This window comes from Mus caroli, unplaced genomic scaffold (assembly GCF_978045245.1).
Source record: "Mus caroli unplaced genomic scaffold, Mus_caroli_1 scaffold_15, whole genome shotgun sequence".
NCBI lineage: Eukaryota > Metazoa > Chordata > Mammalia > Rodentia > Muridae > Mus > Mus caroli.
The window spans coordinates 72,224,705-72,367,866 of NW_028227270.1; the positions used below are offsets into that span (position 1 = coordinate 72,224,705).

The following is a 143,162-nucleotide window of genomic DNA, read 5'->3' on the forward strand; positions in this document are numbered from 1 at the left end:
AGTATAAGCAGTGTTCTTATAAAAAGGGAACTTGAACACAGAAGCACAGAGCCGAGGCCATAGCAAGACTGGGGTGACATAGCCCAGGAAGCTGTGAGAAGGTAGACAGGGGCCAGACACAGATCCTTTACCTCTGAAGGACTACAGTCCTGCAGACCCTTCATCTTTGGGCTTCCAGGATCAGAGATGGTACATTTCTGTTATCCGAGGCTTCCCGATCTCTGGATTTTCATATGTCTGGTAAATGGAAGCTTCTGAGACCACAGTAGGGCCACCTTCCTCTCTGTTCCCAGCAGGGCCTGGCTGGCCCACATTTACTTTTTTTCCCCCTAGCTTCTGGAGTTGGAAGTGCCATAGGATAGAATGTGAACAGTTGTGGTTCTATAGAGAATGAACCTGTCTAAGGAGTCAGAACTACAGTGGTTCTTGCCACTTTTGTACAACGGGAGATGGAATTTCAGACTGAGGGTCTAAACCAAGTTATCACGGTGAGCCTGGCACGAGTGCTCCAAAACCCATATATCTGGACCAAGCAACAGATACGATTCTCCCTGGGTAGAGGGATGTTTATCCAATCTTTGATGCCCTGACTGATCACTCCAGGGGCTGGCACTGAGTCTGCTGCAGAAAGCAGAATTCTCTGGGGCTGTGAAACATCACCTGAGTGGAGAGAGCAGGATCACAAACTAAGTCCACAAGTAAAAAGGAATCAGTGTAAAAAATGAGATAGAAGGAGTGGAAAGTTCCAGGAAGAAGAGCAAAGCAGGTGAAAAGGTCCATGGAGTAGGTACCAGGGAAGCCACACTATGGGATGATTTGGAGGATAGGTGGAAGCCATTAGGCAGGGCCAGGCCTAAACACTCTACAGCTGCATGAGTGTGCACTCAGGCACACCCTTTGTTAACAGACATGATTCAGTAAAGAGCAATACACAAGATCAACACTGACAATCAGTTTTGTTTCCATATACTAACAATAAACAGCATACCACCAAAAAAACAAAAACAAAACAAAACCAACCAAACAAAAAATACCAAAAAAAAGAATTCTGGTAGAGATGTACCTTGGTTGGAAAGTGTTTTCCTAGCACGCAGGAAGTCCTATGTTTCAACTCCAGAACCCCATAGACCAGGCGTGATACATGATGCTAAGCCACACACTCGAGATAGCAGTGGGAGTATTCAGGCTTCAAGGTAGTTTTCAGTTATGGTTACAAGAGACTGTTTTAAAGAAGGTGCTGGGGAGATGCTGAAGTGATGGCTCAGGGTTTAAAAGTATTTGGCTGCTGTGTTCAAGTCCTGCACTCACATGGCAGCTCACATGAGTCTGCATCTCCAGCCTAAGAAGATCTGACACTCTCTTCTGGCCTCCACGTGCACCAGGAACACAGCTGATGTACAGACCTACATGTAGACAAAACACCCATACAATTAAAAAAGATAAAAAGGAAAAATGCATACATATCTATATCTATAGGCAAGTATCTATAAAGTCAATGGACCACTGCAATGGCTCAGTAGGCAAAGGTGTCTGCTGCCTCCAACCTTGATGGGATCCACATGCAGGAGAGAATAGGCACTTCCACATTGTACTCTGAACCCCCATTTGCACACACACATGCACATACAGATGTACGCACACACACAAAGTCAATGAATGTAAAAAAAAACCAACCAAACAAAAAACCCCTACTCTAGAGCAGGGAAGCAAGGCAAATGACCTGACCAGACTTACCTCCAAGTAATTACATGGAAAGACAGACTGCTCACCAATGTGGAAACTTCATACATAATCGCTTAAGAACAATGTAGAGGGCTGCAGCAGGTAATGGTGCTAACGGCCAAGTCTGACCAGCTGACCTGGATCCCCAGGCACGCATTCTATAGTAGAAAGAGAGAAACTGGCTCCCCAAAGTTGTTCTTTCCTCCCCAAAATAGATAGATAGATAGAAAATCTAGAGATATTTTTACATTTTAAAATATCATTTTTTTCAAAAATAAATCTTTAAAAGGTGTGTGTGTGTGTGCAAATGGGTGTGCACACATGTGTATATGACATGGCACTGTGTGGTGATCAGAAGATAATTTTGTGGAGTTCTCTCATTCACCTTAATATAGGTTCTAAAGACTATCCAACTCAAGTTGCCAGGCTTGTGTGATAAACACTTTACCAGGCTCCACAGGAAACAAAGTAACTTACCTTTCTTTCTTTCTTTCTTTCTTTCTTTCTTTCTTTCTTTCTTTCTTTCTTTCTTTCTTTCTTTCTTTGGGGGGGGGTTTGAGACAGGGTTTCTCTGTATAGCCCTGGCTATCCTGAAACTTACTCTGTAGACTAGGCTGGACTCCAACTCAGAGATTCATCTGCCTCTGCCTCCTAAGTGCCTGGATTAAAGGCCCTGTGCTACCACCACCACCCAGCTAGGAAACAAACTTAAAAAAAAAAATATGTTGGGGACAGAGAGATGGCTCAGCAGTTAAGAGCACTGACTGTGCCGGGCGTGGTGGCACACGCCTTTAATCCCAGCACTTGGGAGGCAGAGGCAGGCGGATTTCTGAGTTCGAGGCCAGCCTGGTCTACAAAGTGAGTTCCAGGACAGCCAGGACTATACAGAGAAACCCTGTCTCGAAAAACCAAAAAAAAAAAAAAAAAAAAAAAAAAAAAAAAAAAAAAAAAGAGCACTGACTGCTCTTCTGATAGGTCCTGAGTTCAAATCCCAGCAACCACATGGTGGCTCACAACTATTTGTAATAAGATCTGATGCCTTCTTCTGGGGTATCTGAAGACACCTACGGTGTACTTACATATAATAAATACATAAATCATTAAAAAATTGTTATTATTTTTACATGCACTGTGTGTGTGTGTGTGTGTGTGTGTGTGTGTGTGTGTTCCAGTATGCATGTGCCTAAGGTTAGGGGAATTCCCTGGAGCTGGAGTTACAAGCTGTAAGCTGCCAATGTGAGTGCTGGGAGTTGAACTCTGGTCTCCTGTAAGAACTGTACATGTTCTTACCCACTGAACTATCTCAGCAGCCCCAGAAGCAAACTTTTAAGGAAGAAAAATCTATGCTAAAATTAGTATGGAATGTTAAGGAACCACAAATAGCCACAGTAATCTTATAAAAGTTAGAAGACTCACACTTCCTTACAAAGCTTACAAAAAGCAAAGTGATCAAAACCACGCAACATCAGCGCGCCCAGACATAACAAAGAGCCCAGGACAGCTAGCTCACTCAGGGCAAAATTCTCAAGAAAGGGGTCAAATGGCTTTGCTAAGGAGGGGGCCAGATGAGAGGGCTCAACCAGTAAAGTGCTTGCCATTAAGCCTGACAACCTGAGTTCAGTCCCTGGGACCCACATGGCAGAGGGAACTGACTACTGCTGGTCTGTGACATGAGCACGGTCACACACACATACCCTAAATACACGGAAAGACAAACTAAACAAACAAGGAAGCCAGCACTTTAGGAATGATTCTGGGAAACTTTGATATTTACAAGCAAGACAACAGAGTTGCCTCTGTATACCTCCGTGGAGGCAGACTTGTCTGTGCCAAGAAGCTGGGGCTGCTGTGCAGTACCAAAGTCATGGTGTCACTAGAGTGCCTGGATACAGTGCTGATGTGGGAACCACTACCTGTGAGACATTGCCCCTTATGGGCCACAGGCTAGCCAATGGGCATGTGAGTGGTGGTGTGGGAACAGGTGTGGCTGCTGAGCTGGAGCTGAGCCCTAAGGAGCAGAGGGGGGGGGGGACAGGAAGCTCCAGTAGAGGGGGCTACCAGACCACACTGCCCCCTGCTCCGGAGCATCTCTACCTCTTGTTGCTAGCAGGAGCACCTTGTTCCCTCTCCTGGGTCATGTTCTCAGAGGATGACTCATCTGTTCATTCAGCCTTCCCATTCTTTCTCCTACCGTTGACTCAGATCTAAGTCCATCCCTGGTTCTTTCTAACTCCAGGATGAACAGGAAAGCCGAGACTCTTCTGAGTGCTGGTGTACAGCTGTCAGCATAGAGTAGGTGCTCAATAAACATCTAAGGCTAGGAGGTGGGAGAAGGGATGGAGAAAACAAACAGAAGTTAGGGCCTGAGGCCTGGGGTAGGGTCTGTGCTGCTGTACAGCTCAGCAGCCTCGGGGAGGGCTCTGAGAATCAGGGTACCTGATCCCCAAGCACAGGGGCAGCTGTAGTGGGCACAGCTGGCTGCCAGAGAGAATGTCAGAAGATAAGGAGAGTTAATGGAGGCACCCAGTGGTCAGTACCCCACCAGAAGGAGAACAGGCTTTCTGGGGGAAAGGTGAGGTGAGAGGAACAGGTTCAGGACTTGGGCAGGGGTGTCTTCTTCCCTTGCTCCCTCTGCCCCCACCTTTGGTAGGCTACTTCCCTTCTGCATTTAACTGCTCTGAGCTTCAGTTTTCACTTCTGCTGAATGGCAACTGCACCACCTCTTGGGGAGAGTGCCTTAGGTAACAGGGCAGTGCCTACCCCACCAGGACTCATGCCTGGTGACAGGGACAGGGGATTAACAGCTGTTTCTTGCCTTGTAAGGGCATCCAGTACAGAGGAGACCCAAGGGGACAGCTGGAGTTCAGGCAGGTAGCTTGAAATGAGTTCATTGTGTACAGGTTGACAAGGTAACCTGTCTGCCCCCCCCCCCAATTTCCTATCTCCCCTGCCACATGTGTGCCCTTAGATTACACACTGCTTGCCCTGGTTCGGATCCTAATTTGTGGTCCTGGGTTTACCTATTTGGGAAGGGTGGGGGTTGGTTGAGGGCAAATTCCATAACAGGCTATCCCCTGAGTTGCCAGCAATAGAGCTGATTGGCAGCCGCACTCTGGGCAGGGATAACTGGGACTCTGCTTTGTCAAGGTAAGCAGAGGTCTGAAACTCTGGAATGTATCTGCAGAGACTAGCATCTTCACGTATTGTGTGGGGACAGGCAAAGGGGAAGCAGATTTAGCAGACAGCTTTCTTCCTAAATATGTGGCCCTGCTCATCAATGTCGACCTGGGTAAGGGACAGAGAAGGACCCTCATTCATATCCCACCAACCAACCAACCAACCAACCAACCAACCAACCAACCAACAAAAAAGCTCTAAGCAGGACAGGTGAGACCAGGGAGCCAGTTCAGGGCAAAACTTCAGGGGCGAGAGCAACAACATAACCCCTTGTCTTCCCCAGCAGTCCTGTGGCTCAGTTGCGACTCACTGGACTGTCCTCCGCTCCTAAGGTTTGGGGGTCTATGGGTTGTAATAAGGGGTCCTGGGCGGCACCAATGCCAGGTAAGTTGTGTCCTACAACAAACAGTTTACTCTCGGGTCCCCTGACTTTTGCCGGAGCATCGGGGAAATTCACCGGATCGTAAGAGGAAGCAAGGCAGCCCCCAGCTAGAAAGAAGGGGAAGGGGAGGTTGTTCAAAAGCCAGCAACTCAGTCGCAGTTCGGGATGGGGGGGGAGGCTGCCGGGCCCAGGAAGAGGAGGAAGATCCCCCTGTCCATCCCACTTTGGGGTCAGAAGAAAGTTAAGGCCAAGGAGTTGCTTCTGGCTAAGGCAGGGCTGTGCGAACTGTGTTCACGTAGTCGGGGGCAGGGGGCTCCGCGGCTCGTCTCCCTGGGCGTCCCGGGGCAACCCTCTCCCGCGGGGTGCCCCCGAGCCCGGCTGCTGGCTCCCCCAGGCCCGCGGCCCACCTTCTACCGCGGCCCGCCTTCCCGGCGGCGGGAGCGGGGCCCAGGCCGGCGGGCGGAGGCGGCGCCACCCGGGGCGCTGACGTAGCGGCCGCTCGGCGGCCGGGGGTCCCTTCGGTGGGGCCGCGGCTCCCCGCCCGCCGCCCCCGCGCGTCCATTCGCTTTGTGTCCCGCGCGCGGCCGGGCCCCCCGCGCACTCTCAGCCCTGCGCCCCGCGGCCCGGCGGGCGGCTCCCGGCGCGGCCCCAGCAGCCCGCGCCGGCATTGTGTGGACGCGCCCGGCCGCGAGCGCGCGCGCGGGCCCTGCCGAGCGCCCCCGGCCCCGTCCGCTCCGGCCGCGGCGCCCGCGCCCGCCGCCCCCGCCGCCCTCGCCGCGCGGCCCCCGGCCCGGCCCGGCCCGACCCGGGCAGCGCAGCGGCGGGGCGAGCGGCGGCGCGGCAACATGGCGACGGTGCCCGTGTACTGCGTCTGCCGGCTGCCCTACGACGTTACCCGCTTCATGATCGAGTGCGATGCCTGCAAGGACTGGTTCCACGGCAGGTGAGCGCGCCGCGGCCCGCCCGGCCCACCGAGCCCCGCGCCCTGGTCGCGCGCCCCGGGCCCCGCCGGGCACCGCAGCCGCGTTCGGCCGCCGGGCCGCGCGCCCTTTTGTGCCCAGGGCGGGGGCGTACGGCCGCCGCGCACAAAGCGAGGCCCGCGGCCGGGGCGGGCGAGGGGCGCGGGGAAGTTGGGGCTCCGGCCGCGATGGGGCTGGGACCCGGTCGTCTGACAGCGGGGCCGCAGTGGCCGCGGAGGCCGGGAGCCGGACGAGGCCCAGGCCCGGGGCCCCCGCCGCCAGCCCCCTGCGAAGTTGCAGGAACTTTCCCCGCGCGGGCTCGGGGCGGCCGGGCCGGGAGAGGCGGGCGCGCGGCCCGGCGCCGGTCCCCCGAGAGGCGCGACTGGCGGGCTCCGGAGCTGGCAGGGCTCGGGTGGACCGGGGGAACGGTAGCGAGGTAGCGGCCAGTGCCCCCAGTCTGTGCTGGATCCCGGGAACCTCCTCGGGACTGTGTCCTGGCGGGCAGGACCCCTCCGGGGACCCCGCGTGCCTACTAGCTCGGGCCGGCCTGCGGGCCTAGGCGGGAGTGCAGTGACAGACCGATGTGAGTGTCTGTGTGTTGGGGTGGGGGTGTTGTGGCTTGGCCGCTTATTTCCTGGCCTGCTCGGCTCCCCATTTCCCTCCTCTCTGCTTCAGGCAGAGACACCCCAGTTTTGACATGACCTTATGCTCTTTAAGGAAGATGGGGAGGAGGGAAAGAGGTAAGCTTGGCAAACCCGCCCTCTGGGCCCTTGCTGGTGGCCATGACCTGGCCTTGTGTCTACTTTTTAAGAGCCTAAGTCCCTTCCTACTTAGAAGTAAGAGGAGGAGAAAGAGGTGATCATCCTGCTTAAACTGCTCCAACAGGTTCTCTTGTGTTTGACTTTGCCTGTGGGATGTGCTTGGGCCTCAAGAGGGCTGGCCTGAAGCTGGACAGGTCTGTCTGTCCCCTGGGTGTGAGTTTTTAGCAGCTAGTAGCAGGCTGGAGGGAGAGAAGGGTGTGTGGTTCTGGACGGTCCCTGTCCTTCCTTCTAGAGAGAAGACCCTTCTGATATCTCACATCCAGAATCTTTAGGGAGTCTTGAAAACGAGCTGTGGTCTCTGGTCTAGTCATCTTTAAGTGTTGGGAGCTAGGTGGCCAGGATTTGATGGGCCTTCTCACATCTGTAGGCCCTGGGACAGAGGCCCACTCTTGTAGGGCAACCTGGCTGGCCTTACAAGGGGTGGCCCTATATGGCTCACTGGAATCCCTCGAGTATCTTGTGTTGCCTCCCCCCAAATATCTAGGGTTGTGGAGAGCACTCAGAGTTGTGTGACCCCTGGGCTCTGCTCCAAAACAGGGCCACTATAAACAGCGACCAACTGGCATCCATCTCCGAGGGGTTTGTGGCCAGATCACAGTGGGTGAGAGCCTGGAGGCCTCTCCAAATCCAGAAACGCTGGGAATCTGGACTTGAGTAGCCCTGAGAGTGGTGGCACCCCTTCTTCCTGTCTCAATCCAAGACCTATAGCACCTCTGGTTACCTGTCAGCTGGGCTGCTGCTGAGGCGGCAGAGGGAGGGGCGGGGGAGTGAGATAATGAGTCTTGATGCTGGAAGAGGTTTGTTGTTTATTGTTTGCTTTGGGTTTTGGAGGTCTAGTTACCTTACTCTTTCTTTGAGGATTTTGATTTGATCTGAGACAGGCAGTTGATTAGCACAGCTACATTTGCATGTATTTGGGTCTCTGGGCAGTTAAAAGGGACCCTTCACAGCAGGTGGTTTCTTAAGCTCCAGTGCACCGTGAGTTGCCCCTCTTTGTGGGGCTAGAGCTCTCCCTAGCTTTGTGCAGGGTCAAGGGTTGGGGCCTGAGTCAGGCAGGGAGGGAAAGGCTGGGGCCTCTTCCTGCTTCTGTAGCCTGGACTAGATCCCTGGGCCCCTCTCAAGTCTCTCTTGTTCAAGAATGGAAGGTGTGTGGTCAGCTCCCTGTGTGTCACTCCCTCCAGTTATTCTTGGAAGACCCCTGATGGTTCTCTTCAGAGCTATGTAGCACCTGGATTGTTAATTCCCTCCGAGTTTACATTTTACCTCACGTTTGAACAGCTTGTCTGATTTTACACTTTTGATCTTGAGGAAACAAGACTTACTGAAGAGATTTCTAAAATGGCATCCCCGGGAGTGGTAGAGCATGTGTATAATCTAAGCACCAGGGAGGTTGAAGGCAGGAATATCAAGAGTTCAAGGCCACCCTTGGTTATACATTGAGTTGGAGGTCAGTCAGCCTTGGGTATCTAAGACCCTGTCTCAAAAGAAGCACCAACGGCTAGTGAGATGGCTCAGCAGGTGAATGAAGGCTTAATGCCAAGCCCAGTTCTAATCCTAGGACCCACATGCTAGATGCAAGATGTCCTCTAACCTACCCATGTACACCATGGCATGAGCTCCCTCCAAAATAAAATTTTAAAGTAATAAAAAATATATATACCAGAACACCAGTAACAACAGAAGGGTAGAGTTTGGCTGCACATACCTTCCACTCCATTTCTAAGTTACTTAGTTGGCTATGCCAGCTTTGAAACCAAGGCGAGAACTTTGGCTCAGTACTCTGGACTGAGTGCCACCCTTGACGCCAGCTTCTTCAGCCAGGTTTCCCTCCTCGATGTACTTTTCCTGTTTCCAGGTCCCACACAGCATTGGATTCCTTACCCTGGCAAACAGTTTCTTTTAAAAGGAAACTTTGTATCATTCTCCGAAATGGAGCATCATTGTAACTTGCAATACACAGTAACTATAAAAATAAACACAGTAGCCAGGCAGTGGTGGCACACCCTTTAATTCCAGTCCTTGGAAGATGGAAGCAGGTGGGTCTCTGAGTTCCAGGCCAGCCTGATTTACAAAGTAAGTTCTAGGACAGCCAGAACTACATAGAAAAACCGTGTCTTGAAATAAAAACAAAACAAAACAAAACAACCCCCACAATAACTAGAAAGCCTCAGTTTGTCCTACCTGGGGGTCACATTACACATTTCCAGCAAGCCTTGTTTTGGGGAGGATTAGAATGAGGATCTCTTAAGTCGCCCATGCTTGTAGTGGTGGAGTGTTGGTGCTTTCCTGCTTCTGTGGCCTAGACTTGCTTAGGACAGCTGCTTTTTTAAGCCTAAGCTTGAATCCATGGTGAGTGTGCCTCTGAGATGACACCAAGCTCCTCAGCACCCTTGCAAGCAATGTCTTTGGGGACAGTCCTCTGGGATGAGGTATGTGCCACACTGAAGAGAGCTTATCCTGCATTTCTTGGAGAGGACAGTAGGGAGTGGGGATCATGGGGAAGGATCCTCTCTATTCTGTCCCTGAAATGTATAGCCTCTTTCTAAGCCACTGCAAGATTCCTCATTCAATCCTGTCTTGGCCATGTCTGATATTCCTTCTGCTTTTCTGGGGTTCCTGTAGTGCTCCCTGGAAGTTGGATCTTGGATTCAGAAGGGATAGAATTGAAGGCAGGACCTTTCAGGAAGCAGCTGGAGGCCCGTTGCCCCCCCCCCCTCAGGTATCATGTCTGGTCCATTTGGTAGGGACCTGGAGCTCTACAGGGGCTGAGAACCTGTTCTCTTTAGAAGTCTTACTCTTGTGCAGAGCCCCTTGGTTAAAAACCATAGTCCTTCCTTGTGTCTGTATCATGTATTGGGTCGATGGGAGCAGATCCCATGCCAGCACTCCTGCCTACTGCTTGTGTTGGAAGACCTGGCCTCTCTCAATTGTCGGTGACCTCTGGGAGGCAGGAATGGCTGCATAAATTCATCCAACATCCTTAAACCTGACCCTCTGACCCTCTTATGGGTGATCATTCTATCAGAAGGTTCCTTGGAGGCATTGCCAATAAAATTGACTTTGGAAAGCTTAAAAGATGAGCAGGTGACTTTAGTGACAAAAGTTTCACTTGTCTCTCCATAAATATTTGTTCTGTGTTCTAGTAAGGGTCTCAGAAATGACAGTGAGACCTCAGTGGGTGGGGGGTGCGTGGCAAGGTGGACTGCTTGCCTGCCCTGCCTGTTACTAGGTTCTTGCTTGTAAATGGACTTCTAGCTCAGTCCTTGGGGGAGGGGAGTGAATGTCATGTCTCAGAGTGGCAAATGAGATTTGTGGAAGCAAGTAATAGGAATGAAGGCAAGGAGGTCAAGGAAGAAGGGACTGAGGTATAGGCAGGAAGTGCACTGTGGGGTGCAAGGGAGGGGGTGGAGGCTGAGGATCTGGGCCAAGTTTGTGTTATTTTCCCTTCCTTCCTCCCTCCCTCCCTCCCTCCCTCCCTCCCTCCCTCCCTCCCTCCCTTCCTTCCTCCCTTCCTCCCTTCCTCCCTTCCTCCCTTCCTCCCTTCCTCCCTTCCTCCCTTCCTCCCTTCCTCCCTTCCTCCCTTCCTCCCTTCCTCCCTTCCTCCCTTCCTCCCTTCCTCCTCCTCCTCCTCCTCCTCCTTCTTTTTTGAGACAGGGTCTCACTGAGTAGCCTAGCTGGCGTTGAAGCCTTTATCCTCCTGCCTCAGCCTCCTGGGTGCTGCAGCTGAAGGCTTGTATTACCCTACTTGAGCCAAGTTTTGTCAGAATCCCTATGGCTGCTGTTGGGGCAGATGTGAGGCAGGGGTAGGGAGCCACCATTTAAGTGAGAGGGTAGGGCTTCTGGGGACATCGTGTCTGTTTGTCCCTCTTCCTGGGGGCTCTGTTTCTATGTCCAATTCCCTCCGACTGAGATGGCCTGTGTGGGTTTTCATTGTGTCCACTTAGCCTTAAGGTCCCTGGAGCAGCCTTACATCTGGGGTACCTGGAGACATGGAATAGGGCCTGTGGCCGTGCTCAGCATGCCTTCTCTGTTGTTGGCTAGCCTGGCTTGTGTCCCACAGGAAGGAGACATGGCCAAGAGGGGTCTGGGCTAGCAGAGTCTCTGATACTGAATATGGGGAAGAAGCCCTTCCAACTGAGACTACATGCAGAGGTACATGCAGATGTTCACCATTTTTGTTAGATTGATTTATTTATGCATATGAAAGTTTTGCTTACATGTCTATATGTGTACCATGTGCTTGCCTGATACCTATGCCAGTCAGAATAGGGTGTCGTATTCCCTGGAACTGGAGTTTTGGATGGTTGTGAGCTGCCGTGTGGGTGCCGTGAATTAAACCTAGTCCTCTGCAAGAGCAGCATGTGTTCTTAACTTCTGAGACATCATCCACCCCCCCCCCCCCAACTCATTGTTTTAAGACAGGGAATTCTCCCTCTGTGAGTTTGCAAAGTTCTGGAAAAAGTGGGAAGAATGTCCACTCAGCATCCAGGAAACCAGGACTCCAAACAGTGTTTCTAAGAGGGGCAGATGTCTGGAAGGAAGCGGCTTCATGTGAGCCTCATCCTAATCTCTGTGATGTTTTTGTTTTTAAACTGGAACTTTTTGGCTGGCAACAGGCATGGTACAAGCACAGGATTGCAGCCCACATTTGTTTGGGGCCAGTTGGGCATCAGGCATAACTCCAGATGGCCCAAGATCTGGGACACCAAGTGCCAATCCCTCTGTCCCATGCCACTTCCTTTCCTTCTCCTTTGACCTTTTCCTGATAGTATCTCACATTTGCCAGACTCTTAATAAGAAAGAAGGAAGGGGTTGCTGTTGAACCAGGCTACTGTCTAACGCTGCATTGTGGAGTGCCCTGCAAGAGCCCTCTAACGTCTCAGGCTCCAGTGTGGGTAAAACAAGTCTACCAGCTGGGTCGTGAGACAGTCAGTGACAACAGGGCTGCAGGTGCTGAATGCCTGTGGGACTATGGAGTGCCATCCTGCCTGATCCCCATACAAACTGAGAGTGGAAGGTAGTCTGCTAAGTCACAATGTCAGCTCCATTCTCAGTGCTGATCCAGAGGCAGCCAAGTCTCTGTCACAGTCGGCTTTCCTGACCCTAGCAGTTGTACTGTGAGCCAGGGCAGGTAGATGCGCTCACCTCTAAGAGGTTGTGGTGAGGAGGAAGTACCTTGCATGTACAATTGGTTTAAGGTTTGAGCAGACATGGATGCTGACAATCACATAAGGCTATGGATAAGATAGTGTGGTGAGCCCAACAAGAGGTCCACAGGCAGTGCATCCCCCCGTCTCAGGCCGGTTTCTCTCTTACCTTTCCTTCCTTCCTTGCTGGTCATCTTTAGTCCCCATATTTCTGGTGACTTCTACTCTCAGCCTTGTGGTTTGGTGGCACTAGACTAGTTATACCTTGTCCACACCAAGGCACTGAGTTTCAAAAACAGAAAAACCTATCTGGAACTAGAGCCTGCTTGGCTGTCATCTCAAACCCTGAGACCTGGAGGTCTCAGACAAGTGCAGCAGCCAGCCGCTTGTGTTTTTGAAAAGACAGAGGTAAGTTTCAGTTCATGTGATGTTACCATTTGAAGGTAGACAGTTTCCCTCTGCACCGCACAAGGTGACACTCGATGCATGTGTGTCATGTGTTCCTCTCTTCTGTCTAGTTCTCCAGCATCTTCATCCTTCAGAAGTGAACCTTCTCTTCATCGAGGAGCTGTGTGTCTTTTCCTGCCTGTCCCTATCCCCTTCTGGCCCCATGGATTTATCTGTTCTCAGGATATTTTGTGTAGACAGACTCATACAACATCAAGCATTTTGAATCTGGCTTCAATTTTTAAGGCTCATTCACACAGTGCCATGTGTTGGTGTTTATTGATTTTTTTTTTTAATGGCTGAATAATATTCTCCTGTCTGGGTGACCAGGCCATAGTTGTCCATTGTTGGTTAGGTTGGGTTTGGGCAGCCTCCACCAGGGACTGTTAGAAACAGTGTTGCTGTGCACATTTGTGCACAGACGTTTGGTTGAACACCTGTTTTCAGTTTTTCTGTGTGTACTAACCACATGTGTTACCACCGAGCTGCAACCCCCAGCCCTATATTTAACTTTTTGAGTAACCAACAGGGTGTTTTGCTACAGGGCCCGCCCCAATCGTCACCATCGCTTACTGTTTTCCAGTCTTTTTATTATAACCATCCTCACGGGGTGTGGGTGTGAAGTTGTGTTTAGTGGTGGTTTTGACTTGTTCCTTTGCTGGCTGGTGTTTTAGCCTTTGGCTCTGAGAAATGTCTACTCAAGGCCCCCGTCCCCCAGGGTTGGAGATGGAATCCAGAGCTGAGGCCTACTCACTCCCCAGCTTCATTGTCTACTTTATTTTTACTATTTATCATGTGTGTCGGGCTGTGTGCACATGCTCACATGCCACAGCACGTGTGTGCTCAGAGGACAACTTGCAGGAGTTAGGTTTTTCTTCCATTGTGTGGGTCCAGGGCATCAAACTGAGGTCACCAAGCTAGGCAGCAAGCACTTTGCCCACCAAGCCATCCTGTTTGCCTGTTCCTTTGTCTTTTTAAAATGGAATTGTTTCTCTTCATTGTGAGCTTTAGAGCTGCCGTGTATGTTCTAGCAACCCCGCCTCTATCTGATGCTTGATTTGCAAGTGTGCTGTCGTCTTCTGTTTTCCTGTTTCTCTGGGTTAACTTGGCATGTTCTTGGTATCATCCACTGGTGCATAAGTGTTTCGCTTTAATGAGATCCAGCTTACTCAACCTATTTATATTTCTTGTTCATGCTTTTAGTGTCTTAAGAGTCTCTTGTGAAATCATTTGTCACAAGGTTTACTCTAGTGACTTCTTTGAAGAATTTCATACTTTCAACTCTTTATTTAAAAAAAGAACATTTATCTATTTACTTACTTTGTGTGTATGCTCATGAGCACATATACACTGTCACATACATGTCAATGTGTCTGTCACATGTGTGTGTTGCATGTGTGTGTGCATGTGTATGTGTGTGTGTGTGTGTGTGTGTATGAGTGCATGCACACTATCACGTGCATGTGAAAATCAGAGGAAAACTTGTGAGACTTGGTGCTGTTCTTTCTGCCATGTGGGGCCCCGGAATCTAACTCATATTTTCAGGCTTGACAGCAAGCACCGCTTAACCACTAAGACATCTGCCTGGCCCTCAACTCTTAGATTTAGACTTTTAAAAATTCCTCTATTTTATTTGCTGTTGTTGGTTTTTGTTTGTTTTTGAGACAGAGTCTCATCATGTGGTCCTGACTGGCCTAGAACTTGTTTTTCAGTCAAGGCTAGCTTTGAACTCATAGAAATCCATCTGGCTCTGCCTCCTGAGTGCTGGAATCAAAGGCATGCACCTCCGTGTTTGGCTTTTACATTTCTTTAAATTTAGTTCATTTATTTGTGTGGTAGGGAGCACATGCCACAGTGTGTGTGTGTGTGTGTGTGTGTGTGTGTGTGTGTGTGTGTAGATCAGAGGACAGCTTGCAGAAGTCAGTTCTCTTCTACCATATGAGCCTTGGGGATTCAACTCAGACCAGCTCTGGTGGAAAGCACCTTTAGGTGTTCATTTCATTGTTCTAGGTAGGATCTTGGGCTGTTTATTTATCTTGTGCTGTGCTCACTGCTGTGATGAAATCCTAAGGTAGATGCCTAAAGGAAGAAACGTTTTTGGTTCCTGGTTTTTGAGTTTTATGATGTGGTGACTTGGCCACATTCTTTAGGCTTGTGTGAGTCATGCTTCTATGTATGTTTATGTGTGTGCACACATGTGCAGGGGTGAATGTGGTGGCCAGAGGCCATGTTAAGTACTTCTTTTCACTCTCTTTCTTATTCTTTGTTCCCTTTCTCTCTCTTTCTCTCCTTCTTTCATTCATTCATTCATTTTTCAGACAGGCTCTCTCATTGGCCTGGAACTCCCTCACTTGGCAAGACTGGCGAGCTGGTTGGCAAGCCCCATAGACCCTCCTGCCCTCTCTCTTCTCACCAAGCACTAGGATTACAGAAATAATCCCACACTGTGGGTTTTGTTGATTAAAACAATCAACATGGGCACCGGGGATCAGAACTCAGGTCCTGGTGGCAAGAAGGGGCCATCTCCCCAGCCCCAGCTGTCCTGGTGTTTTGAGACAGTCTTGCTGTGTAGCTTAGTCTCTCCTCAAACTCACAGTCCTTCTGACTCAGCTTCCCACAGTGTTTCTGAAGATCACTTTTGCTTGATCGAATATCCTCCCTTGTTGGAAATCATTTGTACACATGGGTTTGTTTCTGACCCGTCAGTTCTGTTCCCTAGGTATTTACATGTATCTTTAGACCGTGCCACATGGGTTTGAGTACTGCGGGTTTGTAGTGTGTTTTGAAACCAGAAGTGTGAGTCTTTATGTTTCATCCCCCTGATCCTCTTTCTTTTCAGAATTATTTTGGCTATTTGGGACCAAGTATTTAGCCCCTTGCAATTTAATGTTTAAATTGGAGGATTGACTGGTACATTTCTGCAAAATTAAAAAACAAGGAAAAAGAAAAGGAGGCAGCTGGATTTTGACAGGGATTGCAATGTCTCTGGGTTGCACATTGCTCTCTTTCTTGACAGACTTAAGATTTCTGACCATGAACACTGCATCTCTCTCCACTCATGTGTGTCTTCTTCAGTCATTTACCATGTTCTGTGGTGTCTAAGCCTTTGGCTTCCTCAGTGTGTTTCTAGATATTTTGAGGGCAGTGCTTCTGGAAGTCATTCATTGACAGTGCCTGTTTGTTTTCTTTTCCCCTTCTGTGTTAGACATCGTGTATACTAGAAAAATACTCTACTACTGAGCAATACCCAGCACCATTTCTGGCCTTTTTAGTTATTTTCATAATCCCTTATAACATGTAGTAACTGGATTTTCAGAGTCCCACATGTGCAGGGGGCCACCTGACCCAGCCCCCTTTGGGTTCTATGCACACGTGGTGTGGCACGCCCAGATGCTGGGTTCACAATCGATACCTTCATACCTTTGGGTTGCCATCTTCTTTTCCGAGTCCCTGTGCCAGATGCAGGGTTTGGGAATTTCTGTATGTGTGGGACTCCTCTTGTATCATGTGTACTGCCCTCTTGTGCAGCTCTCCACCCCCTTCCTCATTTCCTTTCCCCCCATCACCATCCTCCTGGTGCTTGATTTTGGGACTGAAGCCATGTTGGGGACCCCTGCCCTCAAGTCTTAGGCTGGTGGTGTTTTAGAGCCAGGTGCTCCATGCAGGTGCTCCATGCAGGCAGTGTGTGGCTTCACCAGTATACCGGCTGCCCTGAGAGCTTGGTAGGTTACTCCCTTTAGGTGGACAAACAAGCTAAAGCTAAGTGGGTTCAGATGGCCTGGTCAGCACAACAGAGTACATGCAGCAGGTGTGTCTGTCAGGTCCCTGCCATAGTGTGCCTCTAGCCACCAATAACAGTAACGGGAGACCCTAGGGCTGAGAGCAGGATCCCATCAGGCAAGGAAGAGGACACTAGAAACATTATGGAGGGGTGGTGCCAGGAGTCAGAACTAGGCAAAGTCTAGTTGTGTTGGCCCAAGAGGCTGTAGAAGTACTACAGGGGCAGGCCTAGACATGACTAGAGATGCTTTTTTTGAGGGGGAGATGTTCAGGGATCCAAGGACCTTCCAGGGAGTCCAAGCCCTGAGCTGAACTCGTCTTGGTTCCTTTCTCATCTCTTCTGTGCTTCTTTAAGGTTAAAGACTCAGGTGAGGATAGGGAAGGAGCTACCTGACCAGACCACCTTTGGCCAGCTACTCTAGGATGGAGAGACAGTGAGAGTATAGATGCTATAGGGGCAGGACACAGAGGACGGCTACCCAAACTGTCTGTCTGTGTGAGGTACAGGTTTCCCTGCCATACAGGAGCTAACAGGACAGTAGCCCAGATTTGGTATGTGTGCTGGATAGGGCTGTGTCCTCAGGAGTTCTCTCTGGGGTGTGCTCCCAGAGCTGGTCCCATACGTGGTCCATTTGGAGTGTGGAGTGCAGGATGGGTAGCCCTGGTGGAGAATATAAGGCCCTACTTACTCTTATACACAATACCGGGCCAGGCAGAGGCTAACGTTCAGGCAAGTGTGAGCATTTGAATGAGGGCTGCTCTGCCCCACCTGGACTGCCAGGCTGTAGCAGAGACCCTGGCCCAATACTCTTAACAGCGTGGTGGTGGTAGTGACCTCTGCAGCAGATGAACATTCAGACTGAAGACCTGTGTGGCTCAGTGATGTTGGCTCTCCATTTTCCTTCCCCTTAGGAAATCCCGTTAGGCCGTTTTTTGCATCCCTGTGAGACCTGGACAAGCATGAAGGGCAGGTGGGAGATACCCATGGGAATGCAGGTTGGCTACAAGGCCCTGTTGTAGGACAGCGGGACCTTTTGGCGAGCCCTACCCAATGACTGACTGGCATAGCTGGGAAAAGAACAAACACTGACTCAGAATCTAGGCCTGTCTCTTTATGGAAAGAACTGGGAACTGGAGTTCTGAGACCCTTGCTGTCCCGGGACAGTCCAGAATCTGTACTTTGAGCCAGTCTGTCTTAGAGAACACATTGAGGAAGGGATGCACATTTCCCTTTCCTCCAGTGTGAAGACCTGTCACCGTGAGTGCCTCTGGTGTCTCTGCCTCAGAGTGGACAGAATTCTGCGACCCTCCACCCAGCCACCTGTGACAGGTGCTGTAGGACCTCCCCCCGGGAGCAGCCTTTCCTGCTCATGCTTTGCATGTGGCTCTGGCCACCTCTAATGCCGCCCTGACCTTGCAGCAACTCCCTAGTGGCCCTTGGGTAGGAGACTGCTCAGAAGAAACCAGCCAATCAGGTCCCCTGAATCATGGCCCCACTGCTGGTGCTGACAAAATCAAATGCTGGAGGGCAGTCTGTGAGAAGTCCCTGCCACCTTGGCAGGCCTGGAGGGCAGTCTGAGAGAAGTCCCTGCCACCTTGGCAGGCCTGGAGGGCAGTCTGAGAGAAGTCCCTGCCACCTTGGCAGGCCTGGAGACTACACATTGTGCACAGTGGTTCCTGACCCCCAGCTGCACACAGGCCATGCTTAGAGTCATGAGGCAGAGTGGTAACTTGGCACCTTATCTGTCTGTCTGTCAGGTAGCCGAATTTCCTGGGGTGAGGGATGAAGGACTCCCAGGGTGAGGGATGACAGCCTGGGTTGAATAGTAGAGAGGCTCAGGGAGAGCAATAATGCCCCAGGAGTAGAGAGATCACCCAGGAAGATGTCTTCTCCTGCCATCCTTTGTGCCCTTTTGGAAGGTCTGAGCCTGCCAGGCCCTGTTCCTGCCTTGAACCCACCAGTGTTCTTTGGAGAGTGGAGACTGTAGCTGCCTTTGGCATTGAGGCTCTCGTGGTACAGTGTCACCATGTGACCCACTTGCCCCAGCCTGTGTGTGACTGACCCTTGGTCTCCCAGCAGTCTTCTGTCACTGATGCCTGCCTGGCCTCCTGGGTCTGTCCCCTGCCTGTTGGGGGTTGTGATTGGGCCTTGGCATTGTGCTGTCCGGATTGGAGCTAACCCAGCAGTTTGGCAATTTCTGTGGTGATTCCCTATGCCCTGGTAGCAGTCTTCTTTTTGAGCTTTATCTATCCCACTCTGAGCCACAGTTGGAGTGGGTCCCAGCAGCCCTGCAGGATAGAGGGGGATAGCTCTGGGTGTGCACGTGTCAGACCTGGAGAACTCAGCTCTAGTCTGGAGCTGTGAGAAATGACTGCCTGGAGACCAGAGAGATCACTCAGTGGTTGAGAACTTGTGCTGTTCTTGCAGAGGACTCTCTGGTATCAGTACCCAGCACCCATGTTGGTGATTCGTGGTCACTTATAACTCCTGCTCCAGGACATCCAACACCATCTTCTGGAATCCATGGGCATCTGTGCTCACGTACATGCCCACACAGAGAGACAGACACATATAAGTTTAATTTTAAAAGACAGATACAAATCTAATAAGAACCAAAGCAAGAAAGACAGAAGGAAGGGTATATGGACTGCCTGGGCCAGATGCGGCCCTTCTCAAAGTTCGACACAAAGCCAGGCAAGTTTGAGAATAACTGAGTGTCACAGGAGCAGAGCAGAGCCAGCTAGACTGAAGGCTTTCCCCTTTCACCTCTTGAATGCTAATGCTTAATGAGGCCCTGAAGGCAGTCCTGGGAGTGGCCTAATGGGATTTATGGTCAGGGATATCCTTGGCAACTTGTGGATCTGTTAGGGTACTGAGAGCATGAAAGTGCTTTCAGGGGCTCTGGGCCCCAGGTCTGGAGCTTCTGCCTTGCACCTCCTGCCCCTCGAATCTTCTTTCAGTTCCTCTCACAAGCACCATATCATCTGCAGAGCTGGGGAAGGATCTGAGAGCAGGTTCAAGTGTGGAGGCAGCAGCTTTAAACAAGAGCATTTGTGTTCAAGTTGAGAAACTTTCTAATAATTGAAACTGGTCCCCAGGGGATCCCATGTAGAGAAATGAGGTCTGTGGTAAACAAGGGCTGCTCGGTTTTGTGCTGCTGATGTTCTGGCCTGGAGAATGTTCGGGGGTGGGGCCTGGCCTGTGCACTGTAGTCTGTGTAGTCCTGGTCTCCATCCTGCAGATGCCGGGGGACACCTCGAGCTGCAATAAACAAAATACCTTCAGCCATTACCGAGTGTTCTGAGGCACGCACAGCAGCACCCAGTGACAGGCCAAACCCCAGCCCAACGCATTCTCTGTCACCTTGAGCCTCTGCAGTGCTGCCTGCCCAGTAGAGACTGAGCCTGCCCACTTCAGTGCATGCTGGCAGGTGTGTGGAAGGATACAGCACCTCAGGTCGTCAAATGAGCACCGGCCATGCTGATTTTCCTATATCCCGGGCAGTTGAACGTTTGATCTCTCTGTTGCTATAGTTTTACTCTGCGGTTGCTGAGTACTACCATTCATTCAACGTTCAAATCCTTCTTCCCCAGAGCTGTGGCATCCTACCCACAGTCGAATCTTTCCTCATGACACAGAATCAGCAGGTACCACCTGAATGTCGTTTGGAACGAGCACCCTTGTCTGGGCTACCTGTTTGTACCTGTTCATTGTGTCTTTTCTTTGTTCGAACCCTGACTGCTGCAAGGTCAAAACACGATTGTTCTTTTAAAAATCCTATCCAATTTCCACCTTTCTCGCTAAGACTGGGTCTCTTGTAGTCCAGGCTGGACTTGAACTCGCCCTATAGTGAGTTGAATTTTTTTTTCTCCTGGCCCTTCTGCCTTTGCCTCCCAAGAGCTGAGATTAAAGGTAAGTGCCATCAGGCCCCAAGCATGCTAAACCAGCTCTCAGCCAACTGAGCCACAGGCAGGCCCTTGTACACTTTTAAGGTTAGAGTTGCTTTAGATTTGCAGAAAAGCTGTGTGCACAGCACTCAGTTTCACTGAATATTTATACCCTCCATCCCTAGGATAGGAGCCACACTGATCACTGTCGCCCATGCTGGGCTTGCTCATTCCATAGCCCTCTTCATAGGCGCTCCTTCTGCTAACACCACCCTGGAAGCTAAATTGTTCTGGTATTCTCTGCCCTTCTGGCTGTCATGGTGACCTCCTTGTCTCTTTCAAATGTCCTATGACTCCAGAAGGTGAGACAGCTGTGTAGGCTGGATCGAAGAATCCCTTTGACTTTGAGGGGCTGCTTCCCCCCAGGTAACCTAACACACCTTGACAGCTCATGGGGCCACCTTAGACCATCCAGGTGGTAAGCTGCTGTGGCCAGAGGAGGGATCCAGTGGCACTTGGAGGGTATCATGGTGCTACCATGGTGTGTATGACAGGTACACACACCCCTGATCTGCTGAGATGCAAGTCATGACTCCACTCTCTCCCCTGTAAGCACCTGGGCCTGCCAGTGGCCATGATGACAGTTTATGGGCCTAGGTAATTTTCCCACTCAGTTTCTTCTGCATCTCACTTTCTAGACAGGAGAGGAATTAATTAACTCTGTGGATCTGCGGTGTCTCATGTGGTCAAAGTTGGGCGCTAGGACACTTTGGTTTGGCTGGCTGCAGCTCTCCTTTGGGTGTAAATTTACTGTGCCACAGGGCCTAAAGCCTGCACCCTCTGAACCAGATGCTTGGGCAGGGGATGGGCAGTAGCTGTCTTTGGAGCATTTGGTCCAAGCTTCACTTGTAGCAACTGGGAAACTGTCACGCTACAGGAGGTTAGGCTGTGAGGACTAGAGTCCTTGCCCCCTCTTGTGGCTTAGTGGTCCTTCCAGAGTTGTGCTTCACTGAAGGAAATCAGTGTAACAGAATTGAGCTTTCATCAGAGAAGACCTCAGACCTCAGACAGGCAGGTTTGGTGGCTGCCCTGGTCTGCCTGGCTGCAGCCATCAGACTGTGTTGTACCCCCTGCCTTCTGCCTTGCTGGGAACCTTGCAAGTAGTCTGGTTTTGGGTTTGTTCCTTGTCTGCAGTGAGGCTGGGGCTCTGGATTTGGGGACACAGGGACTACTGATACTCTTTACTCTGTTCTGAGTTTACCTCATTTCCTGTGACCCTGGCATCTCCATGTTAGGATGTTTGCATTGGTGTTGGAGCTCTGGGCTTGGGGACACAGGGACCACTGGAAGCCCCCAGTCTGTTCTGGATTCCCCTCACCTCCCATGGCCTTGGCATCTCTACTTTTGAATGTTTGGGTCTTTATCCAGTGGTCTATGCATTAAAACCTTGGCTTCAGCCCTAGCTCAGAGTGTCCTCATTTTAGGAGATTCTCAGTCCTGTCACCTTGTGATGGGTGACAGGAGGGGTCTCTGTGAGTACCACTCTGGTATGCATTCCCATGGGAGCAGCTCCTCTGATTAGAAATTACACACACACACACACATTTATGTGTACAATTTCATGTGTGTGAATGTTTTGTCTGCCTGTATATTTATGCACTACACACGTGTGCCTAGTGTCCTCAGAGGTCAGAAGAAGGTTTCAGATCCTCTGTAATTGGAGTTTCAGACTGTTGTGAGCCTCTGTGAGCTCTGGGAATTGATGGCCTCTGAGAGAATATGTGCTCTTAACCCCTGAGTCCTCTCTCCAGCCTGGCTCCTCTGAACTTGACCTACTGGGTTTCAGGGATTTCCTTTTCTCTTTCCTGGGGAGGGGGTGAGGGGGAGGTTTGTGATAGTGGCTCTGTCTGAGAGATCACCACAGGATGGATGATGGCAGTGCCTCACCTTGGTGGTTGCCCAGCTTGAATGGACTGCTCTCACGGGATTCAGTGTTTACACCAACCTATTTGGAAACATTGTATCCACTACTTGAGTCTTTGGAAACATTGTAGCCACGGTTTGAGTCTTCGTGTAGTAGGTTCCCGGTGAAACTTGAGGAGTGCCCTATAGCCTGTGGGCCTTATTGAGAGAATCAGTAAAGGCAGTCCCTGAATGTCCCACTGATGGCCAGGGGATCAGACCTTGTCTTTCTGTCTGCCGTGTTTGTCTGTATCTGCTCATCATTTGTCCCTAGGCACTAATTACCTGAGGTGTGGCTAGGTGTCTCACTTGCTGTCAGCCACCTGCTCCTGGCCCTACATGTGAGGCCATGCCCCCATCATACCACAATCATGGGTGTCACAGGTTGCAGAGTCCTGGCCCCCAAGTCCATGCACCACAGCTCTCTGTTCACTTGCTGCTTCTGTTCCATCCTAGAGAAGTCCACCCCTCTTCCTGCCTGTCCCAGGCTCCAGCCAATCACCTTCTTGTGAATTGAGCCAGCAGGAGGCTCTGTCCTCCCCCTTATTATCTGCTCTAGTCCCCTAAAACTTCCAGTAGTCAGGATCAGGACCCATCTGGAGGCCTGTTCTGGAGACCATGGTTCACCATCCAGGTCTCTACTAATCTTTGCATTTCTTATCTTTTATAGTTTTACAAAAAAAGAAAAGGTCAAAGAATAAGCGTTAGAATTTTCCAGCAAGATGAGTCATAGAGCTCACCCTCTTTCAGTGGGGGGTCTCCTGGAGTTGTAAGAAGTCTTCTGATTTCAAGGGCCACAGGGCACAGTTGTCTCCAGGTCTCTCTCTTGCCCTGGGCTGAGGAGAGTAAGCTCACCTCCTGTGTTTAGAGTCCTTATCTTTGTCGAGAGGACCTTGGACTGCATTTGCTCTCCAGTCAGGTTTGTTTGCTGTCTCTGAGGGTTTCATCCAGAGAGAAGGCTTTAATTCCCAAAGCTTCTGGGAAGAGATATTTGCTCTACATCTGCATACAATTGGTTTCCTTAGAAACCACTGGAATAGATGCTCTGGAGCCTGCTTCAGATTTTTAAAGAGACCCTGCCCTTTATCTAGAAGATCTAAAAAACCCACACAGCGGTTTTAGAGTACATACAGAGGCAGTTGTGAATATTCATTTAATAAATCAAGACTCCTCGGCTGCTGAATGATAGAGCTGAGGGGTGATTAAATAAATGGCTGTGTACGCACACAATGGGAAATTATCCAGTTGCCAACAATGTGTTTACAGCAGGTTTAATGACTGGGGGAAATGTTTACAATGTAACATTAAATGACTTGCTGTATTTATTAGTAGGGTGACAGCTGCTATTAATTAGTTAAAACGGGTTCAAATTTTAAAATATTTAAATTTAATATTTCAGTACTAAGGTTTTATTTTTGAAAGTGAAGGGTTTGAAAGGTCATCATATTGTCCCCCCTCAAGCACATTTATACTTTCCAGTGAGTTTTCCACATCAGTCATGAAAAATTGAATGAGGGCCTGGCGCCCCTAGTGTTGATAAGAAAGTTTATTGTAGATATAAGGGAGAGCACAGCTAGAGTCATCTGGAAGGGTCCAGATTGAACCCAGAGACCAAGAGGCCAAGAGACTAGTACAGCCAAAATAGCTGGGATATATAGGTCTCAGAGAAACTCGGGCAAGGGAAGCCCAGCCCTAGGCTGGAGAGTTTAGGGGAAGGCTTGGGGTGTGCTAGCCAGGATGTGTCTGTAAGAGGTCCTGGCTAAGGTGCTGAGAGTCTGGCCAGTGTCAGTTAGACATTCGTCCTGAGTTTGAGATCTAGCACTTCTATAGTTAGAAATTAAGTAAACTGAGTGTGTTGGTGCACCCCAGCTTGAGGCAGAGATGGGGATTGCCATAGATTTGTGGCCAGCCTTGACTATTTCTTAGCGAGACTGTTTCTAAAAGCTAAAAACAAAACAAACAAAAAACAGAGACAGAGACAGAAAGAGAAAAGGCAGCTCAGGGTGTGTTGTCCCACTCCTTCTAGAGAAGTTTCTGGACATGGGTGTTGAAGTCACTCTTCTAGTCTCACTGCTGCTGGCCCCAGGCTTCTTGATATTGAAAGCAGAGGGTGGAAGGTCAGCTCCGTCTGTTAGCACACCGTGCCCCTTTTCCACCATGGCCTCACCCCCTAGAGTACTTTAGCCTGCTGACTGCCTTGTCACCAGCTCCCTGCCCCCACCAGGGCCTGGGAGCTTAGGGCTCTGCCCAGCCTTTGGTGGGGGTCTCCTTTCCCAGGCTCCTAGATCCTATAGATCCTCCTCTGCCCTAAGGACAGAGACCACGGTGCAGAGCGGTGGGCTATCCTGTCACCAGCTCTGTACTTGTGTATCTGGGGACCCTATTGCTCTTTGGCCTTGCCACAGCTAAGGGTAACGAACAAGTCAGTCAGGTGTGGATATGCTAAGCACCACCTGTACCCAGAGACGGCTCCGCTGTGGCTCCCAGAATGAACTTGAGCTTCTTTAGGACTTGAGATGCTAGGAGGACTTTGAGAGGGGAACCTACACTTGCCAAGGTGACGTGATTCCTCACAGAGGCTTGCTACTTACAGATACTAAATGATTGCTGGCAGGCAGGTTCCTGGGTACTCATACATGCCAGCAACTGCTCAGAGACATGGGCTCTTCTAAGTGCCACCCAGGCCCTCCCTGGTACTTGGTGCTTGTAGACACTGAACAGTTACTTCTAGGTGTTCAGGTCTCTGTGGCTCTAAGCAATTATGAACAGGTATTTGAATACTTAAGGGGGCTAAGTCATTGCATGCAGATGCCAAAACGTCCTGGGTAGCTACTCCACCTGGAAGCAAGGTGACCGGAGGCTGAAATATAAGAAGCCATGTCAATAGGCTCACTTTCCTCCAGGAATGACCGCAGAGAACTTCTGAGTTTTCCGTCCATCTGTCGGAATGTCTGTTTTTTTGAGACAGTTTCTCTGTTTAGCCCTGACTGTCCTAGAACTCTCTCTGTAGACCAGACTAGCCTTGAATTCAAAGATCTGCCTCCTCTGCTCCCCAAGTGCTGGTAGTAAAGATGTGGGTCACCACCTGGAGAGAATGTTTACGTGAGCTTTGTGAAACTGAGGATTGTGACACACAGGAACGGTTTCCTGCCCATATGGATTATGTAACATAGCACCCGGCTCTGGAATAGCTTTATCATGCTTCAGTGCCCTGCCTGATGTGCCAGGCACCCAGCGCCGTGTAAGAGGCACACATGTGTGAATGTGGAGGGAGTGTCTGCTGCAGGGTCTATCGCTCTTCACCTTAGTCTTTGAGACAGTGTCTCTCTTGGAACTGGAACACACCATTCTGCTCTACTGACTGGCCAGTGAACCCCCAGGGCCTGCCTCTCTCTGCTTCCCAGAACTGAAGTCACAGATGTGCCCCTTCCATGCCTGGTTTTTAGGTTTGTACTGCGTATCCAAGCTCAGGTTCACGTTTGCCTGACAGGCACTTTTCCTATGGAGCCATCTTACCAGCCCAGAGGCACAGTCTTTGTGAACAGATTGAGTGTGGCTGGCTGCCTGCCACTCTGCGTGTGTTCTTTACAGGTGTGTGTGTGTGTGTGTGTGTGTGTTCCTGGCCTTCGGCTGCAGGCTCATGCAGACACAAGGCTTACTGCTTAGACAGTGCTCTTGAGAACACTTGATTTGAGTCTTTTGAGGTAAAGCTCATGAAACAAAAAGCCACCATATGAGTGTTAATCCAGTCTCTGCACTTTACCAGAGCAGGCTCAGTTATAGGGTTGTGCCAGTGTTGGCTTGAGTCTGTCCACAATGCAGGAGATGCTATGATAGTTTAGAATTATAGCTAGTCTCACTTTGAATTCTCATGTGCACAGCAACCATTGCTTGCCTGCTGTCATCTTGGCTGCCCTGTCCTCAGCCTTTGCCATGCCTGGCCTTTCACTGTCAGGGCCTTTCTCTCCTATGGGTCAGGTTTGGAGGCATCAGGCAGGCCAGTTGGTGTGAGCAGCATATTAGAGACTGAGTTTAGTTCAGGTGCTGACTGTCACGGGTCACCCGATTCCCATGCTCTTCTGCATATCTGATACAGAAATGAAACCGCAAACTCTGGTCATCAGATGCAAGCCACATAACTCTTAATCATGATTGGGGAAGACCTTGAGGCCAGGGACTCAGACCCCTGTGCTGCTCCATGTGACGTCTTGGCCTGGTCAGGGCAGAGCCCTGGCGTGTAATGTATGCATGTACATGACATCTGTGTATATAGTGTGTATATGTATGTGTTGTATCTATCATGTGTGTTGTATTCTGCTTGTAGTATGTGATTTGTTTGTGAGTGCACCATATGCATTCTGTAGGGTGTATTTGCTTTGCGTGTGGATTATGTGATATGTATGTGCATAATTTGTGTCGTATGTTTCTATATGTAAGTGTGATATGTATATGTGTATCTGTAATTTTTATGTGTGATATGTGTGGTGTATATATTTGCTTATTGTAGTATATATATGGTGTGTGTCTGTCTGTCTGTCTGTGTCTGGCAGTGGCCAGGTGATGTGGTAGGACCCTATCAGTCTTGTTTAGGTCTCTGAGACCCTGAGGAAGCTGAGTGTTACCTGCAGGCTTTGGTACCAGACACTTTCTCTGGGAAGAAAAGAGCAGAACCTGAGGGGTAGACAGAGCTTTCTAGAACAGCACATCTTTGATTCTTAGCTGTGAGAACCCGACTTGGCCACCTGAAGCTGCTTCTGTAAAGTCCTACATACCTCTTTCCTACAGTGTGGGCTGCCTTGCTCAGCCACCTCAGTTGGGGTCTGAGACACCCCTCTCCCCTTTCTGGAAGAAGAATGTGACACCCTGCATGTTGTCTTGTGGACCAAATCTCTGTCATGTTTTCAGAAGCAGGCAGGCAGCAAATACTCTGGATTCACATCCTAGCACCCTGTCGAGCCCAGGAACAGGACTCAGTTCTATCTGGTGGTCCAGGCTAGCTAGGCCCAAGGAGTGAATGTTCTCAGGATCCTTCAGGCCTCCATGGGAAGCTGAGCCTCTGTGGCTGGCAGGTGTCCAGGGCTTTTGAGGAGCAGTTAACTCGAAGCTATGTGCTCTGCTGTGCCTCTGGAGAGCCAATGACCTCAGAGCAATGACAGGACTCCTTCTGTGGAAGCTGGAGGGCCAGTGAGGCTCTGTTGGTGATGGGAGACCTTTGATCTCTTAGTTTCTATAAATTAGAGTACTTACCTGGATTAGGAGAAAAGAAATGTTGGATTATTTTCTCCAGACACATGCATATACCCTAAATAAATATGTGCAACAAACAAATACGACAGGAGCTGGAGCTTCGGCTCTGCGCGTAGCCAGACTGCCTGCCTGCCCGCCCGCCGGCCTTCCTGCCTGCCCGTGAGCCCACTCCTCCCCCGTCCTTGCTTCCACTTCGGGACTTTCCACACTCAGTGAGAACTGGGTGTTTTGTGGATTGTTTGCCAACCTGCTCATGTCTCTCCACACACTGTGGTTGGAGCCTGTCTGGGCCGGAGGGGGACATCCAGTGCTACTGTCTCCTACTTTTCTACGAGCTCTGTACAGCCTGCTGCAGGCTCTCGGGGTGCCCAGGTGTTAAGCCCTGGCCCCCTCCGAGCTCTGATGGCACCCAGGACTCTGGGCCAGCCTCCTACCCTAGACCCTCTGCCTCCTGCTCCAGCATGGCCTGCTTCTCCTTGAGGGAAGTTTCCCTTGTGAGTAGCTTTTTCTGCATCTTCCACATTTCCCACTGACAGCTCTGCAGGTGGGCACACAGAATTCTTTTTCTTCCCTTCCTTCTCTTCTTTCACTATGTCCTCAGTGCTGGATACTGGGCCTTGGGCCTTCCACACACTAGGTCAGCGCTTTCACTTTGAGCTACGTCCCCAGCTCTTTTAGTTGCTCAGGCTGATCTTAAATTTGCCATCCTGCTGCATCCTCCTGTGTAGCTGAGGGTAGAGGTCTGTGCTGCCAAGCCCAGCATTTAGTAGACAAGTTATAGACCGATTTTGAATTTATAGAATGACTAAGCAAGAAGAACCAAGTTCCTGTCTGCCTCCCCTACCCTACACATCACCCTGTCTCCTTAGAGAATCATTTACACCTGTGTGGTGTATGTGAGCCGTTTGATGAACCAGTGTTGATGTTTTAACGTTAACGTCTGTGGTTTGTTTTAGAAGCAAGCCATTCTTAGTTTAAATTTATTTTTAAAAATTTTATGTGTATTGGTGTTTTGCTTTCATGTATGTCTGTTTACTATGTGTCTGGTGCCCATGGAGGTCAGAAAAGGGTATTGAATCCCCTGGGACTAGAGTCACAGATAATTGTGAGCTGCCATGTGGGTGTTGGGGATCACACCAAGGTCCTCTGGAAAAGCAGCCAGTGTTCTTAGCCATTGAGCCATCTCTCCAGCCCCTAGAAGACATTCTTTGTTATTACATATCCTATTTCTTAAAAAAATCTGTGTGTGTGTGTGTGTGTATGTTTGTGTATATATGTGTTTGTGGTATGTATGTGTGTATGTTTGTGTGTATGTATGTGGTATGTATGTTTGTGTCTGTGTGTGTGTGTGGTATATATGTGTGTATGTTTGCATATATATATGTGTGTGTGTTTGTGTATGTGTGTGATATGTATGTATGTGTGTATGTTTGCATATATATATATATATATGAGTGTGTTTTTGTGTATGTGTGTGGTATGTATGTATGTGTGTATGTATATATGTGTATGTGGGTATGTGTGTATGTTCACATATATGAGTGCTGGTGGGTCAGAGGATAGCCTCAGCTGTTGGTCTTCACTGTGTACTTTGCAGGTAACGCCTCTTGTTTACCACTAAGTATGTCAGGCTAGCAGTCTTCTGGAGATTCTCCTGTCTTTACCTCACATCTTGATGTAGGAATACTGGGTTACAGACACACTACTGCATTTGACATCACATGTGTCCTGTGGCTCCAGACATGTCCTCATTCTTACAGGGCAAGTGTTTCACCCAATGAGCCATTTCCCCAACCCCTGCATCCTGGGAATTTTGACCATAATGCCATGAGTCCACCATTGTGTGCTCATACAGAACAGTTTCTCTCAAGTCTCTGTGGTTCATCAATTCCCCCTTTCACTTGACCCCAAACCCTGGGAACTGCTATCTTTTTCCTGCCACCATAGTTTTGCATGCTGTTGTGAACCACACTCTGAAGACATTGTAGACTGGCAGCTTTCACTTTGCGGTGTATGTTCAAGTGTTCTGTGTCTCTTCATGCCAGTGAATGCTTCCTTTCCCGGATGTGCCATGGTTTAGTGACCCATCCATTCAGTTCCTGGAAGCATCGTTGTTGATCCTACGTTCTAGCGTTTATGACACTAGACTAGTGTCAGTGTCTAGCACAGGTTTTAATGCTGTGTGAATTTTCAGCTCTCCCTGGGCAGACTGGAATCACACAGTCAGGGTATGTTCATTTTTCCTGAGAAACCGCAAAGCGGCAACACACACAGTGGCTGTGATGCCATTGATAAGTGGGTGTCCTGGTCACCCCCTTTCTCACCAATGTTCGGTGTTGTCGGGGTTCTTCGTCTTAGCCATCCTTGCGGTCATGCTGTGGGACCTTGCTTTAACTCTTATCTTCTGGCGATGTGATGTTGATAGTTTGTCACATGCTTGGCCATCAAGAGATCTTCTTCATGAGGGGCTTGTCGAGGCCTAGGGCCCACTTTAAAATTGGGCTGTTTCTTGTTGAGTTTTAAGAATTCTTACAAATGTTGGAACTAGTCTTTAACAGGTATGTTTTTGCAAGTATTGTCTCTCAGTTTGTGGCTCATCATTTTAATTCTCAAAGCAGCAGCCTTTCAGAGCAGGAGTTTTAGATTTTAACAAAATACAACTTGCCAATTCTTTCGTAAATCATGGCTTTGGGGTTACATCTAAGAAGTTATCAGCAGGGCAGGAGAGGCGGTTCAGCAGGTAAAGATGCTCACTGTAGAGTCTGGCTTTCTGTTTCAGTGTGTCTGAGTCTTCACATGCAAAGTGGGTTTCTGCTGGACAACAGTTAGTTGGGTCTTCTCCTCCTCCTCCTCCTCCTTCTTCTTCTTCCTCTTCTTCTCCTCTATTTTACAGTCTCTGCCTTTTAATTGGTACATTTAAGACACTACTATTTAGAGTGATGCCTGCACTTGCATGGGCATGCACATATAGATGTGCACATATAGATGTGCATGCACCTTTGCACCTCCAGCCAGAAGTTGATATTATGTGCCTTTCTTAGTTGCTTCTTAACCTTATTTTTTGAGACAGTGTTCCTCACTGAATGGAGATCTCACCAGCTGGCTAGGCTAGCTGGTCGGCAAGCCCAGAGATCTTCCTGTCTCTACCACCCCGTGTTGGGATTATGGGAGCACACCACTGTGCCAGCTTTTTCTGTGGGTGCTGGGGTTAGACTGAGATCATCACATCGTGTGACACATGACCGACTAAGCTCCACTCTCTCTCCCTTTTTCCTTCCATTCTTTGGTTATACCTGCTTTGGTTTTAATTAAGCATATTATAGGATTTTAGTTTCCTTTCTCCTGTCAGTGATATTTTCACAATAAGCATTTTTAATGGTTGCCGTGGTGGTTTGAATGAGAATGTCCCCCAAGTGCTTGGCCCCCAGTTGGTGGCACTGTTTGTGGATTTTATGAAATGTTCAGGGTGTGAAGCCTTGCTAGAGGAAGAATGTCACTGAGGGCGGGCTTTGAGTTTGTAACCTCACCCCACTTCTGGTTTGCTCTCTCTTCTTTGTTTTTGTGGTTGAAGATGTTATCTCTTAGCTTCTCTCTGGCATTATGGACTGTCCCTCTGGAGCCACCGTACACCAAGTAAACTCTCCCATAAGTCAGGTTCAGTCACGGCATCTTATCACAGCAGCACAGTTACTGATTCAGCTAGCTGCTTCCGTGTGTACAATGTACATTTAGTACTACTGCAAGTCCCCTCTCACAGGACTCTGGTTGCTCTTGGTAGAGGAGGAAGAAACAGTATCTAAGGATTCCTTCCTTTATAAGTTGCTGTTTTTAACTTGACTTATCCATAATCATCAGGTGCAGTATACACTGTTGCTATTATTTTGAACAGATACTTGTTAGGTCAATGAAGGATATAAGAAATAGGGCCCTGTGAGATGGCTCCGTGGGTGAAGGCTCTACTGCCAAGTCTCACAGCCTGAGTTCACTGCCTGGGCCCAATGTGGTGGGAGAGAACCAACTCTTGCAAGGGTTTCTCCAGTTTCCACAGAGAAGCCTCCCCCCCCCGCCCCCCCCCCACCCCCTACACTAAATAAGGGTTTGAAAGTTTTAAAGACTATGCGAATAAAAACTTTTAACCTGTTACTTTTTTTTTTTTTTCCAAGACAGGGTTTCTCTGTGTAGCCCTGGCTGTCCTGGAACTCACTCTGTAGACTAGGCTGGCCTCGAACTCAGAAATCCTTTAATCCGTGTTGGGATTAAAGGCGTGCACCACTATGCCCGGCATTACTTTACTTTTTAATAGTATCCTTTCTTTATATAATTTGAGTTTCTAGCCTTTGTAATTCCTTTTCTCTCTGAAGAACTCTATTTAACATTTCCTTGAAATAGCATACACTGGTGGCTAGTTCTCACAAATTTTGTCTAAAATAGAGTTTATCCCTCATCTTTGAAGGATAGTTTTGATGGACATGGTCGAGTGTGTCTATAACCCCAACACTTGGAAATTGGAGGCAGGAGGATCAAACGTTCAAGGTCACACTTGCATATATACTGAGTTTGAGGCCAGAATGGGCTATGTAAGACCCTATATCAAAACCAAAATTTAGCTGGGCAGTGGCAGAGCTAAACAAAATTTAGCACTCAGCACTTGGGAGTCAGAGATAGGCAGATTTCTGAGTTCGAGGCCAGCCTGGTCTACAGAGTGAGTTTCAGGACAGCCAGGGCTACACAGAGAAACCCTGTCTCAAAAAAACAAAATTTAATTAATGAATGAGTTAAAATGTAAAAGGAGGCTACTAAGCAGCGAGTAGGAGACATTGCACTCGAGCCTGGGGCTCTTCGATCCGTCTCAGAGCCCGCAGGGGAAAGTGAGAACCTATGCAAGCCCCTCTGACCACCACATGCACATGCAAAGCTTAAAAATGCTGGGCGCAGGATTCTGTATGTTCCCTGATCTTCAAACGGTTTAAATAGTTTGCCACGTACTCTCGATGCTTGCAAGGTTTTTGAGAAATCGGACGTAAGTCCATCGTGCTTCTGTGTAGTAAGGAGCTTTTCTCCTGACCACCAGCCTTTCTCAAGATCTCTTTGTGTTTGAGTGTGTATGTGTGAATGTGCACATGTATGCCGGGCATGCATATGCATGCTCACACATGGAGGTCAGAGGACAGTGTTTGGAAGAAGGCTCTCTCCTTTTACCTTCTGTGTCTTGGGTATTGAACTCTGGTCATCAGGCTTGGCAGCAGGTATCCTAGTCACTGAGCAACCTTGCCTACTACTGTCTGGGTATTTTGTTTTTGCTTTTAGTGTGTCTTATATTTTCTGTTGCAAATATACAGAGAGCAAACATTCTGTTTATTCCCTGCCACATTGAAGGGCATACATGCACACCTGCATGCTTGCCTATTCTCTGATTTTTCTGGAAGCTGAGGTCATGTGGTGTGGTGAGTCCTAGCTGGAATGCTATGGTGTCTCTTACTGAGGCTGTATTGCTTTAGAGTTGGACCCTAGGAAGCGTCCCTCTTCACACTTGGTCCCTCACTTGGTGCTGCTATTGATTGGCTGAAGGAGTCAAAGTTTCCTAGGCAAACTAAGACTCACGTGGGTTTCCTGTGGCAGCCAGAGAGTTGGGCTTGATGAGTGACATTCAGTTGTGTCTTTCTGCTGATCAAGGGCATTCCATTCTTCTCAAGGCACTTTCTCTGAAAGGTCTGCCTGTAGTAGCACTTGCTTTGATTAGCTTTCTATAAAGATTTATCTGTGACTGTCAGAGAGTATCAATTTGAGACAGGATCTCACTATGTAACCCTTGCTGGCCTCCAACTCTGAGATCCACCTGCCTCTGCCTCTCAAGTGCCAGGATCAAAGGTGTGTGCCACCACACTCAAACAAAAAAATATGTTAAAAGGAGATTGGATATACTTATAAATTCAGATAGCTTTGATTGAAAGAAAATTAATTTTTCATGATTAAAAATCTTTAAGGGCAAAGGGTGTAACTCAGTAGTAAGGTATTTACCTAGCTCACATGAGATCCTTAAATAGCTAACATCACAAACTCAAGAGTCTTACACTTATTCTGTTGTGTGGATACTAACAAATTCTAACTTTGGAGGAATATGGCTCAGTTGGTAAAGTGTGTGAGCTGAGGGTCTGTGTGAGCCTGAGGGTCTGAAGTTCCCAGCTTCCATTTAAAAGCTAGGCGAATGCCTGAAACCCTACCTTGAGGGCAGGGCAATGATAGGAGGTCTGCCACCCTACCAGCCTCAGTGAGCTCTAGGTTCAGTGAGGGACCCTGTCTCAGAAAGGAAGATGGAGAGAGAGCAGCCAAGGAAGATGTCCAATGTTGATCTCTGGCCTCTACATGTATGCTTACATATGTATTAACAGCCACGTATGCACACACACACATGAACATGTGCACACATATCACACACACACAACCAGCTGTCCCCACCCGTGAACTCATGCAGACAAGGGCTCCTGCTAGGACTGATGCCTGTGGTTGTCTGCAGCATCAGGGTTAGCATGTGAATATTAGTGTGCCCTAAAGCCCTGTGTGCTGGATGCTTGGTCCAGCCCATAGTGTAGATGGGAGGTGGCAGAACCTTGAGGAAGTGAAAGCTAGCAGGAGGAAGTAAGGCCTTTGGGGGAGTATCCTGGAAGGGCATGCCCACCCCTCCCCCATGTCTCTCAGTCTGCTTCCCTGCTGTGCTGAAGAAGACAGGCTTTCTCTGCTTCATGCCCCCACCATAATGCACTGCACCACAGGATCAAAGAAACAGGCCAAGTGACTCTACCAAGACCTCTCAAACTATGAGCCAAAATAAGTCTTTCCGCTTTTAAAGCTGATTTTCTCAGGTGTTGCCACCGTGACAGCTAGGGAGCAGGATCTGCAACACCCTGTTAGCTGCCAGTTCAGTGGGCATTTCCTACCGTGGTGCACTTTTCTATGACTGTAAATTACAGCTTAGTCACCAGTCAGGCAGATACCATTTCTTCAAGTGATCTTTGTACAGAGAATGGTCTTTTCACAGCTACACCTTTGACACACATTTCAGGGCTAAACCCAAGTCCCTCTTAGGTGCCTGTGACTCATTTGCAAGTGATCTTTTATTTTGGTTCCTGATGTTTCTCAGTGCAATAAGAAGCTGTTCCATTGTCCTGAATTGTCTTTATTACTGAGCCCAGGAAGGGAGGCAGTGACCCTAGAAGGCTCTGGGAGGGAGTGTCCTCTCAGTGTCTATATGGGTGAGACAGAGCAGTGCTCTTTAGGGACACACAGCCACCCCTGACCTGGCCTTTTCATTTTTGTTTTGAGGTTGGGTCTTACCAGTTAACTCTGGCTTTCCCAGAACTCACTATATAGACCAGGCTGGCCTTGAATTTATAGTGGTTCTCTTGCCTTCCTTCCAGAGTGCTGGACTTACGTGTATACACACCACACACAGGTCTTGACCTACTGTAATTAGACTAGCAAGTGTGTGGGCCTTGCTAACTTCTTCCCAATGAATGCTGTTTTAAATAAACCTGTAAGTGTGATTTTTCTACTTTTAAGTGAGTTAGAAGTCGGGTTTCCAGGATGCAGCCCTAACATGCCTGTACGTTCAGTCCTCACGAGTGTCTTGGGTTCATGTCCACTCATGCTCCATGCTCCTGCTTGCTTCAAGGCCTGGGACACCTCTGCTGTGTCCTGTAAGGGGAATGATCAAGATAATGAAACTTGGAGGGACCAGAGGCTTCTCCCTTCCCCTGGGAGTGGCACCGCTGCTTCTGGATGGGAGGGGAACAGCTGACCCTGAGTCTCTTAGAGAGGACTCGGAGCACTGTCATCAGGGACACCGAGATGTGCTCAGTGAAACAGCTGTGGAGCTGAGTAACACTAGGGGACTCGCTTTGTGCTTAGGGACATGTGTGCTTTCTACCTGTCCTGCTTGGCTTTTCTATAAGCAAGTCCGTTCTATAAATAGGCTCACAGAAGGGAATTCCCTGACAGGCAAGTCAGAGTCAGACCCATTGCACAGACTCCATGGTGGTGTGAAGACTTCCTGGCCCGTTCGAATGCTCCGTGGCTCGTGTGAGTGTGGTGTGGCCAGTGTGAATGCTCTGTGGTTGGTGAGTACTCTCTAGCTTATATAAAGGCTGCGGCATGGCTGCTGTGCTCATTCTATGGCTGCTGTAACTCCTCCATACCTGGTATGGATGCTCCATGGCTGGTGTGGATTCTCCATGGCAGTGTAAAGTGCTCCAAAGCTGGTATGAGTGATCCATAGCACCTGTGAATCCTCTATGGCTGCTGTGACTTCTTCATGGCCAGTGTAAAATACTGGCCATAGCTGGTGCAAATTTTTCCATGGCTGGTGTGAATTCTCAATGGCTGGTGTGAATACTCTGTGGTTGGTGTGAACACTCTGTGGCTGGTGTGAACACTCTGTGGCCAGTGTAGTTGCTCCACAGTGGGTTGAATATTCTATAGCAGCATGCCAGTGTTCCATAGAATCACTTCAAATCAACCTGCAAACCCACATCCCCCCTTCTCCCACCACTGACACCCCACTTGTCACCCGTCTCTCTTAGACTTACTTGTTATAGACTTTTTATCTGTGAGTTGTTCTGCAATATTGGCACTGTATGTTAGACTTTTCTCACTAATGTGTTTTCCCATTCATCTGTGTTGCTGAATGTGTAAACTTTAAGACAGATACTGTTTTCTGTGTGTGAGCACATGTTGCTGATCTATCCACCTGTCTTGGATGGTGGGTGTTGGACGCTGTGCCCACTTTAATCTCACTACTTTCTCTGACTGGGCATCGACAGAATGCCAATCTGTAACTCTTAGATAGATAGCTAAGTGAGACTGCTGGCTTGTATTTCATTTTATGTTGATTTTCTGAGGAAATCAATTTTTTTTCCTGTGTCTGCACCATTTTACATCTCTCAACTGAAGAAACCAGGGAAGGGTCACCATCTCTCCACATCTTCATAAAAGCTGTAGCCACCCTGCTGAGTGAGTGAGGGGTCTGACTCGCACTCCTCTGATGGCCTGGATGCTCAGCATTGTTTCCCTGCTTGATGGCCACTTACTCATCTTCCCTGGGGAAATGTCTGTTTGAGTCATTCGCTCATTTAAAATCTAGATTGTTTTATTATTGAGCTATAAGAGTTCTTTATGTATTTGGATGCTAGACCCTTACCAAATGTGTAATCTAAAAACATTTTCTTGTTCTATAAGCGGACTTTTCTTTCTCAACAGTGTTCTCTGATGTACAAACCTGTTTTTTAATTAAATTGAAAAATTCCGCCCCCCCCCCCCCTCTCACACACAGACACACACCCTGTTGCATGTTCTCTTCTCATTCCCAACAAGCTCTGTGGTTTCAAGCCCCCTCCTCTTTCTCCTTATTTTTTGAACACTAAGTTTAATTGGGATTTCTGGACAAGCATGAGTGAGGGGGTTACTGGGGAATGAGCAACTTATCAAAGGTACAGTACTGAAGAGACTGGCACTGCCTTCCCTAAGCAGTAACCATCAGTAAGTTCCTCAGGAAGGGGTGGGGCTTTATGAGCCCCGCCCCTATCCAGGGCGACCTGTTGTTGCCTGACCTAGTCTTAGATGCACAAAGGTTTTTAATTTTGATAAAGCCCAGCTTATCATTTGTAGATGCTATTGCTGCGTCTTTCGTTGGTGTGATATCTGGTCACCACTGCCAAATCCAAAGGCATGAGGAGTTCATTCATGTTTTCTTCTAGTACCTTTATCATTTTAGATCTTAGAATGGGTTTATCAGTTTGTTTTCAGTTAGTTTTTCCATAGGGTGTCCGGTGGGCATTAGGAATAGAGAGAGGCAGACTAGAGAACCTGCTGGCTAGCTAGTATATACATGGTAAGGTTCAGGTCCTAAGAAAGATCCTACTTGAGACAGTAAAGCAGAGAGCACAGAAGAAGACACCCAATGTCCTGGCATCTACATGCATGTATACACATGCGTGCATTTGCAAACTCATGTGCATACAGTGTATCACACAACCCCCCCCCCCCACCACCACAGGATAGTCTTTCCCGATTGAATGATCTTTTATTTCTGGGTTTAATTCTATTCCGCTGGCCTGTTTCTAGCTAGCTAGGTGCCAGTGGCACCCTGTTTGGATTACTATGGCTTTGTTGTATATTTTGAAGTTCTGAAGTGTATGTCCTCTTAACTTCATTTTTGTTTTTGAAGATTTGGTTATTTGGGGGTTCTTCATGATTCTACATGAGTGTAAAGTCAGCTTTTACCCTTGCTTCAGCAGTGGATAAATCTTGCCTGAATTTGAGGTACATTTCCCTCAGACAGCTAATCCTTCCTGATGTGTGTGTCATCCCTTTCTTGATTTACACAGCCGTGCTGCTGTGGTAATCTTGCGTCCCACCACTTCCCCTCTTGTTTATTAGGGCTAGCATGTTTTATATACGTGGTTTCCATGTGACTTTCTGTACATTTAAGCTTGTCATTTGCAAATAAAGATCGCATCACCTCTTTCTACTTGAAGACTTGTAATTTAGTCTTGCTGTCTAATTGCTCTGACTAGTCACCCTAACCCTGTTGAGTAGAAGACAGCAGTGGCCATCCTGGCTATTTCAGGTCTTCTGGGAAAGGTTTTGGCTTTTCATCATCCTGTGTAATATTAGCTGTGAGTTTTTCCTGTCAGGCTTCTATCTTGTTGAGGAAGGTATCGTCTATTTTTACTCAGTAGAGTTAGAGACTTTATTTTTTTTTTTTCCTGAAGAGTCAGGAGTTTTGACACACACCTTTAATTACACCACTCTGGAGGCAGACTCAAGTAGATCTCCAGGCCAGCCTGGTCTATGGAGTGAGTTCTAGGACAGCCAAAGCTACAGAGAAACTCTGTCTCCCTCTCCCACAAATAAAAATAAACAAAATTATAACTAGGTATTGGAATTTTGCCCAGTGCTTTTTCTGTATGGGTTGAGGTGATCACGTGGCTCTTCCTTGCGTTTATAAGGTAAGAACGTCTGAGGAAGGATGGCGGCTGGGGCAGGGCTGGGAACGAGGGAGCAGAAATGTGAGGGAGAGAGGATCTCCTTGCTCTGCTCCTTGTCTTTTGTCCTCAGAAGCGGGTGACAATCACATGATCCCTGCTCCCCTGTAACCTCCAGGGGGCCCAGGGCACACCCCTTCCTTGTAGTGAGATGGGACTCTGCAGGAACGGAAGCACTGGTTTATTTCATGTGCTGAGCTATCTGCTCACTCCTGTGACAAATCCCACTTGATCGTGGAATACAGCCCCCTTGGTATGCTGCTGGACTTTGTGATATAGTTTACTGAGGATTTTTTATATGCTATTAATAAGAGTTGTGGCTCTTTTGTTTTCTTGTATGCTTTTGTCTGGCTTTGAAATCAAGATATTATTGATCTCATAAAAGGAACCAGGAGGTCTGGGGATAAGAAGTAGAATCCTTGTCTAGCTTGGTTAAGGCCCTAAATTCATTCCTAGCACCAAAAGCCGGTGGCGTATGGGTCAAGATTGCTACTTTCCTATCTGTTTGTTTCGGAGGAGGGTTGCTGTTGGTTTTGATAGAATTCACTAGTGCTGTTCCTAGACTTTTCTTTTTTGTTATTTTATTCAGTGTGTGTTGTGTGTGTGTATGTATGTATGTATGTATGTGCGAGTGTGTGCACGCTGATGCCCAGGCATGCATCATGTGGAGGGCAGAGGATAACTACCAGGTGTCTCTTCTCTTTGGTGTCTACCCTTTGGGTTCAGGGAATTGATCTCACACTATCAAGCCTGGTGGTGAGCGCCTTTACCCACTGAGCCATCTTGCAGGTCTCTGCAGTTTTTTGAGGGAAGAATGACAGACACAATGTCTTACAGATCTGTTCATTTTCTGTTTTGTCACGTGTGTACATATGTGTTGCTGGGTGGTGGGAATCAGTCCCTGGGCTTTAGATGTGGCTAACAGTCACTCTCCTGCTGAATCATAGCTTACTCAGCTGTTTTGGAACTATTTTTCGTAGCTTATGTGTTCCTAGGAAATTTGTCCATTTTACCTACACTACCTAATTTGTTGGTCTGTAAATATTCACAGTGTTCCCTCAAAGTTTTTGTCCTTTCCTTGGGGCCAGTGGCAGTGTCTTTACTTCCATGTGTGGTTTCAGTAATCTTCGGGTCCTCTCTCTTTATCTTGGTGAGTCTAGGTAAGAGCTGGTAAACTTTTGGCTTGGTTGATTCTCTCTGGTGTTACTGGTTTAGCTTAGTGCCGGCCCATCAGGTGATGTTTGGGGGGATACAGGAAGTCAAGAAATGGTCCTCCCTTTTCTTGCCTGAGGTTTGCAGAGGTCAGCCTTGTGCATCATTTCCTAGGAGCTGTAATTGTTTTTTGAGACAGGGCCTCTGCTTGGGATCTGAAGTTCACTGACTAGGCTAGGCTGTGCAGCCAGTGAGCCCCCTGGAAGTACCTGCCTTGACCTCTCCAGAGCTGCTACAGTAGGTATGTGCCACGGTCTTGTATCCGTTCTGGGAATCTGAACTCAGGCCTTGGTGCTTACACAGCAAGACCTTTACTGACTAAGCCATCTCGTCAGGTCCCCTTACTAATTTTTCAATAGGTATGAAGTTTATCATACAGTATATCATGAGGCCATACCTTTTTTAAAAGGACAAAGGAGCACATTTAATTTAAAAGTCATGCTAAATACAGCTGGAAGCAGTTTGGGAACTTCTGACGGCTTTGCAGCATTTGCTCTGTGTAAAAGTCATCTGCATAGTGTTCACCGGTGGCTTCTAGACAGCCACTTTCCTTCATCCTTTCTGGGTGGAGCCTCTTGGGGCTGCCCTTAGGACATGTCACTTTGTATGCCAGGTAGCCATAAGCTCTGTTTGTGCTTCTGTGCTCACTGGAAGGATGTATTGGTGTGTTTTCCAGTGACTTCACCATCAGTGGGAGTCACTTGCCTCCATGCTCTGCCCTTTCTGCTGCCTTTTCACCAAGTCCTCCCACTGGCCTTTCTTTGTCACCTGTAACCAAGACTGGAGAGGGTCAGAGTGAGTCTGACCCTCTTTTCATCTGCTGGTGTGGTTGTTAGATGCCTTTTGGTGTTGTGGGTCGCATCCTTGGGTTCTGTCCTCATTCCCTAAATGTCTTTTGGCTGTGAACATCAGTGCCAGTCGCTGCCTCCCGAGCGAAGTTTCTGAGGAGGTTTTCAGGCCCTAAAAAGCGCTCTCGGGAGGGACACACTGGCCACTGGCCCTCAATCTTGCCCTGATCAGGGCAAGTGGTTGTAGAACAGCTCCCGGTTCTCCATGCTTCGAGGTATGTTCTGTCCTTCATCTACCACTAGAGAGGGCTGTGTCACTGCCTCCTAGATCCGCCCATACCCACCCAGGGTGATGATGGGAGTGGTCCTCACCGAGGCAGGCTTGCTGGATGAGTGGCACAGTCACTGGGTCCTTGTGGTAAGCTTTTGCAACTATGTGTGACTCCCACTGCAGATTCATGTTTGAGGAGGGCAGCTCTACAGCCCTGTCTCCCCTCCCACCCCAAGGACCACTCTCCTCTACAGTTCTGCTGGCCCTGGTTCCCAGCAGTGAGCAAGAGCAACTCCTGAACTTATGGGTGGAAGGTGCTGAAGGAGACTGAACATGAGAGTGATAAAGGTCTGTCTCCTCCCGTTCCAGCTGTGTTGGGGTGGAAGAGGAAGAGGCACCAGACATCGACATTTACCACTGCCCGAACTGCGAGAAAACCCATGGCAAGTCCACACGTGAGTACCTCAGCCCACGGGGAGCATCAGGGTCAAAGCCCATGGCTCTGGTGGTGGGGGCCCCTCCAGCTCAGCTGACTGACTTTTGGTTTACTCTTGCCCTCAGAGGCAGTCATGCAGACGCCACCATCCCCAAGGCCTTGCCAGGACCACACTTAGCACCTATAGGCTAGCCCATGTTAAGTGTGAGCTTGGGGCTCAGATGATAAAAGGTGTATCCAAGGCCCCAAGCTCAGCCAAGCCCCATACGTGTGTGGCCCTATTGTCCATCCTCTGGGAGCTTGGTTTATCCCACCTAACACCCCTACAGGAAGTCTTTGAGGGCCTGGTTTTTCCACAGTGCCTGCTGTTGTGAATCCATTGCTTCTTCCTACCCTGGGCCCTGCTATGCAGCAGGTGCTGGGGGATGCCAAGGTGCAGGATCTGCTCATACTACACAGTTTCGTCTAAGTGGGCTTTGAGCTCAAAGGCTGAGCCCTAGTTACAAGTGGAGAGCAGAGATGTAGCCAGTGGGAACACAGGGACTGGACCTGTGCATTTGCTCCTCTGTGTGTGTGTGTGTGTGTGTGTGTGTATGGGTGTGACTCCATCCCCGTCCTCAGGGCTCCTGCCTATGCTGGTGTGAGAAGCGCTCACATACACTGCAGGGTCACTGTTCACATCCCGTGCCTGAGGCTAGAGGGTTGAGCTGGAAGATTTGGATGGGTCACAGGGGAATGTGACCTGCTCCCATCTGGTCACTATGTCACTCTCCTTTCAGGAGAAGCTCACCCTGGTGCTCAGTGCAAGCTGAGAGGCCGTGTCCCCTGGCTTCGTAGACTAAGACCTACGAACAGAAAGAGCTGAACATGAAATAGACGCAGACAGTGGGATGGGGTAGTGAGGTAGAAATGCAGGCAATGGGAGAGACTCAGGCACCAGGGGACTCCAGTACCAGGGTTGTCCAGCTAACAGGGGGACATTGGCAGTGGGAGTGCCCACACTCCTGTTCAGTGGACCAAGTCTTATCCAAGATTCTGGGGACATTGGGGCCTGGTGTGGCTCCTGGTGAGGCTGGTACTAGTGGGGTGGGTGCTCCCGGCTCCTGGGCTCTCCGTTGTGTCTTGGATCTCCTGGGGCCTGGCCTGTGCATTACTAGAATGGTGAGGCAGCTCTGGTTTCTGGTCAGGCCCTAGCACATCCTTACTATCTGGCGGTGCTGCGAGATCACCATCCAGGCCTCTGAGGCACCTTCCAGACCTCCCAGCCCAGAGCGCTCAAGCTCAGAGGTGGGTAAGCTAAGTTACCGATGATGCAGACAGGAAGGAGTGTTCTTGCTCTCTGGCACCTTGTTAAGCTCGGGATCTTCTTTATCTTTATGTCAGAAATAAGACAAACATGGAATGCGTCCACCAGGACTTGGAGCTGGTCCCTGGGGCCCGGGAGGCTGGGTCAGGGCAGAGCAGGGTTGGACCACCAGCAGGCATGTTCTTAGGAAGGATGGGGGTAAAGTGGTGTGTGCTCATCTCAGGGCCCCTGATGAGGGTGATCTGGAAGATGCTAGGGTCACACTGCCCTGGATGGTTCATGCCACAGGTGCACCTGGGAGTCATTTCTAAGGAGACTCCAGATTCTCAGAGAAGAAGGTAGAAACTGGCTGGAGCCTCTCCTGGCAGTCACAAATGTTTCAAGGGGTCCTGGCTTGGGGGCTCTTGCCTGTCTGCCCAGAGTAGACTAACAAAGGTGTGGTGTGGGTTTGAGCAGGTTAAGTTAGTGGCCAACAGTTTGATTTAGGGGTAGGGGTGGGGTTGTTGGGCATCTTCACAAGCCACATTTGACTGTGTCCACAAGCTATCTGCTGGGGAAGGCATATGCACTGCATCACCAAACCCTGCCCGTGGGCCTGGTGGGGGGAGGGGTTTGAGCAGAGGCTGCACAGTCAGCCTGGAGCCCAGGAGCCAGCTCCCAGGGAGTGATTATGCAGAGGGTACCTGTGTTCTTACCCTGTGCCACCGTAAATGTTTGTTTTCTGGTTTTGCCTTTGTAACCAATGCCACAGGCTGTGCGGCTTAAATAGCAGGATATTCATTTTGTGCTGTTCAGAGGATAGAGAAGTCCAAAATCAAGTGCACGCTAGCGTCTATGGCTTCTTCCTATAGGGTGGAAGGGTGAGGAAGCCTCCCGTGGTTTCTGTCCCCATGATGTTTCCTGACTCTCCTCTATGGATCTGGGGCACAGACTTCAGTCAGAGCATGCTTATGTTTATGTGGACATTGTGTCCTTGTGTGTGTGTATGTGTGTGTGTGTGTCCATTTGCATGTGTGTTCACACTGGGGTATAGACTCTCACTGCTATTTTTGAGAGACCTTTCTGTCTCTTTCACCCTGGCCTGAGGCAGGCTCTCCCACATGCTTTCTCTTCATTAAGCAACATTGGTGTGGGTTCTAAGGCTCAACCCCAAACCTTACACAGTCTCATCTGTGTGTTCTTTGGGGGTGATTTTGGCCTGCGGGTCTTGGTCAAGGTCTTGAGACAGGTTTATTTGACCAACAAAACATTTGGTACAGGAGTACAGGGCTCCTGGACATGCCTGGCAGTGCCTTCTGTGGTAGAGACCAGAGACCTGACATAGCTCTGCAGTCCCAGCACAGAAGCTCATATGTGCAAAGTGTGCTCACCTTGATGATGGGACACACTCCCCATCCCTGGCTTGGGCCATCACTCTCATGTTCACTGTGGGGTCAGGGTGAGAACCCAGGTGTCCCCAGCACTGAGGGCTACATGACAACTTCAATACCATGGACTGCTTGGCATTCCTATACTGTGGGTTGACTCACCATTTTGGGTCAGTTCATGGGCACGGTGACTGGGAGGTGGGGAAAGAGTGTATGAACAGGGAAGGTCCTGGCAGGAAGGTGGCAGTTCTTCATATGGACGCCAAGCATCCTATGTCCTCCCACTATGGGACAGTGAGCCCCTGGTCTGTGCTGGCGAGCTTCCTAGCTACCTTTCTATGCCCTGGGATGCCCGGCTGGGGTGTTTCCTTGTAGGAGTAAGGGCTTCCAAAGTTGGGTGGGAGCTGTACTTGGAACACGCTCATCTTCTGTCTCCTCCACAGTCAAGAAAAAGCGGACCTGGCACAAACACGGCCCTGGGCCAACACCGGACGTGAAACCAGTGCAGAATGGCAGTCAGCTGTTCATCAAGGAGCTGCGGAGCCGAACCTTCCCCAGGTGGGTGGGGTCCAGGCGCTGCTGCCCAAGGTGTGGGCCCATCCACTGAAGCCCTGCATCCTCCTTCTGTCTTCCCATCACTGCACCCGGGACTGTGTGTTCACTCAGCCCGCATGTCTTTCACTGGGGACGTCCTCTTCCAGGAGAGCAAAAAGCAGGAACCTGCTGTGGAGGCAGGAGCTTCAGGCCTTCCACAGACAGGTCACCTCTCCCCTCTCTCAGTACCTCTTAAGGACTGAATGTCTTTCCATCCTGGTGTCTGGCCGCCTGCCTCATGCTCTCCCTGCCTGGTAGAGGCCCTTACCTTTCTTCTACTTCCTACATCCTTGTTCTGTCTGAGGTCTGGCAAAGAAGTAGGCAAACAAGGATCCCTGTGGGAAAGGCCAGTTTAAGGGAAGCTGTTCTGAGTCACCTACAGTTGAGAGGTTAGTTCTGTTTGTCTGACCGAAAGTCTTTATTTCTCTCTTACGTTGGAAGGATAGCATCACTGGGCAGAGAATTCTCAGTTGGTGGGTTTCTGCTGATGTTTATTGTGAAACCTCACATGGGCAGCTGAGCTTAGGTTTTGTTCTTGCTCCTCTGAGCAGAGAGCCTCTCGTTCAGCTCCCCTGACCACCCTGAGGTGCAGTCACTTACCATAATGCACCCGTACAAAGTTCAGTAGCTTTTGATACGTTCACAGATGTGTGCCTCTTCATTAGTCAAGTTCAGAGCCTTTAACCCTATTCCCCCCCCCCCCCCCCACAAAGAAATCCTGCCAACTTCTTCCCATATCCCTGAGAAACCTCGGCACCTTTTCTTCTGGTCCTGCTTTCTCGTGGGTAACTCTGCTTCCCGGGGCTTGTTCCTAGAAAGAGCATCACCCAGTAGAGGGGTGGCTTCTTTTACTTCGATTATTTTCAAGGCCCACTGCGTTGTACCGTCTGTCAGGACTTGGTTCTCTTTTTGGCTGAGTAGAATCCCATTGTCTGGCCAGACCGGTTGCTGTGTGTATCCCTCTGATGTGTGTCACGGCTGATGGCCATTTGGGTGGTTTTCTGTTTCTGTTTTTGTTTTTATATTTTTATTTTTTAGCTACTATGAATAATTGTGGTCTAAATATTTATACACATGTTTTTGTGTGGTCATATGTTTTCGTTTCTCAGTGTGGAGCCACTGGGTCAGATGGAAAATCCGTGTTTAATTGTCTGAGAACTGCCAGGCTGCTTTGCAAGGCGGCTGCATCACGTGACACCCCTGCCAGCCGTGGTGGAGCGGGGTTCTCTCAGTCTGTGGCTCGCTCTCCTTAGTGTGGCGCTTCTGAATCTGGCCGTCTTGTGGATGTGAAGTGGATCCATGTTTTGACTTGCATGTCTCTTTCATGACTGAAGATGCTGAGCAACTTTTTGTTTACATGTGAGCTTCTCTGTTCTCTTCCTAGAAAAATCTATTGAGCTCTTTTACCTCATACACTGCATGTGTGTACGCACATGTGCGCACCTGCATTTGGAGGCCAGAGGATTACCTTAGGTGTTATCAGGCATGGGCCTCCTCCTCTTCCTCCCCCTCCCCCTTCTCTTCCCCTCCTCTTCCTCCTCCCCTTCTTCTTTCTGAGACAGAGTTTCCTCAGCCCTTTGCCTCACACTTTAAATATTTTTAGATTATATTTACATATCTATTTGTGTGTACATGCATTTGTGTGTATGAACAGACCTGCTGGCAGGCACTTTTATCTGCCGAGTCTCTCACTGATTCTGCCTCACATTTAAAAAAAATTCTTTTAGATTTTATGTGTACGAGTGTTTTGCCCGTATGTATGTATATATGTATGTATATGTGTGTGTATAATAAAAATTATGTGTTTGTGTCTGCGCTCATAAATACAGGTGCTTATGTAGAACAGAAAAGGCCATTGCCTCCCCTGGAGCTGGAATTGTAGGCAGCTGTCAGCTGTTGAACCCTCTCCAGACCCTCTTTACATATGCTGGAGGCTCGGTCTTTATGCAAGATTGGCAGGTATTTCCTGCCCCATCCATCTGTCTTGTGACTTTTTTGATGGCAGCTTTTGAAGCAGAAAGTCCTTCTGATGTCCTGGTTTTATCTAACCTTTCATTTGTTTCTTGTGCTCTTGTTGCAATCTAAAACCTTTACCACATCCAAGGTCCTGAAGATTTATCTTCCTGGTGTCTCCTAAAAGTTCTGTAGTGTTAGCTGTTAAGTTTATACTTTGATACATTTTGAGTTAATTTTTGAATATGGAATGGAGTAAGTAACTTCATTACGTGTGTGTGTGTGTGTGTGTGTGTGTGTCTGTGTGTGTGTGTGTCTGTGTGTGTGACTTTCTATTTGTTCCAGTATCACTTGTTGAAAAGGCTACCTTTTGCTTACACGGCCTTGGCACCTCTATTGAGATTAATTGTTTGTCAGTGTCCACATTTATGTCTGGACAGAATTCTAGGTGCCGGTCTGTGTTTGTCCTTGTGCCAGGACTACACTTGACTCCTGTATTAAATTTTGAAGATCTGTAAGTCTTGAATTGTAAGCTCTTCATTTTCATGACTGTGATATTCTGGCTCCTTCATGTAGCCCACGGTGGATTTTAGGACCAGCTTGTGAGTTTCTACAGGAAAGTTACCTGGGATTCCACAAGATGTGGTAGAAGGATTTGGTTTTGCTCTCTTTTCCAAAATATGTGTGTGGGGATGGGGTGGGGGGAGATGCATGAGAAAGTGAGAGACCCACGAGGAGCATGTCTCGCTGCCTGCCTCTGCTGCAGTACAAAGGGTGGCCTGCATGCAGGAACACGGCAGAGCTTTGCTGTCCCTTGTCACTGTGGTCCCTGACCTTCGTGTCCCCGTTACAGTTATCAGTGGACCCGTATGCCTTGCTTCCAGAGTGGATTACTGGAATCAGCACCACAGACTTGCCTACAGCTGTCTCAGTGATAATTGTTAGGGCGCTGCTGCAGGCCAGCCTCTAGGGACCTGGGAGGCATGTGGCCAGGGACACTGAGGCCTCCCACCCTCCCTCTCTCCATAGTGCTGAAGACGTGGTGTCCCGTGTGCCAGGTAGCCAGCTCACCGTGGGCTACATGGAGGAGCATGGCTTCACTGAGCCCATCCTTGTCCCCAAGAAAGATGGCCTGGGCTTGGCTGTCCCTGCCCCAACATTCTACGTGAGTGACGTGGAGAACTATGTGGGTGAGTACTGCCCTTTGCATCCCTTCTTCAAGCCTGGAGTAGGGGGTATTGCAGTAAAGAGCTGTGGTGAGTGTTTGATCCCTGGGCTTATCCTCGATCTGGTGAGAGCAGGTGAGGCTCAAGGCTCTTAAGATAGGATCTATAACCAAACCTGAAGCCACAGCCATCCTCCTGTGGCTGTTCCGGCACGAATGGCCACACACTCCATTTTAAATGAGTGCTGGGCATCTGAGCTCAGAATATGTAAATTCTGTGCTTTACCCAGGGCTCCATCACCTTGACTTTCATGAAGGTTTGTTGTGGTGGAGGTGAGAGTAGAGGTGGGGCTCGATAAGTAGTTCTAGCTGGTCTGGAACTCTAGGTAGACCAAGCTGCCCTTGAACTCACAAAGCTCTGTCTGCCCCTGCCAACACACCCAGCACATGGAACATTTCAAACACAATGAAGAAAACAGACAGACAGACAGCCTGTGCATTGGCTGTTGGCTGCATACCCACCAGCCTTATGTTGATTTTTCTCCTTCCTGAACTTCTTCCCCTTTCATTGTCTTAAGATTTATGTTTGCCTATAACTTTTCCCTGTGAACTTCACTGCTAGCTGAACATGGTTTGATCCATCCCTGGACCACATTGGTGACAATTCCCTGTCATGATGTTGTCATCTACAAATATGGTGGACCACATTCCTGGCTTCCCTGAGACACACGTGGTTATGGGCTCCATGTTAGATACGCTTATACTCTGACTTAGTTCTCCCCAGTCCTTCAGAAGATCCATGTTTAAAGTTGTGAAGAAGGATCTCCATGTAAGCCTGATGACCTGAGCTTACGTTCCCAGGACCCACATTAAAAGCTAATGTGTTAGTGTGCATTATAATCCCGCCACCCCTGCTGGAAAATGGAAGCCAGGGACAGGGAATCCCCAGAAGCTCACAGGCAAGCTGGTCTGGAGTATGCAGCAGCAAAGAACAGAGAAACCTTGAAAATCAAGCAGACCAGAAGCTGTGGACCAGCTCTTGAAAGTTGTCTTCTGACCTCCACACATGCATTTGCACATGAATGCATGCACACATTTGTGTACACACACACACACACACAGCTATTTACATGATAAAGGTCCTGGGTTTTATCTCCAGATTTATTTATTTATTTATTTATTTATTTATTTGTAGTTTTTTGAGACAGGGTTTCTCTGTAGCCATGGCTGTTGTCCTGGATCTTGCTCTATAGACCAGGCTGACCTCAGACTCACAGAGATCCTCCTGCCTCTGCCTCCTGAGTGCTGGGATTAAAGGTGTGCACCAGCACCACCTAGCAAAACACTCTTATTTACATTTGGTCGTTTGACTCAGAGTTTGAACAGGATGGTTTGTGTGTCCCTTACATCTCCCTCTGTGTGTGCCATTCTGTCCGGGCGGGGCCTGCAGAACTTCTCAGATCCAGGCTGTGATTGGTTCTCAGTGCACCAGCTGTGGCATCCAGGGACTCACTGTGCCCTGGGTGTTTTCTTGAGAGCTTCAGCTTGAAAACCTGCTTGTGTACTCTCAAGGGTTTGTGGCCCTCCCTTCCCATCAGGTGCTCCTCCATCTTTGAGGACACCTACAGTCCCTAATAGAAACCTGTTATGATGCCACCTTGGTCAGTGGGGCCTGGTGTCCAGGATTCTTGTCCACAGATGTTCTAACAGGTTCCACCTTGTGTCTGAGCAGCCACTGTGGCCCTGACAGAGGGCACCTTTGCCTGTCTACTCTGTGTTATTTCCTCCTCTCTTGGTTGTGAATCTTCTGTAAAGACTTTTCTATCCTTAGCTATTTGACGAGCCTCAACTTTTCCCCATCAGACACAGAAAGGGCAAGATAAATAGTCCCGAGTAGTCGCCAATTGATCAGTGAGAACAGCATGTTGGTGCTTATATTAGTTTCCCTATATTAGCATTCTACTGCTATAATAAAAAGTCGAGACAAATAATTTATAAAGGGGGAAGGGTATTTGAATTCATGATTCTAGAGCCACCAGTCCATAGACATTGTCTCCAAAGTTTGGGGTCACTGGTAAGATTGTGTATGATGGAACAAACTGTTCATATCATAAGTCAGGAAGCAAAAGAAAGGCCAGGGTTCTACAATCCCCTCCAGGGACCTCCTAGCATCCTCTGACTAGACACCACATACTAAAGGTTCCACTCTTCCAAATAGCAGCACAGGCTGGGACCAAGCCTTTATATTCATATCAAATAAGTGGCCTTGAAATGCAGGGCTCTTGGCTTTTAATTTTAATATTTTTCTGGAAGTACTTATGCCAAGATGTCCGTCATTATCTGAAGCTCAAGTTGGCTAAGCATCTGTGTATTTATTTGCTGATGTGGCCTTTCTAGCTGAGGTGAGATTCACCACTTCACAATGTCACAGGGTCCAGAAAAGCAGCATCCATTACTCTGAATCCACAGCAATTATAGGTAGGAGAGATAGGCTCAGCCCCTATTTGTCCTGGGGGGTGGGGGTGGGAGGAGGGAACGGCCATGCACAAAGGCAGCCGAGGACAGGTAAGTGTTCACACCACCATGTCCTCCAGGGAGGCCATAGCGCTTTCCTTGCATGTTCATGTCCTGCTTCCTCCCCAGGGCCGGAGAGGAGTGTGGATGTGACAGACGTTACCAAACAGAAAGACTGCAAAATGAAGCTGAAAGAATTCGTGGACTATTACTATAGCACGAACCGCAAGCGTGTTCTCAACGTGACCAACCTCGAGTTCTCAGACACCAGGTGACAGGCTACTCTGGGTTGGTTGGCAGGTTTGGCTCAAAGCCAATGTCATCAGCTTGGAGTTTACAGGATGGTGTTGGGCCATCCTGATGTGAGGGCTGCAAGCGCTGTCTCAGGTCCTGCTCTGGGTTCCAGGGCTGTGAGCCTGGTTTGGGGTTCCACCCTGGTGTGGGGACTGTGAAGCATTGCTTGAGGTTTTGCTCTGGGTGGACGCTGCAAAGCCTGGCTTGCGGCCCTACTCTGCATGGCCTGCTGCTGTCCTGTGAATTGCCCAGCAGTCACCATTCAGACCTGGTTCTCCTTTCTCTTAAAACACACTGAACAGCTCAGATGAAACAGGAGCCAAAGGAAAACACCCACTCGCAGAGAAAGCCACTGGGGCAGCATGGACGAGTCCCTTCCAGATGAATGTGCTCCTCGTGCACACTAATGACATGCTGGGATGGCACACTGACATTTGCACACACCTGTGGCACACAAACACAAACACATAACAAATTGACACACACTCATGACACACAGACCATGCGCGCACCCACTCACACTCTGCACTCATGGATGCCTGTCTTAGGGTTTGCACACACCCACTCACACTCAGTGCACTCACAGATGCCTGTCTTATGGTTCACACACACCCACTCACACTCAGTGTACTCATGGATGTCTCTGGACAAACGAAGACACAGCATAATGACACACTCTCAGGACACACCGAGGCAACCCACAGATAGAACCATATCACTACACACTCATAGAACGAGATGTAGACATGCTGAGGACATTTCACACTCAGGAACACTCTGAGGACACAGCACTGGCATGGCTGGGACACCTGCAGCATATTCATTGTGTGAACACCCAGCCCCCTTGGACAGTCCATGACCACGGAAACTCTCAGCACACGTGACACTAACGTCACACACAGCACTTCCAGTACACGCGCCAAATGTACTGACACTCTTGCATGCACATGCATACTCACCTACACAGGACTGAACTGCCGTGGCTGCTCTGCCTATCACTTGCCTCAACCTATGAGGCCACACATAGAGGTCCCAGCAGGTCTCAGGTGTTATCATTGGCATGATTCTGCTGGACGGTGTGTCTGTGGGTCATTTATGCACAAGCTCTATCCTATCTTCAGACTGGGCCAACAGGACTAGGCTGTGGTTCTTGGTGGAGTTTTCATGACGATGGAGAGTTCCCCTCCACTGGTTGGGAGAGACAGCAAGCCTAGAGATCACACACATGAAGATCAGGGAGCACAGACAGGGAGAGGAGCCTGGAGTCTGATACCTTAATGGGTCCTAGGCTTTTTCCAACAGCATTAAAAACCTGTGAGGGGTTTTAATTGTTTGTAGGAGGAAGGCATGGGTTCCCTGGCGGTGACTGAGAGGGGTCTCCAGGACAGGTATGCATCATGCACACCAGATGTGGGAGTCAGGAAAGTTGCACGTGTAAGGTGCATGTCCCACAGAGAAACAGTCTCCAAATGCAGAACTTATGTGTGTCGTATTGAGGGTGTGGAAGGAGTTTAGGGACTAGAGGTTGAGTCAGGGTGCTAGAGTCCCACCTATAGGTATGAGAAAAGCCAGTTCATATGTAAGATGGATGGATACAGAGGATCAGGTTATACAGACCTACCCTAGACAGCCTGGTCAGGTGAATGAGATAAAGACTCACAGGGCCACAGGAGTTCAGCTAAGTGTAGAGGCATGAGAGGGCAGTTTGGCCTGAGGCAGCGAGAACGGTCACACCTGGTTCTCTGTTGTGGCATGGGGGCTGCAGACGTTTCACTGAGCCCCAGGTGTATTACATTACTATCTATCGCTACGATAAAACACCGTGACCAAGAGAAAGTTGGAGAGGAGAGGGCTTATTTCACTTTATAGTTCATCATGCTGTGAAGTCAGGGAGGGAACCTGGAGGTAGGGACTGTAGCAAAGGCCATGGAGAAGTACTGCTTACTGTCTTGCTCCCGTGGCTTGACCTGTTTCCCAGGACCATCTGCCCAGGGGTGGCACCACCACCCACAGTGGCCTAGTCCTTCCCATATTGGTTATCCCTTAGACCAGGGTTGCAGGCTCAAGTCACCCAACCTGGAATGACAGGTACCTTTGAACGCTTCCAATAGGTGCTTCCCCATGTACCAGCAGGCAGTTTCAAAGTTGGGAAACTGAGTCAGGCTGCTGACTAGTCAAGAAGATGCCCTCCAGGCCTGTCTATAGACCAGTCTGATACAGATGTTTTCTCAGTCAGAGTTCCCTTCTCAGATGACTCCGGCTTATGTCAAGTTAGAAAAAAGCCAACTAGCACACCAGGTCACTTACGCCTTTCCCCACCTTCCCTGAAAGGGAGGTGGCCTTTCTTCAAATGGCACACAAGGCACCGTTGAGAAGCATTTTTTCTGAGCGCCTCGTGGCGCCAACCCCAGGGGGCCACTTTAAGGCTCTCTGAGACCTTTCTCTCACCCCTCTTTATTGGGGGTGGAGTCAATCCCCTGTGGCCTTTGCAGCCCCACTCTGTGGCTAGGCTCACCCCACCCTCTGCAGCCTTTCCTTTCCTCCCCTAGGAAGTGAGATGCCTGCCCAGGGCCTGCAGATTTACAAGGTAGAATGTGGAAGGAGCCTCGCACTGTTCCTACCTTAGAGTGCATTAAAAATGGGAGCCCCAGGGCCCCGGCCTCCTGACTCCTCTTCCTTTTATGGCTCTAGAATGTCCAGCTTTGTGGAGCCACCTGACATTGTGAAGAAACTGTCGTGGGTGGAAAACTACTGGCCTGATGATGCGCTGCTGGCCAAGCCCAAGGTGACCAAGTACTGCCTGATCTGTGTGAAGGACAGCTACACCGACTTCCACATTGACTCTGGAGGTGCCTCAGCATGGTACCATGTCCTCAAGGTGAGCCACACCTCCTAGACACACCCTTGTCCTCAGGGTGACAGTCCCTCTGAGTCCTGTCTGTGGCCAGCAAGTCACCCACTTCCTGGGTTGGGAGACACTGGGATGGCCAGTTGTGGGACAGGAAGCCAAGGAGATGTACATATATAAGGAGCACTCGGGACCAGTGACATACATGTGTTTAATGTCCTTAGAGCTCATTAACTATTAGGAGAGGCCACTGGGTCACTTAGTGCCCAGAGTAGAGTGCAGAGGTGCTGGGAAGACTTCCCAGAACCCATTCCAGAGTCAGAAGGCGAGATGGTGGCTACATGAGCCAGCAGGGAGGGTTGGGGGCTCACCACTGAGGCAGAGGGGGAGCTAAGAGAACTGGATGTGTTTAACAACAAAAATCCTGGCTCTGCCAGCTGCAAACTACACTTCTCCAGACCAGCTCTGGCTCGAGCTGGGGCGGTAACCTCACATGCCTGCGCCAGTCCTGTGAGGCTTTGAATAAGCCGTCATCACGTCTGTCCCGGAACATGAGAATGAGGCTCTTTATGCTCGGTGCAGAGCCTGGTCCGGGCTTCATATAACCACCTGGGAAATGGTGACTTCCTTTTATCCAGCCTGGAAGCCTAGAAGCTCTGAAGAGCAGGGACTTGTTGGGTGGCAGTCTGCATTTTTTTATTACTCCTGAGCCCACGAGGAATTTGTAGCATCATGGAATAATAATGTGTGTACTGCTCCTGACCAGGCTCACACACCTAGAACCTTCCAGAACACAAGGCAGTATTGAAGGTGGCAGTGGTGAGCCTTACAGGGTGACTTTCAAGTCAGAACCCACCACTGGTCCCAGCAGGTTGTGATGGGCTCCACTCCAGGCCCATTGTCCCCAGCACCTAGTGGGCTCTGCTACCTGCCTCTGTGCCCCAGCTCCTAGTGGGCTGTATCCCCTGTCCAAGAGTCCCTAGCACCCAGTAGACTCTACTCCCTAATGTCACCTGAGCCTTGTGGGCTCTGCTTCTGTTCTAGTTTTTCTAGTACCATATGGCTTCTTCCCCACCTACCACCCCCAGAAACCTGGTGGGCTCCGACCTTGCCCCAGAGTCCTCAGCATCCAGTAGGCTCTACCCTCAACTCCAGTATCCTCAACACCCAGTAGGCTCTGCCCCCCACACCAGCATCCTTAGCACCCAGTAGGCTCTACCCCCCACACCAGCATCCTCAGTCAGATTATTGTCCACTTCAGCAGCCCCAGCACCAGGTGGGCTCTGTCCCACATCCCTGGTGTTTCGGCTCTGCCAGTGAGTTCTTTTGACAGGGGGAGAAGATCTTCTATCTCATCCGGCCAGCCTCAGCCAACATCTCCCTATATGAGCGCTGGCGGTCAGCCTCCAACCACAGCGAGATGTTCTTCGCCGACCAGGTGGACAGGTGCTATAAGTGCACTGTCAAGCAGGGCCAGACCCTCTTCATCCCCTCAGGTGAGTGTGCTGCACAGGTACAGGGCCCATTCCTCATGCTGCATTCCCCTGACAGGGTGTCTTGCTGTCCCTAGCCGGGCCTGCCCTGGTCAGCACCAGGTTAGCTCAGGGCTGTGTGGCAAGCTGACTTTGGTGTGGGAGACCTGGCTCAGTCAGTAGCTCTAGAGGAAAAGGGTGGTCGTTCAGAAGGCTTCCTAAGGAATGCTTCAACTGGTGCAATGTAAAGTCCTGAGCAGCTGAGGCCGCCAGCCTCTCCCGGGAAGATGAACCGCAGAGCTGAGCAGTCCACTCTAAAAGACTTCTTCCTTCTAACGTAACTTGACCACATTTTTGAGATTGAAGTGTGAGCCCCACTGTACCATCCAGGAGCTGATCCACATGCTGGTTTCCTAGTGATTACGTGTGTTCTTTTTCACTTAAAATCAGGATCCAAATGAGGCTGCAGAACATGACTGAACTCAGCCTTTGACTGGCTCTAGGGTCTCTCCTTCCTTTAAGTCATCTTTACAGTTACTCTGGGAGGGAGGCATTATGGCTTTTCTGGAGTTCAGCCCCACCTCCATCCCCCTGGGATAACCTAGAAACAAATCTCTGCCTCTGGGGAAAATGGCAGTCCCAGCCCTATCTCTTCTGACCTGTGTGCACAGGTCTGAGACTTGGGTTCCCTCTCCTGATGGCAGTGCTGCCCTGGGGTGTGAGCATGTCCCCTTGGCACCTAGGCCTCAGTTTCTATCTGTATGGTACTCGAGTGTTCAATAGCCTATGTGACCTCAGACACACTCCCTCCTCCACCTCTCTCAGAGGTTCCTACCTGGCCTGAGCTGATAGATGACAGAGGTGGAGTCTGGGGTGAGTGAGTGGGGGAGGTGAAAGCTAGCATGGAAGCGACATAGAAGCTAGTCACAGCTTTACATGTCTCTCTCAGGCTGGATCTATGCCACACTCACCCCCGTGGACTGTCTGGCCTTCGCTGGACATTTCCTCCACAGCCTCAGTGTGGAGATGCAGATGAGGTAGGTTGCTCCTACAATGCTGTCCAGCCTTGGACCAGGTTGCCCAATGGGCACCTTGACCAGACTTCTGGGCTCAGCCTGTGGGTTGCTATGCTCACATCTGTGTGTTGAGGGGAAGAGGGGTAGGTTCCATGCTCTGGGCTAGGAACAACCTAGCAGTGGTTTGGGATCATGAAGGCTGTTGTCACCTTTCCTGAACGATGGCCAGCCTCTCTAGTAACTACAGCCAACTGCTTCCACCCATGGTGGCTGTCACTTTGGGTGACATCAAGCCCCGGGGGTTGGGAGGGGGAGCCTGAGCTGGCTCAGTAGCCTGGGCTCTCCCTTGCATGGTCTGTTTGAAGCTCCTGCCCTGACTAGTTCTTTCCTGTGGCTTCCAGGGCATACGAGGTGGAAAGGAGGTTAAAACTTGGCAGCCTGACTCAGTTTCCCAACTTTGAAACTGCCTGCTGGTACATGGGAAAGCACCTATTGGAAGCGTTCAAAGGTACCTGTCACTCCAGGTTGGGCGACTTGAGCCTGCAACCCTGGTCTAAGGAATATTACGGCCCTTTATGAGCCCTGATCATGACCCCTTAGGGCACAGGCATAAGAAGATACCTGGGGGGTTGGTATAAGTTCTGATCCACTAAGACAGGGCTCAGGGTTCCTGGACAGAGACAGGAGAGACAACTGACGTGTTTGGGATCCTGTTAGGTAAGCTTCATATGAAATGGGAGGAGATGGGAGGTCAGCCTTTCCCCTGTAGGGCAGGTGCTGGGTGGGTGGGCACCCCAGATTCCAAGGAGAACCGTTGGCAGTTGGGCGAGTGGTCTGGGGGCAGTGGCCTCTGGAAGGCCTCTTGCTGGGGCAGGCTAAGCAGACACCACACTAACTAACCTATTGTGTCCTTCCCAGGTTCTCACAAGTCTGGGAAACAGCTGCCCCCACACTTAGTTCAAGGAGCTAAAATTCTCAATGGTGCTTTTAGGTCATGGACGAAGAAGCAGGTAAGAAGCAGCTCACAGAGTGTGTTTGTCTGAGGGGACAGGGGATGGGTGGGGAAGATCCCAAGGCTGTGTCCTGTGGAACACATGGTAGACACTCCCTCCAGGCTGGCCTAAGCTGGTCTGCTAACACTAACCATGGTCTCCTGAGGGGTGTCAGACAGATGTAGATTGCCTGGGTCAGCCTGGGGTCACTGGCCCCAGGGCCAGATTCCCCCAGGAGTTTGGACAAGGAAACTTCCTGTTAACCTGGAAAGGGCCGAGAGAGTCCCAGGAGGCAGCTGGTGCGATGGCCACACATCTGGATCCGGACAGGAAGTACTAGGGATACAGTTGTGGCTCTTGCCACCCTGCAACCCTGCAGCCTGGTGTGGGTGCAGCCTCTCAGCTAACAACCTGCATTGTAATCTGGGCACCCCTTTCCTTCCTCGTCTTTTCCCAAGATCCTGTGCATGGCTCTCCCCAGCCTGTGGGAGCTGCTCCTTAAAGACCGCAGGATGCCAGCTTGTCCTTTGCTTCCTCTCCCTGCCCAGGTTGTGGCTGCAGAGGAAGAAATGGATCTGGCTTAGTCTAGGGTAACCTTGTGATATTGTTTCCTACTACGGCTCTCGCTCTTCAGAGCGGACACGTGCCCGCTTGCTACTTGAGGGACAAGGGGTCAGAGAGAACAAGTGGGAGGCTCGGAGGACCTTGAGGCAGAGGCCAGGGAGGGAATCATGTCCATGGCCTGTCTTCACCCATGTGTGGTCCTGCTAGGTGGAGACAAGCCACAGGCATAGTTCCCTCCCTTCTGGGGCCGTCCTATGACTACCATCTCCTTGAGACTCAAAGCTGGGATAGTTCAGGGGTCCTTCCCACCTCAACCACCTGATCATAAAGAGAGCCAGCTGGCTCACATCCACTCCACAGCCAGTTAGCTAGGGGTGGCCTCAGGGGAGGCCATCTTGATGCGTTTTCCACTAGCAGAGGTGGCTCACAGAGAACCTTGTTCTGGGGCGCTGTCCCATGGCATACCATGCCTTGCTCCATGGCAGCTGCCCCTCCCCCCCACCCCACCCCCACCCCCGGGGTGGCCCTGGCCTTGGCTGGGTAGACACAAAATGGCTTAGGCACTGCAGTGGCCAGGTTGACACTGACCCCACGGTTCCACAGGCTTTGGCAGAGCATGAGGACGAACTCCCAGAGCACTTCAGGCCCTCACAGCTCATCAAGGACCTGGCCAAAGAGATCAGGCTCAGTGAGGTAAGGCCATGCCAGGGTGACAGGCCCCTAGGACCAAGGGAGCCTGCTAGGGAGATGTCTCTGCGTTAGTAATCATGCCCGAGGCTTGGAGAGATAAGGGGAGAAGGATGGAGAACCTCAGGTCCAGGCTTGGAGTCTGAGCCTGGAGGAACCAGACCCAGACAGCCTCCTGAGCCTGGAGAGGACAGAAGAGCCCCAGGAAATTGGGGACTGGAGGACTGTGGTCTGGGACAGTATGAGTGGGCTGTAGGGATGTGTGAACATTTCTTGATGTTACTGGATGGTGTGATGAGCCATGTCACTTGACAGTGTGCAACAACTATGAACATGTCACATGGTGTCAGCTGTGTGTGCCTTTCTGGGCTGCCCACCTCTCCCAGCATGCCTGTGTCCTGGCATGGTCTAGAGGGAACATGAATGACCCTCTCCTTTTCCCATCCCAGAATGCCTCCAAAATTGTCCGACCTGAAGTAAATGCTGCCGCCTCCTCAGATGAGGTCTGTGATGGAGACCGGGAGAAGGAAGAACCGCCATCTCCTGTTGAGACTACCCCACCTCGATCCCTCCTGGAGAAAGTGTCCAAAAAAAAGACTTCCAAGACTGTGAAGATGCCCAAGCCATCCAAAATTCCCAAGCTCCCCAAGTCCCCCAAGCCCCCCAAAACCCTGAAGCTCAAAGATGGGAGTAAGAAGAAAGGGAAGAAGTGCAAGGAGTCAGCCTCGCCCACCATCCCCAACCTGGACCTGCTTGAGGCTCACACAAAGGAAGCGCTGACCAAGATGGAGCCACCGAAGAAAGGGAAGGTAGGCTCCTGAGCTCCTCCCTCACATGCTGGGACATTGGAGCCCCTGTCTTGGGCCAGACCAGAGGGACAGCTGGGATAACACCTCTTTGCTCTCCTTTGAGGCCTGCTATAGGGCAAGGTCCAGAGAGGACTAGGGTCCAGGCTCTGCCTATTGATGAATCTGCCCAAAGTTTTTCCCTGCCTGTGCCAGCCCTAGGCCTGCACATCCAGGCCCAAACCACAGGTAGATCCTGCAGAGCAGTGAGGCCCCTGGAGAGGGAGAGAGAGAGCACAGAGGTTTTGTGCTGTGGTAGGGGTAGCACCCAGGTGGGCCACTGGATGGATGCAGGCCAGAGGTGGTGTTCACACAGAGCCCACCCTGCTTAGTTTCCCAAAGTACTAGAACCCACCCCTGTGGCCAAGGCTCTGAAGATACACAGTGCATCTGTTTGAGAACACTAGGAGAAGGCAGAGGTTGGGAGAAGGGATTGTTATAAGGGCCTGAGCCCCTGTGGACAGGGAGAGACAGGCTCAGTAAAGGCTCTTACCAAACCTGTGAGATTAAGGACTCTTGGCTGTGAGCTCCTTCCAGGATGAGTACACTGCTCTCCCACATTTTGGGGGCCATCCTCATGGCTTGTAATATTCCATTGGTGCTGTTCTTCTGGGGAAAGGAAGGAAGGAGGGAGAGGGGAGTGGATGTGTTATGGTTGATGGGTCAGTGGGTCAACTGATAGACAGTGGGTAAATGGATAGAGATGGATAGGTAGGTGGATGGGTGGATGAGAGATGGGAGACTAGATGAACGAATGGGTGGGTGGATGAGGGAATGGATTGATGAGCTGTGTGTGGACCAGCAGGAGTGACTGGTCTCCTCCACTGTCATAACCCCAGCTCACTCCCCTTCTGTGTCTTTCTACCTTTGGGTCACGGCTACCTCTGTTTGCAGACCCCAAAGAGCGTCCTGAGTGTTCCCAATAAGGACACAGTCCACACGCAGAATGACATGGAAAGGCTGGAAATCCGAGAGCAAACAAAGAGCAAGTCAGAGGCCAAGTGGAAATACAAGGTGAGGGTGGGTGTGGACCTGTGCCAGGGTGCGTCTGCCTGTCCCCAGAGCCATGAGGAAAGTCTGTGTGAGCCTGGAGTTACACGACCTCCTGTAAGCCACCCTCTGTAGACAGTGTCAGTGTAAAACCAAGCATGCCATCATCTCCATGTCTTCCTCCGCTGCCTTTCATCTCCTCTGTGTCCCCATCCCCTGAAGCTGGGCAGCCTTCCCAGGGCAGGTCATGCATGCAATGGTAACAGCTTCCCTGGGCATGATCTGGTCCCCAGTTATACCCACTAGCATGGGTTGGGACACTAGCCTCTCACCCCAGTGGCTTCAGGGACAACTTTGGTCTTGCTTTCAGAACAGCAAACCTGACTCATTACTGAAGATGGAAGAGGAGCAGAGGTTGGAGAAGTCGCCCCTGGCTGGAAACAAGGACAAGTTTTCCTTTTCTTTCTCCAACAGAAAACTCCTGGGGTATGTGAGAGCCTGGGCAGGGCAGGGTAATCATACAGTGTCCCACATCACATATGTGCCCCCACACTGTGCACAAATTCCATACTACACATGGCAAATGCTGTGCACCGCCTGGTACCACACAGGTACCCACATCCATTGCTTGCACACTCTTGTGGACATTCCAAATCACGCTTGAGTCTGCATGCGGTGTATATGTGACATCATACGTGGCACACCACACACACACACACACACACACACACACACACACACACACTGCATCATATACTCCACCAACACTGTTTACACCAGACATGCATCCCCTATACACCATTACACACACACTTTGATGGGAATATCACCACATGCCCATTCCATTCCATTTGTAACACATCCACCCCACAGGCATCTCACATCCTACACTCCATATATGCTTCATACTACGTGTACATATGCATGTACACACATGTACATCCTATGTCACAGACACATCACACATACATACCACACTGTACACCTGGTTGACACCCTCGAGTGGCTCTTTTTCTGAGACACTGATCTCACTCGCCACCACTGTGTTGTGTGGAACATCCTTGTTTCTGTTTCCAGAACAGTCCGAGCTGCAGGGACCATAGAGAGTACAGCCTCAGTCTGGGCCAGCTAGGCAGCAGGGAGACCCTGACAGTGGGGCTGGCGTGAGCTAATGCTGAGGGTATGAGGGAGGGCCAGGACTCAGCGCCTCTGAGCCCGGTGGCCAGTGGGGCAGGGCAGGGCACACCCAGAAGGTTCATGGCTCCATATAAGCTTATGGCCTTAAGTGATGGGTGCCATGGGGAGGGGTGTGTGGATTTGGGTGCTGAGGACCTCAGGAGAGAGTGAAGGCACCAGCTTAGGAGCCATGGGAGCCTCAGCATGGCCCTGCTGTCTTGGTTCCAATTGTGGATGGGAAGAGTGACCACCAGGCACGTTTGTCACACCCATAATCCCCACACAGTGTAGGTGACAAACGTGTCCTGCTGAGATAGCCCCGTTGCCTGCAGGAGTGGGGAGCCTCTGTTTCCTTTTCTGAGAAGGGAGGAAAAGGACTGTGGGTGATGGAGAGACAGGTCTGGGGCCCCTAAGTGGATGTCGTCAGCCAGCCGAGTGGAACCCACGCAGGCCTGGTCTTGCTATCCTGATATGATGAGTTTGCTTCTGTAATTTCAGTAGAAGTGTCCCCGAGAATGTCCCCGAGAAGCTTTCCAGTTCTATGACAAGGCTACATAGTGTAGAATATGCAGGCAAAATGAATGAGGCACTAGAGCTGTGTGTATACAAGTGTGCACACGCGTGGTGTCTGTGACCCAGCTTTAAGACAGCAGGGTGACAGCCTTTCCTGAGACTGCTGGATGCTGCAATGGCCTGTTGTGCTGTCTGTCAGCATTGCAGGCCTTCTGTTCAGCTTGCTGTCCCTCCTGTTGAGAAAAGTATGTCCTGAAGACCTAGGGAGGTCCAAGCTAGACCTGGGGAAAGCAAGACTTTCCCTAGCAAGAAGAAAGATACACAGTATCTCATAGCCCAGTGCAGATACACTGTGGCTCAGACCTGAAGTGCTATTGTTTTATGTTTTTCCCAAAAATAAGTGTGCAGAAAAAGACACAAGAGTTGGCCCTGTTCTCACCTGAGACTTGATTTAAACTCTGGCAGTCTGGAAAAGAGGGTTGTGGGCTATGCTTGTCAGAACCAAAGCACATTCTTAGATCTTTCTCTACAGTGCATGACTGTGTATCCTGGGCCTCATACCAGGTGACATGGAGCAAAGGAGGAGGCTGTAGATGAGAGGATGTCCCTCTCCATAAGCAGACTTCCCACAGTGGAAACTCAGGGCTGTAAACAGTCTCTGACCAGCTGCTTGCCTTCCAATATCCTGATATGATATGAGGGTCTATGATCTGCTGGCTTCAGGGCCCTGGGGTCCCACTGACCTATTCCTACTACTCTAGCTCCAAGGCCCTCAGGCCCCCAAGCAGCCCTGGTGTGTTCGGCGCCTTGCAGAGCTTCAAGGAGGACAAGGCCAAGCCCGTGCGCGATGAGTATGAGTACGTATCAGATGATGGGGAGCTGAAGATAGACGAGTTTCCCATCAGGAGGAAGAAGAGCGCCCCCAAAAGGGACTTGTCCTGTGAGTCTGGTGGGTGTGGGCAGGGGGTTCCAAGGGATCTCCGCCGACCCCCCTGAAGGTCTCCACTTGACAGTTATCCACTATGCTTTCAGTCTTGTTAGACAAGAAGGAGGCTCTCCTCATGCCCACCTCAAAGCCAAAGCTGGATTCTGCGGTATACAAGGTGAGCCTCCCAGCCCCTTCCCACAGTCCCTGAAGCACGCTTGTGCTTGATGTGCAAGGACATCCACCCTCCTGCCGTCCATGGAATAAGAGGGACATGGTCTTGCTCAGTCCCTGGCACCAGGCCTAAGGAGATGCTCCTTTGGTCCTGCCCATGGGAGATAAATGCACCAAAACGTGTCCCCTGGTATAGGAATGGCAGGGAGTGGTTCCCCATCAGCTGGGGTCTTGTAGTAAGATGACCTCCAAGGCTGTCTTTCCAGCAGAAAAGGATCATGGCTGAGGTCTCATGTTTCCTGGGAAGCCCAGGAGGAATGTACCAGTCCCCTGAGCCACCTGCTGGGATCAGCTTATCCAGGCCAGAGGTTTATAGTCACAACACCCTGGTTGGAAATCCTGGGGCTTTCTTTGGAAAAGACCCCAGGGTGTGACGGTGACTTCAACCTTCATGGTTTTGAGGACCCTAGGAAAGGCTTAGCACCCACACCTGTCTCACGAGGACCTCACCCATAGCGTGAACCTGAGACTACCCTGTAGCAGTCATCAGTACAGAACTCTTTAAAACTAGTTTCCCCATGGAGGGACCTGCTCCCCAGTGCCCTGCCCTGACCAGCTGCTCTGCCCCTGGCTCCGCAGAGCGACGACTCCTCTGACGAGGGCTCTCTGCACATCGACACGGACACCAAGCCAGGCAGAAATGCCAAAGTGAAGAAGGAGAGTGGGAGCTCTGCGGCCGGCATCCTGGACCTGCTGCAGGCCAGTGAGGAGGTTGGCGCGCTCGAGTACAACCCCAACAGGTGGGCCCTGGCTGTGTCCCTCAGCACTTGCAGAACATGGCTGCCCCTGGGCGCAGACCCCGCCACACAGTGGGATGCAGACAACCCTAGCCACTGATTGCTGAGAACCGGGCTTTCAGAGCAGCAAGGATAGGCTTCCTTTGACTCCTTTTTTTTTTTTTTTAAGATTTATTTATTTATTTTATGTATATGAGTACACTGTAGCTGGACAGATGGTTGTGAGCCTTCATCTGGTTGTTTGGAACTGAATTTAAGACCTCTGCTCGTTCCGGCCAACCCTGCTCGCTCCAGTTGGCCCCACTCGTGCAGGCCCAAAGATTTATTTATTATACATAAGTATTCTGTAGCTGTCTTCAGATCTCATTATAGGTGGTTGTGAGCCACCATGTGGTTGCTGGGATTTGAACCCTGGAGTCAAGAGCAGTCAGTGCTCTTAGCCTCTGCGCCATCTCACCAGCCCATTCTTTTGATGGCCCCAGTTAGATTCATGCGTTGCTGACTTGGGTTTGAAGCACTTGACTATTGTTTATCTCTCAGTGAAACTTTAGTGGCATTTCCAGATGTGGCACTGATAGGTGACTGATGGGGCACAGCCTTCTCCCCCCACCCCAAGACCCTCCACGACACACTTCAGGAACAGTAGTGTCCTCTCAGCTCTCTAGTCTTATGACAGCTTCAGACTTTAACTGGATAATTGGGGAACCTGAGGCTTAGGGAGCTTAGACAGCCATCCCATGGCCCACAGCTTGGAGATAGCAAAGGCAGGCCCAGGCTCTGGGCTGACCTCACACAGGGGCCCAACTTGGGGCTACTAAAGAGTTGTTGGGTGCTGGGCTATGTCCACTTGTGTGTGCCGGTCCCTCATTTGGGAAGAACTCCACGGGCCCGTCCAGGGTTCCTGTTCCTTCATCTGCCGGAGCTGTTTTTAGATGACTGCCCGAGGCAGCCGCTCACCCTGACTCTGAGGCTGCTCCAGCAGGTGGAGGCCTAGGTCAGGCCTCCTCGTAGATGATGGGAGATTCTGGGAAGGCAGATTAAGGGCTTGATTGAAACAAGCTTTTGCTGAATTAGTTGGCCATATTTCATTTCATAGATTACTGTTTTGAATGCAATATCATGTTCACAGCCACCCAGCCTCAGGCATGGTGGGAGGGGTGTGCATGGTTCTGGGCTCAGAGTCCTGGCTTAGCCTGGCATGATAGAGTGAGAGTTTTGGTGAACATATGGGGGAAGCCTGGCTGTGGCTTCTTCTCATAGGAGCACCTCCATACTCAAGTCTGTGATGCTGTGCAGGGTGTCACACAGTCTCTGGTGGTGGGGATGCCTGACTTCCAGGAGAATATATGTGCTAGCTAACACTTCAGTGGCTGACCTCAGAGTCTCAGAGACCCTCAGTACCCTGGATCTCCCATGACCTCAGTGGAAAGGCCTGGGAAGTTGGAACCAAGGGTGAGCCTGGGACCACCCAGGATGACGGCAGACAGGACCAAGAGCCTAGGCCCTCGCCTTGGTACCCAGTTCTGGGTGCTGTGGAGGGAGAACTCTGGGTGGTGTGGAGACAGAACACAGATGGGGGTATTTGAGTCCTTATTCATGAGGCCAGAGGGGGCTGTCTGCTAATGAGAAACCAGAGCTGCCGTGGCCCCGTGCCCCAAGTCTGGGGAGAGCGCTTTGCAGACCCCACATGTGTCCACACACGTGCCTCAGAGGCCAGCCAGCTCCCGCAGCCCGCCGCAGGCAGTTCCTCTCCCAAAGTCTCCCGGTTGGAGCACAGGTCAGTGTTTGATGGTCCATTTGCACTGTTTTAAGTACTGACTGTTTGGGAAAAAACAGCTGAGGAAAACGGAGGAAAATATGTTAATTTCCTGTGGCTGGTTTTGCTTGGTGTTTACCGCCATGGGAAAAGGAGGGGATTTAGGTATGGTAATTGGAGGATTAAAGTATTATTTTCCATGCTGACTAGTTAAACTTTGTTCACTGATTCTCCGGCAACCTTGTAGATAGCCGGGCCAGCTGGGTCTGGGGTCACCCAGATGGCGTGAGTGGGAAGTTCATGTCCACATGGGTTCTCATGGGGGTCCAACCTCAGGATTTAGGACCCTGGCGGTGCATGTCTTGGCATGTCCCTGTGGCCTGGGTTGAGGACAGGATAGAGTATTGCACCTTGAAGGTATTTGTTCCTGCCCATGCTCAGTGAAGTCCCCAGACTAGCGCAGCTGGACAGCGCCAGGACAGCTGCTGTCCTGTGAGACACAGCCCTGTATTGTGCACAGGGCAGGGCAGGCTAACGAGGGAGGCTCCAACATAACTTGCTGCAGAACTCAGGGCTGTGTGACTTGGCCTGCCATTATGGCTTTGGCCTGGGAGGCAGCCTTCAGAGAGGGCTGTGGAGCCACTGGCTTCCCTCTCCTTGGGCTCAGGAAATGTCTCTCGGTCCATGGAACATTGGCCTAGGAGATGGCTTTTGTCCAAGCTTGCCTATCCAATCTCAGTGAGGCTATTCCATCTCTCTGACTCTGCCCCACCCCACCAGGGCCTTCTCTAGAACCTTCATTTTCTGAGCAGTAGCTTTCCTAGGTCCCTGTTAGAGCTTCTACCAGGGTCCTTCAGCCTGTACATAAGGAGGTCGTCCAGCAGCACTGTCTCACATATGGGCCATCTTGAGCAAGGAAGGAGACATGGGGGGGAGGGGGTCGGATACTGGGCTGGAGGGGGTACTGTGCTGGATGGGGTACTGTGCTGGAGAGGGATACTGTACTAGAGGGGCTACTGTGCTAGAGGGAGTACTGTGCTGGAGGGGGTACTATGCTGGAGGGGTACTGTGCTGGAAAGGGTACTGTGCTGGAGGGGGTATTGTGCTAGAGGGGGTACTGTGCTGGAGAGGATACTGCTGGAAGGTGATACTATGTTAGTGGAGGATACTGTGCTGGAGGGGGTACTGTGCTGGAGAGGATACTGCTGGAAGGTGATACTATGTTAGTGGAGGATACTGTGCTGGAGGGGGTACTGTGCTGGAGGGGGTACTGTGCTGGAGAGGATACTGTGCTGGAGGGAGATCTCTGGCTGCAATGCCATATGCTGCCACTGCTGTTCATCACCGTGATTCTGGTCCTGAGCTTGCCATGAGATTATCTCCCAACATAGCTTCTTTTCAGAGGCTCTGACACTTTCTCCTGCAAAGGTCTTCCTAGAAGTGCTCCAGGTATTTGGTTGTAGTTTGCAGGTATCCAGGATAGAACAAGGGAAACGCTGGAAACTAAAGGGGTCTCAGGAGAAGAGGTACCATGGAGTACAGGGAGGAGACAATGTGCCTCTAGACCATGACCACCTAAGTGGCTCATGTAGTAGGTGTCCCTGGCACTAGTAGTGTTTTCTAGGCTGGGCTCATCTGAGTTAGAGTGAATACCAGAAAAATCCCCAGAGGGAGCTCCCACAGGGTCAGGTTCTCACGGTAAGCTCTCTACCTGGGCATTGTGCAGCCATTGGGAACCTGTGCCGCTCCCCAACTCAGACTCTCCTGCCAGGGCCTAGGTGTGGGTGTTTTTAAAGCTGTCCAGGTGGTTCTTGCCCAGACACCTGGGAAGCCTAGGCTGGAGGAGGTGACTGGGCTGGGCCAGCACAGGGCCCCGAGGAAGCCAGAGCTGGATCCTGTCTGAGAGCCTGGTAACCCCTGGGTTCTTTACAGTCTAACAGCATCCAGGCCTCAGGTCTGTGGACTGACAATGAGCACTGCTCCCTGAGCCCAGTTTGGGATGCTCTTTCTGGAAGGCAGGGCACCAGTGTACCCAGGGGGAGATGAGGGTGTGGGGCAGTAGACAGGCGCATTGCTAGGAAAGTGCAGAAAGAGCATGGCAGCCAGGACTTGGCAGAGGATTACAGATGGAGCCCTGTGGTCAGTCCTTCATGGAGGGACCCAGGGAGTGGAACCTGGCTAAGCTGAGGCATGGCCGTGCCTAACCAAGAGATGTGTAGATACAGATAGAGATGTGTGTGTGTGTGTGTGTGTGTGTGTGTGTGTGTGTGTGTGTACACAGGTGTACATGGTGAGGGTACAGGGCTGAGTACAAGTGTAGATGAGGGTATGTGCAGGTGTACACAGAGCTGTGGGTGCAGGCACAGCTGTAGATGAAGGTGTAGGCAGGATAAGGGTGTAGGTGTAGGTGAGAGTGTAGGTGTAGGTATAGATGTGATGTAGGTATAAATGGGGGTATAGGTATAGATAGGGGTGTAGGCGTGGATGGGGGTGTAGGTGTAGGTATAGATGTGGTGTAGGTATAAATGGGGGTATAGGTATAGATAGGGGTGTAGGCGTGGATGGGGGTGTAGATGCATGTGTAGATGGAGGTGTATGCACATGTAGATGCGGGGGTGTAAATACAGATGAGAGTGAGTACAGATGTAGGTGAGTGTGTGTGTGTGCAGGTAGAGGTGAGGCACAGGTATAGGTGTGGGCTTGGTGAGTGTGTGGGTGTCGATGGAAGGTGTAGATGAGGGTCTGGATTCATACTTGGATGTGCATCACCTTGGAAGAGTGTGTCATGGGAGAGATGTGGGGACTCCTTGTTCTCAGTGTAGGACTGCGGAGAAGGAATGTCCCTTGCCAGGACTGAGGTCGGGCTGTGGAAGCTGGACCTCAGGCCAACTCAAAAGATGTGAGAACTGTTGCATTGTGGTGCAAGATTTTATCCCATCTGCCTTCTGGTGTGTGTCCTTATTCTACCCAAGGCCTCATTCCCTCCCTGGAGTGTGACTGGGTGTACAGAGGGGCCTGCCAGACCTTCTCCACTGTTAAGTTTCCAGCCCATATCATTCTGTTAGCCGTTGGCTGCCTGAGCCAGCGAGTATACAGCCAAGGGCTTTGGGCTGCAGTTACAGCACCTTGGACTGCAAACTGTGGGTTGTGGGCTCTAGTCTGTGGTCCAAGTGTCCTGGCTGTGGGCCAAGGGCCATGGCTGAACGCTTGTTGTTTCTCTCTGTCCCCAGCCAGCCCCCTGCCTCCCCCAGCACACAGGAAGCCATTCAGGGAATGCTCTCCATGGCCAATCTGCAGGCCTCTGACTCTTGCCTGCAGACCACATGGGGCACGGGGCAGGCCAAGGGTGGCTCACTGGCAGCCCATGGTGCCCGGAAGATTGGTGGTGGCAGCAAAGGCACAGGCAAGCGCCTGCTGAAGAGGACCGCCAAGAACAGTGTGGATCTGGAGGACTACGAGGAGCAGGACCACCTGGATGCCTGCTTCAAGGACTCAGACTATGGTGAGTGCGGCTGCAGGGCAGGGCTGCTGCCTGTAGGGGGCAGCACTGACTAAGAACATGCCAAAGAGGCCCAGGAGCTACAGTCAGGACTGTAAAATCCATCTTGGGCTGGGGTGTGGTGGTTCACACCTTCAATTCCAGCACTCTGGAGGCACAGGCAATGTGATTCTCTGTTCTGCACTTTGGGCCAGCCTGGTCCACGTAGTGAGTTCCAGGGCTATACAGTGAGACCTTATCTTAAAACAAAATACAACAGTATCCTTTGGAAGTCTGTCATTTTGTGGCCTGGGTAACTACCACCATGCTCCATTTGAGAATATCTTTCTTATAATGAAACTTTGTCCCCATCCACAGTTTGTCCTTCCCTAGCTTTGGCCATTTGTCATGTACTCTGGTCTCCGTGGATCTATTTTGGACATACCATCTAAGCAGATCGTATAATGTGACTTTTTGGAGGCCCGTGCATGCTGTGGCACATGCCAGGATTTCCTTCCTTTCTCAGGACTTCAGATAGAGTGGCATCAGACTGGTCCCCACAGTCTCTCACTCGCTGCTGCAGCAGCAGCCTCCAGAAAGACTGCATCTCACAGGCTCCCGAAGCCAGCCTGGGGTGGGGGTGGGTGGCAGCCTGTGAGGCCACTGTCCTGCCTCAAGTGGACGCTCTTGCTATGGCAGCTTCAACTGCACAGCAGGTCTGAGAACCTAAGGACAGATCTGGGGCCACCACTGGGAAAGGTCATGGGGCCACCGCAGCACCACCCAGGGCCCTCCTCAGGCCCGGCTGCACTTGACCACTCAGGGGCTGATCTCCTATTGCTTCTTCCTCAGTTTACCCCTCACTGGAGTCTGACGAAGATAACCCTGTCTTCAAGTCCCGGTCAAAGAAGAGGAAAGGCTCAGACGATGCTCCGTACAGCCCCACAGGTAGAGCGGGGCTGGGGGCCTGATATGTGGCCATTGAGGACATAGGTGTGGCTCTAGGCATTTCCTGGGAAGATGGGTCGGCTCCCCACAGGGCCCTGGCTGTGGCTCTGCTTGGTGTTTTGGGATCCCCGAACCTAGACCCTCTCTCTAGAACTTTGTCATGTGAGGCCCCTCCTCTCCACTGTCCTCTGTAAGAAGATCTAGGAATGGCACCCAAAACATGAAGGGGTAGTGAATGGGATCAGGTCTGTCCACCTTTCAAGTCCCCCCGCCTACCTGGCTTCCCTCGCCCAGTTTGCTGGACCTCCCATACTGCCGCACAGATACTCCAGTGTGGCACCATCCTGGGGAGAGCAGATGTGGTGTGACTTCCCATCCAGAGTTAGATGCTCATGGTACTCGCAGACTCAGAGATGGTCTGGGATGATTGGGTCACCACTTACAGAGCTGATTCATTGGCCTTTCCCTGGTCTCTTCCACAGCCAGGGTCGGTCCATCGGTGCCAAGACAAGACAGGCCTGTGCGTGAGGGGACCAGAGTGGCCTCCATTGAGACGGGGCTGGCAGCTGCTGCAGCCAAGCTGTCCCAGCAGGTGAGGAGACGGAAGGGTTCTTGCAAGAGGAAGTCTCCACTGTGTGAGCTTAGTCTGACCTCTAGAAACCTCAGCCATAGTCTCTGTGTCTCCTGCCAGGCAGGAGAGTGGCTCCAAATTCCTAAGCAGGTGTAGGGGAGCTCATGACCCTTACCCCAGATAGGCACCTCTCACTCACATGGTACCCAGGATGCCCTCGTTAAATGCCTCTGGGGACTGCTCCCATTCCCAAAAGTCCAGGCACTTTTAAGTGATACCCATAGGCAGAAAGAAGCTCTGGCTTGTCTCCACCTCATCAGATCCTCCCATCCTCTCCCCTCCTCTCCCCTTCTCTCCCCTCCTCTCCCCTCCCAGCTTCCTACCTGGTGGAGGTCTGAGCCCCCTTAAAGCCTGCATCTGGGTTGGGGCAGAGCTGTCTGTGCCCCACTCTGATGTACGTGGGGCAGCTGATGGGCCGCACCCCTCCATACTTTGTTCTTAGGAGGAGCAGAAAAACAGGAAGAAGAAGAACACCAAAAGGAAGCCGGCTCCTAACACTGCCTCCCCCTCCATCTCCACCTCTGCCTCCACCTCCACGGGTACCACCTCGGCCTCTATCACCCCAGCATCCACCACCCCGGCCTCCACCACCCCAGCATCCACCACCCCGGCCTCCACCAGCACAGCCAGCAGCCAGGCCTCACAGGAGGGCAGCTCACCTGAGCCCCCACCTGAATCACACAGCAGTAGCCTGGCTGACCACGAATATACAGCAGCCGGCACATTCACGGGGGCCCAGGCTGGCCGTGCCTCCCAGCCCATGGCCCCTGGAGTCTTTCTCACACAGAGGCGGCCTTCTGCATCATCCCCCAACAACACTGCTGCCAAAGGTACCGCTTTTGCCCCGTTTGCCCCTGCCCTTAGTGAGCACACTGCAAAGGGGATTCTGGCTCCAGGTCATCAGGGGCTGGACGTCTGAGACAGTTATGTCCGTGCATCTGCATGGCCCCCTGCCCTTCCTATGAGTGCTTGCTGCTGGTCTGCTTAGTCATGTGAAAGACATAGGCTGACGTCAGGAGATTCCAGCTGAATAGAGCTCACTGATTACAGGACCGGTTCTCAGCTCAGGGCTCTGGCTCAGGCATTTGCCACAAGTGAAGCAGGGTGTGATCTGACCCAGACTGGTGGATTAAGCCCCTCTGTGGGTTAGAATGTCACACAGGCCCTGGAGAACCCCTGTGGCCTCCCTTATCCCGCTGACCTATACTCCAGCCTGGTCAAGTTTCAGCGGCATGGCTACCCACAGGTGGTACTTGAGATGGCCTTGTTGCTGGGGTGGGGCCTCACTTCTTAGCCATGCCATCCTGAACCAAGTCCACCATGGTCCCTACACCTCTGAGCACATTGGGTCCATGGGGGATTTCTAAACCCTGGGCTCTCAGCCTAGCGGGCTGATTTTACAGAGGTGGGCGGGGCTTAGGGGTCATGTGGGATCCTCTCCTCCTGTGGCTATCACTCTTGGTCTTTTTAAAAAATAATTTCTCCCCACCTCTGTAGGAAAACGTACAAAAAAGGGCATGGCCACCGCCAAGCAAAGGCTTGGAAAGATCTTGAAGATCCATCGGAATGGGAAACTGCTCCTCTAAGGCTTGGGAAGCCAGGATCCTTCTGCTCTGCTCAGGACCCCCGGAGCCCCGCTACATCCGCCCCTCCCAGGACGGTGGCTGTGCCGCCTGGCCCAGGGAGGGCCTCGCCTCCTACCAGCCACCTCTCCCCAATGCGAGCATCTGTCCCTTGAGCAGGTGGAGTGAGCGAGCGAGCGGAACATGGCCGTCCCTTGTTGTGAACACGGACATCCTTTCTCGAGTTGCTCAGAGTGACCTGAAAGTGGCCCCGCCGACTTAAGGATCATTCTGGTTTCAGGACAGCCTCCAGGCTCCCCATTGGAGCCTGGTGACCTCTATGGCTCTGCTTAGGAGCATGAGGCCTTCAAGGAAGGTGCAGTGAGCCACGCTCACCAGCCCGAGTCCGAGCTGGCCCCAGGCTGGCAGCCTCCAAAGGCGTAAAACAAGGCAAAGGACACAGAAAGGAGCTGTGGGGTATTGAATGTCCCCACTCGCCTCTTCCTGAGCGAGGCTTACAGCACTTGACCAGTGAGGAAGAGGTTACCCCAGCTCCCTGGCTGGCAGGTAGCAGGCTAGGTAGTGGGTGTCACACACATCCCAAATGCCTAGGGACATTTGGGCTTGTCAGGACCCACAGTTAGGTTGGTGTGTTAGTGGGTTGGAGGAGCCACTGTGGGGGTCACAGGGGAAGGGTGACAGCTCAGCCACGTCTTCGGGTCCGGGGGACCCAGGCTAAGCCACGTGGAGGGGCCCCACTCTGGAACAGCACTTCTAGGCCAAGGCACCCTGCCCTGAGTGGGCAGACAGGTGAGCAGGGCCACAGAGCTGGAGCCAGCACGGCAGCGCTTGTCTGAGCCCCTGGGTGGCGTCATGAGTGTGGGCCATCTCAGGTGGCGGTGTCCACCCATCGACACGGAGGGGCTGGGTTTGTTTCTCAGGCAATCCTGTATTTTCATTTTAGATGTATTTCCGGAAGCATATTTTTCATAGAATGTAGCGTGTAAATAGCTTTTTAAATGACTTCTTTTTTACAAGAGCAAAAGTATCTCTAGGAATTTCTTTCTATAGAGTCCTTCATTAACCTTTATACGAGTTTTTGCTCCCCCACCCCCTTCTCTGATGGATGGTCGGGTTCTGGCCCCCACCCCCTTTTCTTTCCTTTCCTTTTGTTACTCCTTCTTATTTTCCTCTTAGGAACTAAGGTATTGCCTGAAAAACAACGGCGCCTGCGCGGCCTTACACTCCGCCTCTCAGAGCGGACAGTACAGAGGCCCCTCCCACTCGCCCCGAAAGCCGCGTCTCCAGTCTCACACCAGCTCTTCGGTCCTCTTCCTTGTATGGCGAGGGTCGGGGATGCAGTTACTTTGCTAGCACCTTGTGAAGTATTTGTGTTTCGTGATGCTGTAATTTATTAATGTTTGTAGCTTTTTATATTTGTACATTTCTTATGAGGTTTGTTTCTACACCCGTTACCCGGATGTGTTGTCCACGAGGAGATGCAGCTTGGCGGAGGCCTTATCCACTCCCACTTGACCTGTTTGGAGGGACGCCATCCCCAGGGCCCGGGGCTGGGAGAGGGGCATCGTGCAGGCCCCAGGCTTACTCAGAACTGGTGTTTTTAAAAGTTTTCCTTGACCCTGTCCTTGTGAACATTTCTATAATCTTAACCCGGGCATCAAGCTGTTCTCTCTCTTTCTCTTTTTAATTTTATTATTATTTTGGCGACATGTACATTTCTAACAAAGTTTATCGTGGCTATTAAAGTGTTCTATTTCCCAGTTCATATTACTCTTGTATCGAGTCCATGAGGTCTAAGGCAACTTAGACCAAAGTTTTAAAAAAGTAAAAATATTTCAGGTTTTGTACAGAGCCATGTGTCTGTCGTGCTTGCCGCCCCTTCCATCCTCCTGTCACCCGTGGGACACATGACGATGGGGCCAGCTGACTCCAGCAGGCTCTGACCAGGTGCATCCTTGGGTAGGGGGCATTTCTTAGCCCCCATTGATGTCTGTAGTAAGCCGACGAAGCCGCCCTGCCTGAGACAACTCACTAGAGTGACAGGCGTCCGTCCGCTATGGAGATGGTGGGACAATGTCGTAGGCAAGGCTGAAGGTGTATCAGTCCTGTCTGGGGAAGAAGATGATGACACCCCATGGACAACCACAAGAAGTGGCCCTGCCCACTGAAGTCCCTCTGCTCTCCCAGCCCCATAAGCACCCTGGTGTCACTCAGTGATAACGACTAGAGCTGGAGGTGGGTGTGGCCTTCCAGTTTCTAGATAAGGAGCTGGAGATGTGTGTGGCTGAGGTCATGCAGAAACAAGGAGCCAGCAACGAGCCCTCTCTGCCAACCCCCTAAGCAAGCCTTGAAGCAGATCCCTAGGGATGGAGATGAACTGGTTGGTGTGATTCCATGTGCCTATTGACATGTAACATCACATGGCCTTGGGTTGAGCCCCGTTAAGCCTTATGTTTTCTGGGGCCTTCTGGATACTCAGAAGAGACACTCCAGCACATGCTGTGTGGCTGAGTCCCTTGTGGGGGTAGGGAGACCAGCTACACCTCTTCCATGAGGGCGGGTCCCAGTGTTGCCACTAGGTGGCGCCTTGGGCCCATGCTGAGCCGCCAGCTTCAGGCACCTGGGTGTGTATACCCCCTTCATGCCCTCAACCCTAATGAGCCACAGGATGATCTGATGATCACCCCCTCACACACACACACACACACACACACACACACACGAGATTGCTCTGGCTGTCCTCACCCCAGCCCTGAAGCATAAGCATCAACACCTAGCCCTGGTTACCTCCATGTCATGGCATCCCAGGTCTGACATCTGGGGTCTCTCGCTACCAGCTGGTTGGCAGGTTTGGAGCCCAGGCTTCCTACCGCAGAGATGGTCATTCCATCCCTTTTTCAAGGTGGTTGCGAGAGCTGTCAAGGAGCTGAGGATCCTGGGCCTGGGGAGAGCTTCCCAAGGACACTCAATATTTCTCAAGGGCTAGCTCTGATCCGTGGTACCTTCCGGCCAACCTGTGCCATGTGGAGAGGTTTTACTGTGTGCCAGGCAGCCTGCATGTATGTGGACAAAGAGCTCAGAGCAGCACTGACCGGCCATAGTTGCTTCTTTCTGCACCCGCACTAGCTTTTGTGAGCCTCCAGGAAGAGCCCCACCCGGTGCAGCCCAGTCGGAGGTGATGCTTTCCCAGTCAGCCAGACCTCCCTCAGACTGCTCAGACAGACTTGTAGGTCAAAACAAAATGAGGGGCCACTGTTACCTTTGAGCAGGCCCCTGGGAGCCTGCATCACGGGTTTCAGAGTCGGTCCAAGTCAGCAGAGGGATCGTTGGTGAACCAAAGGCAAGGGGGCTCTTCCACCCTGTTCCTGACACGTTCCCATCTTCTCTATGCATGACAGGGAACTCAGTAGGATGGTGACTCGGTCTCTTTGTGTGTCTCCCTGGTCCCAAAGCCAGTGAGAACCTACAGTTGGCAGAAAAGGATCTAATTGGGAGTCCATGGGGGGCAGTGCTCAGAATGGACACCAGGAGGTAGGAACAGGCCAGTGACCAGAGGTTACCTCTCCCCTAGGGCAGGAAGGAGACAAAATTATAGCACATGCTGGGGAGGAGACGAGAAAAATCACATTGATTCAGTCAGTAACTGCCTTTAAGCATATGTGACAATATCCTTTCTTACACATATGATGTTACTTACACACATGATGCATCACCTTCTAGAAAAGGTCTTACAAGAGTGTAATGCTGATGGGGAAACCGAGGCACAGTCCCAGCTACTAGTGAAACCTAATCCCTGCCACGACTTGGAACCTGATCTTTTGAGAGATACTCGCCTGCAGATGGCAGCCAGGATGGCAGCTCTAATGTTTTTCATGAGGCCTGGGTCCCTGTAAGGGTCCCAGCCATCACCACTCCCTCCCCTCTGGGTCCTTTTCTGTCCCTAGACTAACCTAGGTCTGCATCTACTCCAGACTGCTCTGCCCTAAACAAGGGTTCCACCTTGCAGATGGTGACAACTCAGGCAGGGCAGGACTGGGCTGCCTGGTCACTACATTGAGTCAGAAAACCGGACGCTGTTGCAGTAGCAGAGTTGAGAGGTCCACTGTTGAGTGCTGCTATAGCTCTCTGGGAAGGTGCTGCAGGAGCTTGAAGTCATAGGGCATCAGGACTGAAGGCCACAGCTTTCCTAAGTGGCCCTGTTGCCAGTGTGGTCACATTTACCAGCTGTGTTCCAGGCAGGGCCTCTACATTTTCTTGTGTTTGTTTTACTTTTAAGTCTAGGCCTATGGATGGGGCAGCTGGGTACATGTTAGCCTTTAACATGTACCATGTCTGGGCAAGAAGGCTTTCAGAGCAGGTAACTTGAGTACACAGAGCACTAAGACCCTGAAGGGAGACTTCTGGGCAGAGGGGACAGACTGTGCAAAGGCCTTGGGGCAGGATCAAGTTTGTTGAGAACCTAGGAGGCAGGGATGATGGAAGAGATTGGGGGCTGCCCTCATCTCTCCTGGCTGTGTAGGCTCAGCTCAGTCATCTGCAGAATGGAGAGACCGGCCCTGACTTACCCTAGAGGTACTTTAGGCTAACTCCTCCGGGCCAGGCCCCTGTAGGAAGTCATCTTTTCTCCTACACACCTGCCAGAGAACCTGGTTTCTTGTATAACCTTAGGCAGGGCCATTTTCCTGCTCTGGCCTTCCCTTGCATTGCTTTCTTGATGACAGGGCATCTCCACTTGGAGGAGGAAGAAAGCAGTGTTCTCTCGCCTGCAGTCTGGCCTGCCCAAGAGATCTGCTTGCTCTTCCAGGCAACCTCGGAGCCCTGTGGCTAGAGCCTCCTGACTAAGGCTTCATTAAACACAAAGGGTCCCTGGGTCTGGCCATTTTATAATCTAGACTTTGTTACTTTTTGCAACTTTGTTACCTTTTTTAAGCCAAGACTAGCGTGGCCACAGGTTCTATTGAGAGGTAGGAGGTGCTGGGCAATGCTGCCCACTGTAGAAGAGGGAAGGCAGCCTTAGGAGAGCCGACCAGGCTGTCTGCAGCCCGACAGATGGTGTCCTTGCTCTTGAGCCACCTACTGTTCAGTCCGAGTCCAGCTGGCCTCCTCCTCCTCCTCCTCCTCGTCCTCCTCCTCCTCCTCCTCCTCCAAACACCCCCAGGGATGCCACCTCGGCAGAAAAATGATGCAGTTCCATTAACATCTGACACGGATTTGCTGGCCCCAAACAGACGAGTGCGGTGTAAACACCGGGCGCTGGGCCCTCGCCCGGCCTCTGCATGATCCCAGTAATTAATTGTCCGCTGTTGGCCGGGCCACACAAGGCCCCATGAAGCAGTCTGAGTAGTTTCCAAATCAGGGCCCTGCCTCTGTGCATGGTGTTTACCAAACAGCAGATGTCCTGGGGTGGCAGGAGGGAGCAGAAAGGGGGGTGCATCCCATTTCTGGTACCAATGTCAAGGTGGGGTTCTTTGCCTTCCCCAACCCAGTGGCCTTAGTTTCCCCTCTGTAAAATGGGGCAATAGTTCCATTCTCCCAACATGGCTGAGCTTGAGCAAGTGCAATGGGGTCTTAGTGTTAGCCACCCTCACTCCGACCACTTTCTGGGGCTAACCTTGAATAGGAGAGAACACACTGGGTGTCACACTGGAGGCAGGAGGCACTTCCGCTCACATTGGTTGCTTTAAAAAGCACACAGGCCTCCTAGATATGGTTCCAGGACTGTTTTGTTTTTGGTTTTGGGGGGGTGGGGAAGCGCGACAGAGGCACATTTCTTTCTGTGCATCGTTCAATAACAATAGACCAATACTGTCTCTTTTATGTGTCACAGGGAACACTTTGAGATAGAGTCCCCTATAACCCAGGGTGGCCTCAAACTCCCTATGTCGCTGAGAATGACCTATCCTCCTGTATCCATCTCCCGAATGCTGGGTTTACAGGCAATGCACCTCCACACTGGTTTTCTGTGGTACTGGGGATTGAACCCGGGGTGTTGCGCATGATAGGCCAGCCCCCTCCCAACTGAGCCACATACACATCTGGGAACTCTCATGCAAACAGTCAGAGTCCCCTGGCAGTGGGATGGGCTCCAGGGTGCAGCTGGCCCTGCCTGAGGGAGGTCAGTGTCTCCTTCCTCCTTTGGCAGTTGAGACCAGCACGCTTTTTTCCCCTAGGGCCCTTCAGGATCTGCAAGCTCTGACCGCTCGGGAGGAGCTCCCACGGGCTATGACCTGGGGGATAACCACATTCTCCTCGGGCGCCACGAGGATTACATTGATGAACTACCTCGGCTCCGTGCCAGCTCCTGGAGGGGCCGTACAGGGTCGCCTGGGTCCTTATCACTGGTCAGAAAGCTATCCGTTTCCCCTTTGAGTTGGAAAGGCAGAATTTGCTTTCTTGCTGTAAGCCCCCTGACTCAGCCTGCGACACAATGCAGTTCATGACTAAGTGCTGGTGTGTGTCACCCACCTCCATGTGTCAGCCCTGTATCATGAAGGACCTGGATTCCCTATGGGTGGCTTGTTCCTGCCATGGAATGTTATCACTGCCTGGGGTAGGGGTGTCTAGGGTAGAGCCCTGCCGGGGCAGATGGGTTGCTCTTGCTCACAGGGAGCAGCTAGGGCTCGGGGTACATGCAGGTGACAAAACTGGGTTTATTCTCTTGTAGTTTGACTCTGGAATTGTTTATTTTTCCTAAACTCTGTATCATTTCCTTGTTTCATGGCTTTGTGTGATGACAGGACCTAAACCCTTTGCCCTTTCCTTGGGTTAACAGACTGCAGATCTGTGAGACAGTTCTGCCCAGGCCCTGCTGCTTCAGATGGGAGGATCCCTCCCTGTGCACCATACCCCCCAGCAAGGGTCTGGCCGGCCTGTGTCTCAGTGTCTTGTCACCTCATGTTCATTCTGAAACACCATCTCTTCCGGTCCCCTTCCAGCTCAATCTGCCAATAGGATCTTGACATTGTGTGTGCCCTCCGCCCCCCACCACTTTCTCAAGTCCCACAGCCAAGCAGGGAATAATATCCTCAGGTGGTCAAGCAAGCCTCCCCAATTAGCCCCAGAAGACAGTCTGCAGACCCTGGATCCAATGGCTGGGGCCATGGTGGGAATCTGGGCTACTAGTTTATGGAGATGTGAGTCATCAGAATAGGGCAGTGTGGGTTTTAGAAGCGGAATTACCTGAGTGGGTCTTACAAAGAGAGGTGGCCTGACACAGGAGGAGGTTCCAAGCAAGACACCACGGTATACAGAAGTGAGGAGATGGAGAGGCAGGGTCAGGTATGTCAGCCAACACGAGCAACACCGGGAGTTTGGATAGGCTCTGGGGTCCGGGAGGGCTAGGTTGTGCTTGAGCCAGGCCAGCCAGATTGAGACAGATAGCATCCGGGTGGCCCTGCTGGGGTCTGAGGTTATCACTATTTCCTCCTGTGAGGGCTGGGTGATTCATGGTCTTTGGGCACTGGACAGGTGGTTGGGGGCCTGGCTGGGAGGCAGGTCAAGCTATTTGCGCCTTTGGTGGACAGACCAGGGCCTCCCAGAAGCCCAGAAGGCAGAGGCCAGTCTGGAATCGCCAGAGCACCTTTGCATACAGGTAGTCTCTGGTCTCCTGTCACTGGAAAAGTCAGGCCAAGGTGTCACTCAAAGCTGCCTGGATATTCTGCCTCACCCTGAACTTGGCTGGGCTCAGTGAGAACACCTTTCTGGGCAGCCACCTTTCTGGGCAGCCCAAGGTGGGATGGGTAAACTAGTATCACAGGGAGCTCTGATTCTGTCAGCTTCTGTCCCTAGTTCCTACCCCTTCATTCACACAGGGGTCACCAGAGACACGAGTCTATCCATTGTCCATCCTGTCTAAAAGCAGCCATGACTGGGGTCTGTGGGAAAGTCCTGTCTCCTCTGGAAGGGGAAGCTCATGGGAGCTCAGGTGCTGGGAGCATGAGCCAGGCATGGCAAAGCATGTGTCTCTCTGAGGAAAATGTGCCTCTGGAAGCAGAAGTGTGAACGGATGCCAAGATCTGAGGATGGGGAAGGAGCAAGGGTCCATCAGGAAGGCCAGGCCATGGAGAAGTCAGTATGGCTCTGAGCTGTTCTCCTAGCTACCTGGGGACTCAGAAGAGATGCTGAGCTAAGAAAAGTGAGAGAGCAGACTCCACCCTTCACAACAGCCTTCAGTGCTGGTCCCAGGGTGGAGATTCAAACCAGTACAGTCAGTCCCAGAGGTGTAGCTGACGGTACTTGTGGGAAGCCACATGTGCCGTTGCAGAGTGGCACAGGCTTCTGTTGGCCACCACGCATACATAGGCAGTAAAGTTTTTTGCCAAGATGAGGTTTTGAGAATTAACCAAAATTAACCAATCAGATGAGAGAGAAGTTGACCAATCAGATGAGAGAAAAGTTAACCAATCAGATGAGAGAGAAGTTAACCAATCAGGTGAGAGAGAAATTAACCAATCAGATGTAGGCATGCAAATGAGGTGGTAAGCATCAACCAAGCACAACCAATCCGGGTGTGAGACACGCCTCTCCTAGGCCTATATAAAGCAGCACCAGTGCTGGGCTCGGGGTCTATTCGCCTCTACAATCAAGCTCTCCCAATAAACGTGTGCAGAAGGATCCTGTGTCGTTCTTGCTGGTCGAGTCGGACGCACACAAGAGGTACTAAGCGTGGATGTTGATTTTTTTGTTTTGTTTTGTTTTTTGAGACAGGGTTTCTCTGTATAGCTCTGGCTGTCCTGGAACTCACTTTGTAGACCAGGCTGGCCTCGAACCCAGAAATCCGCCTGCCTCTGCCTCCCGAGTGCTGGGATTAAAGGTGTGTGCCACCACGCCCGGATGTTGAAATTTAACTTAACTTTAGTTTCTATGCTTGAAATGGTGGAATAAAGTCCAGCGAATTAAAAAATACAAAAACAGTTGGGAAAAGTCTGTGGAAACCCAAAATTGATATTTTAAGATCAGTATACCACTCCCTAGAAAAGACAAAACAAAACAAAAACAAACAACAACAAAACCCAAAAACAACGACAAATGTCACAAGCAGAGGCTTGGCTGGGAGGGTTGTAGATCTAGCAGGGTTAAAATAGCAACAGGGCTGGAAAGATGGCGCAGTGGTCGAGAGCACTTACTGCTCTCATAGAGGACCTACGTTCAGTCCCCAGTACCCATTTTAGGTGGCAAAAAACTGCCTGTGACTCAAGTTCTAGGGGGAATCTGATGCTCTCTTCTGGCCTCCATGGCCCCCTGTACACATGCATGCACGTGTACACACATGTATGTACACACACTTGTATGTACAGACAAATAAATAAAAATGAAATAAGTTCTTAAATAATGAAAATAGCAACAAGCTCAGGGCCAGGGAAGGTTTAGCAGGCAGGGACACTTACTGTGCAAGAATGAAGATCTAAGGTCAAACCCTCAGCATCCACATAAAAATTTGGGGCTCACCAGCTGCCAACTTAGGTGTAGGTTTACTGAGAGTGATAGAGCAGGGCACATACATGATGTTGCCTCCACACACAATGGGTGGATGGACCTAAACATGTATGTGCATATACCTCACACATGTGCTCACAGACACATGAATAAAATTTTAAAAATTAAAATCCAAAAAAGTAGTAACAGTGAAATCCACTGAGTTTGACCATTTGTCAACTTAGAAGATGGTAAGTTCTTTGAAATATGCAAATGATAAAAAACAAAACAAAATAAAACCCCCATACCAATAAACCTACAAACTAACAAAAAAGACAAACAAAACAACCAGGAAGATTTAGTCATCTCTCTGCACACATTTAAGCATATAATTAAAAGGTCGCCTAACAAAGAAAGGTCTGGGCTCAGATGATGTCATTGGTGAATTCCAGTGAACATTTTATTTTGATATATTATGTAATCTTTTCTGAAAATAGAGGATTAAGCAACACTTTCTCACTACATTTTATATGGTCAGAGTTATTCCATTGTCAAATGTAGCCTTAGGCTGGCGAGGGCATTTTTGGCCAAGCCTGACAGCCTGAGTATAACCCCAGGACCCATGCATAGACACAGGTTGTCTTCTGACCTCCACACATATGTCAATGGTGCATGTACCTCTCTCCTCAAAAGAAATTGAATGTAAAAAGTTTTTCTTTTTGTATACAGACAGACTCTCATAAAACATTAGAAAATAAAATAAATACAACAGTGTGTAAAAAGTGTCTTGGTTAGGGTTTTACTGCTGTGAACAGACACCATGACCAAGGCAACTCTTATAAGAACAACATTTAATTGGAGCTGGCTTATAGGTTCAGAGGATCAGTCCATTATTATCAAGGCAGGGGCATGGGAGCATCCAGGCAGGCATGGTGCAGGAAGAGCTGAGAGTTCTACATCTTCATCTGAAGGCTTCTAGCAGAATACTGGCTCCCAGGCATCTAGGAAAAGGGACTTAAAGCTCACACCCACAGTGACACACCTACTCCAATGAGACCACACCTCTAGGGCCAAGTGTATACAAACCACCACATTTCACTCTCTGGCCCTCATAGGCTTGTTCAAACATAGCGTAATAGAAAATACATTTAGTCCAACTTCCAAAAGTCCCCATAGTCTATAGCAGTCTCAACAATATTAGAAGTCTAACATTCAAAGTCTCTTCTGAGAGTCATCCAATCACTTAACTGTAACCACCAAAGCAAGGCAGGAAACCAGCTGGACAAACTCCTAACTCTGCATCTCCATGGCTGATGTCAAAGCAATCTGCAGATCTTCAACTCCTTTTTCATCTTTGTTGACTGCAACAGACTTCTTTCTCCTGGGCTGGTTCCATTCTCTGGTAGCAGCTTTCCTCAGCAGGTATCCCACAGCTCTGGCATCTCAAACATCTTGGAGTCTCCAAGGCAACTTCAATGTTAACAGCTTCTTGTTCCAATGTCTGGGATCCACATATGCTTTTCTGGGCTCCTCCAAAGGACTTGGTTCACATCTACCCTCTATAGAACTCTAGGCTCTGATTGATTCCAAGGCTGCTGCTGCTGTTTTTGGTGATCATCCCATGGTACTGGCATCTCTAATTTGCTGGAATCGTCCACTGCAACTAGGCTTCATCAATAGCCTCTCATAGCCTCTCTTCATGGTGCCAAGCCTCAGTTTCTTTGCATGACCCCTTCAGTCCTGGGCTGTCAACTGCAACCGAGACTACACCTTCACCAATGGCTTTCCAAGACCTCTCTCAGTGCCAAGCCTCATCTGCTCTCCATGACCCCTTGACCCCTTCATGTCTTCAAAACCAGTACCACCTGGGTGACTCTTACACATTACCAAGTACAGCTGCAGCATGAGATACAACCTTGGCTATCTCTGGAACACAGCTTCTTTGTGCTCTCAAAAAAAAACCACCTCCCAGATTTTACCTCAGTGATGCTGCTCTCTTCTTAATCACTGCTAATTTCTTAAGCTCCTGCTAACCAGCATCAATTTTCCCAGTTGTGTTGGATGTTGTTTTTCTGGGGCAAACACGTGAAAGGCTGAAGCAGACACAGGTGAAAGGAGGTTCTGCTAAAGTAAGCATGTGAAAGGACCCATGATGAAGGGTGTCTTTGCAAATGGCACCCATGTATTGGTCAGCCTAACATTGCTCAGTTGAGCTGCATTTGTCAGGACTCCATAGAGAGAAATGGACCAGGAAACTTCTGGTGGTGTGCTGCAGTTTCTTGCTGCTTGCTCAGACCTAGGCTGGTTGGCAGACAATGTCAGCTGAGACAGATGTGCTGAGGCAAGACCCGTGGAGGACATGTGATGTTTGGAGAGAGTATAAAAGGACTCAGTGGACATTGAAGGAAGCTGAGCCAGATTTGCTTGTAGAGCTAGCTGTGCAGTGCTTGTGGGTCTCACATCTTTGCTGATCTTCACTTCCCTAAGAGAGGCACCGCCACTTCTCCTGGCATTCCTCCTGGTGCTCCTGCTGACTCGAGCCAAGGCTGAGGCCTGACTGTCTCCACTAGGTCATGCCACCGCTGCTGATCTGTGTTTGCTATCCCAACTCTACTGAAATGAACTGCTGGTGTATCCATGAAGTGTTTGTGAGTGTGTTGAGTTGCTGCTGCTAAACTGCGAACTGAATTGCCAATTTCCAGACAACGCAAATGGGAGTTACAAGAAAGAACCATTTCTAAACAGGTCCACTTCCCTGCATCCTTTCTTTTTCACTACCTCTGGTGAATGGTGGACAGCGGAGGTTAAAGCATTTAAGAATTATCATTAAAAATAGGATTTGAAAAAATTAAAATTACAGCCTCGCTTAGGTAGAGAAGGAGTTGGAAAACAGAAAGTTGGTGGTAATGTAATAGAACAAGGGGGCCATGTTCCAGCTCCAGCAAGCAACAGAACCCAGCAGCTTCACAAAACAATCTCTCGGTCACATACTAACATTCTTCTCCATTGAAACCTCTTGGGCCAGCAGGTCTACACAGCTCAAATCATTCTCAAAACCACCATCTTTCATCTTCCTACTAGGATGGCCCATTACACCCCACTTAAAGAATTCCATGGCTTTCCAAATCCAATGTCCCCAAATCCACACTCTTCTAAACAAAACCGTGGTCAGGCCTATCACAGCAATACCCCACTCCCAGTGCCAACTTCTGCCTTAGTTAGGGTTTTACTGCTGTGAACAGACACCATAACCAAGGCAACTCTTATAAAGGACAACATTTAAGTAGGGCTGGCTTACAGGTTCAGAAGTTCAGTCTATTATCATCAAGGTGGGAACATGGCAGGGTCCAGGCAGACATGGGGCTGGAGGAGCTGAGAGTTCTACATCTTCATCCAAAGGCAGACAGGAGAAGATTGGCTTCTAGGTAGCTTGGGTCTTAAAGTCAAAGTCCAAAGTGCCACACTTCCTCCAACAAGGCCATACCCACACCAACAAGGCCACACCTCCAGGGCCAAGCATATTCAAACCACCACAGTAGGCGATATGTTATGTTTCAGGAAAGCTAATCTCTGGAAGGCAAAGCTGACCTAAGCATCAAGTTAACTCAGTTCTCCATATTGGGAGAATAAAGAAGAAAACCATATGATAAAAATGGCTTGATAAATTATATCCATGCAGCACAGTGGTTTTGCAGAGCATAAGAATAGAAGAGGTGTCCTTGCCTCGATTGAGGGTATCTATGCACACTGCTTCACAGTAAGGAAGCTAAATCTTTCCCACTAAGAGCAGAATTGAGGTAAGAATGTCCACACACCGAACAAAAACAAAACATAAATTAAGGACCAGCAAGCCAGGCTTCACCAAAATGAACAGAAAATCCTTTTGTCAAACCATAATAAGATAGTTCCAAAGCAAATCCATGAAAGGCATAAACCCAGAGTCTGAGGAGACTAGGAGAGTCTCATACAGGACAACATGAAGAAGTCTATACCAGCAAGGAACACCATAGGAGGCTCTGGAGAACTAAAGATAAAGATCTTAAAAAACATCAGATTTCAGTCGGCTGTACCAGCACGAAGGGCCAGTTCTAATGATGGCAGATTCTTGTCGGACACCACAGTGTTCAGGAGGAAGTGGTCCAACCATTTCAAGTCTTACCGGGGAATAAAACACTGACAGTGTGCAGTGAAAATATGCTATGACTGAAGTGAGACTGAAGATGCAGTTGGAGGAATGACACAGTACAAGCATCTGTCCTCTGGGAAGACATAATAAACCTAAGGGGTTATGCACTAAACAATATAGCTTCAAAGCATGCAAAGCAAGCTCTGATAAAGCAGAAGGAATAGACAAACTCACAAGTGTTGGGGACTGTGACACTGGACTCCCAGCTACTGATGGAACACAGACCACCCTGTCAAATAACCATAGAATGCACTCCCCCACCCCATCCCCCAAACAGCCACACAACACTAAACAAGATCAACTACATTGTGGGTCATAAAACATACCTTAACAAGGTAGAATGGAAACCATGCACGGAGTGTTCTCTGACTAAACTGACTCAATTAAGAAATCACCAGGCAGAGTCCAAAGACAATTTCCAAACGTATGGAAAGTAACACTTTTGTAAAAAAGATACAAACTCACAATGGAGATTCAATAATAGTAGGGAATGCCTTTGATCCTGGCAATCAGGAGGCAGAGGCAGAGGCAGAGGCAGAGAGGCAGAGAGGCAGAGAGGCAGAGAGGCAGAGAGGCAGAGAGGCAGAGAGGCAGAGAGGCAGAGAGGCAGAGAGGCAGAGAGGCAGAGAGGCAGAGAGGCAGAGAGGCAGAGAGGCAGAGAGGCAGAGAGGCAGAGAGAGAGAGGCAGAGAGAGGCAGAGAGAGGCAGAGAGAGGCAGAGAGGCAGAGAGGCAGAGGAGGCAGAGGAGGCAGAGGAGGCAGAGGAGGCAGAGGCAGAGGCAGAGGCAGAGGCAGAGGCGAGGAGGCAGGAGGCAGAGGCAGAGGCAGACAGATCTCTGTACACTCAAGTCAACCTGGTCTACATAGAGAGTTCCATGACAGCCAGGATTACATACTGAAACCTCACCCTTTAAATAGATAGATAGATAGATAGATAGATAGATAGATAGATAGAAAAGAAAAGAAAAGACAAAGAAAATTCAATAAATAAAAATAAAAAGCACATTCAAACATCTGAGATTTAGTTAAAAGCATACTAAGGAAATTTGTAACATTTGACACTTGTATTAATTTTTTTGGTGGTGGTACATTTTAAAACTAGAGCCGTGCACATTCTCAGTGGTCACTGGACCACTGGACTGCATCTTTAGCCTGAAAGTCTTATAGGAGAAATGGGAAAAGGCTCTCACATTCATTATACAAGCTCATGATGGAAAGAATGATAGATTCCCTCCATCCCAATCTGTTTGCACTGGGAAAATTCCAGCAAACAATTAATGAGGAATTAGCATTATTGTTTAAAAGCCAATCAACACAATCCATTGTTTTGATCAGTTAATAGAGAAAATTTCTATGAGTCTATCAACTAGTGATAAAAGGCTTTTGATGAAATTCGACTACCATTCATGGATAAGAAGAGCCATAAATTAGGAGCAGAGAGAATACCTTCAACTGGCTAAAGGTTATATACAGAAAGCCTACAGTTACTGCCATCCTTGGTGGTGAAAGACTAAACTCTTTCAAACACACACACACACACACACACACACACACACACACACACACACACGTAGGTTACAAAGGAAGAAATTAAAACTGTCCCTGTTTATACAGATGACATAAATGTATAGAAAACCTAAAGGAACAAGCAAAATAAATCTCAAAACAAAGTTGAAGACTAAAAGATCAATCCAGAGGGGCTGCAGAGATGGCTCAGGGATTAAGAACACTGACTATTCTTCCTAAAGGACCCAGGTTCAAATCCCAATATGCACATGATGGCTCACAACTGTCTGTAATTCCAGTTCAAGGGGATCTGACACCCTCACTCAGACATACATGGAGGCAGAACACCAATGCAAATAAAATAAAATAATCAACACAGAAAAGTTGATCCCCCCGTCCCCATATATCAACAGTGAATGCTTGACAGTTGAAACTGAACCAACAGCACTGTTCACACCTCAATAGAAGGAAGCAGGAACACACGGGTTCCGGTGTGAAGAAGATGGGTTGGCAACAGTCACAGAAAGTAGATGAAACAAATCAACGGTGATCTGACTAAATGGAGAGGCATCCGATGTTCATGGAGTGAAGATCCTGTGGGGTAGTGATAGCAACTTGATATATAGGCATGATGTAAATTCTATTAAAATTCTATCAAAGCTTTTGATAGACATAGTCAAGCACCTTATAAAATTTATAAACAGAAGCATGGGACATCGAGCATCGATATGGTGGAACTGTGTCATCTCAAAGGCACATGCTGATTTCTTAACTCAGACTGTGATCTTACTTAAAGAGATTCTTACAGAGGAAGAAGGCTAAAGTGAGGTTATTAGGGTATTAGAGTAGGTCCCAACACATCCCAATGACGCCATTCAAAAAGGAGAAGCTTGGACAGGCACATGCTCACACATGCACACATACCTACAAATGCATGCACATGCACACACATGCACATACTCACAAGCACACACATACATGCACACACACAGAGAAAATTTCAGGTGAGCATGGAAAAGGCCTTCTGCTCATGCCATGGGGAGATGCCTGGAGTGACCCCTTCCATCACTGCCATCAGAAGGAGACAACCCTTCTAGCAGGAAGATAATTGTGAATATTAAGCTTCTAGAAGTATGAATACATTCATGCTTCTTAAGCCACCTGTGTTGTGGCGCTGGGCTACGGCAAAGAAGACCATTAGCCAAAATTATTCTGGATGAGATGGATAGAGTAAGGGCAGCTGCCTTTGATCAACTTAAGAATTTCTACCCAAGTTGATATTTGTGATCAGTGAAACAGACAGAGGACCCAGAGCAAGACCCACACAAGCACATGAGGCTGGCTTTTGACAGAAATGCAGAAATAACTCCAAGGAGGAAGGACAACGTCTTCAACAAATGGTGATGCTCAGGGTGACACAAAGAGCCGGAATAGTTCTTACATAAAAAAATACTTTTTTTTTTTAGAAAATTTCATCTATGTGTTTATTGGTGTGAACATGCACTGATGTGTTTAGGTGACTGAGATGCCAGAGAGGGTGTCAGATCCTTTGGAGCTGAGGTTACAGGCAGTTGTGAGCCACACAATGTAAATGCTGGGGGCAAAGTTCAGGTCCTCTTTGAGAGCAGCACTAACCACTGAGCAGTCTCTCCAGACCCCCCTAACTCTCACATCTTATTAAAAACTGAGTCTGAGGGGGATCTCAGAGAAGGGGAGGGAAGGAAAACTGTGGTCGAGATGTAATATATGAGAGAAAACTAAATAAAAATAAAAATAACTTAAGTTTAGGTTGCTAAGGTGGCTCAGTGAGAAAAAGGCAGATGCCTGAACACCCAGATTTGATCCCCAGAACCCACATGGGGGAAGGAGAGAACTGACCCCTTCCTGTCCTTGAACCTCCACATGGACCACGGGGTGCAAGTACACCCATGCACACAAAGAAATAAACAGGCAAAAAAGAACTCCAAAGAGATCGCAGGTTTAAGTAAATGCAAATTGTAAAACTGTGCAGCTTCTGAGCCCAGTGAGTCCAAGGCCTTGCTTTTGGTTCCCAGTTCAAACAAAACAAACACTCTAATGTGAATTTTAGAAAAAAAAGAAAGAAAGGAAGAAAAAGTCTCCAGTTTTTAGACTCAAAGTGTCCTTAGACTTAACACCGGAACAACCCACCAGAGGGAAAGTGATGAGAATGAAATGTCTTTGCTCGGCCAGGAAAGATACTATTAAAAGGATGCAGGACCAAGGAACAGCTCACAGATGCAGAGCAATGGAGATCTAGAACATGGACAGGTCTTTTCAAAACAAGCCGTAAAAACAAGCTGTCCTGTTGGGACACCGGCTCAGGGCATGCATGGACTTCTTTTGTAGATGGAAGCCAACACCTCTAAGTGCTGGTGCACACCTACCACTGGGCTACACACCCAGCCCTGGAGGCATCTTCCTGCAGATGTTAAGCAGTTGGTACATGCTTATGGAGTGAGCAACCTGGCACCGCCAGCCATCAGGGAGCGCAGGGGGAACCACCTTGTGTATCTCTCCACACCTGTTGCAGTGGCCAGCCGGAAAAGTAGGGTGCACTGAAGACTGTAAGGAACTGGGAACTGTGCCACTTGGGAACTTCCTGCTGGGCGGTTGGGATGGGAAATGGTGTGGGCACTCCAGGAAGCACCCTCGGTTCTTTAAAGCAGAATTATGGAGTTGTTAGAAGATGTACAGGTTGCATTCTTGGGGCATTGACCAGAGTAATAACGAATGTTATTGTCACTGGAATATTTATATCCGTTTTCCATGTAACAAAGTCTAGAAATGGCCCGAATAACCCACAGGGATGAACAATGATGTATGTGGTGGTGTATCCCCAGCTTGGATAGTCCGGACAATGGGAAGAGCGCTTGCTTGCTGTGCAAGCGGGGGATCCTGAGTTTGAATCCCTAGCACTCATGTAAACAGTCAAGCATGCCTGTAACTGAAGTGTTGGGAGGTAGAGACAGGACGATCCTGAGGGCTCACTGGCCAGCCAGCCAGTGAGAAGATCAGTCTCAAGGAAAGTGACATCCTGCTTTGGCTTCTGCATGTGCACACTTGAAAACATACACACATGTATCTCACACACACACACACACACCATATATATACACACACATGCCACACACACATATACACATACCACACACACACACCATACACACACATGCCACACACACATATACACATACCACATACACACACTACACCCGTACCACACCACACACACACACACCATATACACACACATGCCACACACACATATACACATACCACATACACACACTACACCCGTACCACACCACACACACACACACCATATACACACACATGCCACACACACATATACACATACCACACACACACCACACCCATACCACACCACACACACACACACACACACATAAACACACACACATAAACACACACGCTACATACACACACATGCACACATACCATACCACACACACAGAGAAACACACACACATATTCACTCACACACAAACATACCACATATATACACATACACACTTACCACAGACACATATAAATACACACATATCACATACACACGCATGTACACATACCACACACCAAACACATACATATAAATACACAGACACAGAAGGGGGGGAGAGGACATTTGGCTTATTGGTACTGGGTTGAACCCTTGTACATCCTACCTCTGGGCTAGGTTCTCAGCTCTTACACGTTTATTTGGAGACAGGTCTGACTAAGTCGATCAGGCTGGCCTTTCTTTTGTTCTGCAGCTCAGGTAGGTTTTGAACACGCAATTCTCCTGCCTCAGCTTTCTAAGTAGTTGGGATTGTAGGCCTGTACTACCAGGTCAGGCTAGGAGTTAGTACTGATTGATGTTCGAGAAATATATGTGACTCAGGGGATCTATTTTGAGCCGTAAAAGCCAGTTTCAACAGGATATGTCTGGCATGATTCTTTTTCTAGAACACTCATTAAATAACGTAATTACAGAGATGGAGGCAGATTAGAGGTTGTTGGGGGTCAGGGATGGAGTTAGGTGAGGGACTGAAGGGACAGACTTTATAAGACAGTGTGGATGAGAGAGTTGATTCTAGGGGAAGTCGCTTCATGCAAGAGAAAAAATACAGAGCCCCAGCGTGTGTGTACATGCAAACATGGACGGATGAGCTCATGTTTGACATTGACTAAGATATCTTCATTTAATACCCTGCTCTTGTTCTATGATTCCCTCCCCAGTGTGGGACAAAGATATTCGTAGGATTTCCTCTGTATACTCTTTCTGAAAATTATTTACAATCAGTATTCAAATAAAAAATGTAGAAAAAACTACATTGCAGCAAAGAAAAAAAAAAAAACCAAATTCTAACTAGGATGTATAAAACCAAAATTGACAACAAACTCATACAGATTAACAATAAGGTGAACAACACAGCAACACTGCAGGAAAGAGGCTTTAATAAAATATGCAAATAAAAATTAGCATATGGAAAAGTTCTTTACCCCCATTCCTCAGGGATATTCAAATGACCGCTCTGCTAAGCTTCCATCCATTAGGCTCGCATTAGAGTGATCAACCCAGAAATTACTCTTGGGCAGTTCAGGTTGGGGAGGAAGCAGGCCCACTGCGTGAGACATTGTGCTGGTTAAACACATGGAAGAGCCATCCAAGCTCAGGGGAGGGGCGGGACATCTTTCCCAGAGAAGCAAGAGACTATAGCCCAGAGTTTATGACTTAGGTGGAGAAGCCCAAACACCTAAGTAGGGTAGATGTGGGAGAGAAACCCTATCTGTCTGTGTGCAACGGGTCTGCTGTGTTAGGAAAGGCTGAGCAGATAATGGCTTCCCTCAAAGAAGCCAGACACTGACAGCTGTGTGGGGTTTGAGGCTGGGGCCAGGTAACACTGGCCCTGAGCAACACGGGAGGGAGAGGTGAGCCCCTAGCACAGGCTACAGGAAGTTCTTGAAAGAGCTCCCCACCATCACAGAGGTGGTGGCCAAAACCAAGTCTCCACAGCACCTAATTCATACTTCAGTTGTGTTTTGGCAGCACTAGGGATGGAGCCCAGGACTTAGCCTGTGCATAGAAAAGCATTCTACCCTTGAACTACATGTAGAAAAGCATTCTACCCTTGAACTATGGTTCATTTAGCACAAGGAAGTTGATTTTTTTTTTTTTTTAACACTTCTGCCCATGTCCCTGCCTCCTTTCTGAGCTCAAGCCCAATTTGAAAGTCATGTCCAACAGGGAAAGACCATGGTCTGTGCCAGCCAAAAGCTGGCACGAAAGCCTTGTGCCTCTTCTCTCCCATGGGCAGACTGTATACAACTATCTACTCCCTGTCCCCCACACCAGCATCTTCCTGAGGCTTGATCTTCAAGTCCTCCCTTCCACCTTGGTCATCTGGGCCCTTTCCCTCCCTGATTTTGTGTGGCAAGATTGCCTCCTCCAAGAAGCCTTTCAGGCTTCCCCAGGCTGAGCCCTTGGTGTCACAGGGTTGACCTGTTGTTTGATTGTCAGATTTTCCTAGAAAGCCATGTTCTGTTCCCGGCTCCACTGGGGTTTCCTCTGAGGCAGGAACCTCTATCTCCTGGGGCTTTCATTCGCTGGTGCTGGGCAGGAGGTCTGCATCCAATCTCAGAGGCCTACCTGTGTTTGGAAATCCAAGCCCGAGAGGTGGGGTGGGCCCTGCAGTTGGGGAGGGTTCTGAGCTGATTCGTTAAAAGGTTTTATGAAAGCACGCTAAATAGACCGTGCAATTGCGAGAATAAGTTCTTCTCTGGTGGAAATTACTCAGCCATTTGGTTCTTATTTTGGTGAACGTGGTTCGGCCCTTTTGAACGCACTTGATACGCCTCGGCTGCCAGAGCAACAGGAAGATATGCTTTGAATTCCCTGTAAACCCCGTGTAAACACCAGGCTTACGGGTAATTGCAACAGAACCCGGCTCCACCCCGCAGCCTCTGCATGCCACCCCTCCCGACTACTGCCTAGGCCTGCAGCCCGCGGCTCCGCCCCTGGGCTTCAAGGTCTAACACATGCCCAGACAGAGGCTGGGCTCCCAGAAGGGCTTCCTCCTGGCAACAGGGAGCTGGTAGCTTCTTAGCCGGTCGGCCTTGGTGCGCTTCATAGTCACTACATCTCTGGACTTCTGCCCTGGCTTCAGCAGAGAGGCTGTGGCCTCTGGACCACTCTGCCCTGCCCACTTCCCCCAAGCCTGTGTGTTCTGGCACCCTGAGCTCACAGGACATCCACCAGCTCTGACTTTTGGTGGTCATGAAAGCCTTACAGTGGTCTGGCTTTCAGGGTTGTGGCTCACATCGAATCTGAAGGGGGCCTTTCTTGCTTTCTACCTTCCTGACTCTTGTCCGTCTCAACTGGAGCATCCCTCAAGGGCCAAGCTGGAGTGCGGCATAGATCTGGGGCTGAGCAGCACTGGCCCCAGCAGCAGTGTGAGAGAGGACTGTAGTTTGGGTCCCGCGCAGCCGCTTAAGTGCTGGGTGGATGTAGCAGCCCACCTGCAAGCCCAGCACTCAGGAGGAAGAGACAGGAGAGCTCGGAAGCGACTAGACTAAGCTTGCCAAATTCTCAAGCTCTGGGTTCAAGTGAGAGACCCTGCCTTAATATGTAAGGTGGGGGGCAATTGAGTAAGGTATCCAATGACACCTCTGGACTCCACATACCTACACACACATACACACACACACACACACACACACAGAGAAGAACCCACACATGATCATGCACCCCCCCCACACACACACACAAAGAGTGACCGAGAGAGATAAAGAAGAGATGATTATTCGAGAACTCCCTCCTTTCCGATGGGATTGATGCTCTTCTTACGGACTCAGCTCACTGACTTGTCTGCCTCCTGACATTTGAAACTCCAGTGTTTCCACCTCTGGAGGAATGAAGCCTTGGGAGCAGAGACCAACCCTTGCAGGCCCAGGTGTTGCTGGTACCTTCATCCTTACCTCCCAGCCTCCAGAACCATGAGAAACCAATCTCTGATCTTAATAACTGGTCCAGCCTCTGGCATTTTGTTTAGCAACCATATGAGCTAAGCCCCAGATCTTGCCGTTGGGCATGTGGGGCTCCTCCCATTCTGCACTTGGTGTCTTCAAGTCCCTTGGGGACCATGGTCATCTCAGAATCTATTTCTCCCCATGTCTTTGTGGCAAGTCAATGAATCAACCCAGAAAGGGGCTCTGCATACTGTAGTTAGGAACTGCCTTGGACAATGAAAACAGCTGGATACATTTGGATCATCTAGAGGCTTCTTTGCTCACACATCTGGCTGGTGTGGGATGACTCCGAATGACTTGGGCTCTGTGGTGGCATGGGTGACCTTCTTTAGGTCGAGGCTCTTATGAGGAAGTTCCAGGCTCTGTGGGAGAACTTCCAGAGAGCCTAGGCAAGGTTAGTAGTGTTGCAGCCAGAAAGACTGTCCTGGAATCACTACCCCAAATTCTTGTTGATCAGACTTCACAAGCCCGGACACATTCCAGGGGAGGCATGTGGACCCCACTTCCCTACTTGTTGATGGAAGACATGTCAAAAGTTGCAGCCAGATATCCTTCCCATCAGCACAAATAACAAGAATACTGTGACCTTTCCCAGGGTCTGGCCTGGGCTTCATCCTGGCCTGTGCCCCAGAACCCTGCTTGTGTATGAATTGGATGCTGCTATCCCAGGGTTATTTTGAGGAAGCAGGCATATAGCGCGGGTAGTATTTGGCCTCCGTGACTCCTGGAGGTCCTGAAGACCTTGTCCTTTGACAACGACTGCACATTACATTCACATGACTCCATTCTTCCATGACTGCTCACTGTGTACCCGTCCTGGTGGCCAGGCTGGATAAGGCTTCTGTTTCCTGGAGCTCATGGAAGACTTGAGAGAAAGCAACTTGGACACACCAGTTCCAGGGAGGCAGCATGGGAGCTGCACGGAGAAGGGAGCTTTAGAAAGGACTCGTTATCTGACACCAGGTGGGGAGCAGGCTCAGACTTGCAGATGGACCTTTCAGCAGACAGAAGTGACTAGAGAACATGAAAAGGTCCTGGGGTACAAAGGTCCTAGGGTGCCACTAAGCTGGAAGGATCTGTGAGCCAAACCAATGAAGTCAAGAGAGGTGTGAGTAGCCACTTTGCCTGGGGCCATCCTGCAGGTTCTGTGGGTCCTTGGAGAAATGAGAGGGTTGATGGGGACACACACTTGAGGCCCCTTAAAACATAGCCTGTGCCCTTTCTTTCTACCCCAGGCTGCAGGCTGAGATCTACCAGGAGTCCTGGCCCCCACAGGGATATTTGTTCAGGCCAGTCAGTGCCAAGGCCTGCCTCAGATCCCTGCCCCCCAACCCCTCATCCCACCTCTGCCTGGGTGCTGGTGGCTGTCAGGCAAGGCAGGCGGCAGATCAAACGCCCCCCCCCCCCCCGGGCCTGGCCTTGCCCATCAGGAAAACATCACGTGGCACTGGAATGAGGTGATTTCGAGCAGCCGATGTGAGGAAATGGGTATTTATGTAGCTGCGGGCATGGTTTTTATTTTCCCTAATTTTCAGATTACTTTCGATTAGGCCTCTTCGGAGTAGAAAAGGCTTGAAGTGAAATCGATCCTGCCTAAATCATTATGGCCAGCTCAGCCCCAGGCTGCCTCTGTAGACAATTACCCCAGACCCTGGGGTTAGGGGGCAGACTCCAGGCAGGGGACACTTCCCGGGGCTCACCCAGACTTGAGCTGGCCCAGGGCCGTTGTGCCTTGTGGCACACAACAGCCATTGATTCCCAGTCTCTGGCCAGAGGGGCGGGAGGGAGCCGAGCAAGGACTAATTCCCATCACCATCTGGACTCTATCTCTGCTCCCACCCCTAAACCAGGACAGGGAGGGGGCTGAGAGAGGGAGAAGGGGAAAAATGCCCAGGCCAAATTCAAATGCTTTCATGAATTTTGCAGTAGAAATGTTTTGACGTGAATATTTTTGTCAGTCTCTAGAGTTTGCCAAAAGAAACTCAACTCCCCACCACAGCTCCAATGTAGTCTGCAGTTGGCTCCGTAGCCACTGCAGGACAGGCAGTGGGCCCCAGCACCTGCGAGGCTAGCTCACAGGGGTGGCATGTGGGAGATTTAGGGGTCCCAGTGATACACCCGGAAGACCCCATGGGGCACTTTGCCTCCAGGAGGAACCCTCAGACATCTGAGGGGTGGATTCATACAACTTGGGAAATTCCTCTGACAGCAGGAATTTGCTTCTGGAAACTTGGACAAAAAAAAAAAAAGAAAAAGAAAAAGAAAAAAGAAAAGAAAAGAAAACCTTCTTCTTCTTCTTCTTCTTCTTCTTCTTCTTCTTCTTCTTCTTCTTCTTGTCCTCCTCCTCCTCTTCCTCCTCCTCCTCCTCTTCCTCCTCCTCCTCCTCCTCCTTCTTCTTCTTCTTCTTCTTCTTCTTCTTCTTCTTCTTCTTCTTCTTCTTCTTCTTCTTCTTCTTCTTCTTCTTCTTCTTCTTCTCCTTCTCCTTCTCCTTCTCCTTCTCCTTCTTCTCCTTCTTCTCCTTCTTCTCCTTCTTCTCCTTCTCCTCCTCCTCCTCCTCCTCCTCCTTCTCCTTCTCCTTCTTCTTCTTCTTCTCCTTCTTCTCCTTCTTCTCCTCCTCCTCCTCCCTCTCCTCCCTCCTCCTCCTTCCTCCTCTCCCTCCTCCTCCTCCTCTTCTTCCTCTTCCTCCTCTTCCTCCTCCTTCCTCTTCTTCCTCTTCTTCCTCCTCTTCCTCCTCTTTCTCCTCTTCCTCCTCTTTCCTTCTTCCTCTTCCTTCCTCCTCCTTCCTCCTCTTCTTCCCCCTTCCTCTTCTTCCTCCCCCTCCTCCCTCCTCCTCTTCCTCCTCTTCCTCTTCCTCCTCCTCTTCCTCCTCCTCTTCTTCCTCTTCCCTTCTTTCTCTTCCTTCCTCCTCCTCTTCCCCCTCTTCCCTTCTTCCTCTTCCTTCCTCCTCCTCTTCCCCCTCTTCCCTTCTTCCTCTTCCTTCCTCCTCCTCTTCTTCCCCCTTCCTCTTCTTCCTCCCTCTCCTCCTTCTTCCTCCTTCCTTCTCTTCCTCCTCCTTCCTCCTCTTCTTCCCCCTTCTTCTTCCTCCCTCTCCTCCTTCTTCCTCCTTCCTTCTCTTCCTCCTCCTTCCTCCTCTTCTTCCCCCTTCCTCTTCTTCCTCCTCCTTCCTCCTCCTCTACCACCTCCTCCTCCTCCTCATCCTTCTCACCCTCACAGGGTCTTATGTAGCTGAGTCCCTTAGAGTCAGAATGACTTTGAATTTCTGATTCTCCTGCCTCCACCTGCTGAGCACTCAGATTACAGCCATGCCTGATTTACCGTGTGCTGGGGACAGAACCCATAGCTCCATGCATGTGAGGCAAGAACTCTACCAGACGAGTTACACTCCCAGCCTACTTATGCTTTTCTTTGTAAAGACATAAATTTTTATTTATTCATTGAGAATTTCACACACATATACAGTGTAGCTGAATCGTAACCACCCTAACTAAACCTTCCCCCTCCAACTTCCTTCTTCATGTCCATAACTATTTATTATTATAATTATCATTGTTATTAGTATTATTTTTAACTCACTGAATGACTTGTGCCATCCATACACTCATGGGCACCTGGTTGCACACAGGGGCATGGGAACCTACCAGTGGCCACGTCCTTAGAGAGAGTCTCCTTCCTCAGCGACCCTCAACTGCCCTCAGCTCCTCATGGAGGCAGGGAACCTTGGGGACCCCTCCTACGCCATGCTGAAATTTGTTTCTGGTTGATCTTACACCTTGAGGGGGTAACCCTTACTGCTTTGAGATCACATGAACCACAGCTGTGTCACTTGCCCCTCCCCATCCTCCAGATCTTGCATCCTCTCCACCCCCTCTTCCTCAATGTTCCCTGGGGAGGTGGCTGCTACAGATAGCTCACTGCAGTTAAGCACTCACTGTCAGTTATTCTCAGCCTTTAACAGTCATGAGTTAACCCCTCCCCGCTACCAACTTCTCCGAGCAAAGTTGATGACAACATAGATCTGGCAGCTTGGCCAAAGGAAATGCACCCTTCCTTATTGTTTCCCAATGAGTCTGAATAGCCAAAAAGACTCTAAGTGTAACATATCTTTTCTGTCTCGCTCAATCAGCAATCAGCGGGAACTGGATGAGACCTTGTTACTATTCTCAGTGATGAGGTGGGCAGAGATGATGTACCCTTTCTGGGTGTAGTGGTTGACTGTGATGAGGAAGCCTCTCCAAACTGGAGACACGTGCAAATTGCAGTGGGTGCTTATAATCGCAGAGACCTCTACCGGCTACCCAAGACACAAGAGAACAGAACGGTGGGCAAGCACTCTGGTCATGGCCTGTGACTCGCTGAGCCTTCAGGAGGCTTTTGTCAACCAGCTGCAGCTGACTGCTCAGAGCCTAAGCTGTCCATAAAGGCTCTCCACTCAGAAACTGGCTTTTCCTCTTGTGAAGGGCTAGGTAAAGTCTCAGTCACCTGGTACTGAAACCGGCTCACCACAAGTCACCTGAATTAACTGCCGTCATTCCTTTCCCTTATTTTGTTCAATTGTGACAAAAATATGTACAACATAAATTTATTGTTTTCTTTTTCTTTTTTTCTTGTCTTGGTTTATAGAGTTTTTCTATGTAGCCCTGGCTGTCTTAGAACTCACTCATTAGACCAGGCTGGCCTCGAACTGAGATATCTGCCTGCCTCTGCCTCCCGAGTGCTGGGATTAAAACCAGTTAAGAATACTGGCTGCTCTTCCAAAGGTATTGAGTTCAATTCCCAGCACCCATATGGTGCTCACAACCAACTATAAATGGATCTGATGCCCTCTTCTGACCTGCAGGTGTACATGCAGCAGAGCATTCATACATAAAATCAATAATAATAATAATAATAATAATAATAATAATAATAAAGAATATCACAATAATAGCCAGGTGTAGTACATACCTTCTTTAAAAAAACATTTTATTGATTCTTTGTGAGTTTTACATCTATAACTCCAATCCCACTCACTTCCCCGTCCCTTCATATTTGCCCTCTGCCATTGCAACCTCCCCCACAAGAAAATAAACAACAACAACAACAACAACAATAAAAATACGCAAAGCAAAACATAAAAAACATCTTGTAGGGGAAGCTGTGGTGTGTCATAGTGTGTTACACAGTACACCTTCAGCCCATACATCTTCACTTGCAAATATTTATTGCAATGAGTCACTGGTCTGGTTTGGGGGTCTCTGGTTCCTGCCACACCATCAATACTGGATCCTCACCGGGACTCCTTTCAGATATCCTCTTGTTGCCCTCTACTGTGGGTATTCTGTAGCTTTGGATCTGCAGGAGCAGCCTAGCCCTCTCACAGGCTCCAGCAGATTATAAATGAGGTAGATGTTAGGGTGAACCAACTCAGAGCTCTGGATCTTGTTCTGGGTGGTAGCTAAATTGGTCAGCCTGCCAGCTCTCCCAAACCCACACCACCAGCACTTCCCTGGCTAGCTCACACAACGCCTCAGCCATGAAGCGTCAGGGCCAACTCTCCCACTCTCATGCCAGCAGGGCTTACACACACACACTCACACTACCAGAGCTACTGTGCTACCCAGGCAAGCTCCAGGGCCTACTCTCCTGAGTGCTGCAGCCAGTGAGGGACACGGCCAGCTCTCCTGTTCTCTTGACCTTAGGGTCAACTCTCCCACCTGCCACAGTCACCTCACAGCAGATGCATGGCAGGACAAGTGGTGCACACCTTTAATTCAAGCACTCAGGAAGCAGAGCAGGTAGGCCTCTGTGAGTTCAAGGCCAGCTTGGTCTACATAGTGAGTTCCAGGACAGCCAAAACTATATAGTGACACCCTGTCTCATAACAAATACAAACAAACAAGCAGCACTTGCCATATAAACACAAGGACCCGAGTTCAAATCAGAAGACTCCACATAAAGCCAGTCACAGTAACATGCCTCTGTAATCCCTGGGAGATGGAAGATGGAGACAGGAGAATCTCCAGAAACGTGGGGGCCAGCTAGCCTGAGATACATAGCTACGAACAGCAAAGAGACCTTGTTGGGAGGTAGGAAGTGAGGACAGACACCCAATGACCTCTACGTGTATACTGTGGCACGGATGCTTGTACACATGCACACATGTGAGGTAGACACACACACACACACACACAGACTATTGTTAACCATCACCTCTATCTCCATAGTTTTCCCAGCATGCCCAGCTGAGTTCTGTCCCCATTTGCAGTTACTCCTGGGCCCTACCAACCATTGTGCTGTGTTGTCTCTGAATCCTCCTCCTCTGTGTAGTTCATGTCAGGAGAGAGTCGTGCAGTGAGCATCCTTCGGTGACTGACTTGCTTCATGTAGCACAGTGTCTTCAAGGCTCGCTTACTCCACAGTGTGTCAGCATGTCCATTCTTCTCATGGCTGGATAGTTTTCTGTCCTACATCCATGCTACCCTTTATTGTTCCATCGATCTCTCATTGGACCCTTGTGTTGCATTGACTCTGGGCTGGGAATGGCACCCCTTTAGATGTTGCTGTATAAGCAGGCCCTCACATCCTCACTCCCTGCTCTTTTGCAGGGCTGGGGAGGGAGGGAAGGAGTGTAGAGCACACCTAGAAATGGAATTGCTGGGTCACATGAGCATTCATCATTTGGCTTTCTGAAGAACGACCATGCCGTTGCAGGTCAACATGCCATACTCCCATTCCATCAGCCACGTACAGAGGTTCCAGTTTCTCTACATCTGGCCAACACTTGCTCTTTTCCATTCTGAAAGCAACAACTGTTCCAGGGGCTGTGACATGCTTCCTCCCTACGATCTAGGCGTGTCTCCTTCACAATTAGCAGTGCTGAACACCTTTGCATGAGTTCATTGACTATTTGGATACAGTCTTTGGCCAAACGTCTATTCAGTCCTCTGCCCGTTTGTAAATTCGGTTGTAACTTTTGTTCCTGTATGGTATTCGACTGAAGATTCTTTTACATGCATGTATTTATTGTGCATGTGCACGCGGGCATGCACACAGTGTGAATATGAACGCATACATGGGTTCCACAGCATGTGTGTTGAAGTCAGAGGATACCTTGCAGGAGTTATTTCTCTCCTCCCTTCAGGTGGGTTTTAGCGGCTCAAAGTCAGCCTGTGAGGCTTGGGAGCCAGTGCCTGTGCCCAGTGAGTCACCCACCAGCCCCTGGAAGTAGATTTTTCAAATGTTTCTTTGGTATGAATCTCTACTTCGAGGTTAGATTTGCAAATCTTTTCTCCTGGTATGTGTGCTGTCCTTTTATCCCCTATGTTTCCTCCGGAGTGTTTTTAGATTTAGCTTTGAAGTTTAGGTTTTTGATTCATTTGGAGTTAATTTTTATAAATGGTATGAGATAAGGGCTCAGTGCCGCTCTTTCTTGTGAGGAAGATATCGAGTTACCCCAACATTTTTTGGTTGAAGAACGCCTTTCCCAGTTCTTGGCAACAAAATAGGAAATCCCTCGCTGTGCCTGGGAAGGCTTATCTCCCTATTCTGGGTTGTTCCCACTGCTCTGTATGTCTGTCATTCCGCCAGACCACACACTTCTGGTGCCTGTGGCTTCCTGGAAAGTTATGAAGTTGCAAGCACAGGTCCTCCAACTCTATTCTTTTTTGAAATTATTTTGTTTCTCTGGATTCTGTTGAGATTCCACATGCGTTTAAGTGTGGGGTTTTAAATTCTCTCTCTCTATATATAAAGCTGTAGTGATTTTGGAAGCAGTTATGGCTGTTGGTGATACTGATAGTGTGCAGCCTTCTGCAGGGCCCCAGGGATGCGGACTGTTGGCCGCTCCCATCCTCTCTGATTAAGCTTTCTGCAGTGCTTTTAGAGTGTGCACGGGGCTTCATGTCCTTCATGACATGGCTCTTCAGCACTTCATCTTTTTTTAAATGTCATTCAAATAAGTTTCATGATTTCCTTTTTATTCTTAGTCCCTAGAAATGCAGCTTTTGCTGGCAGGTTGTTTTTTGAGTCCTGAATCTTTGATAATTCATTTCTTGGTTCTGATAGTTTTTTTTTTAATATTTATTTATTTATTATATATAAGTACACTGTAGCTGTCTTCAGACACCCAGAAGAGGACATTCAATCTCGTTACCGATGGTTGTGAGCCACCATGTGGTTGCTGGAATTTGAACTCATGATCTCTGGGAGAGCGGTAAGTGTTCTTAACTGCTGAGCCATCTCTCCAGCCCCTTCTGATAGGTTTTTATTTTACTTTTTTCCCCTAGGTATAATTATATAGAGAATGCACACACACACACACACACACACACACACACACACACACACACACACACACATGCCTGCACGCACACATTATGTAAGGCATTATATATAATATAATATATATTAATAAGCCAATTCTATATATTACACATAGAATATACATTATGTAATATCAATATGTTATATAAGGTCATGTTATTCAGTAAAGATAATTTTACTGCTTTTGAATTTGGAAGTCTTTTATTTCTTTTTCTCTCCTAATTACTCTGACTCAGACATTTTACTTTTTTTTTTTTTTTTTTTTTTTTTTTTGAGGCAGGATCTTGATTCATAGCCTTGGCTAGCCTGGTACATGCTGCATACATAGCCCAGGCTGGCCTCAGATTCCCAGTAGTAAGCTCCCTGCCTCAGCCCCCTAAGTGCTGGGATTACATCATGGGCCATCACACCTAGCTCAGGCCAGGAATTCTAATGATGTGAGGCACAGAAGCAGTGAAAAGAAGCATGCCTATCTTATTCCTATTAAAGATTTATTTTTATTATTTTAGTTATGTGCATAATGTGTGTCTGTGTGTGTGTGCCTGTGCATGTACATGTGTGTGCCTGTAAGTGTGTGTGTGTGTGTGTGTGTGTGTGTGTGTGTGTGTGTGTGTGGTGTGGTATGGTTCACATGAATGCAGTCATTCATGGAAGCCAGAAGAACGTGCTGAGTTCCCCAGAGCTAGAATTATGGTGTTTTTTGAACCACCACATGGGCGCCGAGAACAGAACCTGGATCCCCTGCAAGAGCAGCAAGGGCTCTTAACCACCGAGCCCCACTCCAGCCTCAAGTTATAACAATCTAATTCAAACTGACATCAAATTACTTTTCACAGTGTACCATCTTCTACAGAGCTCTGTCCACTCCCGTAGGTAACTAACACCACAAACCACGCGGTGTGCTCATCTGTGTAGGTGCAGGCTGTTGTATTCACTGGCCTTTCTGATAATATAGTGTCTTGTTTAGGGTTTCTAACTAAGAAATTGCTGTGAAGAGACACTATGACCATTGCAACTCTTATAAAGGAAAGCATGAAGTTGGGACTGGCTTACAATTCAGAGGCTTAGTCCTTTATCATCATGGCGGGAAAGCATGAAGGCAGCCGTGGTGCTGGAGGGGTAGCTGGGAATTCTACCTGATGGGATGATATTATTGTGCATTGTGTCTCTGTGTTATAAAAATGCTGATTTTTGTTCTGGCAGAGATCTGATTACAGGCTGGATTTTGGTATTGTTGTTACAATTGCACAGTACCTACGTCATATTTTGTAAACCCTCCCTCTCTCCCCCTCTGATTTTTTTTTTTAAGCTAATGGCCTATAGCAAAGGCAAGAAAGGAAGGTGGAACTTTCAGGCAGAGATAGGAACTCTGAGAAAGACAGTGGTGGTGGTGGTGGTGGTTGTAGGAGGGGTTCACCAGTGAGGCTGGGGCTGAGGAAGGGTAACTAACAAGCCACATGGCAGAACTTAGATTAGCATACATGGGTTAATCGAGTTGTGAGCTAGCTGGAACAAGCCTAGCTAGAAGGCCTAAGCATTCATAAGTAAGTACATGTCTCTGTGACCTTATTTGGGAACTGGTGGTCCCAAAGAAAGTCCTGTTTTATCTGCATGTGTATCTACAGGCAGTAGGGAGAGACAGTGAGCCACTGGGTCTGGATTGAGGATCCTGAATCCTCAAAGCCTACCCTCCCCAGTGACAAAGTTCCTCCAACAGGGCCACGCCCCCATTAACACCATTTCCCATGAGTCTATGGGGGCCGTTTTCATCCAGACCACCACAGATAGTAATTAAAAAATAGAATTGGGCTGGAGAGGTGGCTCAGTGGTTAAGAGCGTTGGCTGCTCTCCCAGAAGACCGGATTCAGTTTCCAGCATCCACATGGCAGCTCACAACTTGACACTTTAGCAGTCTGTGTCTGTGGCATGCCGCTTCGCTTCTGTTGAGTTGATTGTCTCTGGTTGGCTTTGACATGGTGCTGCTGTCTGACGTGTTCTGTCCAGAGGGCTCTGTCTAGGTTCTTTAGCGAGCCTCTTTCTGTTCTCAGACCCCATGATCTCAAATGGCTTGTCTCCCGGTTCAGTTATTCTTTGTCCTGTCTATTCAAACCGGCTGTCAGCTGTTTCTGGGAAATTTAAAAAATTATTTAAGTATTGTACTCTCCAGAATCTCCACTTGCTTGCATTTTATAATTTCTCTTTGTTGATAGACTCATCTTGTCCCCATATCTGCCCCTTGGTTTCCTTTCCTTTGCTGTGGTTCCTATTTTTCTTGTATTTTAAATAACTGCCTTAAAGTCTTTGTCTAGTAAGTCCCACAGTGATGGTTTCCACCAGTTTATTTCCTTGCTTCAGAACGAGCCATGTGTGTGTGTGTGTGTGTATCTGTGTCTGTGTTTGACTAAATTGCTTAGGCTGGCCTTGAACTCACTCTGCAGCCCAGGCAGACCCTGGATTTCCACTCTTCCTGCCTCAGTTTCCTGGATAGGCTGGGACTGGAAGACTGTACAACTAGTCATGGCTATATATTTTTTTCATGTCTCTGTTTGCCTCCTGATTATTTTCCCTAGTAGAAATGGGTATTTGACTTGACTACTTACTCTATGCCATGGTGACTTTGGAAATCAGCTCGTCTCCCTTCCCAAGGGCTTCCTTTCAAAGCATTTATTGCTAAATGCTGCAGCAGTATACGCTTCTTATGCTACTCTTGAAAATTATTTTACAGAAGCCTGTCCCTTGTCAAAAATCCTTGTGACCACTGACACCTCTGCTTCTTTATTGCACACTCAACTAATGTTTCATAGTTTTCACAGATATCTTCTCCATTGCCAGGAGATAGAAGCACATTCGCACGCTTGAGAGCATGCTTACACACACACACACACACACACACACATGAGAATATTAAGAAAACTGCATCTTCCCCCTTTCAGAATCAGCTCTGTGCTGTGTCTCCAGTGTGCATACACACAGAAAGCTCTTTTACCCACTGCCCCCCCCCCCGGTCACTTTTGAATTGCCTCATTTCCCAAACACTCTCATATGAGCTTCTCTTTGGGTCTCGGGTGGTTATTTTGTGTCTTGACCCACGACCTCTCACCTCAGGCATCTGTGGGTCTTGGGTCTTCTGTGCAGCTTTTACAAGCAGTCTCTACCACTTTTTCCACGTGAGTCAGGTGAATGAGGCCAATGTCTGGCCAGTCCTGCTGGTGTCTGCTCGACTCCTTAGGACATATATATATATATACAAAGGCTCCTCAACAAGATTATCTCTGCTCTGAGAGTCCAGAGTCTTGTTCTGGGTCTTCAGGCAGTCCCCACTTCACCACCAAGGTCATCACAGGGATGATGGAGGGCAGGAAACAGGTGAAGGAATTGTGTTCTTCAGTCTGAGGTGCCTTTTTCTTCTGGGACTTCCCCTTGCTTGCATCCCAGAATTCCGTCAAAGCAGATTCCAACAGATGTTTGCTTTTGTCTTTCTATCTGGAAGCAGGGGCTTGGAGCTCCCCAGCCTGTCATTCTAAGCACTTTCTCTTGACTCTCTCCTGCCTAAAGCTGTGGCACTGAGCCACCTGGGCTGCAGCTGGGTACCAGTGTCATCCAGGCTTTGAGTGTACCAGGCACTCTCAGTGACTATAGGGCTCTAGGAGTCTCGACACTGAAGGCAGGTCCAGGCGGCGCTTGAGCAGGCTGGAGTTTGGTCCCTACAGGTCTAGAGTAAGGATGGTAAACAATCCGGTGCGCAATTAGTAATGTCTGCCCACTCTGGGAAATGAGTAACTTGTATATTTGCCATTTAAGTTCTGTTATTAACTTAGACCCCTGCATGTGGGAAACTCAGATTCACTTAATTGGTGCATAGTGGTATTGGGTCTTGGACCAGTAGTCCTAGAATCTGATTATTTTTTGCTGCATAGCATACAACCTCAACGTTTTCTTGCCCATAATAACAGTAACGCTATACACATAGGTTCTGTGAGTCAGAAATCAGAACAGGACACCATGGTAACTAGTTGTCTCTTTTCCGAGTTATCTGGTGCCTCTGCCAAGAATTCTGGGGCTTTATGTGACACAATAGCCTCATGCTGGCCTCTCTAGGCACAAAAGTTCACATAGGGTAGCCATTTTACATGACCTGATGGAATAGGCCTATCATCTGCCTATTTGGGAGGCTGAGGCCGGGGAATTGAAAGTTCAAGGCTTGCCCAGGCTACAGTGAGTTCAGGTCCAATCAAGGCAATCTTGTTTCAATATTAAAAAGCTGGGCTATTGAGACCACTCCACTGATACGGGTGCTCGTCACAAGCCTGAGGACCTGAGGTTGGTTCCCGGAGCCCAGCTGGTGAAAGGAGATATCTGACTGACTTCTAAACATAAACCCTGACCATACATACAAAAACCATGAGTTAAAAAATGCTTTTAAAAATTAGTTCTTCACGGGAGCTGGAGAGATGGCTCAGCAGTTAAGAGCACTGACTGCTTTTCCAGGTTCTGAGTTCAATTCCCAGCATCCACATGGCAGCTCACAACCATCTATTACTCCAGTCTCAAGGGATCTGATACTTTCTTCAGTGCCTGACAAATACAGAGGTGGATGCTCTCAACCAACCATTGGACTAAACACAGGATCCCCAATGGAGGAACTAGAGAAAGCACCCAAGGAGCTGAAGGGGATTGCAGCCCCATAGGAAGAACAGCAATATGAACCAACCAGTACTCCCATAGCTCCCAGGGACTCAACTACCAACCAAAGAATGCACATAGAGGGACCCATGGTTCCAGCTGCATATGTAGCAGAGGATGGCCTTGTTGGTCACCAATGGGAGGAGAGGTCCTTGGTCCTGTGAAGGCTCTATGCCCCAATGTAGGGGAATGACAGGGCCAGGAAGTGGGAGTGGGTGGATTGGTGAGCAAGGAGAGGGGGGGAAGGCATAGCCGGTTTTCAGAGGGGAAACCAGGAAAGGGGATAACATTTGATATACAAATAAAGAAAATAACTAAGGGGGAAAAAAGAAAAAAATAGCAATACATCAGGAGAAATTTGATGAGGAGGTCAAAGTCATAAATGATATTTTCCCTGTATAAAAAAAATCACAAATGTTTAGATCTTCAGAAAATTTTAAATATCAACCATAATGGCTGTTTATACATAATAGTATGTTGTATTTTATAACAAAATCTCCTCTTGATAGAGAATTATTGTCAGTAGCAGTCTTTGCCCTAGAGAAGTTTCTACTAAGTGTCTATTTTTAATTAATTAGAGTATTAATTAGTTTAATGAGTTTGAGTCGGTGTCTCACGATGTGGCCCAGTTCTGGAACTTACTGTGCAGCCCAGGTTGGTTTTGGAAACATGATCCACCTTCCTCAGCCTCCTGAACGCCGGGCTGTCAGGTGCGTGGCACTGCACCTGGCTTGGGTCTGTGTTAAGGCAGAGGCTGTAATTATTCGCAGTGTTACAGCCTGCAGTCGGCTGTTGGCACATTTGTCTCATTACCATCTGCTCTGACTCTGTAATTTCTAGTGAGGCTTCTTCTGTCATCGGATCAGAATGCAGAGCTTTGTAATCATCTCATCGCAGACATAACTCTCAAGTTGAGGCACTGCATCTGTGCACTGCCAGAGCACCATCCCTGCCTGAACCTTGCCTGGTACAGATGCCGATGCCACAGAGACGGAATCACACAGCCGAGTTCTCTGGATTGGCCGTGGGTTTCTGGAACTGGTTATCTAGTCTTAAAAGATTTAAAGGTACTAATCACCCTATTCTCCTTGGTAAAGAAGACAGTGCAAGGGCTCTGGATGGAGCTTACTAGCTAGCTCAGTGGTAGAGCATTTGCCTAGCACCTGCGAGGGCCTGGGTTCAAACCCCGGTACTGCAAATAACCATGAAAACAAACCATGTGGAGGAATATTGAGATTAATCCTGTTGGGCATTTGTAACCAAAGAGGTAGAGGGTGTCTGGGTAGCTAAATATTTGCTGCATTAGAAAATCATTTGAATTAAATAACATCTACAATGGCTCTGAGTTATTCTTGATTAATGAAGGAACTGGAAGAAAACAGGGACCCAGGCTCCCAGTTCCTACTCAAGTTCTACATCAATGACACAAGAGTCTCTGTCTGCCTTGACATCCTTGTTCCCCACAGCGGAGGGACTGAGATTTCTGCAAAGCACGCTCGGAAGAATCTCATTCTGCGCGTGGCTGAATCGTTTGCTCACGGCAGTCAACTCTGTGAGAAGGCAATGTTCTAGACTTCACATTGTCTTTTCGTTAAAGTAAAAGCATCAAGTGAGGAGTGAACATCTTCAAGTTGCAGTAGACAGAGGCTGAGCGGACAACCTGAGTGGAGGCGGGGGCAGCAGGCTTTGAAAGCCTATTACATTTCCTTTGTTGATAGAAGCAGTTCTTGCCCACCTGGGAAGATAGATCTCTGCCTATGGGGTCTGAAGAGCCTTCTCCATTTTTCTGCCCTGCATGGGAAGATACACCCTCTGACTGCAGAATCTGGAGAGCCTTCCCCATCTCAGACAGCTGTATCATAGTGCGCTGCCTGCTTTCCCCAGGACTCACTTCCACTGTGTGTTTTTTGGTTTGGGGATGGTAACTAGCCTTGGGGCTAGGGTTGTAGCTCAGTGGTACACAGTCTTTGTCTAGCACGTGTGAAGCCCTGGGTTTGCTCTCTGGTGCTGAGAGAAGAGGAGGAGAAAAGGAAAAGCTAGCCACTGGTTTAAACCTTCATATGAAGCACAGCAGCACTCGATGTAAGACAGGAGGTGTGCATGATCCAGGAGGAAATTTGCTTCATCCCCCAAACCACCCAGTTGCTGTGCACTGACTCCGTCGGAAATTTAGGGGAGCACACGTGAGAATGAACTGATACTAAGGCTGTCAAACAATGGCTGAAGGGGCACAGGGTCAGGCAGGAAGAAGGTGCTGGTCTGTGTTTGTTTGCTAGGCAGGTGTTTTGGGCTTAAAGTTATAGTAGGCAATGCTGGCATGATGGTGGCTGACAGACGTGAGCCTCAGGATCCATCCCAACTCATACAGGGCATGCAGCCCTCATGTATAGTCTCTAGGAATGGGCCGGGGTCCATAAGACTCTGAACATGATAGAATCTCACATTTGTTCTTCAATATATGAAGTGAGGGCCACAAAGATGGGAAGGACCATGTAGGATCTGTTAGAATAACCTCCACCACTGAAACAGTCAACCAAGCATAATTATTTGGAAAGCCAGAGGTGTAATGTGAGGGGCGGTGACTTCCATGTCTCTATTTGTATCTCCTATTTTCATTCAGCAAGAGAGACAGATTCGGGAGAGGGATGGAGATGGTCCTAATCTCTGCCAAGCAGAGACTACACTTGCAGCTGTCACGCCAGATGTGGTTTTATTATTTGGTGTCTTAGTCAGGGTTTCTGTTCTTGCACAAACATCATGACCAAGAAGCAATTTGGGGAGGAAAGGGTTTATTCAGCTTACACTTTCCACATTGCTGTTCATCACCAAAGGAAGTCAGGACTGGAACTCATGCAGGTCAGGAAGCAGGAGCTGATGCAGTGGCCATGGAGGGTGCTGCTTACTGGCTTGCTTCCCCTGGCTTGCTCAGCCTGCTCTCTTCTAGAACCCAAGACTACCAATCCAGGGATGGCACCACACACAATGGACCCTCCCATCTTGATCACCAGCTGAGAAAATGCCCCACAGCTGGATCTCATGGAGGCACTTCCCCAACTGAAGCTCCTTTCTCTGTGATAACTCCAGCCTGTGTCAAGTTGACACACAAAGCCAGCCAGTACACTTGGATATGTGAACTCATGCCTTGGGACCAGATGTGCAACCACAGATGCAACAAATACTTTCCCAACAGCCCTGTCCATGGACACAACCAGAAGTGGTTTGCTTTCAGCCAACAAGGCCAGCACTACACCTTCAGCCACCATCCTTGCTCAGAGGCATGCCAACTCTCTAGCTCGACTATAATTTGTTCATAAGACTCACTCTCATCTTTCCCCGACATCACACTGGTCTATTGGGTTGACAGCATTGTGCTGAGGGTATCTAGTAAGGAAATGGCAACAGCTCCACACCGATGGATAAGACATTTACATACTACAGAGGAAACAATCCAGGACTTCCACCTTGGCAAAAGTTCTATGGGCCTGTTGTATGGGACATGATGCTGCTGTAACAAAATGCCTGACAGAAGCAACTTAAGGACGGAATGGTTTATTTTGGGTCACACTCTAAAGGTCCAGTCCATCATGGTGGGAAAGGCATGGTGACAGGGACGTGAGGCAGCTGGTCACATTGCTGTCCACATTTAGGGTGGGGGTTTTCACCTCAATTATCCTAATCTAAAAATCCCCTCACAGATGTGACATGCCCAGATGTTTGTCTCCAGGTGACTCTAGTCCCCAACTTGTTAGTGATCTGTGTTAGCCATCACACAGGGTGAAATATCAACTTGCATCCGGTCACTCGTGTGCACAATCAAGAAAGAGGCCTGAGGCCTGGTGGGCTTCTTCATGCTGATGAGTTGCCCCTCTGACCTGTTGACTGAGCCACCCAAAAGAGACAGGCTTTGGGTGTGGCCTGGGATTATATTCCATTGCAATAGGTCCAGGATATTGTGCAGGTGACTTGGAGACTTGGACCATCAGCTCCAGCAGATCCAATGTTACTTGGGGCATTGGTGGCAGCTGCTGTTTGGAACCTTGGGCAGGTGAATTTCCAGTTGCTGGGATGTGGGAGCGAGGCCCTGACTGCAGAGATGACTGCTCTCCTTTGAGTCCACTCTTGCTCTGCCATTGGGTCTCAGTAGAAAAGTGAAGATCGCCTGTGGAATCAGCCACGAAGTTGCCATTCAACCTGAGTGGCTGTCCAGTGTTAGCTGAATACCATTCCCTAAGCCTGGAGTACCCACCACACTTCCAAAAGATACACTGTAGTCTCAAATATTGGTCCCCCAAAGAGCAAAATCACTAAAATGTAAAGCTCCCCAAATCATAGCTCTTAAAGACTGAAATCCATAGGGGGAGGAGCTGATAGCTAAAATCTGGTTCCCTAATTGCTTCTTGATGGCGTCAATAAAGATGGTAGAAGCCAATTGCTGGACAAAGGTATAGAGGTGGGATTTCCAGGTCCCAGGAGGGAGAGGAGGAGGAGGAGGAGGAGGAGGAGGGGAGAGAGAGAGGGAGAGAGAGAGAGAGAGAGAGAGAGAGAGAGAGAGAGAGAGAGAGAGACGGGAGGACCACATCCACCCTGGAGGCCTGGAGGCTATTAGAAGGGGTGGCAGTCTCCGCCACTGCCACCAGAAGAATTCTGATAAGGGTAACTGATGAGTTTAGGACAATGGTTTCAGCCAATAAGTACACTTGGATATGTGAACTCCCAGTGGTTGTGTTACCCGGCTGGTTTTAAAATATTAAGGCTGTCTGGTGTTTTCCATCCTCAGTGACTCAGATGAGCAGGAGAAAGGGCACAGCGGCAGGTCAGTTGTTGGTGGTTGGCAGCTGGCGGAGCTATCTGAGGAGGTGCTTGGTCAGTGCAGAGTGATCAAAGCTCCCGGTGGTGTTTATGGGAAAAGCATTTGCTAGCTGTGGGGGGCTGAGCGAGATGGCAGGAGGGTGGCCACTGATCCCAGAGTCTAGCCAGAGCATCGTGTTTTTAAAATTACACGCAACAGGAATCTTGAGAAAAATAATCCCTTAATCTGCATCTGACAAGGGAGAAAAGGATTATGCAAGAGGGCTGGACTCCATCGTCAGGCAAACAGGATCTGATGAGAAGGGGAACCCGGCACAGCAACAAGGAAAGGCTGTCTTTGCCTGAGGAGGCCGAGTGACACTTGCGCAGGGGTGTGTTGCTGCTGGGTCACACACATTGCCTGTCAGCTCAGTGACAGTCTGTATGTGGGAACAAGCGTCTAGACAGAGGGCATTTAGGAGCCTAAAGCTTAAACATGTGTACCCAAGATGGGACAGTTTAACAGGGACGTGTGTGTTGGTGAACGATGACCCACGGAAGAGCCTTAGAAAGAACGGGACCAGAAAAGCACGCATGTGAGCACCTTCAACAGACTCTCCATGTCCTGGGAAAAACAGTGATCACCACAGTACAGCCAGGAGAGCCAGCCCGACCCTGGTCCCCTCCATGCGATTGCCCGGAATCTATCCCTGCAACCCGCTCTATCATATATTCAATTGTCTTTGTAGGTTTTTTTTTCTCCTTAAAATGTTTCCCCTCTTCCTGTGAGCAACCCGAGGTGACCCGTGAAGATGCTTTGTTGCTCTCTAGACTCAGAAGCCCCTACAAAATCAAAACGTTCAAATCTCATGTTCACTTTAGGAATATCTGGGAAACTACCCAGGCCATCAAGATTGTGCATATCCAGAAAACCACCAAGTACCTAAGGTGCCACTTTAAGGAAGCCACATGTGCAGTTCTGGCAGTATAACCATGGGGTTGGTAGGTGCATCCAGGCCAAACAGTGAGGCTGGACAACAGGGTTGGTGGCCAAGAAATGCTGAATTTTGGCTGCATGTGATTACACATACAGAGAGTGATGCTGAATGGAAGGGCTTAGCTGGAGATTCTCTAGTCACTGAATGTGTCACAAAGCACCAAAGATCCGAGGACAGGCTCCCAGGGCTCACGGATGGATTAGCTTATGCGTGAGCTCCCCCTGCCACACTGAGATGACCCTCACTGAAAAGGGACACATTTCTCCAAAAGCCAGAAGAGGAGGCTGCACAGAAGAAAGAGATACCAAGAAGGAACCGAAGAAAGAAAGCCTTATGGTGCAGAAATAAATTCAGCATAAAACAACGATGACAGCGAAACTTCTCTTACTTTAATTTTTTCCCAATTTGGGAATTATTGTGTTCAGAGAGTACGTCCTTGGGTATCACGGTTGGCACTGGCATTTGCCCAGCCTGCAGAAACACAGCTGTCCTAACTGCTGCTTGTGGGATGCCTTATCCCCCCTAGTATGATGTTGTAGGAGATGGAGCTCCTGACCCAGGAACCCGCCTCAAAGCCGAAGATGCAGTCAAGGCTCCTCCCACAGTCTCACTGCTTTTGCTGTGTTCCCCACTATCCTAGACCAGTTGGGTGTGGAGCAGCAACTTTCTTCTCACTTTGTAGCCTAGGCTGGCTCAAAGCTGCTGTGGTATGCGTTAACTCAGTGCAAGGCAGGTGGTTTGCGTGGCACGGATTTATCTTCTCGCAGTTCTGGAGGACAGGGCTTTGGAGTCACTGTGTCTGCTGGGCTTGCAACCTCCTGAAATTCCAAAGGGGGCATCCGTCTTGAACCTCTGTTCCATCTTGAGCCTCTGTTCCATCTCTAATGCTGTTGGCCATCTGCACCATGCTGGGTCAGCCTTCCATTGCCGTGACAAAACACCCGAGGCGATCAACTGAAAAGGCTGACTTTGGCTCAGAGCCTCAAAGGTTTGGGGCCATCAACCTCTGGCTCCATTGCCTTGGGCTTGGTCATCGAAGTGGAAGCCAGTGATAGAAGGGCACTCACCTCACAGCAACCAAGAAGCAGAGGAAAGGGCAGCATCCCTTCAAGGTCATGGTACTACACCCTAACTTCCTTCCACTTGGTCCCACTCCCTGAAGTTTCCACCACTCTGCAGTAGCACCGTGGGATGGGAACCAAGCAAGTTGACACAGGGGCTCCTGGGCACATTCAAGGCCTACGGATAACACTTAGCCTATAAGATCCATCACCCCAACCTCTGCTCTCACAGGTCTCCTGATATCTCCTCTGGTTCTGTATCTGTCAGTGGTTATCTTCTATGAATCTAGAAATAAGTCCCAGGCTAGCCTGCTCTAACCTTATCTTAGTCATATATGCAGGTTCCCATCTCCCAACCAAGTTGAGAGTTCCCATCTCACATCCCAAGTTTCTGGGCATGCCTGGGTCTTGACATATAGTAGCAGAGGTGAGGGTGATTGTTTCTGAATACTTTCTTCTGTTTGTCTGTGGGTCTCTCTCTCTCTCTCTCTCTCTCTCTCTCTCTCTCTGTATAATCTTCCTCTGCTCCCTCCCTTTCTCAGATCACCTACTCTGGGGCAGGTGACATGTTCAAGTGCCCTCAGACTGCCCTGGGACAGGCCCCTGTGGTGGGAAGCTGAGATTTCTAGCCAGCAGTCATAGGGTGAGTTCAGAGGCAGGTCCACCAGGTCCAGTAAAGTCACCTGATGTCGAGCCTACAGCTTCAGGGTAGACCCATGTGACCAAGCTGCCCCGCCTTCCAGATGCACAAAAAGCTGTTAATAAAGGCATGCTGTTTTCAGTTACTAACTTGGGGTGGGGATGGGGGACACCAATCATCATGTAAGCCAGCACAGTCATGGGGGCTGAGGTGTTCTGGCCTGAAGGTCTGACACCCAGGGGGAACTCTCTGATCCAAGCTAATGGCTCACTGTTTCTAGAATGAGCAGAAGATGGCCTCTCTCTCTTTTCCCGCCTCCTGCATAGTACAGAGATGTCTGCCAGTGTATGTCAGGCACAGGCCCCTCCTTTCACTGGCCTTTGTCTCCTCCTATTTTGGTTTTCCTGGCTTCCTCAATCACAGTCAACAGCTGTGAGTTGCTCTCCGCCATGCTGGCAGGCCTCCTTGAAGCTATGGAGGAAAAGCGCGACCCAGTCTTGCGAGTTATAAATGAGTCCATTAAGGGAGGTGGATTCACTAAAAGGCTGCCTTTGCTCCACCTGGTCCAAAGCCTCCCTCGTATGATCGATGACTCCATAGCCTGCAGACGGTCCTGAACCCCAGTGCATTCTTAATGCCTCAAAAGTTTCCAATTAAAGGCAAATGGCTCTTGGCAAAGTGCAAAGCATTTTTACTAACTAAAATAAATACCTGGGCAGGCTCCGTGGTTTATGACTTCTTCACACGGCTGAGAATAAGCAGCTAAGGAGTCAGGGGTGAGGGATCGTAGCAATGAGAGGCCCTGTCAAGCCTGTGAAAGGCACCCCAGATAATAGTGCTGGGGTGGTACCCCTGGGCTCCTGGGTGCCCAGGCTTGGAACTTCGGGTGATGCTGCTGGTGTTTGAGACGGGGTTTCCTGAAGCCCTGGCTGACCTGACTCTCTTTGTAGCTGAGAATCACTCTTGCCTCCAGCTCCCAGGTGGGTACCAACACTCCAGTTCTGTGAGTTGTTGGCGAAGCAAATCCAAGGCTTGTGCATGCTAGGTAAGCATTTCACCAACAGAGCTGGGGTCCCGGCCTACACACACACACACACACACACACACACACACACACAGAGTTTTGAATCTTTCTAGGCATGGCTCAGGCAGGCAGAGGGTGATGAGTGGAGGTTTCATGGAGACTACCCTCAGCTTCTTGGCCTCCACTGTGTCCCTCCACAGCTGTGCTCTGAGGCTATGAGGTACCGGCCTCACAGCTCTGGGGTAGAGGGGACTGGGCAGTGAAGGGGACTGACAGTTCTGGGAACTCAAGGGTCAGGGGTTGCCATGGCTACCTTCTCTTCTGTAGGTAGTCTTTTCACTACATGGTCGCTTTCAAAGGACCATTGAGCCAACCCAGGACCAAGGATTAAGCAAGGCCTACCCAGGGAAATGTCCTGGGTAAGGGTCCAACCTGTCAGTTGGGAAGGGCAGTTTCTAGGGCAGCTGGCATTTCCAGGGTCAGTGATCCAAGGCCATTGCATATGGCTTCAGCTGAGGATGGGATTTGCTGGTCCTCCCTGCCAGGCTACCTTCCATGTGTACCCCACTCACTTAAGCAGCCTTGAGTCAAGACCACATACATCTGATTTGTAGAAAGGACCCACTTTCAAACTGGGACTTTGGACCACCACAGCTCAGAGTCCTTGAGAGAAGCAGAATGAGGATAGATTAGAAAGAAGTGGCTGGAGCAGACTGGGTACTGGGGCTTGAAGCAGCAGATCACTAAGATTCCCCCATTCTCAGCATCCCACTGCCTCACACGGGTCCCAGGTATGGCTGGCTGAGGCATGGCTGTCTACGAGCCATGCTCAAGGTTGGACCTTTAGACAAGCAGGACCTAGCACCAGAAGCCACAGGGCTCTTATGATGGTCCAGCTGCCCATCACAGTCCTGAATACATGCCTGGCATTTTCAGGAGAGAGGTGGCCCATTCTATAGATGGCAGCTCAGTGTAGGACTATGAGGTTCCTGGCCTAGGCAGGAGCCATGCTGGAGATGAGACCAGTTCAGTTCAGCCTGTGCTGGGATGGCTGCTGGAACCTCCTTTGTCCTGGATATATTCATGGCAGCCAGGCTTAGGGAACTCCTGTGAATGGGTAGGGGTGGTCTGTGGGGTCTCCAGGTGGCTGGTGTCTTATCCCTGTATAAGAACCCAGAGGTTGATGTCACCTCCCCCAGCATGGCAGCTGTTGGTCACCTTCCATGGGGAGGGAACAAAGGCACTCACAGGAGTAGGCTGAGCCTTACCCTTCTTGGTTGTATCCCACTGCCTAGATTGAGCCATCCTTTCTATCCCAATGGGGTCTGTCTGTCTCGCATCTCTTGTTTGGTTGGAATTTGCTTCTGATTCCACCTTCTCCCCTCAGAATCTGGCTTTGAAGCTGGCCTTTCATGGTTGGAAGTTTAATTTCCTGGTTGGCCCAGGACCTCACTTCAAGTTCAACATGCCCCTCAGACCTCAGCTCCACCTGTTGCTGTCTGCTCATGGTTATGTGTCTTAGTTAGGGTTTCCATTGCTGTAAGAAACAGAATGATCTGTTTCTTATAAGGCAATTCTTATAAAGGACGACATGTAATTGGGGCTGGCTCACAGGTTCTCAGTCCATTATCATCATGGCCTGAAGCATGGCAGCATCCAGGCAGTCATGGCTGTGGAGGAGCTGAGAGTTCTATGTCTTGTTCCAAAGGCCAACAGGAGAAGACTGTCTCCCACTTGACTGGGAGGAGGGTCTCAAAACCCACACCCATAGTGACACACTTCCTCCTATAAGGCCACACACACCTCCTAATAGCGCCACTCCCAGTCACCACAGTATTTTAGGACATTTGGCCACAGGTGGTCCACATATCCATAAAAAATAAACAACAGTAAAAACAAAAATGGACACAGTGAAAGGACGCTTTACATCACATAAGAAGGAGGTACACAGGATGCGGGTCTAAGCATATGGACTTGTAATATGGAACATGGGTGTGGTTGGTTGCCTCAGGCTCATGGTGGCTCTGGGTGCTTACTTCTTTTATGTTTCATACAACCCATGTGTAACGTAAAAATCATGTGTATGGACCCTAATGGAGGAGTCCACGGTTTCTTTTCCTTTCTGCCTGAGTCACCCTCAGATCATGCTGCCCCTGCCTTCATCCCAGGCTCTCCTTCTCCTTGTGGTCCTCCAACAGAGAGGACAACATTGCTTATTGCTGGAGACCTGTTCATCCTGCCTTTGTGAGGGACCTAGTGCCTCAGATAGGCCCTCAGAAAGGACAGCATTCATAGGATAGCCTGATATGACATGCCCAAGGTGTCTCTGTCCCATTAGGTTATCCAGAGTGACTCCATTCTCTCTCTCTCATTCCCAATAAACCCGGAGACCGACCCCTAAGACTCATGGTTAATAGTGAGGGTGGCTGACTCTGACCTCAGACCCTTTTCCTGGGGTCCTCTAGCTTAGATCTTCTGGGAACCCATCTTCTTTGTGGTGCGTGTCAGCCTCCCTAAGGATGGAATCCTGAGAAGACACTGTCCATCAAGGCCCCTGCTAGATCTGGGAGGAACCTGTGACTGGTCAGGAACACAGCTTTCTAGCTATGGGCACCTTACCACCACCCTCCATCTACAGAGTGCCATTTTCTCATCCTGGAGTGTTATGCAATGCACTGAGTTCCTGCAAGAAGTCACACTAAAGTCCTGGTTCATAGGACCTTGGGATGCTCTTCATTTGGAAACAGAACTACCACAGATGTGATGGGTTACAGTGATCCCATACCAGATCTGTATCCTCATTCAGCATGCAGGGTATATTTATAAGAAGGACACAGACAGGCACAGGAGACCATGGTGACATGGCTTCAGAGACACGGACAAGCCAAGAAGATTCAAGGCTTGGCAGCCTCCACAGCAAAAGCAGGGAGGACTCCCCCCAGCACTTTCAGAAAGACTGTAGCCCAGCCAGCCCCTTGGCTTCAGCTTTCCAGACTCCCTAACTGTGGGACTATGATTAAACCACTAAGATTCGGGTCTTTTTGGACAGCCCCAGGAAATTCATTTCTCATTATCTTAATAAAAAATAAAGTTAAAGACTTCCAAACCTACCCCCACCCAGAGGAACTCCAGAGGTTGTTTTCATGCAGAGCCTTAGCCCCCGTAGCACCAAGGGAAAAGTGGGCTTACACCAAAACATCCCTAGCCACTTAACACGTGTGCCCCTGGTCTGGCTTTTCATAGATGAGAAGTATCGGTCACAAACACAGAGCACACTGTCACACAGAGATTATCCTCGGTGGACACTGGAGCTATTCCCACCCCCTCTCCTCTCTTTTCTCTCTTCCCCTCCCACTCTTGCTCCCCACTCTCATCCCCTGCTCTCACTCTCAAATCTCCTCTACTCTTTAAAGCAATGAGAAAACCCAGACCTTTCTGATTGCAAATGTTTCTAAATGCCTGCGTATTAATGACTGGTTGAGTATGCACGCTGGCGAACGCAGGGCGATCCTTCTTGTCTTAAATGAGAAAAAGTCATAGGAAAAATGGGCTTTGTGTTGTCAAACATTACTCTGAGCAGACGCCCTCTGAGCGCCCGGCTCTGGGGGCTTCCTGAAACCAATTGCATTCTTCCTGCGGTGTGTTTAACGTCAGCGCCCTGAGGAGCTTGGCTATGAAGAGCCCCGAAGGCCAAATATTTACACAGCCAACCCTCAAGCCCCATGGAAATGACCTCAGGAACATTGTTTTTAATTCATGAGATGTGGAGAGGAACGGGAGGCACGGCCTTTTCAACACTTGTTTCTGGGCCATGGATGCTCAGGAACCGGGTTCCTAGGCTGGGACACCGTGGGACCTCCCTGGATCCAACGTACGGTGTAGGCTCATTGAGCCCCATTTCTCCTGTAAAACTCAGGTTAAAAACAGCACAGGATCCCTGGGGTACGACGAGAATAGGATGCTCTTGGGGAGGCAGCTGCTCTTCAGGTGACGATCTCAGCAGAGACCTATGCTGCTGGACCCAGGGCGTCTGGGTGGAGAAGCTTCCAACAGCTATCCAACCAGAAGACATATTGGTCATCTCTTGTTCTCTTTCCTCCCTCCCTTCCTTCTTTCCCCTCCTCTTTCCCCTCCCTCTCTCCTTACTTCCTGTTTTGTTTGTTTGTTTGTTTTTTGTTTTTGTTTTTGTTTTTTTTGTTTGTTGTTTTTTTTGTTTTTCGAGACAGGGTTTCTCTGTATAGCCCTGGCTGTCCTGGAACTCACTTTGTAGACCAGACTGGCCTCGAACTCAGAAATCTGCCTGCCTCTGCCTCCCGAGTGCCTCTGCCTCCCAAGTGCTGTTTTATTTCGAGACAAGGCCTTGTGTTCAAATTCAAGGAAGACCTTGAACTTCCGGTGCTCCCAGGATTACGGGGCGTGCACCATCACACCAGGCTTACGCAGCGATAGGGATGGAACCCAGAATTGAATGCTCGCTAGGCAAACGCCCTGCCCCTGGAGATAGCTTCCCAGCCTCTGGTGCCTTGTCCCCTCTCTAATTTGGGAACTCCCCAGCTAAAGAGTGGTTCCCTTTGGCCAGCACCATGCCCTCACCTTTCCCTCCTACCTTTTCTAGCATCCAGCCAGTATTAGCCTACTGGCGCCAACACTAACTTCTTGATGAGCCTGGGTCCCCAGAGCCTTGTCTGTGTCAGGTGTAACAAACCTTCCAAATTGATCCTCGGGGCACCCCTTTAGCCAGCAAGCCATCTCCCTCGTCCCCAGTCTGAGACTCTCTGAGGAGCAAGTTCTACTGCTCCTTTGACTTCTCCAGTAGGTTTAGGCTCTAGTAGCCTGTAGCAGTCATTTTTGTTTTTAATTGTAATTATGTGCCTGAGTGCATGGTTGTGAGGTGGGGGGTATACATGTAAGAATATGGTGCCTGTGGAGGCCAAGAGAAGGTTTCAGATCTTCTGGAGCTGGGGTGACAAGAGGTTGTGAGCCACCTGATATGGGTGCTGAGATCCGAACACGGGTCCTTTGGAAGAACAGCAAGCACTCTTAACCACGGATCCATCTCTCCAGTGCCCACAGCAGACTCTGGATACATCTCCTCTTTATACCATGGCCTGCAGAGCTGTCTTCCCTCCCTGCTCTCCCAATGGCCCCTCCATGCTGGACTGCTGTACCCACTTTAGAACTATAAATAATAAGCCTTTTATTCCTCCTCTAACTTGCGTTTGGTCACACTGTTTTACTATAGCCACAGAAATGTAAAAGCAGGACTTTCTATCAAGACGGAGGGCTGCTGTTCATAACCCAGACCATGTGACCTTTCTGCCTTTGGACTATTTTGTGGAAAACTTTGAAACTATGGGCAGGATTAGACGCTGCCAAGAGAAGCTTGCTGTTCTGTGCAAACTTAGAAGGCAGGGGTGTTGAAGCATGCATGGACCAAACTGTTTCAGCTCACAAGGTTTCAGAGGGAAGTAAGGACACTCTCAGGACTTGGGCTAGGGGCTGTTTGTGTGTTAAGTCAGTTGAAACTCTGGCTTCATTATGATTGTGTCTTGAGGATATGTGTTAACAAGTAGCGGATTGAATTCTTTAGTGGAATGAATTTCAAGAAAGCATAATGTTGAGTCTGTGGCACGGTTGCTACCGATTACTCTTATACTGGTTTACAATTTTAAAAGGCAATAAAGGTGGGGAGGAAACATAATTTTTTAAAAATGCAGTTTGGAAAAGAAAAGAGCACGAGGCAGTTTAGTGTTGCTGCCAAGACACGAGCCAAAAGAGGCTATAATTGTGGGTGGGCCACAGCCAAACAGTCGAAGGGCTTACGGGTACAACAGAGTGACATTTCCCAAGTAAAGGAAAACTTCCTGCCTGACACCTTTGGCTGGGATGCCAACTCTTCTCCTGTCCTTGGACTCAACCAGAAACACAAGCTCCCTCAAGGTTGCAAGCCTGCCAGTCTTGGTATAAGAAGTTTGGACTCAGCCTGGAACCAAACCGTGGGCTTCACTGGCTCTAAGTATGTTGGCTTACAATAAAGATCTGGGGTCTGGCTTATATAACTTCACAGCCACATGAGCCTCCCCCTCCCATCTCTACCTTTATATACAAATACACAAGAGGGACACACACCTGTGTGGATCGCTATATACACGTGCATGTGCAGTTCAAATGGACGTTGGCTTGGCTTCTCTGAATTACTCTTACTGAGACAGATTGTGGGGTTGAGAAAATGTGTTGGGCTTTTGTCGCTGTGACGATGAAGTGTCTGCCACACAGCTCAGGGGAGGATTCTCTGGTTGGTTTTGCTCACTGGCTCACAGGTAAGGCAGGCATAGCAGAGCAAATTAGTTCACGTCATGAGGATAGTGGTGATGATGATGGTGGTGGTAATCAGAGATAGACAGACAGACAGACAGACAGACAGACAGAATATGCCTTGTTAGAGGGTTTTCTGGTTTTCCTTTCCTTATCCCCTCTGTTCCCCTACCTATTGGGTAGTGCAATTTAGGGCAGGCCTTGCCTCTTAGTCAATCCTCTGGAAATTTTCTCAAAGACACTCCTAGGTGTTTTTCTAAATGCCTAGGCCCTCTGGAATTTACATTGGTAACCAGGAGCAGCCATTACAGGGTGGCTCTAGGAACAGGTTTTTAAAAACAGTTTACTGAATGGGTCCTGGAGTCTCTGGAATGTTCTCTAATAGGATCCCATCTAAAGACATGCGCTCCTGCTTCCAATAGTCAGTGAAGCTCTTGCCACAGGCGATTCTGTCACCACGATGCGGGTGGGGTGGGGTGGTCACCTCAACCTTCAGGATAGCGAGAAGCTAAATTCCCGTTGCTGGAAGCGCCCAGGCCGTGGGATTTGGGGATGGCACAGACAAATGCACATGGATTTGGGCACAGGGAAGTGCAGCGATACTACAATAAATATCTAAAAGTCTGAGTTGTCGGTGAAACCGGGTCATAGCAAGAGGATGGGAGATTTTGAGGTGCACATGAGAAAAGTCTAGATTTGGGTGCAGGAATTGTTATTGGAAGGGGCATGTACTTAGAGGTGCTCTGTGGCTACCTCAGATGGACCCACGGACAGTACATTAGAGCTGGAAACAGGCCAAGAGCCTGGCTAAATCACAGCCTAGTGTTATGGAAAGTGATGGATTTATTGCAGAGGCTTTCTATGCTGACTCAAAGGCACAACCTGCTTCTCCACACTGCTCCTGAAGGTACAGGCTAGCCTCCTCACACCATCCATGCTGCAGGCTAGCCCTCTCATACTGCGCATGAAGGTGCAGGTTAGCCCTCTCACACTGCCCATGCTGTAGGCTAGCCTTCTTTCCTTACACATGATATAGGCTGGCCTCTTCTCGGTGCTGGTGAAGACACAGCCTGGCCTTTTTACATCATGGCGAACTGTGAGAAGAAAAAAGAATGGAGCTTAGGAATTCATTACATTCATAGCCTTGTTTGGAAAAAGAAAAAGGTGACTGGGGAGATGCTCTGTGGGTAAAGTTCTTGCCAGGCTGGCATGAGGACCTGAGGTTTACCCCAGAGCCCCTGTGAAAACCAAGCTTGGAGGTCCACCTTTGGAGACAGGCATCTAGCGCCTTAGAACTCACTGATGAGCAGAGCTAGTCTATTTCCCAAATTCTAGGCCAGTGAGAAGCCCTATCTAAAAATCTGAAATGATACCCAAGACTGTCCTCTGTTTCACCCCTCATGTATATGCATATGTATATACATCAACACACACACACACATGCTTGTGTGTAGACAAAGAAAATAAAAGTTTTTTTTTCCCCCAGAGAATGCTAAAAGTGTTGGTGAGATTAGGGGTGGGATAATCAGGCATGCCAGCACATGCTAAGATGGAAATGGCTACATCCAAGAGACTCTGCCAGTCAGGGCCAAAAGGCACGAGTGTCAGATGAATAAAGGAAGGCTCTGAAACCCTGGTGTCATGTACTATGGAGTACCAGAGTTTCTGGCTGTGACCATGCTTTATCCTTTAAGAAAAAACGAGAGAATGACCCAAAGGTGACTCAGAGAGCGTTAGCATTGCCACCACAGTCCTGGGAAGCAGAGCTGTGTCCTTGCTTTCAAAGCATGGGGTGGGCTGTGTGGGTCAGGCCTCCCCATTCAATGCTTCAGAGGCTGGGCCACCAAGAATATGAACACATGAGCCACACAGAGAGGCAGCTGGACTACTTGAGTGGGGTGATGTGGCTTCCTGACTGACCACAGAAGGCACAAGACAGTGATTCAGTCCAGCCCAGGAGAGTTAGTCCCTTCCCTCAGGGTCTGAGAGAGCAGGCTTTGCTTGGCTTTGAACTTGCTTGAGACTGAGACTCAACAGTTCTTTTAAAATGTCACTTTTATTTTATCTCATTTATTATTATCATTATTATTATTAATGTATGTGTACACATATGTGTATATGTGTGCATGTATATGTATATGTATGTGTATTATGTGTATATGTGTATATGGATATGTGTGTGCACATGAATGTGTATGTTGTATGCATGTTTGTGAGTGTGTGTATGTGTGTGTATGTATATGTGTGTGTGTGTATATATGTATGTATGTATGTGTGTGTGTGTGCGCATGTGTGTGTGAGTATGTATGTATGCTTATATATGTGTGTATGTGTGTGTGTGTATGTATGAGTGTATATGTGTGTGTGTGTGTGTGTGCATGTGTGGATGCGGACACATGTGTCTATGTGTGTATACAACCAACAGGATTTAGATCTTTTATGGTAGGTTCCAGGGACAGAACTCAGGCTGTCAGGCTTGGTAGCAAGCACTGTTACACACAGAGTCATCTTGCTAAGATATGACCCATCACCCCTTCTTCTTTCTGGAACTCCCTTCTGGAATGAGCATGCCATGCCCTCTGTGCATAACTTGGAAGCACATAACTTGTTCTGGCTTGAGAAGTTCACAGGTAGGAGGAATTTTTGCTTCAAAATAAATACCTTGAGTATCACCCATACCTGATTTAGGTGATTTTTAGATGAGACTTTGACTTGAAACTGATGTTGTGTCCCTCCTTCAGATTTATATGTTAAAGCTCTAAATCACAAAGACTGTGGAGAAGGCTGTTTGGAGAAGAAGGGAGTTAAGGTGGGCTAAGTGGGGACACATGAGTAGGCTGGAAGCTGGTAGAATCGGAGTCCTTTAAAGAACGGAAGAGATGGCCCAGTTAGGGAACTTCTTGCTGTGCAAGCGAGGGACCTGAGGTTGTATCACAGAACCATGTGAAAAGCCAAGTGTGGTTGCATGCACATATAACCTCAGTGCTGGGGATGTGGAGGCAGGAGGATTCCTTTGGCTTACTGGCCAGCTAATCAGGCAACATGGGTGAGCTCCTGGGTCATTGGAAGACCCTGCCTCCAAGAATAAGGCAGAGAAACACCGGAAAGCTTCCTTGGGCAAGCACACCAGCACACATAGAAGCACACACACACACACACACACCACGAAGAGGCAGACCAAGCTCCTCCAGTTCCGTTCTGTATGCCCAGAGACTTGTATATGAACACAGAGAAACAGAGGCCAACAGGAATCTGGGAGGGGAGGCTTCTCAGACCACATCTCAGAAAGCAGATTTCTGTCGTTTGAGCCGTCCAGTCTCCGATGTTTCATCATGGCAACTCTAGCAGAAGAACAACAAAAGCATTGTCTGGAAAAAAAAAGAGAGATGCATAGATCAATGGAGCTGGAGCAGACAGCCCAGAAATAGACTCAAGCACAATTTAGTGAGATAATATATTTTTCAACATATGTTATTAAAACAGTTGTCATCATATGTAGAGAGAAAAAAAATCCTAGACGCACATTTTAAATGAGATCAATTCAGAACAAACTCCAGGGACCCCAGAGGTAAAAAGCAAAAGCTACAAAACTTACTGAAGGGAACAGAAAGTCCCTATAACCACAGGTTTAGTGATAAATTTAAACAGAACACTGATAACACATCCCAAGAAGTTCATGGGGCTGTGCAGCTCTGAGGTAGAGCTCCTGGCAGGGCTGGAGCTCTGTGGAAGACGAGTGTCTATATAGAAAAATGCAGGGTTCAAGTTGACTTGTGGACCGGGTTGGACAGAGAAAGGAACCAATGAACTTGAAGACAGACTGGGAGTACTTCAAGCATCTATGAAGGACAGAGCAACTTAAGGGAGAAAGGGTTTATTTTTGTCTTGCTCAGGGTTTGAGGGGATACAGTCCATCTGTAGGGAAGAATGGTCGTGGGGATGAGGCAGCGGCTTCTTACCTTTAGTCTGGGGTCAGGAAGCAGAGACAGCTGAATGCTGGTGTTCAACCTGCTTTCTTCTTATTCGTTCCAGAACCTCAGCCCATGAGATGATTCTGCCCACATTTAAGGAGAATCTTCCTCCCTCAACTAACTCAGTGTAGAAATCCTGTCACAGACATGTGCAGGAGATTGTCTCCTCAGTGATTCTAGATCTTGCCAAGTTGACTGGCAGTATTAAACACACACACACTCATGCAAGCATAAACAATAAAGCAAAAAGTAGTGTCCTATGAAGACGACCTATGGGAAATTGGTCCACAATCAGCACGCCAGCAGATGTTTAGTGTGAGCAGGGAGCTTCTTGCAAAAGCCCCATGTCAGCACTCAGTTGTGACACTGTCAGTGGTTGGTGCTGAAGCGTTGGTGTGTGAATCCTGCTGTGTTCATACGCACGGTACACATACACATACATCTGCAGCTTACCTGCTCAGGAGGTTGAGGGGGACAAATGTGGGTTTATTCTGGGGATCCCACCTGCAGCTTTGTGCTGGAAAGTTTTATGTTAACTTGACACAAGCTATAGTCATCAGAGAGGAGGGAGCCTCGTTTGAGAAAATGTCTCTATAACATCTGGCTGCAGACAAGCCTGAAGGGCGTTTTCTTAATTAGTGATTGGTGTGGGAGGGCCCAGCCCATTGGAAGTGGTGCTAGCTTGGGTCAGTGGTGCTGAGTGCTCTAAGAAAGCAGACTGATCAAGCCAGAGGGAGCAAACCAGTAAACAGTATTCTTTCCATGGCCTCAGCTCCTGCCTCCAGGTTCCTGCCCTACTTGAGTCCTGACTTCCTCTAATGAACAGTGTAATGGAAGTGTAAACAAACAAACAAACAAACAAACAAAAACCCTTTCCTCCCCAATTTGCTTTTGATCATGGTGTTTCATCTCAATAATAGAAACCCTAACTAAGACAAACTTCAAGATCACTTCCTGGGGAGACCTCCCCCCTCCTGATTACCCAGCCCTCAACACCCTGGAGCTTCCTGTGGTCCTAAAAGATCATAGGCTATCTTAGTGTTTGTGTCTTTGCAGAGCTGATCTCTGAAGACCAGGCTGGGAATCTCTGAGGGCCATGCCTCATCTAGTCCCAGAAAGTCCTCATTTTAGAAGAGAGCCCCGTGTTAGAAGAACTAGAACCTGCCAGGAGCTGTGGCAGTCCCTTGTGAACCAAACCAGCAGAGTCATTATGGAGACTTGTGGGGATGGGCGTTGGAAGGGTCGGCAACAGCCACTTCCAGATGACAAACTGAGATCACCTGGGAAGAGGGAATCTCCTGTTGAGAAATCACCTCTATGAGACTGGCCAGTGGGCATGACTGTGGGCGTGGCTGTGGGCATGGGGGAGGGGGGCATCTTCTTAATTTCTAATTGATGCAGGAAAGCCCAGCCCACTATGGGCGGTGTCATCCCCAGGCAGGTGGGCCTGGGCCCTATAACTAAAAGGAAATAAACAAACCAGTAAGCTGTATTCCTCCATGGCCTCTGCTTCAGTTCCTCAATTCTCCTTGATGAAGTAACTTGTAAGGCAAATAAGCCCTTCCTTCCCCCAAGGGGCTTTGAGGACCGTGGTGTTTTATTATAGCAACAGAAATTACAGTTAGAGCATCCACCTTACAGTTAGTGAGGACCTGACAAACAGACTTTCTCTGGCCATCCAAGTTGTAAACGTTGACATACTCTTGACATACTCGAGGTCTAAGGTCAGGCCACGTGAGTCAACTTCCTAGGACAGCACAGAGAGAATCCAGCTCCAGGGTGGATGTGGACACAGCAGATACCAGGCTATAGGAGACAGTTACATCAGCCTTGCAAGGACGTAAGGTGCAGAGGGGCGGTCCCTGTCACCAAAGCTGGTTTTGACACCCTGCCTGTGGCCAGCATTAGGTCCTTGGCTGCATACACACCCATCACACCAGCACTACATGGGACTGACACTGACTGTGGTGGGAGGTGGCCAGATCCCATTGATCTCCCCAGCACTGATCATCCACTTTGCACACAGTAATGAAATGACAGTGGGTAGTTTTATTAGGGATGATGTATCAGCGTGGGGATTCTAGGTCCCAGGCCATACTGGGATGGCCTCAATTCCACATCTCACTGAAGCAGAGGCAGCTGCAGCCCCAGCCCCTGGGACAGAAACGTGTAATATTCCCATGGGAGTTGACTTTCAAGGCTTCTCTGGGGATTTAGAATTAGTGTATAGAAAATGCACACAGGTCAGGTGGTGGTAGCCCATGCCTTTAATCCCAGCACTCAGAGGCAGTGGATCTCTAAGTTTAAGGCCAGCCTGGTCTATGGAATGAGTTCTAGGACAACCAGGGCTATTCAGAGAAGCCCTGTTTTGAAGGAAAGGAAGGAAGGAAGGAAGGAAGGAAGGAAGGAAGGAAGGAAGGAAGAAAGAAAGGAAGGAAGGAAGGAAGGAAGGAAGGGAGAAAGGGAGGGAGACAGAGAGAGAGAGAAAGGAAGGAAGGAAGGAAGGAAGGAAGACAGATAGAGAGAGAGAGAGAGAAAGGAAGGGAGGAAGGAAGGGAGGGAGGAAGGGAGGGAGACAGAGAGGAAGGGAGGAAGGATGGAAGGAAGACAGAGAGAGGAAGGAAGGAAGGAAGGAAGGAAGGAAGGAAGGAAAGAAGGAAGGAAGAAAAGAAGGAAGGAAGGAAGGGAGGGAGGGAGGGAGACAGAGAGAAAGGAAGGGAGGAAGGGAGGGAGGGAGACAGAGAGGAAGGGAGGAAGGATGGAAGGAAGACAGAGAGAGGAAGGAAGGAAGGAAGGAAGGAAAGAAGGAAGAAAAGAAGGAAGGAAGGGAGGGAGGGAGGGAGGGAGGGAGACAGAGAGAAAGGAAGGGAGGAAGGAAGGGAGGGAGGGAGAGAGAGAGGGAAGGAAGGAAGGAAGGAAGGAAGGAAGGGAAAATGCATACAGTTGGTGCCACATAAGTGCTTGTCATCCTTCTAGCAATTATTACCTGTTTTCATTGAGAAGTGGGACAGGTCTGGACTCCCCTTCCCTCTCGTCATTCTGCCACCTGCCTTGCCCCCCATTTCTCATCAGGCTAGGGATCAGGTCCCAGGGCCACCTGCCCACAGGAGTATAAGTCCCTTTGACCTGCTTTGCACCTCAGGAATGATCTTGCCTTCAGGCTGTCTCTGTGGTGAGCAGTCCAGACCAACCAGAGGCTTTTAGGTTCTCTGCCGCTATCCCACCCTAAGCCAAGCCTGTTGGGCAGAAGCTCAACCCACACCATCCACTGAACTCCAAAGAGGTACCATCACTCTCATTCCGTCCATAGTGACCAGCTGAGCGACTGTGCTGGCCCGGCCCCTATGATGTGACCACAGCCTGTCCCTAAGACCCCTGAGTCTCCCAGCGGAGTGACTTCATGTTGTCACCCAGACCTGCCAGACAGTTGCTGATGCATGGGGCTGGTGAGGTTTCAAACTGTCCCCTCTCCTCCATGTACTCCCCCCAAGGGCCCCTCCCCCCACCAGTGGCCCTTTCCGCCTGTGGCCAGCACTGGTGGTTGTGTTTAAGTGAGTAATTTGGCCCCTGTTTAAGGAGAGGAAGTAATAATAGCAGCCATAATTGTCCAAATTACGGCTGCCCCTCTGAGTTTGACATTTGCCTAATGACGGCAGACGGAAACCTGACCTGAGGCCCAGGGCGGGTGGACAGTGATGACTGCTGGGAGTGTCCCCAAAGCCAGCCAAGCCTCTGCTGGCCATAGCCCTGGAGGATGAGCCTCTCAGCCCAGACATTTGCAAACCAGAGCCTAGAGAGGGAGCCACTGCCCAGGGTCTTAAGTGGGGCTAGAGACAAGCCACCTTACTATTTGGTAAGCTTTCAGCTTCAACCAGACTATGCACTGTCCATTCCAAACTTGAAGAATAGATCCCCAATCCTTCAGCACTGCTTTTGTTTGCCCCTGATTGTTGTTGGTACATGACATCTAGGTGATGTTGTGTTTATAAAAGAAGTAAAGGAGAGGAGTGTGTTTGGTGGAGGTGTAGTCAGGTGTGAGGGAAGGGGGCACCTTCGTGGGCCCATGCTGAGGCATCCCTTCCCCCTGAGGGACCAGCCACAAGATAGTATAGAACAGAGTTTAATTAGGGCATGGGGAGGGGAGTTGAAAGGGTGGGGGGGGAGAGAGAGAGAGAGAGAGAGAGAGAGAGAGAGAGAGAGAGAGAAGTAGATGCTGGTCATGAGATGAGTGCATGGAGAGAGGGGAGGAGGGAATGGAGAGGGGGGGAAGGGACCAGAGGACAGATTGAGAGGATGAAGTCAAGAGAGAGAGAAAGAGAGAGGGAGAGAGAGAGAGAGAGAGAGAGAGAGAGAGAGGTGGGAGGGGGAGGGGGAGAGGAGGGAGAGGGAGAGGGAGAGGGAGAGGGAGAGGGAGAGGGAGAGGGAGAGGGAGAGGGAGAGGGAGAGGGAGAGGGAGAGGGAGAGGGAGAGGGAGAGGGAGAGGGAGAGGGAGAGGGAGAGGGAGAGGGAGAGGGAGAGGGAGAGGGAGAGGGAGAGGGAGAAGGAAGCAGTCCCTTTTGTAGTGAGCCGGGCACACCTACCTGGCTGTTGCCAGGTAATTGTGGGGCGGAGCCTAGACAAAATGCTAACAGATGAGAAGCTTGTAATATTGGCTGGTGTCCAGGTGAGGTACTGACACCCAAATGGAAAGAGCATGCTTGTACTGATACCCAAATGGAAAGAACATGCTTGTACTGGCATCTGTCTGCGTGAGAAGCACCTGCTGGGTCAGCATTCAGGTGAGATGACCACCATTCTGGTCTCCAGGCAAGAAGCACCTGCTGCTATACCAGAACCCATGTGAGGCAGCTGCTGTATTATATTAGTGTCCGGGTAAGAGGCTCCCCCTGACCCAAAGTTCCGGTAAGATGCCTGCTCTATTGATACCCAAATGAGACACCTGCCCTGTGGAACCCAGGGCAGACACCTGCTGAATCCATATCTAGGTGAGATACTGGCCAAGCCACACCCAGATACTTGGCACCCAGCAGATCTATGTGGGCTCTACTGTCATTATCCTCAGTTGGCAGTGACTTTGCCATGGTGACATACAAGCCCTGACACACAACACTCCTGTCTGCAGGCTTAGTGGTAGGTGCTCAGTAGCTCCAGATCACAGGACTCCAGGATCATAGCTTCTAAAAGCTAGAGAGAACGTATCAGGCTATATGTCATGCCTGCCCACACATGCCTCGTGGCCTTATGGGAGCCCACTGCCACTACTATCTTCAAAGAGAGGACATCTCACTGAAGACTTCCCAAAAGAGCCTGAGATAACACTGTCTGGTCGGGTTGGCTGTGGCCACACCTCCTCCCACTCCATCTCAGACAGCAGAGGTTTACGTAAACTTAGAGGCCTACAAGGGCTTCTGTAGGCTGGACAGACCCCAGTGGTGACCCGAGAAGCACTTCCCATCTTCCCTCAAGCTCAGGCCACCCACTCCTACATATTTGGGAAGTTGCAGCTGTCCCCATGCACATGGGGCCGAAGCCACAGGTGTCATAGGAGTCCCTGGAAGCTCAGGTTCCCTGCTCGGGAGATACCTAATACTGACTCTGGTCCAGAGGTTGATGACTGGGCATCGGACTTAGGTTGGTAAGAAACATGATAAGCATCTTTCTTCCACTCCTGGTGACTCAGCAGGTCTCCTCCTCCTCCTCCTCCCCCCCTCCTCCCTTTCCCCTCCCCCTCTCCCTCTCCTTCCCCTTCCTCTTTCCCTTTCCCTTCCCCTTCTCCTTTCTTCTTCTCCTTCTTCCCCTCTCTCTCTTTGTGTACGTGTGTGTGTGTGTACGTGTGTGTGTGTGTGTGTGTGTGTGTGTACATGGAGATTGGAGGACAGTATGTCATTCTCAGGAACACTGTCCACTTCCTTTGAGAAAGGGTCTCTGTTGGCTGGGGAGATGGCTCAGAGGTTAAGCGCATTGACTGCTCTTCCAGAGGTCCTGAGTTCAATTCCCTGCATCCACATGGTGGCTCACAACCATCTAGAATGAGATCTGGCGCTCTCTTCTGGCATGAAAGGCTGCAGGCGGAACACTGTATACATAACAAACAAACAAACAAACCTTGAGAGAGAAAGAGAAGCAGGGTATCTCATTGGCTCAGGGATTACCAGTAAGGCTAGATTGGTGGGCCAATGAGCCCACAGAGCCTCCTGTCTCTACTTCCTAAGTGTTGGGACTACAAGTGCACACTACCATGCCTGGCTTTTCACAAGGCCCTGGAGTTAAAAGTCCTCGTGTTTGATCAGCAAGTACTTTGTCAATGGAGACATCTCCCCATCCCTCAGCCAGCCCCCTTCCATCTGAGGATCTGGTGACTCTAAGCTCCATAGTGGCCCTGGCCTGGTATTAGGTGCAGAGATGCTGACCATGTGCTGGGACACTACAATCTCTGTTTCAGGTCCACCCTCTCTACTCTCAGCAGCTACAAGTGCTCCTGGCCACAGGGGAGGTGGAGGGATCACAAGGCTCCCCCGAGTCACTTCAGTATCCACACCCCTGTTCATTCCTCCTGCCTCCTTGTACCTCAGGTTCTCCCTACAGGGCCAGGCCTGGAGTCCCCTGGGAGCCACTTGCCCCCACATCTGTGTATGTTTCTGATCCTCTGTTCAGAGGGGATACACTAGCTCTGGGGCCCAGAGATTGAGTGGAGATGGGTCAGAGTTCTGTGTGCCTACAGAGAGGCCACGGAGGCCCTGGACATACAGAGGGTGTCCTTGCCACAGCCTGGCTGGCTGCCTCAGGTCACATCCTAGCCAGACTTCCACACTGGGTAGAAACTTACCACAGACCAGGAGGAAGGAGCCTTGAGGGGAGGAACTAGTGGGGTACTGAGCCTGTCCCAAGTTCCAGTCCTGGGAAGGAGCTGACCCCACAGAGGTCAGGGACGGGCACTCTGAGGACAGGGGACCTTATAACAAGTAAGACTCCTCAGCCTGAGCCCACAGTTCGGCCCCTGAGGGGCTGGGGCCACCCAAAGCTGCATACCCTGGGAGCTGGACTTTCTCACTTGCAGAGTGTCCCCAGAACTGTACCTCAGAGCACACTGACAAGTCACCAAAGGTACCCACTGGCACCTCCAGGCTTTGCATGGCTAGCTAGGGTGGGAAGGGACTCATATATGTGCCCAAGCCTGCCCCAAACCCCTTTTAGCTTGGAACCTATTTAAAGCAGAGCCCCTCGGACACTGGTTAAAAACACATCCTTCCGGCCACGAGGCAGCTGGGGCCTCTGGAAGAACATAAAAACATCTAGCTGACACTTGGTCACCTTTATTATACACAGAGGCCCCTCATCTCCGGCCTCTTGAGAGGGCTCTCCAGCCAGGCTGCCGCCTGCCCTTGATCTGCACAGTACGGTAGGTGGGCCTCCCCCACCCATCCAGGGAGGGCCTTCCACTGCCTGCCTTAGGAGGTCCTGGCTCCAAGGGCCTCCAGCCAGGTCACATCTATCTCCAGGAATGGATGAGGAGTGGGGAGGGCCACTGTAAAACAGCCCATAGGGACAGGATGGTCACACTGCTCTGTAAAGTATGACTCCAGCACTACCAACCTTCCAGAGAACAAGCAAAACTGTGTATCCATTCCAGGAGTGGAGGTGTGCCTGCCACAGCCTCATCCACGGCTGCATGTATGTTAACACATGTGTAGGAAGGTATGGGACCAAACTGCAGACTTATTTCTCTTGCCCTCCCTGTCTGCTGTGTGTAATCTGGAACACACAGGATTCTCGCCCTTGCCCAGGCCCCCTGTGGTTTCCTGTGTTGAGATATGCCTTTAAGACAGAAGCGCTAGGAGCCGAGGAGGTGGCTCAGCTAAGTCACCTGCCACGCAAGTGTGAAGGCCAGAGTTTAAATTCTCCAGAACATACTTAAATGCTGGGCGGGCGAGGTGGTCTTGCCATGTGGAGACAGGGGATCCCAGAGCTAACTCTGGCTAGAAAGACGAGCCATAAGCCGCCTCTGGGTTTATTTGAGAGATGCTGTCTCAATGCATTAGGTGAAAGAGTGATTACTCCCTACACACACACACACACACACACACACACACACACACACACACACACACACACGTGAAACTAATGAGTCAGACGTGTGAGCTTCCTCCTGCATCTCTGTCAGTTGTAGCCACTGTGCTACATGGAAGCAGGTATTCCATCGTATTTCAAGAATGAACTCTGGGCGAGAACCGCCATCTTCATTCTTCTCCTTCCTCTGGTCAGTCCTACTGAAGGTCACAGCAGCTTCTGGAAACCACTGCCCTCTTCCTACCTCTGCATCAGGAGTGGGACAACCAGCCCATGTCCCAAGCTTCCATGGCTGATATTCTAATGAGGAATGTCAAGAGGAGACATCTGCAGGAAAACAAAACAAAACAAAACAAAACAAAACAAAACAAAACAAAACAAAACAAAACATTCATTGTGAGAGAGGGAGCTGTGAAGAAAATCATGCCACGGAGTAGGGTCTGAAGTTCTGAATCCAGTGGCCCCAGAAGTGATGTGGGTTAGAGACGTGGGATGGACTAGATCTTGAGTTCACGTGGCACAGGGGTAAAGGGTACAGCCATCATCTCCCATAAGAGTACAGGGTACAGCTTTGGTGCCCTAGGGCTGATTTTTCCACTCATGGGCCCAGAGAAGCTGCTGTGGTTCCAGACATCACATGCACACAGAACGGCAGCCTCTTTCTGGTGTCCTTGTGAAGGAGAGGTTAATCTCCTTCGCTAGAGGTTTATCTTGATCCTATTAATTGATGTGGGAAGATCCATATTAATTGTGGGTGGGGTCATTCCGTGGCCCTGTGATCCTAGACTGTGTAGCATGGAGAAAGTGACCTGGGCATGTATCTGCCTCTCCCACCTTCCTTGCCTGAAAAGTGAGAAAGAGGGGCCATCGGGGACTAGAGGTGCGGAGAGCTGGACTGCTCGGGACCTGCAGTTTGCACCTGGAGGATCTCCAGACAGCTCCCAAGTGGACATGACTCCTTTCTCCCAGTGTACATCCCAGGACTGAACTCTGGAGATCACTTGGTCCCCTAAGCAGATGTGCTGAAGGGAGCCTGGAGATATAGGGTGGCTGGCAGGGTGGGAGGGTGCAGGGGCCCTGGGGTTTGAACCAGAAGGTGGCTGGGCATGGGAGGTGTCTTCCAAACATTCTGACACTTATGATAGGAAAAGAGACACAATGCTTCAAATGGCAGAGGGATGCAAGCTCAGATCTTGGCATTAATTTATGTGTTATGTCTTGAGAACTAATGATTCAGGTGGGGACCACATGGGTTCCAAGGATGGAGCCTATGGCCATCAGGCTTGGAAGCAACCCCTTTCACCCACTGTGTCATCTTGCCAGTCCTCATTCATCCTTCATCTGTTCGTTCAAGGACTGATGGCTAATGATGGCCGAGGTTCTTAGCATCCTCTAGCAAGCTCCCTCTGTCCAGGATACAGATACAGAAGATACAAGCAGATAACAGAATTGCTATGGAGCAGCAAATGCCAGCAAGCAAGAGGTTGGAGGCATGGAGGCTCCGGTGACTCTGATGCAGAATTAGAGGTGTTGCTTTCAGGGGGACTGGGTTCAGCAGCCACAGCTAGTCCCAGGCAGAGGGTAGGGGGTGTTGGAGTGCCTCCTCCTAACTCTGTCCTCAGCTCTAGTGGAAAGGAGGCTATTCAGGTGGGGTGCATTTCTACCTCCTCCTCCTGTGATCAGAAACATCCCTGGTGGTCCCCTGCCTGGCTCCCTTTGCTGGGAGGGGTGCCCCCAGAATCAGGTGCACAGGGTGAGCTCTTGCTTCCCTGGTCCTCCCCTCTCTAAGCCCTGTGTTTACAGGAGCAGCCCACAAATCACTGGCCTGTGCTAATGGACCCTGGCCAGTGAGCCTCTGACAGCCCCGGAGGCTTTTAAGAAAGGCCTTTGACTCCAGTGACCAGCAGTGACAGTGGGTGCACTCTTTCCCCATCCCCCTGCCTCAGCGCAGACACAAAGGAGGACTAGGAGGACAGGCTCAGGTCTGGGAGATGCTTCCTGCTTTCTTGAACATTTTCAACAGGGCGAGACCTAGCAACACTGGCTTTCCCCACCACCTCAGCAGTCCTGAGAGAACACTGAGGCCCAGACCTGTGCTGTCTGCATGTCAGTCCAAAGGGGCAGAGCTGCAGCACGATGTAGGGCCTGTGTGTTCTATTCTCTTCCTCTGGTCCCTTGAACTCAGTGTTTCCAAAGGGGCAGCTCAGCTGGGCCTACTAGCCAGGCAGCACAGGTGTGTGCTCCACTAGGAAATGCCTGTCTATTATGAGCCTTCCTCTTCTATACACCAACGCAGGGCTTAGGGAGTGGAAGACCAAGGAGGCAGAGGCTCACCATGTACACAAGTACCAGTGGTGTGGCTAAGTACCAATGGCGAGGGTGTAGCTCAGCCCAGGTTGGCTTCAGAACATGGAGACCAGGAGAGGTGAATTTCATCACATGGTGGGAAAGGGTTCCTGGAAGGACCAGGGTGGCAGGTGGCAGGCTCTGCCAATACCTCTAAGGGTTTGTATGATCCAAATATGTTTGCATGATGTAAAAGAGGTTACCATGTGGCCCACACTAGCAACACCACCTGCCCCATATCCCATAGCCTCCCCCAATTCCTCAGGAATCCATGTGAGGCTTGAAGTGGGGCATTTGTCGCTCCAACCGTGGGCTATGTCACCTGGTTAAAAATAATGCTAGTGAAAGAGATATATCGCTTTCAGCCTTTTGAGTAATTTCTTTTTAAAAAAGGTGGTTACTTCTTTTATTATCTACAAGTATATATTATAGATGGAAGAAAAAATACATTTGTTTACATGCAGCCCAGAGTAACCTCAGATTCCCTATGTAGCCAATAACCTTGCATTTCTGATCCTCCTGCATCGGCCAGTCTTGTGCTGGGATTATAGATGTGTGCCACTATGGCTATCTGTTTTAGTTTTTGTGATGGGGGGTGATAGAATTATTTGCCGACTTGATGAGGGTTTAGAAGGAACTGGGAGAGAAGCCGCTGGAGGTTTATCTTGATCCTATTAATTGATGTGGGAAGATCCATATTAATTGTGGGTGGGGTCATTCCGTGGCCCTGTGATCCTAGACTGTGTAGCATGGAGAAAGTGACCTGGGCATGTATCCATCCTTTCTGCTTCTTGACTGTGGAGACCACGTGGCCAGCTGCTTCAGGCTCCTGCTGCCCTACCGTGAATGGGGGTACATGTACGTTGAGCTGTGAGCTGAGATTAAATCTGTCCTCCCTTAAGCTGCTTTTTAAAAAAAATTTCCTTCCTTTTTATCTTCTGTATATGGGTGTTTTGCTTGCATGTATGTCTGTGAGCCATGCTCATGTGGTGCGGGCCTAGAGGAGGGCGTCAGATACCCAAGCACTGGAATTACAGTTGTAAGCAATCATGTGGGCGCGGGGAGCTGAACTCTGTGCCTCTGGCAGAGCAGACCGTGCTCCTAAGTGCTGATCCGTATTTCTAGCCTCCTTCAAGCTGCTTCTGTCTGCATATTTCATCACAGCAATAGGAAAAGAGACTAAGATGTAGGTTTCATTCTGTAGCTTAGGCTGGCCTGAACTCAGCAATCCTCCTGCCTCAGACTCCCGGATGCTGAGATGACAGATTTGAGCCACCATCCTAGCTTCCATACTGTTCTTATCTATTCATCTGGGCATGGATTGTTTTTGTCTGTGGGCTCTTGTGAACAATGTCACTGTGAACTGCGTGTTCTTGGATGAAGACGCACTTTCTAGTCTCTTGAGCACAGTCCTGGGATCGTTTCCTTCTCGGATAGTGATTCCCCGTTAATGTTGGAGGGATTGTTAAAATACTTGCCACTGGCCTGCATTGTCATTCCCATTAACAACAAAGAAAGCTCTGAGTGGGGCTACGTGCAAAAGCCAGAATTCCCGGATTCCTGTGGGACTGGGTATATAGGAGGTTTTGAGCATCTTACATGGGGGTTGGGAACCAAACTCAGGTCCTCCAAGCAGTAGCATCAAGAGCTCCTAAGGGCTGAGCCATCTCTCCAGCCCTCGTTCCCATCCAGAGCACGGTTGCTCTAGAGAAACATCCCTTAGGCCCCCTTGCCTGGTTTAAAACTGGGCTCTCGTCATTACTGGCAAATTTTAAGAGTTCTTAGTCTGGTCTGGGCACGAGACCTTTATCAAACTTGTGATTTGTAAATATTTCCTCCATTCTCCAGGTCATATTTCTACATTCTCGACAGCATCCTTTGAAGCACGATGGTTTTTTTCCATTTGGATCTGGCCCACTCACCCATTTTCCTCATCTGTTTCTTCTGCATTTTGGTGGGGTATCTAAGAATCCATCATCAGATACAAGGCCGCAGAGACGTACTCCTGCAATTCCCTAAGAGCTTGGCAGCTCCAGTGGCTCCTGCATTGTGTCTTTGATCCACTTGGAGTTAAGTTTGCACGCAATGGGTTTGTATATTGTTCTTGGAAATAAGTGTGCGTGTTGCAGCCGAGTGAGCACCTTGAAACGCCACTTTGTGAGAGAGCACTGTTTCTAAGCCACTGACTTCATCCATGAAGAGGAGAGATAGAGGAACAGAGTAAGGCCAGTTTCTTCCTCAAAGACGCAGCATGATCTTCCATCCCGAGTGGGGCCATTGTGATCCCTGGACCGTTATGCAGTCTGACATCTACCAGACAGAGCTCCGGCTCTCATGGTTGGGGGGTAGATAGGTAGACTGTTGGCGGAGGAGGCAAAGCCAAAAGGTTCAAGCTGGTTCAAGCTGCTTTCCTCTTGGTCTGGCTTGGACCCTCCTTGTCCTCAGGGTCACAGTGCCCCATCTGTCAAGCCTGAGGCTGAGATAGAACCTGCAGCAGGCTTCAGGCTAAGATGCTAAGTGCTGCCCCAGTTAAGGTGACCATGCAATCTCCAAGCCTGTCAGAGACCCTGGTAGCCCGATGAGTGATGGCCCCAGGGGATTGACCAGCTGCCTGGGTGTCCCATAAACACAGCCTTAAAGTGGCTGGTGACACCCATCCATCTTGCCATTGGGCTGTGTCCTGGTGGCTTTCAAGGTGGCTCTCGTTGACACTAGCCTTGGCCCCTTCTGGGTGGTGAGATGAAGATGTAACGGGACTGTGGATGGATAGAACCCCACAGCGGGTGTCCTAGGCATCTGGGAGAGTCGGGTGGAGGCAGTGTTGAGAAGAAGCAAGGCACCCATCCTGAGCTCCACCCAACTGGCCTCTGCCCCTGAATCTGAAGCCACAGCCCATTGGGGTCTATCTCCCGACCACAGACAGGAAGGACACCAGCCCCAGCCTGGCACGGCCTCCACAGGGGTACGATAGAGGGGTGGTAACTATGAGCAGCTAGGACTCTCAGAATTGAGATCCAGGATGCTGTGTTTTCTTGTTCCCTAGGAACCCCCTAAACACAGCACACAGGTCTGATATCTCCTCACTTCCCCTCTTCTTCCACCTCCCTTCTCCTCCTCCCCCTCCTCTCCCTCTCTCTTCCTTATCTATGGAAAGAAAAGATAGACAAAGGGAATGAGGGAGAGAGGGGGAAAGGAGGGGGGAAGAGAACACACACACCTTAGTTCTAGCATATCACCCCATCATACATTTTGTGGGACATGCTACAATTTTCTGGGTGATGAATCTACTTTTCCTCTGTCTCTTGGTTTCACCTCTGATTGGAGACTGGCTCATTCTGTCCTTTGTTGTGACCCTGGGATGCCATGGCCCTTTGAGAAGTCTAAGGAGGCTCTAGGAGCTCTGCTGGAAACCAGGCTTTGGCAGCACAGACAGCTCCATGTGCCCCCTGGTCTCAAGCCAGGCTTGGGCAGACCATCAGCAGGCAGTAGCTAGGAGCAACTTACTGCAAGCCCCACCATTCCTCTAGCCACCACAATAGGCTCTCGTCTCGGCCCAGCCCTTTCGGGAACCAGACCCTCATCTGCAGGTTAGGAGGCAGGAGCCCAGAGGGATCTGGGAACTCTTGGAAAGAAGTGGTGAGCATGCGTTTGGCCAAGAGCTTCAACCTGGTGCACCATGAACAGCTTTCTGTCTGCAGAATGGACCGTCTGGGCACTCTCGCTTTTCAGCCAACCACACCAGCAATGCTTCCTGGTAGGGCTGAGGACCATGGGACCTTAGCGGAAGGCAGAGGATCACAAGGGTAGAACCTGCCTGGGCTACAGAGCACATTTCACTCAAACATGGACAATTTAGTGAGATGCTGTCTCAAAATAAAAGGGCTGTGGCTGCATCTCAGTGAGCATTTGCCAAGTGTGCACAAGTGTGCCCTGGGCTCCATCCCCAGCTCTGAAACCAAACCCAGAAAATTTAAATAAATAATCTGTATGTGTGTGTGTGTGTGCACACGCATGAGACTTCAGCTGTCCAGCTGTATTGCTCTCTGCGATATACTCTTGAAACATGATCTCTTACAAAACCTGGAGGTAGACTAGTTGTTAACGAGCCCCAACCAGCCATCTTGTCTTGCTGGGGTTACAGGTACCTGTGGCTGTGTGAGTGCTAAGAATTGAACTCAGGTCCTCCTGTTTGCACAGCAAGCCCTCTTAACCACTGAGCCATCCTGCAACCTCCCAACCCCTAGCTCCAAATCTTTCTTGCCTTATGTCTGAGACTGGCAGGGCCAGGACAGAAGAGTCTGTTCATTCCATGTCCTTTGTCTCAGTCCCAAGGGTAAACCCACAGCATCACCTTCCTACCCTGTCCCCATCTAGACTGAAGCAGAAAGAGACAGGTCTCACACTTCTCTGGCTTCTGCACAGGTCTCTTCTTCTGAGCCTCAGCTTCCTCATCTGTAGCTGGGGTTCAGCGTCTTCCTGTTTGCAGAGTAGCTGGACGGGGCACCCTACCCCCCCCCAGGTCTTGATGACATGCCCCCAAGGAATCTGCTGCCCCACCCCCACTTCACTGTGTGACCAGCAGACGTGAGGGAGGCGAAGCAAGATCGTTTTTCAAACAAAACGGTATCAGATGTGTGATTTGGTTTAAATACATATACCTATATATATTCCTGGCAACAGCTTGAGCTGTGCTCAACCCAGGTGGGGGAGGAGGTGGAAGAGAGGCCATTGCAGTGGCTTAAAACACCCCAGATAAGTGTTCAGTGATTAAGTGCCACCATTAGCTCTAATGGGCAATAATTGACGATGAGAAACAATTTTCTAGAGCACCACGGGCCTGGTGCCCCACACTCTGGCCCCAACGGGGACAGCAGAGGGCTGATTAACTCCTGGGCTGGAGGAAATGTCGGAGGCACAAAAAGTTTCCAGATTCGACCGTAATTGGAAGAAGTGATTTCACTTTCCACAGCAGGCTGATGAGGGGCCACCCACCTGCTGGTGAGGGTGGGGCTCGTGACTGCTTCCTGCTTAGCAGGGAAGGAGTGACACCCACTGCTGTGCAGGAAGCAATGGGGTGGGAGTGGGGAGTGGAGATAGAGCCATACTGCTCACAGGTCCTTCTCTCTTGATTTTCTCCTGAAGACTCTGGAGAAGATGCCCCTCACGAGCTAGCATAGAGAGCTCTCCATCCTGGCAGGAGACAGCTGCATCCTTCACACTTCACAGCAGTCAAGAGCACATGGCTCCACTGTCTTCCCCTCTGCTTCTAGAAACGGCTCCTGGTTGTTCCCAATGGTGAAGCTGAATGCCCGTTTACCAGAGCCACTCCCCTTTGCCCCAATCCAAAGCATAAATAGTCCCTTCCCATCTGCCTTCGCAGCCATCTGCCTGCCCAGCATCTCTGAAATGCATCTTCTTGTCTCACATTCTGGCCATCCCCTTCTTATATCTGTTCCCTGCATCACAAAGTGTATGACTTCACAGTCTTTCCTACCTGGGTAAGGACAGGTGGGCATGAACACAATCTTATGGCTGTCACTGCCCATGGGTGGTCGCCTGCAAACTGGGAGTCATAGCGAACCATTCTGCTGTGCCTCCTGGTCCTGTGAGAGATGGCACTGTAAATGTGTGCTAAGGGCTGGAGCGATGTCTCAGCAATGAGGACCATTGACTGCTCTTGCAGAGGGCCCGAGTTCAGTTCCAGCACCCATGTTCCAAGTTTACAACTACCTGTAAACTGCAGCTTGAGGGGATCTGATGCCCACTTCTGACTTCTGCCAGTACCTGCACACACACACACACACACACACACACACCACACCACACATTTTAAAATATAAAATGATTTTAGCCAAAAGGCAAGGCAATACACAATTATTAATTAATTAACTAATTAATTAAATCAGAAGGGCTGGAGACATGCTTGGTTGGTAAACTGCTTGCTGTATAAACAAACATAAGGACCTGAGTTTGAAATTCCGGAACCCAGGTAAAAAGCCAAGCAAGTGGCCTACTCCTATAGTCTCAGCCTGGAGAGGTGAAGGCTGGAGGATCCCTGGGGCTCACCCACCAAGTCAGTCTCGATGAATCAGCGAGTCTCAAAGAAGAAGGTGGCATCGATACAGAGAGAGGGCACCTGAAGTCAGCCTCTGACCTCCACATGCAAGCACACAGCCCCCACCACACACATAGCACACCTAGACATAGATGTATACCGAATCTCTCTGCCCCTCCCCCAGAATACCTCTTAAGTTTGACTTGATCCAGCTGAGCAAGAATAGCTAGCTCCTCCCTTGATACTAGTGATCTAACAAGGACCCAGGCAAGAGCCAACATACCCTGGATGGATGGGTGAGGGGGAAAGGTCTGGAAGCCATGTGGGGCCCCAGGAAGGGGTGACTATGTGACATCCTCCATTGACTTGGGACTGAAACCCCTACCAGGCACAGAGCTGATCGGCCACTGCCTTGTTTCCTGCAGCATTTTAGGGGTGGTGGTGGCGGCGGTCTTCCCTGTGAGAAAGGCCCAGGATGAGTAGAAGCCTTTGGGTCAGCTCAAGCTGTCCTGCTGTGCTGCAGAGGTCAGAACCTTAGCTCTGTAGTTGTGGATGCTCCCAGATGTCTTCACTACTGCCCAGCTGTGTGAGGGCAGGCAGGCAGATGAGCTTCCCTGGGCCACGGCGCCCTCAGTCAGGAGACTCACAGTGTTAATAAACTCGGAGGACTAGGCATGAAGATGAGCCAGGCTGGCTGTGGAGCCGCTGCCAGGATCCCTGTGTCAGGTGAGGCTTCAGGCACTTTTAAGGCTCCCTGACCTGTAGGCTACTATCCATGATTTCCCTTCATGCACAACCCAATGGTGTGACTATTGACTCTGTCGCTTTCAAAGCACACAGAATGTAAGGGCGGAGAGGGGACTTCCATCCCAGAGCTCCAAGAGAGCCACGG

General features: G+C 49.7%; 1 protein-coding gene across 2 annotated transcripts; it reads left to right on the plus strand.

The window, feature by feature from the left end:
• The first annotated feature begins 4,919 nt into the window (after nt 1-4,919).
• Phf2 (PHD finger protein 2) lies at nt 4,920-73,717 on the plus strand. Of its 2 annotated transcripts, none has more exons than XM_085831108.1 (22): nt 4,920-5,109; nt 41,212-41,297; nt 44,395-44,509; nt 47,528-47,688; nt 50,307-50,448; nt 53,163-53,349; nt 54,653-54,815; nt 55,741-55,828; nt 56,209-56,315; nt 56,726-56,817; nt 57,967-58,056; nt 58,500-58,859; nt 59,790-59,909; nt 60,256-60,371; nt 62,336-62,514; nt 62,607-62,677; nt 63,313-63,473; nt 68,457-68,728; nt 69,557-69,652; nt 70,135-70,244; nt 70,726-71,113; nt 71,781-73,717. In XM_085831108.1, exons 1-22 carry the CDS (start codon nt 4,982-4,984, stop codon nt 71,867-71,869), a joined length of 3,321 nt encoding a protein of 1,106 aa, XP_085687234.1. In that variant the 5' UTR covers nt 4,920-4,981; the 3' UTR covers nt 71,870-73,717. The 2 variants fall into 2 exon arrangements, with proteins under 2 accessions (XP_085687234.1, XP_021035871.1); XM_021180212.3 differs by lacking the exon at nt 4,920-5,109 and adding an exon at nt 6,060-6,224.
• The last annotated feature ends 69,445 nt before the right edge of the window (nt 73,718-143,162 follow it).

Coding starts and splice junctions, on each gene's coding strand:
- Phf2 (XM_085831108.1), top strand. CDS start 4,982: ATGTGGCCCTGCTCATCAATGTCGACCTGGGTAAGGGACAGAGAAGGA. Junction 53,350..54,652: donor CATGGTACCATGTCCTCAAG/GTGAGCCACACC, acceptor TTCTTTTGACAG/GGGGAGAAGATCTTCTATCT. Junction 68,729..69,556: donor CTTCAAGGACTCAGACTATG/GTGAGTGCGGCT, acceptor CTTCTTCCTCAG/TTTACCCCTCACTGGAGTCT.